General features: G+C 32.0%; 3 protein-coding genes and 1 non-coding gene across 14 annotated transcripts; 1 reads left to right on the top strand and 3 right to left on the bottom strand.

Annotated features, from left to right (window-relative positions):
• Nucleotides 1-35,821: 35,821 nt before the first annotated feature.
• On the top strand, nucleotides 35,822-48,034 carry LOC110663875 (cycloartenol synthase 2-like). Its single transcript, XM_021823341.2, has 18 exons — nucleotides 35,822-36,118; nucleotides 36,216-36,401; nucleotides 36,635-36,724; nucleotides 37,091-37,285; nucleotides 38,447-38,531; nucleotides 38,644-38,810; nucleotides 39,911-40,099; nucleotides 40,627-40,740; nucleotides 40,912-41,034; nucleotides 41,202-41,324; nucleotides 42,622-42,720; nucleotides 43,091-43,147; nucleotides 43,224-43,270; nucleotides 43,550-43,693; nucleotides 44,288-44,465; nucleotides 45,555-45,635; nucleotides 45,762-45,845; nucleotides 47,695-48,034. The coding sequence occupies exons 1-18, from the start codon at nucleotides 35,921-35,923 to the stop codon at nucleotides 47,818-47,820; spliced, it is 2,286 nt and encodes a 761-aa protein (XP_021679033.2). The 5' UTR covers nucleotides 35,822-35,920; the 3' UTR covers nucleotides 47,821-48,034.
• Nucleotides 48,035-48,297: 263 nt separating this feature from the next.
• On the bottom strand, nucleotides 48,298-67,577 carry LOC110663876 (26S proteasome regulatory subunit RPN13). Of its 10 annotated transcripts, none has more exons than XM_058138523.1 (16): nucleotides 67,353-67,577; nucleotides 66,853-66,900; nucleotides 66,256-66,381; nucleotides 63,919-64,030; nucleotides 63,204-63,347; nucleotides 62,993-63,052; nucleotides 60,676-60,714; nucleotides 60,505-60,579; nucleotides 60,341-60,407; nucleotides 59,415-59,493; nucleotides 55,742-55,860; nucleotides 55,596-55,625; nucleotides 54,172-54,266; nucleotides 54,018-54,095; nucleotides 53,876-53,930; nucleotides 48,298-48,737 (listed from the first exon to the last, which is right to left on the bottom strand). In XM_058138523.1, the coding sequence occupies exons 5-16, from the start codon at nucleotides 63,336-63,338 to the stop codon at nucleotides 48,601-48,603; spliced, it is 969 nt and encodes a 322-aa protein (XP_057994506.1). In that variant the 5' UTR covers nucleotides 63,339-63,347; nucleotides 63,919-64,030; nucleotides 66,256-66,381; nucleotides 66,853-66,900; nucleotides 67,353-67,577; the 3' UTR covers nucleotides 48,298-48,600. The 10 variants fall into 10 exon arrangements, with proteins under 10 accessions (XP_057994506.1, XP_057994508.1, XP_021679039.2 ...); XM_058138525.1 differs by having other exon boundaries at nucleotides 63,919-64,011; XM_021823347.2 differs by having other exon boundaries at nucleotides 63,252-63,347; nucleotides 67,353-67,576.
• Nucleotides 67,578-78,255: 10,678 nt separating this feature from the next.
• LOC110663873 (uncharacterized) lies at nucleotides 78,256-88,181 on the bottom strand. Of its 2 annotated transcripts, none has more exons than XM_021823334.2 (10): nucleotides 87,865-88,181; nucleotides 87,266-87,481; nucleotides 87,076-87,181; nucleotides 86,144-86,325; nucleotides 85,317-85,462; nucleotides 82,412-82,503; nucleotides 82,004-82,326; nucleotides 81,055-81,124; nucleotides 78,941-79,003; nucleotides 78,256-78,590 (listed from the first exon to the last, which is right to left on the bottom strand). In XM_021823334.2, exons 2-10 carry the CDS (start codon nucleotides 87,442-87,444, stop codon nucleotides 78,405-78,407), a joined length of 1,347 nt encoding a protein of 448 aa, XP_021679026.2. In that variant the 5' UTR covers nucleotides 87,445-87,481; nucleotides 87,865-88,181; the 3' UTR covers nucleotides 78,256-78,404. The 2 variants fall into 2 exon arrangements, with proteins under 2 accessions (XP_021679026.2, XP_021679027.2); XM_021823335.2 differs by having other exon boundaries at nucleotides 81,061-81,124; nucleotides 87,865-88,179.
• A 48,589-nt stretch (nucleotides 88,182-136,770) lies between these two features.
• LOC131175192 (small nucleolar RNA R71) lies at nucleotides 136,771-136,877 on the bottom strand. Its single transcript, XR_009145354.1, has one exon. It is a non-coding gene; the product is annotated as a small nucleolar RNA R71 (small nucleolar RNA).
• Between the last annotated feature and the right edge of the window lie 7,302 nt (nucleotides 136,878-144,179).

Raw genomic sequence — 144,179 nt, 5'->3', positions numbered from 1 at the left:
TTAATCGTCACATCAAGAGGAATATTTTGATAATCAAAAAGTGAAGAAATTCCAAGGTTTATACAAGTCAAGAATTGAACTACAAAGAGGTTAGTGCGCTAATTCACTTCTCTTTCTTTTATAAACATGAAAAGCTTGCTAAATTAAGTTAAATTGACATAAAATTAAAAGAAATTCATGAGGATATGAAGTTACTAAATTTCGGCAGCCTTGAGACATGAGGATATAATGAGTTTAATTGATGATAAATATGCCTATGGATGGTGATTGATAGGTATACTTGATAGTCATAATGTTTAGATGTGAGTTACATGATTTGGGATATGTTGAGTTAGGGTTTTGAATTAATTTTGGTACCTTGGTGTTATGGCTTGAGATTGATCTTGTTGAGACTGTTTTTTGATCATTTGAAGTGTTATGAATGATAAATTGTAGTTGGGAGTAAGGAGGATGGAATATTGGGAGTGCTTCTCTTATGCGGGAAATTCAGACCTATGAGTCCAGTGTCTTGTTTGAGTTATAACTGAAGTTGTGTGACTCCAATTGGTATGCGGGAAATTGTAGGTGAAACTAGACTCAAAATACCCCATTTTTCATGGAGAAACCTTGCCCAAATTCTGTCAAAATCTTAGTCAATTTACTGTCCCAATTCGGATATCCAAACACTGAACCTAGAAAAATGACTAAATGAACAGTACGTGTTCATTTGGCCATAACTCCCTCTAGACAGATCCAAATGACTGAATCTTATACCATTGGAAAGATGAGACATAGGACTACAACTTTCATTAAGAACACCAAGCCCAGAAATGCCTCTAACCAAAGGAAATTACTGACCCAAGTTAGGTCACCAAACTGACCAGAATCAATTCTGCCCTGAATTTCATGGACATAGACCACCTGTCCAGTTTTGGCAAAATGGCCATAACTTGGTCTATAAAAATTCAAATGCAATGAAACCAATGGAAAAATTTTTATATGAGATAGGCCTATAATAATGGTCTTTTGACCAGAACCCAAAACCCAAAGGAACTAGGTCAAATGGTTAGAAAAATTTAGCATATCAAAACCTAGAATTTGATCAAACTACACTTGACCCTGGAACAGTCTTTAAGTCATATATCCTACTAGGAAACTCTAATTGGGAAGAGCCCAACTGTTCTGGAAACCAAAGAAATAGGGCTCCAACTTTGATTCAGAGACTTGCTTCAAATTTTGAACGTAAGAACCCTGAAATGAAAGTCAAAGCTACTGACCTAAACATGGACCTTAAAGACACAGGGCACATGAGTCCAGGCTAGTGATTTGGCTATAATTAATTCTAAAAACCTTGAAAAATTGTAATTAAAATTTTTAAGGGACTATAAGACATAGGGTAACAACTTATATGAAGAACCTTAAGCCAAAAAATGACTGTAACAGGTCCAATTAATTAGACTAAGATAGACTTCAGAATCTGCCTAATTCTGGACCTAGAAAGAGATAGTGAACCAATTAAGGTTATTTAACCATAACTTGAGTTCGAAAACTCTAATTAATATGATTCAAAAAGGAAAACAAAGACAAGACATAGAGGAACAAATTCTATGGAGGGAGTGTGGCAAAACAGTGACCACATCCTGGTTAATTTGCCATGTAAAAACAGTGCACCAAATCTGGACCTAAAGAAAGGTCCATAAAATAACTAGGCATATGAGATGAAATGAATTAGAATAAATTGTTAAGCATAAAAATAACATGAATTAATGAAATTATAAATACTTAATAATACTATTCTGCTCAAAGTATGCCTAGACTCATTTATATAACATGGATCAATTGGTATACCAATTAGGGACTACATATTGCAGTACTGCCCACAAGGATAATCATTGAAAGATAACATATGTCTAAGATGATTGTTCTACTAGCTTTATGCCTGCCTGATGGCCATAGTGCCAATTTTTATTATTACTGGCTTATGCCTGCCCGCTGGCCTTATGCCTGATATGACCGTTGTATACTGGGTAGACATACAGATGTCTGACTAGTATACTCCCGTGTATCCAGTCTTTATGGTCTGTCATAGGTTACTTGGGCACAGTTATGAGAAATAAAAGTTTAAATTCAAACAAGTACATGAGAGAACCATTAATATAAAATATATAAGACCGAATATGAATTACATGAATAAAAAGATGCCGATTAATTTAATTGCTTCCAAAGTTTGATAAATATGAAAAAGGACTATAAATTCATATGAATTTTATATGACTGAATATAAGGTATATGCACAGAAAAGATCCCTATTAGCCTATTTACTTACAAAGTTCTAGAAAACATGTAAAAGATTTTAAATACATGAAAAATAATATTTATTTATAAGGTTGTATATAAGTAGTTTGAGTTTGATACTGCTTTCATACTTGTACTATCTATGGGTATATGGGCATGTGTTGGCTCCTACTAGTTATATATGGAGGTAGGTGTTGATCAAGATGGAATCTGTTCCTCTAAGTAAATAGAGATAAAATCCTATGTTCATTTAATTATTCTTGATGTTTCAAGTTCTTGGCCAAAACAGATAGATTTATTCAGAAAAGAGTTTCTGATGAGAAAATCTTTTTAATCAAGAACTGGAATTAAAAGAGAACATAATATTCATAGCAAATGGAGTTTGACATAAACCATGACTCCAGCTTGAGTTGGGATTTTGTAACAGAGAGATTCTAGTGCATGGTAACATATGATTATAGGTTCATTTAAGGTAAATCTTATTACTAATTGGTTGGCCATGGCATGCTATGCTAGGTGTTAACCATGGTCTATGAGGTTCATAAAATGATTTAGAGAAATCATTTATGGTAAGAAAGAGTTCTGATGATATTAAGAGTTGATATCATGTCTCATAGCCAATCAGTGATGAGCCTAGTAAGTCACACACATACACAAGTTATCACCTATTTAAATATGATTTAAGTAATTAATTAAAGAGTTTAATTGATTAATTAAATAGGTTTGGTTTGCAATTAAATTGCAAAGTCCCTAGCATGACTTGAAATCAAATCTAAATTATTGGATGTGTAGTATAAATTAAATTTATATTTAAAGTGTTTAAATATGAATTTAATTAATGAGAAATTAATTAATAGAGATTAATTAATTAATTTATATTTGATATAAATTAATTAGAAGAAGAAAAATAATAATTTTGGGTTAAGAACTCAAAATTAAGACACAGGGGCATTTTGGTCATTTCACAGTGTGACACGTGGCACCATGAGATAGTGACACATGGGATTACACATAAGCTTGCCAAATGTTTTTTAATCATGTAAGATGATTAAAATCAAGATTAAATATAGGTTTGACACTTAGCACAATGTGATTGGGTCACTTAAACCTAGAGCTAATCAAAGGGTGACATGTGGCAAGGGTTTAATGTGTTAACCTAGCTATTTAAGTGTGGTTATGAAAAGAAAAAATAACTAGCAGCCACTCCTCTCCTTTGTCACGCCACTTTGAGGCTTTTCATCTATTCTTCTTCATCTCTCATCAATTCAAAGAGATTAGCCATCAATCTCTTGAATTAAGAACACTAGAAATTGTTTCTAGTGTTCTGTTTACATCTCTAATCTCTTAAAAGGCAGAACTTGAATTTTTAATTAATAGAAAAGGCTTTAGAAGCTGTTCAAGGGCTGCCATAGGTGTTCTTGGTGTGGACAAGCTAGAGGGACAACATCTGATGTCCTGAAGACGAATCTCAAAAGCGCAGACACACTGCAGTGCATCAAGAGGTTAGTGTAATCGTTCTTGATTTAATCTAGGGTTCTAAAATTAATCTGATTAATTTTAAAACTTAAATGGAAAATACAGATCCAAAAACATATTAAAAGAGTTTTAATATGTTGTTTATCATTGAAATCAAATAGATAAAAATAAATCTTGCAAGATGCATGTGACCCTAGGTGAAAATTTTTGAATTCAATGGTATAAACTTGTATTTTTCACGCTTCCGTTCCTTCAATTGGTATCAAACCCACTATATTTGCCATTTATATTGTTGATTATATGATTTAATTGTGTGATTTGATCATGAGATGATTGATCCATTGCTGGTTGCAATGGATGTGTGGCGGCACACACGGTGAAGCCACCATTGGTGGCGGCAACAATGGTTCTTCAAGGTGGCGCAAGGTTTGCTTTTTAATTTACAATTGTTGTATGATCTAAAAGCTCATCCTATGTCTAATTAAATTGTTTAATTAGAATTTTAATAACACAATTAAATTATGATTCAAATCAGAATTTTAAAAATTGTTTGAATGTGATTCAAATCTGAATTTTAAAAGTTGTTTGAATGTGATTCAAATCTGAATTTTTAAAGTTGTTTGAATCATATTTAAATTTGATTTTTTAAAATTGTTTGAATAAAATTCAGATCTGATTTTTTAAAAAATGTTTGAATATGATTCAAATCTGATTTTTTTAAAAATGTTTGAATGTGATTCAAATCTGAATTTTTAAAGTTGTTTGAATGTGATTCAAATCTGAATTTTTAAATTTGTTTGAATGAGATTCAAATCTAAATTTTTAAATTTATTTGAATCACATTCAAATCTGGATTTTTAAGTTGAATATGAGATATTCAATTTAATTTAAGTATGTATATTTTATTTAATTGTTAAATAGTGATATGCATGATGGATGATCATGGACTATAAAAGACCAATGTGATTGGATTTATTTCTTTTATGTTTCTTTGGGATTGTAAATTAATTAATTTATTTTAATTTATTTTGGGCATGTATTATTAAGTTTGTAATAATTTTTGGGTTGTAATTTCATTTATTTAAGTTCTTGTAAATTCGCCTTGGTATGCTAAGGATTACTATGTAATATTGGATTGCAAGAAGTTCAAGGAGGTCAAGAGCATTGGTGGGACCAGTGGGAGGAATTCAAGATCAAGTGTTGATTATGTACTCCTTCAGCAACTCTTGTAAAATGAATGAATGAAATGCACCTAGGAATGCCCTGATTCAATTCTTGGTGGCTCAGAATTGAATCCCTTAGAAAGTCCATGATCATACCATATTTACTGCTTATCCATGAATGCATGAGATGTATGGGAATGTATGCAATTATATGATATATGCATGCTAAATGGATAATGTGCAAAGTGAGACCTAAATAGTAATTAGAATGACCATAAAATCTTCCAAACAAATGATTAAGTTGGAAATGCTATAATTAAAGTAATTATAACATAGGCCCTCCATTGGGGCAATTATTTTAAGAAATTTTAAATAGTTACATGAGATGCAATTAATTTAAGAGATTTTCTTAAGAATAATTGTTAAGCATGAGATGTTGTAAATATGTAAATGGTTTGGTGGCCAATATTGGATGTACCTGAGGACATTAAAATTATTTGCATAATTACTGGCTCAATGGGATCAACTTAACTAATGCAAGATAAGTCAATAATGGATGTACCTGAGATTTTGAGCATTAGGGGCTAGGTAAAGGATTAAACCTCACATGAGATGTGATGGGCAAGGAGTTGCTCACTTATAGTTTATTGTAATTCCAATAATGGATGTACCTGGGGATGATCAATAGAATTATAAGAATTGAATCACCCACTAGAAATCCATCCAACTAAGATTTCCGTTTTCTACTTTGGAAGTGTAGGATTCGCTAAGTTAGTGGGAGGACCAATTTGATTAAAATACCATAATCATTTCAGTTAATTAAATGATACATTTACTAATTAATCTGGTTATTTTCTGTAGTTAATTTTCTGATAAAAATGAGCACAAAACAACCACCACCATCCAATATCCTTGCAAGCATACTTGATCACAATAGGTTGACAGGACCTAATCATCTGATTGGCTAAGAAATTTAAAACTTATCTCAACCTTGAACATATAGGATATGTTCTAGATTCAATTATCACACTCAAGCCGCTACTCTCACCAATTGAGCTCAATTGGTGAGAGGCGAAGCAAAACCGTGAGTGATAAGGGTTCGAATCCTAGCTCACAGGCTTAAGGGATTTAATTCCACAAAGCGACAGCACTTGTGAGTCGCAGTCCGCCTCTAGAAGGGCACGCCGGCAAGAAGGCCACCCATAGAGGGGCTTGAGCCGGGCCCCTAAGCCGGGTGTGACACAAAGGCGCCTTATTGTCACAGCAGGACTGCGACTCACAAGAGATCTGTCGCTTTGTGGAATTAAATCCCTTCGCCGCAGTTAGATTCAACCCTTATCACCACGGTTTACTCGCCTCTACCAATTGAGTGTTGGTGAGAGGCGAAGCAAAATCGTGAGTGATAAGGGTTCGAATCTAGCTGCAGGCTTAAGGGATTGAATTCCACAAAGCGACAAGACTGTGAGTCGCAGTCCCGCCTAGAAGGGCACTGGCAAGAAGGCCACCCATAGAGGGGCTTGAGCTAGGCCCCTGCCGTGTGTGACAATAAAAAGGCGCTTTATTAATACACCCGGCTTAGTTCAGCTCAAGCCCTCTATGGGTGGCCTTCTTGCCCTTCTAGAGCGGACTGCGACTCACAGGTGTCGCTTTGTGGAATTAAATCCCTTCGCTTCTGCAGAGCTAGGATTCGAACCCTTATCACTCACGGTTTTGCTTCGCCTCAATTGGTGAGAGGCGAAGCAAAACCGTGAGTGATAAGGATTCGAATCCTAGCTCTGCAGAAGCGAAGGGATTTAATTCCACAAAGCGGACAGTACCTTGTGAGTCGCAGGTCCGGCCTCTAGAAGGGTACGCTGGCAAGAAGGCCACCCATAGAGGGGCTTGAGCTGGGGCCCCTAAGCCGGGGTGTGACACAAATGTTCCTGGTCCCTTACCTCCAGAGGCCACACAAGAGGAACATGAAACTTTGGACAAGTGGAAGGAGCATGATATGAGAGCTAAGTGTTACATGCTTGCTTCCATGAGTAATGAGTTACAGAAGCAACATGAGAACATGCAGAGTGCGAGTGAGATCCTCCTTCACCTACAAGAGTTGTATGGTGAGCACAGCAGGAATGCTATATATGAGATATCTAGACAGCTATTCCGTATGAGGATGTCTGAGGGACAGAATGTTGGGGATCATGTCCACAAGATGATTCGGCTGATTGAGCAGTTGGAACATCTTGACTTCAACATGGATTTCCAACTACAGACGGATTTGATCCTTCAGTCCCTTCCTGAGTCTTTTGGGAATTTTGTGACAAATTTCCATATGACTAAACAGGAATGCACCTTAGCTGGTTTACTCAACATACTGGTTTTTGCCCAAAAGAATATGCCAGGCAATAAAGGAAAAGAGGTAGCTTTGGTTGCATCTTCTTCTGCTGGAAAGTCCAACAAGAAGAAGGGCAATAAGAAAAAGAAACCTCAGATTCCTGGTCCTTCCAAGAAAATAGCTAAACAAAAAAGAAAGACTAAAGCTGACGGAGGCAAAGGAAAGTGTTTCCACTGCCAAAAGGATGGGCACTAGAAAAGGAACTGCCCAGAGTATCTTGCTTCTCTGAAGGACAAGAAGGATACACCTTCGGAAGGTATGTCCATATCTTGTTATTTAGATTCTGATGATACTCATAGTTCATCTACAGCTTGGGTTTTAGATACTGGTGCCAGTTATTTCTAATGATATGCACGAACTAGCAAACAGTAGCAACTTGCGTTCTCAAGATATTATAGTCCGGATTGGCAATGGCTCAACTGTTGAAGCTTTAGCCATAGGATCTAAATCCTTTTACATGTTTGGACATGTTTTGTGTTTGGATAATATTTTATATGTACCTGATGCTTTTAAGAACATTATTTCTATATCTAGTTTGACTAGAAATGGCTATGAATTTCAGTTCACATATGATGTTTGCAATATTTATTTTGGAAATAAATATGCTGGTTCGGGTTATATGAATGATGGTCTTTATTATTTGGATAATAATGACAAACACAAATTGAATGCAAGTGATCTAAAAGAATGCAAAGCCATGGTGAAAACTAACTCAAGTTCAAAATATATTTGGCACTTAAGGTTATGTCATGTTGCAGAAGATAGGATTGTAAAACTAGAGAAAATGGGGATTTTATCCTCATTGGGCTCTGAGCCTACTCCAACTTGTGAATCTTGCCTTCAGGGCAAAATGACTAGATCACCCTTTGTTGGACAAGGGCTAAGAGCTGAAAATATTTTGGAGCTAATACATAGTGATGTATGTGGTCCATTTAAAGAAATGGCTAGAGGGGGTTTTCATTATTTTATTACCTTTACTGATGATAAATCAAGGTTTGGGTATTTGTATTTGATGAAATACAAACATGAATCCTTTGAAAAGTTTAAGGAATTTAAATCTGAAGTAGAAAATCAAACAGGAAAGAGTATTAAAGCTCTTCGATCAGATCGTGGAGGTGAATATTTGAGTACTGAATTTGATGAATACTTAAGAGAGCATGGTATTGTTTCTCAGCTGACTCCTCCAGGAACGCTACAACTGAATGGTGTATCTGAAAGGAGAAATCGTACCCTATTGGATATGGTATATAGTATGATGAGCTATATTGATATGCCAATCTTCTTTTGGGGATTTACATTAGAATCAGCTTTGTATATTCTGAATAGGATTCCATCAAAATCAGTTTATTCCACACCTTATGAGATATGGCATGGAAGAAAACCAAGTCTTAAGCATGTTAAGATTTGGGGTTGTCCAGCTTATATCAAAAAGCTGAACACTGATAAATTGGAGACCAGATCAGAGAAAGGTCGATTTGTTGGATATCCAAAAGATAGTTTTGGATATTATTTTTATTTGCCTACTTCACAAAAGGTTGTGATAAGTAGAGATGCCACATTTCGTGAACAACATTTTGTTCAAGAAGGAGGCAAAGGAAGGCAAATAGAGCTAGAATTAGAGAATTCTGACCAACCAACAGATCAGATGGATATAGATCCATCTAGTCAACCTATACCCGTTGATGAAACATCTACAGCTGTTCCTTTTAGAACAACTAGGGTATCTCACCCACCAGTGAGATATGGTTTCCTTCATGAAGAAGAACAAGAGTTGTCTACTCATGAAGAAGTAGATCATGGAGATGATCCACTTACCTATGAAGAAGCTATATCAGATATAGACTCTTCAAAATGGATTGATGCTATGAAATCCGAAATTGATTCCATGTATAAGAATCAAGTTTGGGATCTTGTTGATCCACCTGAAGGTATTGTACCTATAGGGACCTATAAGGCAAAGGTAGAGACCTATAAGGCAAGCCTAATAGCGAAAGGGTTTCGCCTAAGGCAAGGAATCGACTATGAGGAGACTTTCTCACCTGTTGCCATGCTTAAATCAATTAGGATTTTATTAGCAATAGCTGCATACTATGATTATGAGATTTGGCAGATGGATGTCAAAACAGCTTTTCTCAATGGATACATTGAAGAAAACATTTTCATGGAACAACCTAGGGGTTTTGAATCCCAAGATGGTTCCAAGGTATGCAAGCTAAAGCGATCCATTTATGGGTTGAAACAAGCTTCGAGGAGTTGGAACATCCGTTTTGATGAAGCCATTAAATCATTTGGTTTTATCAAAAATGAGGATGAGCCATGTGTATATAAGAAGGTTAGTGACAGTAGCACTTTCCTTGTCTTATATGTGGATGACATACTGTTGATGGGTAATGACACAGGTATGTTGACGACTATAAAGGTATGGTTGTCAAATACATTCTCCATGAAAGACTTAGGGGAGGCAACCTATATTCTTGGGATTCGCATCTATAGAGATAGAGCGAAAAGAATAATTGGTTTATCTCAAAGTCTATACTTGGAAAAAGTGTTAAAGAGGTTTAACATGCTTGATTCCAAGAGAGGATTGTTACCAGTGAGACATGGTATCCACCTTTCTAAAGAGATGTCTCCAAAGACACCTGAAGAAAGAGATAAGATGGCCAGGATTCCATATGCTTCGGCTATTAAAAGTTTAATGTATGCAATGTTGTGTACTAGGCCGGATATCGCATATGATGTTAGTTTGACTAGCAGGTATCAATCCAATCCAGGTTTGGAACACTGGATAGCTGTCAAGAATATCCTTAAGTACTTGAGAAGAACTAAGGATTTATTCTTAATTTATGGAGGTGAAGACTTGCAATTGGATGGTTATACTGATTCTGATTTCCAATCAGATATCGATGATAGAAAGTCTACCTCTGGATATGTGTTCATTTATAATGGGGGTGCAGTCAGTTGGAAGAGTTCCAAACAGAGCACGACTGCAGATTCCACTACGTAGGTCGAGTATATTGTCGCATCGATGTCGCAAAGGAAGTCGCTTGGATAAAGAAGTTCGTGACAGAACTTACAGCAGTTCCTTCCATTGAGTCAGCAGTTCCACTACACTGTGACAATAATGGAGCAGTCATACAGGCTAAGGAACCAAGGTCTCACCAGAAATCCAAACACATAGAAAGGCGCTACCACATTATCAGAGAAATAGTTGGACGAGGCGATGTAGCCATGCAGAAAATAGCATCAACTGAAAATCCAGCTGATCCATTCACTAAGCCTATGTCACAGACTCAGTTAGATCGACATCTTGAGAAGATAGGTCTAAGATATTGTAATGAATGGCTCTAGTGCTAGTTGGAGATTGTTAGAGCATATCATTTAGTATGTATCTTGTACATATTTTTATTAATAAAAGGCATTTCCACTTTTCTGTTTACATAATATATTTATGTGTAATAGAAAAGATCCATTGATATTTTGTTAGAAATATTATTCTTAAGTTGTTAAGAATATGAGTGACAATATTTCTAGCACAAAGTATCATAAATAGGTTCACATTCGAGGATACTTCATAATAAGGACATGACTTATCCAGAAAGATTGTATTCATGTTTGTTACCAAGTTATTTATATGAGATATAAATAAGATGGAATGGTGAGTCTCATGCCATATAACAAACATGATAGGCACTTATAAATGATAAGTAGGCCGAACCAGTGACACTTATGACAAGCACACTTAGACCTGAGATAGCACAGTTATCTTGTATATAGGTAGTTTGAGTTTGATACTGCTTTCATACTTGTACTATGTATGGGTATATGGGCATGTGTTGGCTCCTACTAGTTATATATGGAGGTAGGTGTTGATCAAGATGGAATCTGTTCCTCTAAGTAAATAGAGATAAAATCCTATGTTCATTTAATTGTTCTTGATGTTTCAAGTTCCTGGCCAAGACAGATAGATTTATTCAGAAAAGAGTTTCTGATGAGAAAATCTTTTTAATCAAGAACTGGAATCAAAAGAGAACATAATATTCATAGCAAATGGAGTTTGACATAAACCATGACTCCAGCTTGAGTTGGGATTTTGTAACAGAGTGATTCTAGTGCATGGTAACATATGATTATAGGTTCATTTAAGGTAAACCTTATTACTAATTGGTTGGCCATGGCATGCTATGCTAGGTGTTAACCATGGTCTATGAGATTCATAAAATGATTTAGAGAAATCATTTATGGTAAGAAAGAGTTCTGATGATATTAAGAGTTGATATCAAGTCTCATAGCCAATTAGTGATGAGCCTAGTAAGTCACACACATACACAAGTTATCACCTATTTAAATATGATTTAATTAATTAATTAAAGAGTTTAATTTTAATTGATTAATTAAATAAGTTTGGTTTGCAATTAAATTGCAAAGTCCCTAGCATGACTTGAAACCAAATCTAGATTATTGGATGTGTAGTATAAATTAAATTTATATTTAAAGTGTTTAAATATGAATTTAATTAATGAGAAATTAATTAATAGAGATTAATTAATTAATTTATATTTGATATAAATTAATTAGAAGAAGAAAAATAATAATTTTGGGTTAAGAACTCAAAATTAAGACACAGGGGCATTTTGGTCATTTCACGGTGTGACACGTGGCACCATGAGATAGTGACACATGAGATTACACATAAGCTTGCCAAATGTTTTTTAATCATGTAAATCAAGATTAAATATAGGTTTGACACTTGGCACAATGTGATTGGGTCACTTAAACCTAGAGCTAATCAAAGGGTGACATGTGGCAAGGGTTTAATGTGTTAACCTAGCTATTTAAGTGTGGTTATGAAAAGAAAAAATAACCAGCAGCCACTCCTCTCCTTTGTCATGCCACTTTGAGGCTTTTCATCTATTCTTCTTCATCTCTCATCAATTCAAAGAGATTATCCATCAATCTCTTGAATTAAGAACACTAGAAATTGTTTCTAGTATCCTGTTTACATCTCTAATCTCTTAAAAGGCAGAACTTGAATTTCTAATTAATAGAAAAGGCTTTAGAAGCTGTTCAAGGGCTGCCATAGGTGTTCTTGGTGTGGACAAGCTAGAGGGACAACATCTGGTGTCCTGAAGATGAATCTCAAAGGCGCAGACACGCTGCAGTGCATTAAGAGGTTAGTTTAATCGTTCTTGATTTAATCTAGGATTCTAAAATTAATCTGATTAATTTTAAAATCTTAAATGGCAAATACAGATCCAAAAACATATTAAAAGAGTTTTAATATGTTGTTTATCATTGAAATCAAATAGATAAAAATAAATCTTGCATGATGCATGTGACCCTAGGTGAAAATTTTTGAATTCAATGGTATAAACTTGTGTTTTTCACGCTTCCGTTCCTTCAATCATGGAGTGGAAGCCGCCTAAGAATGCAACAGAAGTTAGAAACTTTTTAGGGTTGGCAGGTTACTACAGGAGATTTGTGAAGGGGTTCTCACTTATTGCAACTCCATTGACTAGATTGTTGCATAAGAATGTCAAGTTTGAATGGAATGATAAATGTCAAAGCTTTAAGAAGTTAAAGGCAATGCTTATAAAAGCACCCAGTCTTACACAACCAATGTTAGGGAAAGACTTTTGTGATCTATAATGATGCCTCGCACAATGGACTGGGGTGTGTGCTAATGTAAGAAGGGAAAGTGGTTGCTTATGCTTCCAGGTAACTTAAGCCACATAAAAAGAATTACCCAACTCATGATTTAGAACTTGTAGCAATTGTGTTTGCATTAAAGATATGGAGGCATTATCTATATGGGGAGAAGTACTATATCTATACATATCACAAAAGTCTCAAATACTTGCCAACTCAAAAGGAACTCAATTTAAGGCAAAGAAGATAGATCGAATTCCTGAAGGATTATGATTGCATAATTGATTACCATCCTGGAAAGGCAAATGTAGTAGCTAATACTTTAAGCAGGAAATCTCTGGCAGCTTTGAGAGCCATTAATGCTCGCCTGACTCTAGCACTAGATGGAGCTGTTGTAGTTGAGTTGGAAGTAAAGCCAAGTTTATTACAGCAAATTCAAGAAGCTCAGAAGCTGGGTGAGAAATTGGTAACTATTATTAGACAAATCCAAGAAGGGAAGGAGAGTGAGTATAAGATCAAAGGAGATGGTCACTTGTATTATAAAGGGAAGTTATATGTTTCGAATGACGAAGAACTTAAGAGGAGCATTCTTAAAGAGGCACATAGCAGCTTTTATGCCATGTATCTAGGAAGCACCAAGATGTATAGAGACTTGAAGACTCATGGAAGTACAACCAAGTTTATTATAGCAAATTCAAGAAGCTCAGAAGCTGGGTGAGAAATTGGTAACTATTATTAGACAAATCCAAGAAGGGAAGGAGAGTGAGTATAAGATCAAAGGAGATGGTCACTTGTATTATAAAAGGAAGTTATATGTTTCGAATGACGAAGAACTTAAGAGGAGCATTCTTAAAGAGGCACATAGCAGCTTTTATGCCATGTATCTAGGAAGCACGAAGATGTATAGAGACTTGAAGACTCATTATTGGTGGCCTGGTATGAAGAAAGATATTGCCAATTATGTGACAAAATACCTGACATGTCAACAAGTCAAGGCCGAACATCACGTTCCATCGGCTTTGTTGCAATCGATCGCAATACCTGAGTGGAAATGGGATTGCATCACAATGGACTTTATCATGATCTACCTCTTACACAGAAGAAGCATGATGCAGTATGGGTGGTAGTTGATAGGTTAACTAAGTCTGCTCACTTTTTACCTATTAGAACCGACTACTCATTGGAGAAGTTAATAGAGCTATACATAAATAAGATAGTTTGGTTACATGGCATGCCTGCATCCATCATATCTGATAAAGACCCGAGGTTCACATCGAGGTTTTTGAAGAAGCTACACGAAGCCTTAGGTACCGAGTTGAATTTTAGCACAGCTTTTCACACAAACGGATGGTCAATCAGAAAGAGCGATCCAGGTACTTGAGGATATGCTTAGAAGTTGTATTATTGATTTTGGAGAGAGCTGGAATAGGTATATTAAATAGATGGTCCCATATGAGGCTTTGTATGGAAGAAAATGTAGAACACCTTTATGTTAGACTGAGCTTGGTGAAGATAAGTTAATAGGACCTGACTTAGTGAGACAAACTGAGGAAAAAGTAAAGATCATCAAGGATAGTTTGAAAGGCACCTCAGATAAACAGAAGTCTTATACAGATTTGAAGAGAAAAGATATTGAGTATAAGGTTGGCGATAAAAGTCTTCTTGAAGCTGTCACAATGGAAGAATGTGCTCAGATTTAGGAAAAAGGGTAAGTTGAGCCCTAGGTTTATCGGCCCATACGAGATCATTGAACGTGTGGGTTTGGTAGCCTATAGGCTAGCATTACCATCAGAGCTAGATAAGATTCACAATGTATTTCATGTCTCGATGCTAAGGAGATATAGATCAGATCCCTCACATGTTTTATCTATGGAGACCATTGATATATAACCTGATTTGACCATGAAGAGGAACTAGTAAAGATCTTAGCACAAGAAATCAAGGACCTAAGGAATAAAAGAATTCCATTGGTGAAAGTGCTTTGGAGAAATCACAAAGTGGAGGAAGCAACATGGGAAAGTGAAGAGACTATGAGGCAGCAACATCCACAATTATTTAAACCAGGTAAATTTCGAGGACGAAATTTATATTAAGAGGGAAAGAATTGTAACGCCCTCACTTTAGGTAGTTCTGTACATTCAACTATTCTGGTGACTAATGTCTGTTCGAATGGATGGAATGTCTGGAACCATCCTTAAATTAAAATAAGGCATCTTAATTTGATTTAATAAAGATCAAGTAAGGTTGAAGGAAAATAAAAGAAATGGATTAGAAATCAGCTGAATGTGCACAAGTCCCGGTGATGAGTAACTCCCCATGGAAGTGCCTAAAGATCAGTATTTTGGGTCTATTTACTACTTCAATTCATGTAGGACCTTGTAAAACTCTTAATTAAGACTCAATTAAGGTATAATTACAAATTAATAAGTCAAAAAAATGAAAAAAAGGTAAAAGTATTCACATAAGTGGCAAACTAAGTAGGTGTGCACTTGCTTCCTTTCACACCTAGGAAGTTGGCCACTAAGAGTTAGAGGCCTAAAGTGAATTAATCAATAAGTTAAGGGGCAAACAAAAGGTTAAAGGACTAACTTGAATTAATTATAAAGTTGAGGGGAAAATTAGAAATAATAAAAAAATCCCTATGGACCAATGGACAAAGAAAGAAGGACCAATGGATAAAAGCTAATATAAGCAAATCCTTACCTTCTCCCTTCCCAAACTAGCCAACCGACTTTCATCTTCTTCCTCTCTCTTTTTTTTTTCATTTCAACAGTCATTTTCGCTCAAACATTTGAAGAAGAAACTAGACCAAAACCCTAGATCAAACTAATTTTGGAGGCCTAAGCAAGAGGGAGTAAGAAGGGTTAGCAATTAAAGCTTGAAAAACCCTAATTCCATAAAGGCTTAGAGACATTTGGAGAAAAAGGGATAGTAGCAGTTGATCTTTCCTTAAGGTTAGTGCTAAAACCTCTATTTTTGATAAAGTTTAAGTAAGGATAACACTAGGGACAAAAGGGAAATATAAGATAGTGAGAAAGATAGTTGGTAGGGGTGATGAACCCCTGGTTCTGCTAGTAGGGTTGCAAAACTAGTCACTTTTGAAAATTCATAACTTGAGCTAGGAAAGTTAGATTTTGGTGATTTTTATGTCTATGAAAACCCTGATAAATGCTCTAAAACTTTGTAGTTTTGTGTTAGACCTAATTCCCTTGCTATGATAGTGTTTGAGGGAAAAACTTTTTGTTGCTCAAATTTGGAAAATAAACCTGATGATTTCCAAAAGTAGGACACCTAAATTTGAAAATTTATAACTTGCTCTCTAGAACTTGAAATAGTGTGATTCTTAAACCGTTAGAAAGCTAAATGAATACTCTCAAACTTTGTAGTTATGATCAAACATTGATTTTATCGGCTGCATACTAAAATTCTTACATTTCCTATCACTGCTTTGACTGTGACTAGAGTCTGGAATAGTTTGCACGTTTGTATTCATAACTTGACTTGTGGCCCTGATTTTGACATGATTCAAACTGTAGACTGAAATAAACATATGGATGTTCATTTTTGCTAAAAGATTCCTTGAAGCCCTTATTGCTAGAATTTTTGGTGGAATTCTAACTTTGTTACCCTGTTCACCTGCATTTGACTAGAAATTTAGGATAATAATGATTCATAGGCCTAGAATTTGCATTCTATAATTCCAAATGACATGAAATTTATGACGATTGAAAGTTAAGACATAAGACTAAAACATTGATGAAGGAATGCTGCCCAAAAATGTTTTATAAGTGACCTTAAATTTGGCTAGAAGATAGGGCACAGAATCTGGAACTTGGTAGAAGTGCATTCTAGACTGTCCAGAGTAAAAAGGATATAACTTACCCTAGGAAACTCCAAATGAGGTGATTCTTATTTTGTTGGAAAGTTATGATCTGAGGGATCAGCTTTCATGAAGAACAAATTGGCAAAATCTGATTGCAACTTGTTCAAATCTAGGCTTTAAAATGTGTTCAGAATCTGCCTTGTAATTGGTGAAGTTGAAATTTTGCTTAAGGATAGCTATTGATTAAGTAAGCATAACTTTTAATCCTTGAATCCAAATTAGGTGATTCAAAAATTATATTAAAGTTAAGACATAGATCTAAAACTCTCATGAAGAAAGTTGAATTTAATTCTTGAAATTACTAGGTCAAAATGCTTGAGAAAAGTAATGCATAAAGTCTGATTTTTCTTAGAATTTGACAATGGTCATCATATGTGTAAATTTTAATATAAATGTATGAACTTTAAAAGCACGCAATATGAAAATGTGGTAATGGCAAAGTTTTAGGTGTATACAAGCATTTTTTATTACATCATGTGAAAATAAAAAAGAAAATGATAATTACCTTATCAAGCTCGAGTAAACCTAGACAGTGAATTATAGTTTTAGATAGAATGATATGCCAATAGGCGACATCATTAGCAGTACTATATTAATTATGTTACTAGATTGATGAATGTCTATTAGAGGCATCAAGTGCCCATGGTTGAACCGGTCAAAGACATCGAGTGTTCAGTACCGGGAGCTCCATATCCAGACAGATATATAAAGGCACCGAGTGCCCATTGTTAAACCAGTCAGAGGCACTGAGTGTTCAGTACTGAGAGTCCCATATGCAGTCCATGTAGTTTTGTCATAGGTTATTGTGGGCACATGACAAATCTTAAAATGTGATTTTAATTAAGAAAATGCCCATAAATATAATAAGAACTATGTTAAACCTTGAACATTATTTATAAAATCTCTTATAATATATATATAAGTTTTGCTTTTATTCTTTTTAAATTATTAGTGCACCACTAAGCTGTGAAGCTTAGCTTGTAGATTTTTCCTCACACAGGTACAGAAGGTAAAGAGTAGATAGCCGGAGACAGGAGAGGAGTGAGTGGATCTGCAGGAAAGTCCAAAGTCACCTCATACTTGAACTTTGTGGTAGATGCACTACCAATATTATATGCATTTAGGTCACTCATTTTTATATTCCAATTGTCATGTACTAAAACACTTAATGTAAATTTATTTTCGATGATTGTAAATTAAGTACAAACATACTTTGTTACATTTACAAATTTATGTCTGAATATATATTATGTAAATATTCACATGTGATGAAGAAATTAATTTCATTACAAGTATGATGAGAGTTGATTAACAATATTATTACAATTGAAAATATGATTATTAACAGGTGAATGTTAAAATTTAGGGGAAACTCTTACAGTTTTTCCCTTTGAAATTTATGACTAAAAATTAAAAGTAAACACAAAATAAGTAAATTGTTCAAATATAAGTTTAGGTGCTCCGTACACAGAATATGGCATTTCTTTGCTCGGCTTCACTATAGGTTGGGTAAGGGATGTTACATATCTAACCATGAAGAGCAATTCCCTATAAAGGATAGTAGGGAACGATAATGTTTTGATGGTCATGTTAATAAGGAGATACAGGAAGAATCATCAATGGTGAATGGCATGTGTTCCATAAAATGAGTAGTAGGTTAGTATTATAGTTTGATACTATATGGTGGATGTGCTGGTGGAAACCAATCGCAGAGTTTGAATTTTAGAAGTAATGGAGTTAGCAATCAAGTTAGGATTAAGAAATAATAAAAAGGTGTATTTCCATATTCCTGGAGTGGAAGAGTTTAGCTTTGATGATGACCTAAATGCATCAAGTGTCAACCATAAGTGCCAGAAAGATGTTAAGGCATGACTGTCAAAGTTATGTGGCACTAGTGAGGGACACATCTGTTGAAGGTACTTGTGTGAAAAATGTAACTGTTGTTAGGGAATTTATGATTTTTTTTTTTTTTTGAGGAGCTTCCTGGGATGCCACCTGATAGGGAGATTAAATTCTGCATAGATACTGTGCCAGGTACAAACTCCATTTCTATACCACCCTACAGGATGGCACTAATGAAGTTAAAAAAATTGAAAGAATAGCTACAGGAGCTTCTGGATGAGGGTTTTATCCGACCAAGCACATTACCTTAGGGTGCTCCTATTTTGTTTGTAAGGAAGAAGGATGGGTTATTGAGGTTGTGCATTGACTACAGACAAGCTGAATAAGGTGATGGTTAAGAATAAGTATCCATTCCCTCAAATTGATGACTTGTTTAACCAGCTGCAAAGAGCAAGATACTTCTTTAAGATAGACCTATAATCAGGCTATCATTAGTTTAGAAAAAGGAGTGAGGATGTGCCAAAAATAGCATTTAAGACTAGGTATGATCATTATGAGTTCTTGATAATATCGTTTGGACTTACTAATGCACCAGCAGCCTTTATATATCTAATGAATAGGGTGTTTAGACCATTCCTGGATCGCTTTGTCATTGTTTTCATAGATGACATTTTAGTATATTCCTGGATCAAGGAAGAACATGCTTGGCATTTAAGAATGGTGTTGCAGACCATGAGGAAGCATCAGCTGTATGCTAAGTTTACAAAGTGTGAGTTCTGGCTGGAAAGTATTTCATTCTTGTGACATGTGTTCTCAAGTGAAGGCATTCAAGTGGATCCTAATAAAATTGAAGCAATAAGTGATTGGCTTAGGCCTACTACAGTCACCGAAGTGCAAAGTTTTCTAGGCCTAACAAGTTATTATAGGCACTTTGTACAGATCTTCTCTAGGATAGTAGCTCCTTTAACACGGTTGACTCAAAATAATGTCATGTTTTTCTAGTTAGATGAGCGTGAGGAAAGCTTTCAAAAGCTTAAGGACTATTTAATTTTAGCACCTGTGTTAACTTTGCCTGTGAGTGGAGAAGGGTATATGGTATACTGTGATGTTTCTAAAGTTGAATTAGGGTGTTTTTTGATGCAGCATGATAAAGTGGAGGCTTATGCTTTTAGACAATTAAAGAAGTACAAGCAGAATTACCCCAGTCATGATTTAGAAATGGCAATTATTGTCTTTGAACTAAAAATTCGGAGGCACTACCTGTATGGCGAAATGTGCCAGATACACATCGACCATAAAAGCTTGAAGTATATCTTTTAGCAGAGGGATTTAAATTTGAGGCAGAGGAGATGGATGGGGCTTCTGAAGGACTATGATTGCACTATCCAGTACCACCCAGGTAAAGCAAATGTTGTGGTAGACGCTTTAAGTAGGAAGGCTTCTGGTAGCTTGGCACATATAACGACAGAGAAAAGACCGTTAATGCAAAAGTTGCATAAACTGATGAATCAAGGTTTGATGTTGGATATAACTGCTTTGGTTCACTTTTGGCACATTTTAGAGTACGACCAGATCTACAGGACAGAATTAGAGTTTTCTAGCACAGGACCACAATTAATATAGATTGTGGAAAGGGTGCAGTAGGGAGAAGATTGTGAATTTGGGTTTGATGGAGATGGTACCCTTATGCAAGGCTCCAAGGTATGTGTGCCAGATGTGGACAACCTAAGAAATGAAATTATGCAAGAGGCACACTATACACTTTACAATGTTCACCCAGGATGTACAGAAATGTACCATAATGTGATGGATAGGTATTGGTGGAATGGTATGAAGGGAGACATAGCAGACTTTATGTCTAAGTGCCTAGCTTATCAGAAAGTAAAGTTTGAGCATCAGAGGTAGTCAAGGAAGCTGCAGGAGATCCCCATCCCAGAGTGGACGTGCTAAATGATCACCATGGACTTCGTGATTGGGTTGCCTCATACTACCCGATGGTATGATTCTATATAGGTGATTGTGGACAGTCTGACCAAGTCAGCTCACTTTTTGGCTGTACAAACCACCTATTCTGTTGCTCAGTATACAAGGTTATATATCCGTGAGATAGATTATATGGGATTTGAGCTTTCATAATATCTGACAGAGGGCCCCTATTCAATTCTCAATTTTAGAGGAAACTTTAGGAAGCACTTGGCACACAGTTGAATTTTAGTATGGGTTTCCACCCACTGACAGATGGACAATCTGAAAGGATAATTCAAACAATGGAGGATATGTTTTGCATGTGTGTTATGGATTTCAGAGGTCAATGGAATAATCAGTGACCATTAGTGAAGTTTGCTTATAACAACAATAATCATTCCAGTATTGGAATGACAACCTATGAGATAAAGCACTTGGCACACAGTTGAATTTTAGTATGGCTTTCCACCCACTGACAGATGGACAGTCTGAAAGGACAATTCAAACATTGGAGGATATGTTTTGCACGTGTGTTATGGATTTTGGAGGTCAATGGAATGATCAGTGACCATTAGTGAAGTTTGCTTATAACAACAATAATCATTCCAGTATTGGAATGACAACCTATGAGATATTATATGGCAGAAAGTGTAGGTCCTCTCTGTGTTAGACAAAAGTTGAAAAGGCAAGAGTATATGAAAAGGAAAGATGTAAAATTTTCAGTGGGTGATTATGTGTTCTTAAAGATCTCTCCTATGAAAGTGGTTATGAGATTTGGAGAGAAAGGCATGTTGGCACCCCGTTACATAGGACCTTTTGAGATCACAGGCAGAATGGGAACAGTTGCTTATTAATTGGAGTTGCCACCAAACTTTTCTTATGTCCACTAAGTGTTTCATATTTCCATGCTTAGGAAATATGTTCCTGACCCTTCTCATGTGTTGTAACAAGACACAGTGGAGTTAAATAAGAACTTAACTTTTGAGGAACAACCAGTGGTTATAGTGGATTATCCGATTAGGCAGCTTTGGTCAAAACAGATCTCTATGGTTAAAGGAGAACTAAATTTGTAGAGGAATACACCTGGGAGTCAGAGTTAGATATGTCCAATAAGTATCCATACTTGTTTAGTATATAATTCAGTATATTTGTTCTGCCTTGTATAAAAATTCGAGGATGAATTTTCTGTAAGGATGAAAGAATGTAACTTCCTGAATTTTTAAATAATTATTTTATGGGAATTGACTAGTCTGGCAAGCCCAGGAGGGACATTGTGTAGTTGTTGTGTTGTGGGCCTGAGGCCTTTTGGATTGAGAAGTGTTAGTTGAGTTATTTTGTAGGTAAGGTAGGTCCCAGGCACAAGAAAAACTCTACCAGATTTTCAGCATAAACCTAGGGTATCTTAGGCTCTTTAATTCTTTGTTTTGAGTTAATATTGATAAATTACTTATGATTATTTAGGTGATCCGAGTCAACCTTCCTCATCTTCTCAGTCGCCCTAGTGACATTTGGATAATCTATGAGTAGATATTGATTTTATTTATAATTTTAATATTATTATTATATATTCAAGGCATGTTCATGCATTCACTTATAACTATATATATATATATGTAGTTAAATACTAGGCATGCTCTTATGTTGCATATTTTATTAGTGAAATTGTTCTGGATGTCACCTTAAAGTAATTTGGAGCTTTGTGTGTGTGTTGGCATGTGTGTGGTGTGGATATGGATATGGGTAAGACGGGTAATCACAGCTGGAGCTTAACTCGCTAGAACCTGATCCCTATATATGGATAAGTCGGGGTGAGTATGACTTTGAGTTGATCTCGTTGACCCCTGCACTTGAATTATTAAGAGAAAGTCCGCCTTGAGTTGACCTCGCTAGCAGGTATTAGAATTAAGAGAATTATATAGAGGATCAACTCCCATATATATATATGTTGATGTGACACATAAGTGTGTGAGTGCTCTAAATTATCTTTTATGCGAATATTGTTTAAATTGTTTGAAATTATGTTTGTATGTTCCATTTCATACATAGGAAAGCATTAGGTTTAGATACTTATAAAAATTGTATTTAAAATCAATATCTTACTCTATGAGCATAAAACTCACCCCTGTTCAGCTATTTTTCCTCAGGTGATGGGTGAACTTATTGAAAATAACCTGATTTCTTTTCTCACAGGTTAAACCAGAAAAGTTCAGTTTACTTTTATTATTTTTTGTTAAATTCCAGAACTCCGCATGTACTAGTAGTGTATTATCCTTATATGGGATTGTATTAACTAAACTTTTAGAGTTGTAACCTTATTTATGTAGAAATGTTTGGATGCATGAGATATTCATTCCTTTGGATAAGAGAGCTGAGCTATCATTTTATTATTTATCTGCTTTAAGGATTGTGAAGATGAGCTGAGCTCCCCATATTGTTGTTTTATTGGTTAACAAGTCGAGTGAGTTAAGGCTCCTCATTGGATAGTCCAATTTATAGGCAGACTCTATTCGTATGATTTCTTGAAATTGTGAAGATGAGCTTTGTGGTTGGGCTAGAAATAATTAGGATTACTACAGGCTTCGAGGGCCTTGTACTAACCCAAGTCCTAGTGTCGGTCTAGCCTAGAAAATGGGTTGTTACAATATATATATGTATTTTTTTTTACATATTTCAGATATATTACATAGTTTCAATAAAATTATCTATATTATATGCAATTAAGATGGTTATATATATAATTTAATTTGTTATTAATTATAATTATATATATGTAACCCAATATTAACTTTTATTATTTTTAATTATAAATACATTAAATCACTTTATAGTTATTAATTATCTTATTAAATCACCTTTTTATTATGTAGTATACTTTCTTGTTAAAAATTATTTAATTGAAAAATATATATAAGATAGTAAAATATATTTATTAAGATGTATGTTATGAAATGACTTAATTTATATATGTGTTGTTTCATAGGATTTAATTATGACCCACTCAAAAAGTCAGTGGTACGATCCGAATAAAATATTTTGTGAGATCATGTGGTTATAGTAGAGAGAATATGAGCCAAAACAATATTTAAGAGCTAGCGTTAATAATTGAATTTGTTAAGTTTAAGATTAAATTAGTTATCTTATTTTAATTTAAAAAAGTTTTAATTATAATTTATATAATTTTTATAAACAACATTTATTATATCAAAATTAAGTTTATTTTTAATACTTATTATTCTAAATTTAAATTTAAATTAGTAAAAATTGTATATTGTCCAACAAAATTTTTTAACTTTAAATAGTTGAATAAAAATATAATAAAGAATTTCTCTAAAGACAAAAATTACGTAGTTTTGTGCTCTTGGTTTAGGTTACATTAATCCTAATTTATATTATACTCGATCATTTTCAGTTATTTTATAATTTAGATGGAAATATTATACAAATTATTATGTGTAGGATCCAATGCTTACTAGCGTACCAAAATTTTAAACTTTTAGCAGAGACACAACTCTAACCCCTTATAGCGTAGCAGTCTAAGCGCCATAGGCCAAAGGAATTTGGGTAAGATACTGGCCCATTGAGCTATCCCTACTCAATGCTAATAATCCACCCCCAGCACCTGCCAGGGATTCAAACCTATTACCTTGGCTGTGATACCAATTGTAGGATCGAATGCTTACCACCGTGCCAAAAATTTAAACTTTTATCAAAGACATAACTCTAACATTTTATAGCATAACAACCTAAGTACCATGGGTCGAAGGTACCTAGACAGGATGCTAGCCCACTGAGCTGTCCTCATTCAGTGACAACATTATGGATATTTGGTGTTATCTTGTATTTTTATGTAAAAATTGCTAGTTTAATTTTAGTATTTCTCTTGAGTAAGGTTGTGACACCCGGTGTAGCCGAGCGAGGTATGTCACACCCGGTGCCGAAGCTTTTTAACTTATCTCATTTCATTCTTAATTCCCATTAAGATTTTTTTTATTAAATTTAAATGTAATTATTTTAACGGAGAAACTGATAGAGTTTTCCCTAATTTATTAATATTCTGACAATTTTCCCACCTGATTGAAAAACAAATGCAGTAATATTCTCATTCTCATCATTAATTTAATGTCACTCATATAAATACATATGAAATTTCAAATCATTTCCATGCATACACAACTCAAATATGAAATTTAAAACTTTATTAATTTATATCACGTGCAAATTTAATATATAAATATATATGTTTCACAATAATTATATAAGTGTCTGATTTACATTATAAAATGGAAGTCTAATTGCAAATTACAAATTATAAAATACAAAATTACTAATGAAGCCTAATGGTCCTACCCAAAACACTACACCGATGAAGGACACTAGACACAATGCAGATCTGACTCTCACCTAGTTTGAGGTCTGTTGGGCTCTCGCTCTGTATTTCTAGTACCTATGTGTGGCAAAAAGTGATGTGCTAAGCAATACAGCTTAGTGGTGCCAATATAAAATAAAAATAAACTAAATAAATAAATATGCATAAATTTTGCTATTTATTCATGCAAATCGAATTTTTAGTAATTATTTGTAATATCATTAATTTTATGACTTTTATATTCATTTCATGGTTACAAATCTTTAAGACTTATTTTTATTGCCCAAGTAACCTATACCAATTGACTGGACTGGATAAACGGGTAAACTAGCACTGGGTACCTAGTACCTCAGGCCGTCAGAGTGTCTCCAAGTGTACAACAAAATGGCTAACAAGCCATAACAAGCATCAGGCACAAAGCCAAGTGTATCAAATACAGCAAAATGGCCATAGGCCATAATATCATAAAATGGCATAAAATGCCATAAATCACGGAATGGCACAAAACCATATGCAGTACTGCTATCGGAACCCTATTGGCATACCAACCTATCCAAACCAATCATACTAGGCATACTAAGGTATGTTACAGAGTTAATTATTTAATTCTTTGCACTTAATATTTGGTGATTACTATTTATCTTACTATTCATGCATAAATGTTGAGTTTTTCATAATTAATAAGTATGCTAGTTCTAATTGCACTAAAATACCACATTTTGGGTTTTATATTTGTTGGCATTGATTGTCAATTTCAATTCAAAGTTTATTGGAAGTTATTTCAAATTTTCAAATTTGGTCACTTAGGTTTACTGTTCTATTGGACCAATCTACAATAAGAATTTGGCCAAACTTTCTTCATTAAAGTTGTTTCTTTATGCGTCTATTTTAATTCTCTTTTTGAATCACTTCATTTAGAGTCTTGTAGCTCAAGTTATGGCATTTTTATCATAACTGGCCGGATTGGTCCATTCCCATATTTTCTGGGCAGAATTTGGTTCTGGCAGTTTTGGTACCCTAGCTTTAGCTAGCAATATGAAAAGCTTATGGTCAGAATTTGGGTTTCTGTTCTTCATGAAAGTTGTTCTAAATTATCTAAACTTTCCATGGGTTTAAAAATCAGGTTATTTGGGCCTCTTGACACAAAGTTATGGCCAATTGAACAAATACTATTCATTTGGTCATTTTTCAGGTCCAGAATTTTGGTTACCCAGATTTAGATAATTTTTAAGTCAACTTAAGTTAGTTTTCTCAGCAGGTTATCTCCACAAAAAATGTGGCATTATGTCCCTAATTTCACCTCCAATTTCCTTTGTACCAATTGGAGTTACACAAGTCAAGTTATAGCTGCCCAAACACACTAGACTCAAGTCTAGATTCTGGCACAAGAGGGGTAGCACACTAATTCACAATCCAATGCCACAATAACTTCGTTTTATGGTCAGACTTTATCAAATAGTCACTAATTGACCATTAGAACACCAATTTAGCATCAATTTGACAAAGCCCTAATTTGGCTCAAACTCTAATTCCCAACATTTCAATCTTCCACCACACATGGAATTTAAGGTCTAAATTCATATATACTCAACAAACTCATCACAAATCAACCTAAATTAAATTGAAAACCATTATAATCCTAACCTACCCATGGCTGCTGAAATTGGGGAGTATACATACATGTGATTTTTATTTCATTTCCTTGCAATTTCTAACTTAAATCAAGCGCTTAAACAAGAATTAAGAGAGAGAGAGGAAAGATTTGACACTAACCTCTTAGTGAGCCAATCCCAACTTGCTAAACTTCTTTTATCTCTTCTTCTTTTTGCTGCCTCAAGCCTGCTCAAGATGCAAGGATGAATTTTGCTGAAAGGAGCAAGGGATTTTATGATAAAATGGGGTGGGAAATGAAGCTTACTTGAGAAATCAATGGAGGTGTGTGTATGGAAGGGGTTTCGGCCAAGATAAGATAAGGAAGAAGATGAAGTGATTTTTACTTTGGTTTATTTCTTTTTAATTATTTTATGAGTGTTTGTCTAAATATGATTGGTGAGAAATTTTTAATGACATAATAATGATGTCATAATTGCATTTTTATTTCATTTTTGTTTTCTTTTTCTTTCTTCTTTCTTTACTCATTTTTAATTAATTTTTCATCAATATTTATTCATATTTTACGTCATATACCTCAATTACTTGAATGGACAAGTTGGTCAAAAATCATCTCTAAAAGTGAAATGACTAAAATGCCCTTTGTTGTGCTTAATAAGCCTTAATAACTCTTCACTGGAGTCCCAAAAATTATTTCATAGGATTTTCCCACAGGTTTAGGGTCACTAACTGTCTTTACAGTCACTTCCCGTTAGGTTACCCATCATCAGGACTACAGCTCATCTAACATTAATGCATTTTATTGCTTAAATTTTTCCTTAATTTTTTCCTTGTCACTATTTGGTTTATTTATGACTCCTCACTCTAGTTTAAATATAGTTTCAAACATTCTGACTGTCCAGATAGACATGAGTCACCGGAACAGTAGAATGTGTGGACTATCTAAAGTGAGGGTGTTAAAAAGTTATTATGTTTATGTTACTTTATTGATATTTTATTTTGATATTAGTATTGTTATTTTAATATTACTACTATTATTTTTATTGTTATTTTGATGTTAGAAATATATAATTATTTTTGTTTTTTTTAAATGGAATACAATAATACTACAATTTTAAGTGTAGTAACTGATATCTAAATCAAATCGGAATCAAAATTGGAACCCAAAATAAAATTGAAACTAGAACCAAACCAGAACCAAAATCACTTAGAACCGAATCAGAACTGATAGTAAAATTTGGTTCCTCTTTTGGTTTCCAAAAATGAAAGAACCGAAGTTCGGTTCTAATTTTGGTTCTTACAAGGAACCGAACTAAAACTAGAACCACACAGCCATAAGTTCTGTATGGTGATTAATGCTTTTGGATATCATGGATGATACTTGAATGATTATAGATTTGTAATTTTTGCTAGAAAGTAAAATTATGGATCTAATTTTTGTAGTAATAATCATATGGTTTTTAACTGAAGTTGAAACTAAAGTTACACTTTGGAAAAATAACCTTTTATCTTAAAGGTACTAATTAAAAATTACCCCTTATTGGAAAATAGGTTGTGGTTTATATTATTGCAAGTTTAATAATATTCAGAATAATTATTAAATGATGTTGGGTCATTAATCCTTGCAATGGTAGTTAAATTTAATTATTAGGTCATTGATCATCTAAATATCAATCATTTCTTTTTGTACAATTTTTTATTTGATTTTCAATTTATTTTGAAATCTTATCTAATGGAAGAGCTTTCTAATAAACTAAACATTGTGATGAGGATTGTTGTTGCATTTAGTTGTTATTTATCGTACATTTGGAGATGATACTAAAATAATCAATCTTTGTCCATTTCCACAATTGCCTTTGTTTCCATTGATAGAAAAAGGAAGGACCAGACTGATTAAACTAGAAATCAGAGGTGCTTGATTTCATAGTCTTGGGGGAAAGAGTCTCACCACTCAAAAGGCATTTCCTCAATTAAAAAAAAAAATTTCTCACTTGGCAAGTGAACATTAATAGCAAGTTAGGTTAAAACTTAATAGAATGATCAATTTGTTAATAAATTTGAAATTTAAGGACTAAATTATTACCCAAAGTTATACCAAGGACTAACCTGTCCATTTTGTTAAACATTAAAGACCTGGTTATAATTTACCAGTTCTTTTTTTTTATTACTTAAAAGGAAATTTAAAAATATAGATCACTAATTTTCAATTTAGTTGGGCCAATAAAAAATAACCTTTTAAATTATTAAAATATAGGCTCATTAAATTTTTTATTTAATTAAAAAATATCTACCACTTTGAAATTTCATTATAATTAAAAATTTGGGGAGACATGGGCCCCTTTCAGTCCTTAATTCCATGTTGATAGATGCAAAGTAAAACTAGGTGTCATGTGTATTTTAATAACAATTTGAATCTTTTTAAATTTTATTTATTATTTAAAAGTAAATTTTAAAAATATGGACAACTAATTTTTCAATTAAATTTGGCTAATAAAAAATAATTTTTTAAATTATTAGAATATAGTGTCAATTTTTTTTATTAATTGAGCACATAAAAAAATTCTATCTTTTTAAATTTTTGCAAGAAACTTTTTGAGGGCTAAATGTGTGAGTCTATTAAAATGTTCATATTTAAGATACTCCAAACTAAAATTAAAATTTTAAGAGGTAGTAGCATCTGCTAACCCCATCGGGTATATTGTTGCTTCCAGCTTTGATTGACATGCATTCATAAAAAAAATACTTGAAAAATAAGAATTTGACTATAACATTAATTTGACATTGTGTTAAAAAAAAAAAAAAAAGAAATGGATATCATTTATGATAAATCCAGGCTCAAACCGTGTTAAAAAAAAAAAAAAAACAAAGAAATGGATATCATTTATGATAAATCCAGCCTCAAACCTATGACCCGAACTAGTTGCACTATACCACATAGAGAAAAAGAAAGTCAAAGGCCTAAACATGAGAACAAGGAACGAGTAAGGATCCAAGTCTCAACCCCAGTAACTTTTGCTAGACACAGCCATGGTCACCAACAGAAGAATCAATCGACTACCATCAGGATGAACTTATAGCACTCAGATGGCACAGACACGGGGGAGGTTCAACAACACTGATCGCATGCAAACCACTAAGCCGTGAGGAACCAATCCCCAAATTACAGCAACCACAAACATGCTCTCATGATTACAACTGCTTTAGCCGAGGGAGACTGGGGACCAACTGATGTCGAATGAGCCAGGAACTAGACATGGCGGAGCTCGACATCTCATTCTCGTGCAGCACGGATGGAACCAAGGATGGATGTACATTGAAGATAATGGAGTCAATTGATCCACTGACTTATATATATATATATATATATATATATATATATATATATAATAATATATATATATATATATAATAATTAAAATAGTTTTTTTGGTAATATAAAAAGTGAAGTATCATCAAGTGAAAAAATACATTAAATAAATTTTCTATATTTGTATGAAATTTTATGTTAATCGAAATAAAAAATAAAAATCTTCTTAACATAATATTTTGAGAAAGACTTAATTGTTCACTCTAATGTTACTTTTCGTCTTTCTCATTCTCATATTTACAAGAGTCACTTTTTTTTCCACATTTTTCCCTTTTTTTAAATTTTTTGTTTATTTTCTATCAATTAGTTTTGTCTTTTTTTTATTTAATGATTCTTTAATTACTTATTTTGAGAAAAAAATGTTTATTATAATATTGATAATGAAGCAATCTTACAATACTTTCAAAAAATAAAAATTCATGGAGCACAATTTTAAATTTAAGATTATTGCAAGAATTTAATATTTTATGAAATTATTTTTATTTGGATTTTTATATATAAAAAATTTACATATATTATTATTTTTCTCTCATTAAATAATTTATCTATATAATATTTATTATTTAAATTGAATAAAATAATATTTTTGACCCACTGAATAAATTTTTGGCTTCACCCTTGGACGGAATCAAAGACCGCTTAGTCCCAAATCCTTGAGATTACCAACCAAAATGAGAAGGCCCTTTGAGAAAAAATAGAACTTTACCCAGATCAAATCTTCAGAACACTCACTGAGAGAATGCAAATGATTTGCAAAACCACAACCAAATAAGTACTCCAAAACTATTAGCACCGAGAACAAGAGGAGGAGAGGGTACATCCATCTTCTTGGTTGGGAAAGGGCTTCCCAACCCCTAAATATTGGGAAGTGGCAACCGATCAGTCAAAAATTAGAACAACTTCAAAGGAAAAAAAATAGGATTTTTTTTCTCACTTGGCTCCACTATATAATTTGATGATATTTATGAGATGAAATTATTACTTGTTGCTAATATAAATTACCAAGTTTCAATAATAGAAAGAATTATTTGTTAAATCTTTTAGAGACCAATTTTATTTTATTTATAAAAATATAAATATAAATTCTCAATTTTAATTTTAATTTATTGAGTGCCCATTCATCAAATTTGAAAAGGAAAATTATAATTATGTAATGTACAAGCTGAATTGTTATTCAATTTCAATTTATTGTGTTGCTAATGTTGGCATATTGATTATTTGTCAATTTATTTCCTTCGTATTTATAAATTTATACTATATATAAATATGAGAAGGAAGAACATTTTGCTCTGCCAAAACCCTTAATCATTTATATTATTTACAATTATATTTTTTTTAATATTTAAATTTTAATTTTAGAATTTATAGACTAAGTTTAATTGGCACCAAACTCCTTATTCTATTAGGTTTTAGTATTTTCGATAGCATAAATAAAAAGACATAAGATTTCAGTAGTAAATCTTTGCCAAAATTTTGGCTATTTTATAGTATAAAAATCGTGAAATTGCCAAATTTTAGCTAATAACATAGTTTTGATGATAAGGAACTTAACAGAATTTTCATGTTGTAGTAATTATATGGGATTGTTGTGTGTGTTTAATGGTGGGCTGATATAAAATTCTTGCAAATAAATAGAATTTTCTTGTAATTGTATTTATATGGGATTATACGTGTTTGAGGGTGTGTTTGATATATTAATTATATTTTTGTGGTAATGTTTTCTTTATGAATTTAGTGCAACAAGGGCTTGTGGGTAGTAGACTCCGTGCAGTTAGTATTAATACTATTTATAAAGTGGGGGGTGGTTTGGTTGTGGTACTTAATTTCAGGTTTGATGAACTTTATTCATTGTTATTTTGGTTTATTGCTAAATTTAATTATTTTGTCTTCCTTAAATTTTCATTTCATTTGATTTGATTTGGCTTTAGTCTTTGACAGATGAGATGAGAAACAAGACCTTTTATAGTAGCAAAGTCATTACAATGATCATGACATTAAACTCAATCACAATAATCAGATAGATTTTGTTCAATAGTAGTGCCTTCATGATAAGGGCTAGTGAGGGCATGGGCAAAGATATTTAAAGACATGGGATTATCGATATGAAATATAGATGTGTTCAAGTAATTGATATATGATAAGATAGTCTCACAATCACATGAATCGACTCATGTGTAAGTGAAGATCTTGTTAGAGAATGTGTCTAATAATTTTGACCCTCTGGTATTTTACTTGGTCAGTCGCCACTATGGTTCTACTCTAATCAATTGCCACCTTGCCTATCAATTAAATTGATGTGGTCTACTTGTCGACGAAATAATCATATAGAATATCTAGCATATGAAGATGATTTAAAAGAGTAATAGATATCTTTAATTAATGGCTAAATGGTTAATTAGCTAAAATTTTATTATCAAGGAGAAAAAAAAAATTAAAAACTTTCGTCCCATTTAATAATTTTTTTTTAATATTTCTCATGACTTTACTTATACCATGGGTTAGGTGGGTAAGCCTAAAATTTTAAATAGACTCATTTGACAACTGAATAAAAAGGAAGAGAATATATCCATTTGAGAAATCATTTATTCTAGTACCTTGATTTTTCTATAGAGAATTCATTTGATCGAATAGATGAGTTTCTTTATCTATATGGTACTGTGAAGGAGATTGTTTTTCCCCTAATTAAATCTGAGAAACTTCTTGGATACATACAGTCTGTTGAAATCAGATGTTCCATGAAGGTTTTAGGAAGGACGCTTTCATTTCTTTTTTTCCCTTTTTTTTTTTTTATCAAGAAATCCAGCCTGCAGCTGAATTTCTAATGATAATAGCCCCTGTCTGATCTTTATGAATTTAATAAATAATTTTTTTTTCTAATCTTCTACATTGCATTTGAATTTTATTCAATTGAATTTTATTTGATATATTTTCATGTTACATATTACATTCAACTTTTATTATTTAAGATTTAAATTTATTATAATTGAGTAGGTGATGAATATAAAAAATATATATATATTAAAATTATTAAAAAAAGGATTTTTTACTTAAAAAAGACTTCAATTATACATATATATATATATATATATATATATATATATATATATATATATATATATATATATATATATATATTCTTTTTTTAATGGCAAAAGTGAAATATCCAACTATCAAAATATTAATATTTTTTGTATGATTATATTTCAAAGATTAGTGCTACCAATTTTTCATAATTTTTTTTACTCATAATTTGTTCATATATACAAGTTGAAATAAATTTTAATTTGAATTTATAATTTTACTTAGAAGATAATATAAATCAATTATTAAGAAATGTTATAGCACTCAAAAGAAAATATTTATAGCATTTTCAAGAAAATGTTTATAATATTCTCAAATAAAGTTTTATGTCATTCTCTTTTTCTTTTTTTAATATATATTTGAAGAAGTATAATAATTTCAAATTATACTTTCATAATGACTAAAAATTTTAATTTTTTACTAATCAAATTTTTTTCAAAATTCTAACATGATAACTGTATTTATATATTTATTTATAAATATAATTTGTATTTTTCAAAACTTTGAAACTAATCTAATCCTATAATTATTATAAAGCATATAATGCAATCTCTATTTTTGATTTTTTTTAAATATATTTAATATATAAAATTATAATTAAAGTAGAAAATTTTGTCACTCTTTTTGTCTAGTTCTAATTTATTATTACACACACCATTTAATATATATGTTAATCACTCAATTGTTGATTAATTTACATAAATTGAAATTTGTTATTTAATAGATATTAGTCAAGATCTCAATAAAACCAAAATAAAAGCCAATGGATTATTATTTAATTAAATTATCATCATAATTGTCCAAAGTGGTCCATAATATATTTAAATATATATAACACAAACAAATAAAGATATAATAATTAATCCTTCATTATCATTATCACATAATATGATTAACTATATTATGATAAGAAGAACCATTTAATTAATTTGTATTATATATTAATAGGTACTTGGAGATCCATCGCCACCAGAGAAATGGCTTCTTCCTTACTTTGTTCTCATACATCAAGATTTCCTTTTTCTTCCTCCTCCTCCTTCAACTTAATTGCAAATTAATTATCATAATAATAGTTATTTATTTATTTATTTATTTTTATATAATTGGCTTTAAATAAAACTCGAACTCAAGATTTTATAGTCTTAAAATTGACTCTAACACCATTAAAATAAAGCTCATTGATATCATCACCCTATTTATTAATATAAGCTTAATTTTATTTCTAAAAATGTTGACTTTAATTTTGTGTTTTTCAAGGGCTATCAGAAAAAAAATTTTCAAATATATATATATATATATATATATATATATAATTAAAAAATGTGTTATGCTAATAATATATCATAAATCTTCTATTGTTCATAATATAATTAAGAGTTTGTTATTTTGTGGAATAATATAAAAATATATATATTTTTAGTAAAATACCTTTTAAATATTTGCACTCTATATTTTTATAATCTATATTAATTATTTATTAAAAATAGAATTATTTAAAAGAAAATATATGATTCATTTTGACAAGCATAATGGCTAAACAAAAACCCCATAAACTTGCTCTAATAAAAAAATTTAATTCAACTTAAACAATATTGAATATAAATGAATCAATTGCAATGATTAAAATTAATGTCAAAATTTATGAATCGCATTAATTAAAATGAAAAATTTTAACATTAAAATATTTTATTATTTTCAGCATTTGACCTTTGAATAATTACTCATGACTAATGTCAATATTAGTCAATAAACTAATCTATACATTTATAGGGTTTGAATTCTTTGATATTTTTATAAATATGATTTATTATATTTGAATAATTTCACTCTTTGATTTAGACATGAATTAGAAAAATTTTATTAAAAATTAAATTTTAATTTTTGAAAAATAGATAATTATATTAAAAAAGACACTCTCAATCATATATTTTGAATTTAATAGTTGAGATTGCTAAATGAAATGGTGCTACTTACACAAGCACAAAAAAATTCTTAATGGGTGCATTTAATATAAGCTCAATTTTACATGAAATGAGTTCAATAATTATTCATTAAATTAAATATTTATATTAAAATTTATATAAAATTAATTTAAATATATATAAGTATATTTAATTTAATTATTATTAAGCTCATTCTTGCTCAACATTCTTGCTCAACACATAATAGGATACCCAATATTAATTGATATTTAAGTATATGATGTTGATGTCGACATTTTCATTCTTTTGATATATTTAATATTTGTAATAATATTTCATAATATTTTTTAAATAAAAAAAGCATAATAAAAACTAAAAAAAAAAAAAAAAAGGGGAGAGGATTGCATGCAGGAAGACTGTGGTGTCACTGTTACGTATATCTAAAAAATGCATGAATGGGTACAATTTTTATATGTAAACGCATCTTGGAAGCACTTGCACTTGATATTCCCTGCAATATTCTTTCATCAATTGAGGGACATTTTGGTAATTTGCCATTATTAGCATATATGTCCATATAAGAACTGCAATACAACACTCTTTTCATATCAAAGCTCTTTAACCAATCATCTTTCATGGTCTTCCTTCTATTCTCCTACCACCTTATTATAAACTAAATTTCTCAATTACTGTTCAAAGTAAGGGGAAAAAAATTATTATTTATTTTCTTCGAGGCTCATATAAATCAATATGAATAATTAAGCTTTTAAAATCAGCAGATGTTAAACACTTTTTTTTTATTTCTTATAAAATTTGTTTTGCTTGGTTCTTGAATACAAATTAACTATCAGCTGCTTTCAACAACCGAATAAAGCACCGTGTTTAAATGATACAATCTTTGATTTACATTGGTTAATCTGTGCTTATAGGTTTTGGATCACAAAACAATGTGGAAGCTGAAGCTTTCAGAAGGAAAGGAGCATTGGCTTACAAGTATTAACAATCATATTGGAAGACAATTCTGGGAATTTGATCCTGATTTTGGAACACCTGAAGAGAGAGCTCAAGTAGAAAAACTTCAGAATCACTTCGCAAACAACAGGTTTCAAGTTAAACAAAGTTCTGATCATCTAATGAGACTTCAGGTCTGATACATTATTGAAAATTTTCTCTTTTTTATCAATTTTTCTTTCTTTCTTTTTTCTATTTAATGACCGAGAGATTATTAAAAAAAAAAAAAAGTTTGCAAAGGGGAATTCATGTGAGATAAAGCTACCAGCAGTGAGAGTGAAAAATGAAGAAGAAATTACAGAGGAAGTGGTGGCTTCTACATTGAGAAGGGCACTAAGCTTCTACTCAACCTTGCAAGCTGAAGATGGCTTCTGGCCTTGTGATTATGGTGGCCCTTTGTTTCTTCTGCCGGGTCTGGTAAGCTGCTTATAACACTTACTCTCAAAATAAACCATATTAGCTATTAGGGTATTAAAATCATGAAATCTTGAATTTTAATTTTAATTTTATTTAAATAAATAAAATAAATAAGTCATAATTGATTATACTTTGTATATTTTATTCTGCTTATTTTTTTAAATAATAATAATAATAATAATAATAATAATAATAATAATAATAATAATAATAATATGGTGTTTCTCTTACAGGTTATTAGCTTATATGTGATGGGTGCTTTGAATGCCATTTTGCCGGACAAGCATCGACGAGAAATGTGCCGTTACCTTTATAATCACCAGGTATTTATTTACTTGTGGCTAAATTATTATCTATTTCTTTTATTATATCAAATTAATAGTAATAATATAAAACATAATTTAATTTTTCACATTAGATTTCATTAATTATTTAATTTCTCCTTCTATTTTTTTAATTTAATTATTAATCGTAATCAAAAATATTAATAATGATAAAATTTTATATATGAAAATATTTATAATAGTAAAAATAATAAATAAAAGTGTTTATCATTAATATTAAAAAATTAGAGAAAAATAAATGGAGAGATAAAAATTTGAGGTAAAAGTGTATGAGAGAATATGAAAAAGTAATTAAATAATTAATTAATTATTATTAGTGATTGGATATAATATTTTGTATGGCAGAATGAAGATGGGGGATGGGGATTACATATAGAGGGACGTAGCACCATGTTCTGCACTGCTCTCTCATATGTGACCCTCAGATTGCTTGGGGAAGATGTCGACGGTGGAAATGGTGCCATGGAGAATGCTAGAAAATGGATTCTTGATCATGGTGGGATCGCTTACATTCCTTCCTGGGGGAAGATGTGGCTTTCAGTAAGAACGCTTTATTATTATTATTATTATTATTATTATTATTATTATTATTATTATTATTATAGAAAAGAAAATTTCTTAATAATTTACATTAGCACTATTGATTTATTTACTTAATATTTTGAAGTGTAAAAATAATTGAAAAATGCATTTATAAAAAATACTTATAAAAAACAGTGGCAGAATTGAAATTTGAATCCCTAATCCGCATTAATACCTATTCATGACTATTAAATTATTATTGAATACATATATAATATACACATGATGCTGTTGTGGGTTTTCTGAAGACGAATCTAAATGTTATTTAAGTTTGTAAAATAAGAAAGTAATTTAGGTTAATGGCCTTCTGGCCGGTTACTTCTATGCTTAAATTAGAAATGTTGATTGAGAGTAAAAGAGAAATAAAAATAGAATGTTTTATTGTGATTTTGACAAAATAAATATGTCTGATTAATTATTATTTTTTATATTTATAGATTGCAGGTTAAGTAATTATTGTAACTATCTAAAATAATTTTAAATATTAGATTGATATCTCGATATTTTCTCCTAAAAATCTAATCTTATCATTAACTGGCATTGTTGATACTTGGTATAAATGATGTTTGGTTTACCAAGCGAACGTCTTCACCTCATCAGTTTTCTTAACTCTTTTATGTTTAGTCTGAATTTTGCTCAGTCTAGGTTGTCCAAGCAGTATTCTGCTCAGTCTGACTTTTTAATCGAGCACTGACACTTATGATTGTCATGTTCGATTCTTCATCTAAGTGCTGACTATTTGACTTAATTTTAGATAAGTAGTATCAACACATGCTTTATAATTAAATTAGAAAATTTTATCACTTTTTATGTAGTTCTGATTATTAATACACATCATCTCATACATCAATCAATCAATGGTTGATTAAATAAAACTTTAATATAAGCTCATGGATAATTATTATTATTATTATTATTAAATTAAATTATCATCATAATTTTTTTTACATATATATAATTGTCCAAAGTGGTCCATGTATAGTAATTACAATAAATTAATTAATTTGTCATTTGTGAAAAAACAAAAAAATAAAAATATCATAATCCATAATTATATATGATTAAGTATATTATGATGAGAAGAAACCATTTAATTAATTTTGTATTATATAATGATAGGTACTTGGAGTATATGAATGGTGTGGGAATAATCCATTGCCCCCAGAGATTTGGCTTCTTCCTTACTTTTTTCCCATACACCCAGGTTAGCTTCCCTTCTTCAACTTAATTGCTAATTAATGAATTATCATCACCCCATTTATTAAATAAAAAAGCTTAATAAAATAAATTAAAAACAGAGGAAGGATTGCATGCAGGGAGATTGTGGTGTCACTGTCGTATGGTATATCTGCCAATGTCGTATTTGTATGGGAAGGGATTTGTGGGTCCCATTACAGCTCTGGTTTTATCGCTGAGAAAGGAGCTTTACACTCTTCCTTACCACCGCATCGATTGGGACACCGCCAGGTCACTCTGCGCCAAGGTGTATTTTTCTGCTTTTAAAATGCCTAATTACAAAAATGCACCTTCAAAATTATAAATATGTCTTCATATTTTTAATTTATAGTAATGATAATAATAATAATAATTTAATCCCTTAATTTTAATTTAATCATTATTTGTGCAAGTTGATGATCACTTTTTCCTTTGAATTTTGTTTATTGTTTTAGTTAAAAAAAATATGAGTATCAAAAAGTTATTTTTAAAATAGATTTAATAATTAATAATTTATTTTAGAGATTAAATTATTAATATAATTAAATATAAAAAATTATTAATTTAATTATCAAACATTAGAGACCCATTAATAATTATGATGTAATCTTAAAAGGCAAATAGTAATTTAACCAAATTAAAGCCTCATTCCCCACAAGAAAATACATAGATAAAAAAGTATCTATATAATCAATTCCAATTAATTTGATATTAAAACTTAATTATTATTATTATTGGTGAGAAAATATTAAAAAAATAGAAAGAAAAATACATGAAAAAAAATTATAATTCTATGTTTTTAAAAATTTTGATGCTATAATTTAAAAAAAAAAAAGTTTTATAAATTGCAAGAACAACTTTCAATCAATATTGCTATTATTTTTTGATAAACAATAAATTGATATTATTTATTCTGAATTTGTTTTTAAAAAATAAATTGACAGAAATTTTTTTTTAAAAAATTGACAATTCATTAATAAAAATTATAAAATAAATACAATACAATCTTTTCATAAGAAAAATAATAAAAATATAGACAATTAAAATTTTATGTTCAAAGATGATTTAGACAAAGATAAACAGTCTTTCAAGTAATAATTGAATATTTTTTATTTTAGATGGTAAAAACTCTTTCTGCAATACTACTTTTTTTAAGAAATAGTTAGTTTTATAACACACGAAATATATTAAGTTGCTATTTTTTTATTATGAAGTATTCATCCATTTATATCATATTATGGATTTGGTTTTATCCTTCAATTTGAAAATAATAATAATAATTTGATAGAATGGTGTAAATATTTTTTTTCTTTTATTGATTTATTTTTTCAGATTTCTAACGCCAGAAAAAATGGTGTTTGTTTGTAGGAAGACTTGTATTATCCACATGGGTTGATCCAAGACATGCTGTGGGGTTCCCTTCGCAAGTTTGTGGAGCCGTTACTTAAAAAGTGGCCCTTCTCCAAGCTGAGGACTTGGGCTCTCAACGCTGTAATGCAACATATTCATTATGAGGATGAAAATACTCATTATATCTGCATTGGACCTGTTAATAAGGTTTGTTCTATTTTTTTATTATTGGCTATTGATTGAATTTGAATTTATTATTTCTCAATTTTAAATAATATTATTATTGTTGAAATTTATTGAAAATTTATTTTTATTTTTTAAAAATGGACTCTAACTAAACTGAAATCTTTAAATTATTTTCTAAAAGATTATTGGGTATTTGGTGAAATTTACAAATAAACATTAAAGTATTAAAGCTTAATTTTGACTTGACTTAAAATAATTGATTTTGCAAGTGAATTCTACTTCTAATAATAGTAAATATACGTGGGAATTTATTTATAAAATTAAAGTTTTATTTTATAGTCCCAGTTTTAAAATTAGAATTTTATAATAAAATTAAAAGTGTTGTGATTTGTCATTAATTCACACCCTTAATTACACAATTCTTGTTTTAAATTTCAATTGAATCCTGGCTGTGAAAATAATAAAATTATGCATTTTATAGATTAAAAAAAAAGATTAAAAAGCAAAGGAGAAATCTCACTCATAACCTTTCCCTTTATGAAACATAGGCATTGAACATGCTTTGCTGTTGGGTGGAAGATCCAAATTCAGAGGCATTCAAGTGTCATCTGCCAAGAATAAAAGATTACATATGGATAGCAGAAGATGGCATGAAAATGCAGGTACAATATTCAATGGAAATTAAAATTAAAATTAAAAAAAAAATGATGCTTCCTACAACATTCTAATACTTAATTTATTTTTGAGATTATTAAAGACATATAATATTAAAAAAATAATATTTAAATTAAAGCTGAAATGGTTATTAATTACATGATTCTAATTAATAACAGGGTTACAATGGTTCTCAATTGTGGGATGTTGCTTTTGCTGTTCAAGCAATCCTTTCTACCAACCTTGGCGAAGATTACGGTTCAACGCTGCAAAAAGCACACAATTTCATCAAAAATACACAGGTATGTATTTTTAATGAAGTTAACGGTCAATTTGAACTAATCTGCTAATGGAATCAAAATTTAGAAATTAAGTTGTTTCTCATAAAAAAGCAGGGATTTTTATGTAATTTTAGACATATTTCAAGGATTAATTTGTAATTTATCCATTTTATTTTATTTGACTGAAGGTTAGGAGAAACAGCTCTGGTGATTTAAGGCAATGGTATCGTCATATTTCCAAGGGAGGATGGCCTTTCTCCACCCCAGATAATGGTTGGCCAGTATCTGATTGTACAGCAGAAGCTCTAAAGGTATTAAAAACTAATATTTTTGTTGCCGAAATCATTATTCAGTCTCTCTATTTTAATGATACTAATTATATAATATTTTATTTTAAAAAATATATCAGTTAGTCTCTATATTTTTATTTTAATTATTCTTTAATTAGTCTCTCCTATCATTTTTTTTCATGTTAATTTGAATTTCATCCGGTTCCTATAATTTGAAAAATAGAACTATATTGTCTCTCTTTTTTTTTTTTAAGTTTTAAACTATTTAATATCTGTAATGATAATTTTCTCTCATTTAAATACACTAATTAACAAAAATTTCAATTGAAACTGAGCCAAAGAACTAAAAAGTAAATGAAATAAAAATATAAAGATTAATTAATATAATTTTAAAATAAAAAAAATAAATAATTAATTTTATTAAAATAGAGAGAATAAATAAAAAATTTCCCCATTTTGTTTGTTTAATTCAATAATTGATCTAACTATAAAAACGAAGAAAAGCTTTTTCTTTTAAACCCATCAACTAATGCCTAAATTCATACATAAAATACTACTTTTTTACTAAACCACACTTACAAATATAAGTGAAATTAGAATTCGAAACTTTATAATGTTGAATATGAATTCAATATCTCTAAACTTTATTTTGGAACATATAACTCTTGCTTACACAAGTTATGTCATTTTACTATGTTGGATTTATGTTTTAGAGAGAAGTTTAGGGGAGAGGATAGCAGAGACAGATAAAAAGAAGTGTATGTCAAGTATGGTCAATTTCTAAAAACTATGAATAAAAGTCAATTCGTCTCCCCTTAATTAATAGTGAAGACTAATTAAACTTGAATTTATAAATTATGGTTAATTTGTCCCCTCAAGTTGGTAAATTAGTATAGAAGAGGCATAAACTGGTTTAGGCCATTTCTATAGGGAGACTCATTAATTCGAGTTTAGTTGAGTGATTTATACTAATAAAATTGCTTATTAGGTGTACTCGGTATATATATACCATTTCTTATAATTATGTGGAATGAGATCTATTCTGTATATTATAAGGAAGGCTCACTTTTTTGTGAGAGAAGAAACATTACTTTTATGTACACCGAGAGTATTTTATAATCTTTTAATATTTCGAGAATGTAAAAAACTAGTTATCAAATCAATTGACAATGAATTTTTTTATATATTTTTTTTTTCTTTGCTTCTTTTCTCGCTTTTCCTCATTTATTTTCCCTCTCTTTCTTGCTGCCCAAACACCTTGGCTAATTAATATGTGTGCAAAATAAATAATTTAGATTTGGTTTATGTGAGTTCGCAGAGTGCAATTTTATTAGCTGAAATGCCAGCAGATGTTGTGGGAGAAGCAATACAAGCAAATAAATTATTTGATGCTGTTAATATAATACTTTCATTACAGGTAAGTAAATTTATTTCTAAGATTATTACAATCTGTTTAGTATTATCCTTAAAATTATTGTTGAAAAAAAAAATTCTTTAGATATATTGATAGGAAAAACATTTGCTAAAGTTTTGTATTTTATAATAAAAAATAATAATAATTACATTTTCAATCCTAAAAAAAAAATTATAATTCACAAAAATATATAAAAAAAAATAAGAAAATTGAAATTCCTATGAATGTTTTCTTCAAACTATAGATCAAAATATTTAACAATTAAATTGATGGTAATTGCATCTAGTTAATATAAAAAAAAATTAATTAAAAAATTTTATTTATTTTTTCTATTATCTTAAGATATCCTTTCCTTTGTGTATATATATTACAGAACAACAATGGAGGATTTGCATCATATGAGCTCACGAGATCATATGTGTGGTTAGAGGTAATAAAACATTCTCTCTGTTATTATTATTGTTTGGAATGCAAAGATTGAAATGAAATTTTATTTTAATTTGCAGATGATCAATCCTGCTCAAGTATTTGGAGATATCATGATCGATTATCAGTAAGAACAATAAATATTATTTCTATACTCTAATTCTCATACTTACCTTAAATTGTGATACAATTTCTTACCAAATTAAAAACCTAAACAATTCCGAATCTATTTAAATCAACACAAAATTTAATTGAAATTATTAGAATTAGAATCATCTATAAATATAAAGATAGATTTTAACATGCATGGATGATATCATTAAACCATAATATATTAATGTAGAAGAAAAAAAAGGGATATCTAATTTTGATTTTTACTATATACTTATTTGGTTGGTATATATAGGTATGTGGAATGTACATCAGCTGCAATTCAAGGACTCAAATCCTTCGCCAAACTATATCCTGAGCATAGAAGCAGAGAAATACAAGTATGTATTTCCAAGGCAGTTCATTACATTGAGACCATACAACGACCTGACGGCTCATGGTATGTATATGTATGCATGTACCACCTACATGTTTTATCTTCTTCTTTTCTTTTCTTTTTTTTTTAACATTTATTTAGTTTTGTTTGAACCAATATTACTTTAAAAGAAACTTTGAGAACAAAATTTGAAAAATTACATATGATTTTGAGTAAAAAATTTGTATTTTTTTTTATTTGGATAATTTATTATTTGATCCCTAAATTTTAACTGAAATTATGATTTGATTCTTATATTTTCGAAATTAAATGATTTAGTCTCTTATTTATACTTCTGTTAAAATCAGAGGTTAAGTAAAAAGATAAATATACCATTTATTGAATTATGGGAAATATACTATTTGATTCATAGATTTTGACTAAATTTACATCGTAATTTCTATATTAAAAAATTAAATAATTTAGTTCTGTATTTAATAATTGCTAAAATTATTAGAATTTGTTTTCTTAATTAAATTGATTCTTATTAAAATTTTTTCTTTATTCTTTTTATTTGGCCTTTTATTTATTAAAATTATTTTTTTTGTTATATTATTAATTTATATTTTTGATATAGTTTTCCAATTATTTAAAAAGAAAAAATTAATTTGAAACTAGGTATGGGTCATGGGGTGTATGCTTCACATATGGAACATGGTTTGGAATAAAAGGGCTCATAGCAAGTGGGAAAAACTACTACAATAGCAATTGTATAAGGAAAGCTTGTAGTTTCTTGCTATCCAAACAACTTCCTTCTGGTGGTTGGGGAGAAAGCTATCTTTCAAGTCAAGACAAGGTACGTGTGATCTTTACATCTCTCTTAAAAATTGATGAGACTCAAATGACCCATAATCTAAAATAACTCCAATACGTACTCCCCTTAATTAATCACCTTAATTGACGGCACACCTTGAATACAATTAAATTAATTTATAATCTCCTTATTAAAGAATTAAATAAGAATTTATTTACTTAATAAGACTTAATTCGTGCTCTTTTTAAATTGAGAATTTAACTTATCAATTATTAGCCAAGCACATTGAAGTTTCAAGAAAACAACGCATTTCAAAAAAAAAATATATATATAACTTTAAATGCTATTTAAAAAAATAATTTAAAAAAAATTATTTTTTTATTTTAAAATTTTTATAACTAGAATAAGTTAATTTAATTTTAAATTAATTTTTAATAACCTCTAACTAATATATTTTTGAAAAGTGTTTTTATGGATAACAATTTTCATAATAATGCTAAATAGACCCTCTATTTTTTAGTGGGTAATCTATAAACTCCATTGAAATCTTTCAATGAGATTGACAGTATATCTAGTTTTGGATTGTAATAACTTCCCTTCACCTGAACTTTTTTTAAAATAGAAACAAATAAATGTGCTAAAACTTAGCCAAAAAGCATATGCTTTTAGACCACATTTGATATGACGTAATTAAAGTTGTGATATAATTATTATATTATATATTTGATTTTTTATTTAATAATAAAAAAAATTAACGTGACAATAAAAAAAATTAATGTGATAAAATGATAATTACGTAATATAATTAATTATACTTAAAATAATATAATGTTAATGTTGATTACATACAAAAAGATGTGTAATCATGATGTATCTCATCTGCTTTATATTGATGAGTAGAATGTTATACTGGTAGAAATCATTTATATATAGTGGAATTTTTGGTGAGTGTATGAACATAATAAATATAATTTATAAAATGATCTATTATTTATTTTTAACATAATTTAGTTACCATTGATATGAAAATAATTAACAAAATTAAAAGGATTAATTACAATTGTAACGTTTAAAAATCTTTGATTTTTTATGATATTAACCTAATTTTTATGATTTTATCATTTCTAATAGGTGTACACAAATTTAAAGGACAATAAATCACATATTGTGAACACTGCATGGGCAATGTTAGGTCTTATCGAAGCTGGGCAGGTATTTGATTAAATTATTATTATTATTATTATTATTATTATTATTATTATTATTATTATTGAGCTTGATTATTATTATTATTATTATTATTATTATTAACCATGTTATGAACTTGTGGCAAACTAGGCCCATAGAGATCCAAATCCTCTACATCGTGCAGCGAAGGTGTTGATCAATTCAATGATGGACATTGGTGACTTTCCACAACAGGTAAATTTATTAAACCAAATTTATTTTCAGAGACTATTTGTTAATCTACATTATAATATTTTTTTTATTAATATCTATGTTATTTTACACTAAAAATATTTATTGTTAGTGCAAATTAATATAGATATTATTAATTATTATTATAAATTTATTAATTAATTTCATTTTAATGAGTTTACATCAAACAAAAAGGTGATATTTTTTTTTATACAAGTATACATTTTATTTGTTCAATTTAAGAAAAAAAATTTTATATAACTAATATATTGACTACTGTACAATAAAAAGGATCATAAACTTGAGGAATCACAAATTAATGTATCAACATAATAATTTATATCTATTAGTTAGTCAAACTGTTATCAATTATCTATAACATTCACAATAATTATTTATCCTTGTCTTAATTTAGTGATTAAAGACATATAATTTACATGACTGATCCAAATTTAAGTTTTCACTCTCCCAATCTTCTATTAAAGAAAAATCTATAACATTCACAGTATTCATCATTTAAGAGTATGCCTAATCTGATATGTCATGATAGGTGACTTTTTAATTATAAACATATGAACCTCATATGATATATATCATAAATAATAATACAAAAATTAATCCTACATTCTCTCTTCTTTTTCTATCTTTCCACTCTCTACATTCATCATGCCTTCAGCTGCAAATACTCTTTTGCACCTGAACATCAAAAACCCACACACCATTGCAACCAAAATGATAGTAAAAATATAATTTTTGCATAGCTACACTCAACAGTTATCACTCGGCAGCAAAATCTCATTTCAGAGAAGAGAGTAAGCAAAACATTACCAAGAAACAAAATGGCGACAAGTCTCATAATCAATACATCAACAACTATTCAAACCCTATGCTTCTTCAGATTGTCTTTCAACTTCCTTGAAAAGATTTAACACTTCTTCTCCCTCGACTAATCTTTCTTCCACTTCTTCAGCTTTTAAGAAACCAAAGCGGAAAAAGAAGAAAATATGTTGAAGATCTCGCAGTACTAAGGTTCAGGGTTTATTGTCGGTTGAATTCTTGGTCTTTGTTGGGTTGTTTTGGTATTGGTTGCACTTCTAGGTTTGTCAGCATATTTTCCCATGGCTGAGACTTGCATAACCACGTAAGAGAAAGAATAGAGTGGCAAGAGAGAAAGAGAAAAGAGGTGGGGTTAATTTTTTTTAATTATTTATAATTTGTCATGCAGTACCCATATATTTATAATAAAAAAGTCACACATGTCATGACACATCAAATTGAGCGCACTCCCCTGATTTAAATTTGGATAAAAGTTATCTTAATTTTGAAATTTTAGACAATTTATTTAAAATTAAAAGAATTAAATTAAAACGGCAAAACATGAAAATGTTTAGAATTTTTAGTTATTACACCTAAAATTTAACAGAAAAATGTAATTTTTTTTAAGTATATTAACAATATTATTGCTTTATTTTTCATAATTATATACAATGCTTACAAATTGACTACATTCAAGAATTAATAAATTATATAAAATTCACAAGCAATGCATATATAAAAATAGCTAATTAAGGTATAATAATAATTATATAATTGATTACCAACTTTACCATTACTTTTAATTTGGTCATAAAATTGCAATGATTTTGATTTAATTTAAGTTGTGGTTTGGCTATGTTGAATTTCGTACTTTTAATTGACAATGGGATCCTTAAAACCAAATTAAAGTTTAATAAAAATAATTATTATTCATGACCAAATTCAAATTAAGGGTAAAATAATTTTGCATTATCATTTTTATTTTTATTATCAAATGGCATATTTATTTCTGATCACAATTTATTATTTTTTGTAGGAAATCATGGGAGTTTTTAACAAGAATTGTATGATCAGTTACTCAAATTATAGGAACATCTTCCCCATATGGGCTCTTGGAGAATATCTCAACCGTGTCTTATTGTCTTCAAGAAGTAAAGTTTAGTTTTTTACAACAAAATTTTTAATGATTTCAGTTTCTTGAATATCTGTGAAGCAGTTAGATAACTACTTTCAATACAAATCATTGACTTAGTGCTACATAATATTTTCGATAAGAAAGGAAGATAATACAAAGATCCAAACCATTCATTAATGTGGGGAAGTTTTATTTCTAGTAATACAGTTTAAAGTATGATCCAAATATCCTACCAGCATACTACGCACCAATATCCAAAGTAATTGGGACATTTTAAGTTTGCCGTAGAACACAAATTTGCCGAGTAATCCGCAGAGTTGGTTCGGATCTAAAAGAAAATAATTCAATTAAATTCTCATTCAATTATATCATTTTTTTTTTAATTTCTATTTTTTAAAATAATTTTTTTATTTAAAAAAAATTAAACCAACGCGACATTAGATGAACCAGAACCAGAACCTAGAACCTCTTGGTTCTCAGTTCAAGGAACTTAACATTCGCTAGTTTTATGCAAACATAACACAGCTATTCCATTTTCAACAAGCATAACTTCTTAAGTTCCAAGAATCATCCTAAAATCAAATATCATCGGCTACAATGATTTGAGAACCAAAAAAAATATTCCCCTAAATGTTTGAAGATATATAATTTAAAAAAAAAAGTTGTTCTGTGTACACATAAATCATAAATTTAAGCCCAAATGAACACCTTTTCTTTTTCTTGTTATCGTTTTGCCTTCCAACTGCCAGAGATATATGAAAAAAAAAGGTGAGAGATCAAGCAGAAGGTTGGAGGAAACTGCCTCCGCTAATGGCTCTCGTCCATAGGCTCATTTCGATCACACGACTGGGTTGTTAAATTCTCATCATCTTGCCTTGATTCCTCAGACACCTTGGAAACTGAATCTTCAAGTGCCTCTAAAAAAGATAAAACTGTGAACTTGTCTGCAACACATCAGGGTAAAACATAACATTAGTCACGGTACCATTCATTCTTTTTTCTTTTCTTTTCCTTTTTTTTTTTTTTTGAAAGAAAACATTCACTCATTGATAAATAGGTAAATGACCAAATAAATCTGAAACTCGAAATATACAACTATGATTCTTACTCTCCTTTTTTTTTTTTCTAATTTCTTGAAATATTATTCATGGTTTTTCTAATTTCTTGAAATATGATTCATGGTGAGACTATAGCCAGTACTAATTTATAAGATCCATACCACCATTGGCCCCTCTCCAAACTTGCCTCCAAGATTCAATAATTTAACAAGGCAACAAAGAGTAGGCTCACCATCATCTGGATATAAGAGAGTTGGATGGAAGCGAGAGAGATTGTTGGCAGGAGACTTGTGGGATTTTGTGCATAATATTTCGGTTGTTTTGAGTTTTGATTGAAGGAGTTGGGTTTCTTTTGGGGTCCAAATTTCTATTTGAGAAAAGAAAGAGAAGAAAGATGAGGAAGGGATCCACAAAACATGCAACTTAACAACAAATTAATGTAGGTTACCATCACATGATCAATTTGGGCTAAATTATGCCAAAGTTAAAACCTTAGGAAACCAACTGACTGCAAATGAACATTAGAAGCTAAGGTTCAAGACGCTGCTTCACGCGGGCAGTCTCTGGCTTTTTCCTAAGCTATAAGAATTAAGTAATCAAGGTTGAGACTTATGGGTAAGGCGAGCATTTGGAGGATGCAAAGGAGCTGTTCAGTGAAATGCTTCAAAGGGATTACCACTCAAATTGGTTGCTGATGATTCCTCAAGATTGACTAACATAACCCCCCCAACCTTCCTCTTTGCAAAACCTCCCTCGTCAACCCTCGTCCTCCTCACATCATAACCTTTGCCATGCCCAAAACACTAGACAAACCCACCTCCCCTATACACAGAGTATATACTTTGAGAACTTCCGCTCAGGTAGGGATGCCAATTCATTATGGCGCTCTCTTTCTTAGTTGGGCAGAATAGATGAAATTTACATCCCTAACAAGCTCAGTTGCAGGGGCAGACGTTTTGGATTTATCCGCTCATCATCGGAAGGTTTTTATAGACTTTTGAATGCGATTAATGGTATATGGATTGGTTCATACAAGTTGCAGGCTTTTTGTGTGAAGATATGGTAGAGATAAAGCTAAGAAGGGGAAGGGAAAGGTTAATGAAACAAAGGAGAACAGACAGCCTCCTCCATCCTATGAAGATGTCCAAAATAATATGGTAAATAAAGTCAGATCTGAGAAAGGAGTTGTGAAACCTTTTGAAATCTGCCATGGAAGTCAGTGGGATAGGGACACTTTCTCAAAGTCATATCATGAGTGGTCAATATACTTCGTCAGAAGTTATTAAAAATGAGAATATGGACTAGTTAGACAGATGTGCGGTGGCTACAGTATTGAACATTCATACAATCTCTAACCTAGAACAGTACATGATTAAGGAGGGTGTTTTTCCAATCTCAGTGATACCAATGGGAGGTGATGCTGTTCTTTTAGTTTTCGAAGATACAGAGTCTATGAGAAGCTTCATTGAATCTTTGTTACTTAGTGAGTGGTTCTCGAATGTTAACCCTTGGAATGAGGTGTTTACTTCTCAGAAAAGGCTTAGTACGGTTAAGAATGTTTGGGGTTCCACTGAATTTATGGTCTAAGCACTTTTTTAGATGGATTGGTGTGGTACCTTTATCTCTATGGATCCTCTTACACAAAAGAAATCACAATTGAGTTTTGCTAGAATTTTATTATTAACTGATTCTTCATCTGCTGGGGCCAAAACCATTGCTGTAGGTGCCGAGAAAACTAGGTTTCATGTTCTCATGTTTGAGGAGTGTTGTGGTAACCATGGTTTTATTAGGTCTTCTTCTTATGGGAACGGCTTTAAGAAGCACAGAGCTGATGTGGAGAATAGTTGTGATGAGGAAGCTAGTAGCAGTTCTGATGAGGAAGCTAGTATGTCCAGTGCGATTGGCTTGTCAAATGCTTATCAAGAAGATGAAGATGATGTATCACCTCCTTCCCTAAGCCAACAGACTCCATGTGACCATTCATCGCATCTTGAAAGATGCCCATTATAGCCTCTCCCATTGGTGGTGGTGAAACACGAGATAGCCACCCATGCAGCCGCCAGCTTTTGATAAATAAGGATTGGGGATTTTCTACTCATCATTGTTCCAACAACATTGGGAATAGGTGCTGCAATTTTGAATTAGAAATGCTTTCTTTGATGCCCACACCTATCCATGTGTCTGCTCTCAACCTTGAAGAAATTGAAAATACATAAGTACTGCTGACCTGCACTCTCCCACGAGGACAATTTTGTTCCATCTGTGGCTCTATCTAGGCCACGTTCAACATCTGGGCCTATCCTTGAGGACCCTGTTCAAGACTCTTCTCCAACCAGCCCAAGATCAACAGTAATCTTCCTCCCTCCCACCTTAAGGCTTCAAGGCTTATCAAATGGTGAACCAAGGCCCATAGACCCTCGGTCGATATTTTGGATCTCCATCCAAAGCTGCATCATGGTGGCAAAGAACGCAGTAAGGGAATGTCCAAATAGTCTTTCATAGCCTCAGATGGTGAGATCAAAAGGATGAACAACATCCTTCAGGAAGCTTCTCACGTCTGCATGCCTACTCGGTTAGAATCAGAAGCTGTCAATGCACATACGTCTCTTGCTCCAGAAACTGAAGCAACCCTTACCATTCAAGCTGGAAAAGATCTTGGTTTTATTTATGAAGGGGAAGAAAGCCTCTTTGTTAAGCATCTGACTTGGCAAATTAACAATGATATTTCTTTATATGAACAGGAAGATTGAGGGCATTTATCGTTCAGAAGAATTTATTGCATGGTTTTTTTATTTTCTTGGCTCTCATGGTGGGTGCGGCAATTGTGTTTATGTCCCATGTGTTGGATCAGCCTTGTTTTAATTGTTATATTCAAGTTTGTTTTGTGGATCTGTTGCATTGACGGTTGGATTTGATCATTGGCTTCTGCCCCCATCTGTCTATGCTTCGGGGCTGTCTGGCACTCTAATGCGTTGTGGATTGATAAGTGGCTGCCTCTCTCTCAAGCTATGGTCCTGCTTCAGCTTAAATTTCTGTTGTTTAGCTTATGGCACCTTGCTAATTGCAATAGGTGATTTTTGTGCCATTTGCCAAGAAAAGATTCATGCTCTAATTTTGTTGCTGATGTCTATGGGATTGTCATAAGAGTGCTTGTGGTCCTTTGGTTTGGTGGTGGTGGTGATTATTGATTTTGGTCCTAATTTCCTTCAGTTGTTGGTTGCTTCATTCCATTGGTTCTCACACAAATTTCTATCGGATGCAGGTTTTTTTTTTTAGCTTGCTTTATTCATTTTTAGTTTGGGTTTTAGTTGCTGCTTGTTTGGGTAATGCTCTATTTTTGGCCTTCAGCATCGCTGCACCATTCAAGTTTGATCTGCCACAATTTGCTTGCTGCTACGTTCTCTTCTATTGGTGTTGGTTTTATCTAGCTCTGATTTGTTTGCTAATATTTAGGTTGTATACTTGGTCTCTTGACTTGGATGTATTTCCGATTCAGGCTTTGATGTCAGTTCTAGGGATTTTCACTTAGCATGCAACTTTCTAGATAGGTTGTATAGGGGATGGACTATCAGTCTGGATTTAAGCTAGGGATACCCATGCTAAGTTTTTCCTGATTTTAATATTATTATAAAAATCTTTGCTTACCAAAAAAAAAAAATGAACATTAGAAGCTAAATTGACACTCTGATATAACCTTAAAAGCTTTGTGGAGACAAAACTATTAGCCTAAAACTTTTGAATGGACTAAAAAGGAGAACTATTTTCACAAGAACTCAAATCTTTTAAATGACAGAAAAGGACAATTACTTTTAATCTATGGAGACAGGAGAGCTCTAAAATGTAGATGAGTTGTTTTGACAATTTTATATTAGTTTTATACATTGATGTCAACATATAATTATGTAACCTCTCAAAGTGGCTGTCAAACCCACTTCAAGTTGATGTCTCCATAAAGCAGATATTTTTTTTGCCACCATTATATCAACGCCAACTTGAAGTAAACATCCCTACAAATTGTGAAATTAACCTAAGATTCAATGACTAGTAATTGCACATATTTCTATTAGCTAGATAATTTTACCATTTCAATATGAATTCATAACTTGTAATATATTCCTAAATCAATAAAAATTCATATTTAATAAATCCTAATATATTCCTAAGTCCATAAAAATTCATATTTGAAGAATAATATCAATTTAAATATAATTTATTAACTACACTAGTATTTATATATATTGTCCAAATTTCTAAAACCATAATCTTGTTACAATTTACAAGTACATGCTGCCTCTAGATCAATTGCCTAAATTCTAAAGCTATATACCAATGCATACGTACCATATAAAACCTGTCCTAGAGTCTACTTTCAACTGTCCAGTATAAATCTGAAATTTTTCTCTTAAATAATACGTGATGAATTTCTTAATATCCTTAATTTTTTATAAATATTATTTAAAATTTAGACTGAAAATATTTCAATTTACTATCATCAATAAATTAACTTTAAAAGTTACCCATATAATGAAGCATCCAAATACTGGTTATTCATAAAGCAACGATAGAATGTTATCCTGGTGGATATGGTTAGGGGCAAATCTAGACTTGAAACTTTGAATGGACCTATGTAAAATACATAACATACTTCTGTATACAACTAAAAACTTTAGAAACAGATTTTTTTTTAAAAAAATGGCGTAAATTTCTATAAGTTTTAGCATTAAAAAAAATGACATTTTATCATTGTCTAGAAAATATGCTATTGACTTAAAAGATAAGACTAATAGTTATTTTTTTTCCTTCCTCTTTTTCTTTTACTTTTTTTTTTTCTTCTTTTGGTTAAACCGTTTCATTTTAGCTATCATATTGTTTCAAGGGCCAATTTTATCACCAAGCAAACAAACCTACCTAAAGCTTACAAGACCTATCATGATAAGAATACATGAAAGACCATATCAGCAGAATACCAAAAGCTAAGAAAGGAACGTCAAAAGCTAGAGATTTTTGAATTTCAGATCACTCACATTTACTAGGGTCTATCCCAAATTGAGACAAATCTATCTGTCCAGTTCGAAGTACCTACAAACAAGGTAAGGGTTACACTAGTAAATTGGTTGGCGGTACATCTAAGATAAGAAATAAAAGGGCAGGAGTCCATTTTCTCACATGAGTAAAAGAATCCACTTGTTGACGGAAAGGTGGGCTCTGCAGCAACTCCAAAATATCCTCTGGAGTCCACTGACCCTGCACCATTAATTTTCTCACTAACACAGCAATAAAAAATACAAGGGGTAATCTCAAACAGAAGACTATTTTATACCTCAGGCAAGTATGAAGCTAGTCTTTCTTCCAATGGCAATGTGTTGATCAATGGCATTATTAAATCAGGCTTCAGTATATCCCCTAATCCCAAGCCTATCACAACCAAAGAAAACATAATACTTGCATCAGAACAGATGAGGTAATGTATGCAGTGCCATTTACAACATAGTGTGCCAAATTCCTGATCTGACAAGAAGTAATTAAATAATATCTTCTTTCACCAATCAAAAGTTGCAAGTCCTTCAGTTTCAATATAACTTGACTAAATTTCTTAGACTACTGACACAAGTGTAACAGCAGAAAACTTTGGTCAGTAAAACAATATCTTTTAATGTTCACCCTATATGTAGCTAGTAAAAGTTCAATGCCACAGGCATGTACAAGTACTGACTACTGAAGACGCGTGAAGCCTAGGCATAAAGCAATGGTGCACGCCCAAGAGGCACGCATCTTTGAAATAAGGTTCTTTTTATGCCAACATTTTTTTCATTTTGCCTTTCTTACCACAAATCAAGACTTGCTCCAATCATCAACATAGTTATTAACGTAATAAGGTTAATTATGTTAAAAACAAAGTTAACCAAGAAAAAGCCATAAAACTTAAAATTTATAACAATTTACATGAGAAAGAAATAAAATGCAAGATAAGAAAAAAAAAAGGCTTAAAAGTTAAGACATGCTGAATACAAATTTATTTTGGCTATCATACCAAGGTTTAAACTGTTTAAAACTTCCACAGACGATATGCAAAGAAATCAAGTAAAAATAATCAAATCAAGTAAATTTGAAGCATATTATTTTATCTCTAAACTGAATGCATATTGTTATATATTTTGTACTTGCAGAATATACTCAATCATTAAGCCACAATTGGATCAATATTTTATCACACCACAAGGAGGTCATATTTTATTGCCTCTTCTTCTTTTTGACCCTTTGGATGCTCTCTGATCTTCTAGAAATTTCAGCTTTTATAACAGTGCAAGGTAAAAACTGTGCCTCATGCACCACACCATAAAACTAAAATTCAATCACATAATCTAACGGCTAAATAAGACGTGTTTTTGCTTCACCCAATTTTCCAGAGCTAGATGTATGCATAGGTGAATAAACTCAGCTAGATGGCAGTTCACCCTTGGCTCCTTGTGCCTCAGGCACACTTCAAACCACTTTCATAAGCACCAAAACTCTAGTTTCAAACTAATGTGATGTCCGGTATTACTTACTCGAGAGATCTAGAACAAGAGACTTCTTTTAAGTACTAAAAAAAGAATAAAAACAATTGTGCAGTTTTAAACAAAAACAATAACTCATAATACCCTTTGAATCAAAACTATACAATATATTCAATAGGTGAAACAATGACAAATACAAGATCAATCAAAATACAATTGTCATCATATACTGTAAAATGATAATTACCTCCATCTGGATCTCCAGCACTACCTGCACCTGTGTATCATCATCATAACAAACCAGTCAGCTCAAACCAACATAATAAGAAAGGGGGTGAGAGAAGGAGGGAAAATAGGGGCAGGAGTTTGAATACATGTTTTGAGTAGAAATACCTCCATGCCCAATATCACTCAAGATTCTTTGTAGGTCTTCCAATTTCACCGGTCCTGATGAAGAGCTTACATCACTAATTACTTTCGCACCTAAATTGGGTACAATTAAGTTACCTTCCCTGAAAATTATGAAATAAATACATGATCAGAATGACAAGATAAGTGCCAACAAATATCTTGAAAATATCAATTTCTTCTACAGGTGTCCATCAGTCACTTCAGTCAGTTATTGCATAAATTTTAGACCCACCAAATTTGTAAACTTATTAGCAAACTAAACCAAATATCATCGACAACCAAAAAACATTGAACCAACAAATTTGTTTGGTTATATCAGCGTCTTCAGCTTTTTCCATAACTACTCCAATTTACTCGTATAGGGATAATTTTAAAACACTCAAATCTTCAAAAGTCCAATTGTGTGTGTGTGTGTGTGTGTGATGTGTGTGTGAGAGAGAGAGAGAGAGAGAGAGAGAGATCCAAAATCCAAATCAAGCTAAAATTGATTAAAAGCATTAAAACTAAAGGTGTGCAATGATTTGGATAAAGGATAAAATATAAATGCCCATACAACATCCTATTTGTATATATTTCTCAAGTCTCAACTATATTCAAGTCTCAACTATATTTCAGCCCAAAACAGTTACAGAACTTTATAGTTCATACAACAAAATAATTTTTCATAAACAATGTTTCAGAAGTAAAATTCTCTTATATTATGCCTAGAAAGATAAATTTCAAGTTGTTTGGGAGACAGATCTAATGCTTGATTCAAAAGAAATGAACAGTATTTTAATACCCTTTCTTTATAGACTCTTCATGATGACCTCCAAGGGGAGGTAACCCTATGATACTTTAATTTTCATTTTTCATGCCAGAGAAAGTGAATTGCTGATGCAGACTAAATATTAGCCCTGAAATACTTGGACTTCGCTGTACAGATCCCTTTTATTCATTTGATTTTTTAAGGATCGTCAATCAGGGACAGATCCAGTTTTTTTTTAATAATTTATTTTTTTTAATATTTTTTCTATGTAAAATCCTAACTTTGCCCCATATTTGAAGGTATTAATTTGCCCCCACTCTCAAAGATGCTCCTCATAAATTTTCTTTCTTTAAATAATTCTCTATTGTTCCCATAAAGTTTGGATTATTCATATTTTAGATGTCTAAAATTAATAAATTTTATATTAATTGAAATAAACCTATTAGTTGAATGCATATATGAGTAATAATGAGTATTTATATGTCTATATATTGCCCTCACAAGCAAGAATTTTTGGATCTGTCCCTGCCATCAACTACAATAAAGTATCCATTTTTCTTAAATTTTAAAGAAATTCTTCAAAAAAAGCCAAGCATTGAAAAACCTGTAAGTAATTTTGGAGAAAAGTTGCACATTCAATTAACTAAAATGAAATTCTTAATAACTAAATTTTCAAGCCCCTTTAAATACTAACTGAACTGAACCAAATTACTTAGAAACCACATCTAACTTGACATATTTTGTTTCAGCTACACAAGTTATTAATAAAAAAATATAATTTGCAAATTAATACATGTTCATTTATATAAATTTAATTAAGAATTATAAATACATATTACATATTAATAACTTAAATATTGTTAACGGAAAGTCATAATTCATATAAAAATCATAGAAAATAGGTTAATTAGACTATTTCAACTACAATTTTCAACTAACCAAAACCAAACAGATAACAGAAAACCAAAACTTTTACAAAATACAAATCAAACCAAACCGAAACAATAAAATTCAATACCAAAATAATGTTATTTAATCAATTCAATGCAATTAAAATTTTTTGGTTAGAGGCTTATGTTCTGTTCACCCCTATTTGCAGATTATTCTAGTTTGCATTTGATTTATGCATACCATACAAAATTAAGAACATAATAGATAAGAATATAATAAAATCAAAAAGAAAATGGAAGATAAAATAGGAACATTCTCACCTTATAAATCTTACAGATTGTTTGGATTGGGGTTTTTGGTGGTACAATAAGGTCTTTAGGCCTTCTTTTTTAGGGTTTAACATTAACCTCCCAAAATCTCCCAATTTTTCAACCCACCAAACCGGTGGGTTGAGGAAAATATGTTTCCAGGCATCTTTAATTTTTATTTTTTACTTTCTACTTCGCCCATCACTTATTTTTATAGTTGTAAAAATATCCTAAACTCTTTAAACCTAAAATTTTATGCAGTTGTCTACCAATACCTCCCCTATGCTTTGCAACTTCCTTTCATTTTTGGCCATATAGAAAGGTATGTTTTGACCATTCAGGCACCATAACTATTCCCTCTTTTTCCTTTTCCAAGGTAGTTAAAAGAGTAAAGCGTACTCAAAGCAATGCATAACCCAATCGCTTAAAACGCAAAGCATGAAAAAAGTGCTCATTTCATTGAAGGAAGCACAAAATTATTAAAATACAAATAACTAATAACATAATATGCAAAGAAAATACATTCCTCTACATAAAATTTAAACCCTTAAGAAATCATCAAACATCCAAAAGTTTCTAGCATTCAAATTCATATTAATAACCTAGAGATTATCAATAGATTTCCATCAAAGTCTTCAACACTTTCATCCTCATCTCCAAAATAAGATACATTTCCATCAAAATCTTCAGTTTGCCCTTCGCGCTTTTTTTTTTTTTCCTCATTGCGCTTTAAGCGCAAAAAGCCCACTCTTCACTAAATGCGCTTTGCTTTGCATAGCGCTTTCCTATTTGTCATTGCGCTTTTGCTCTTTAGAGAGCACTTTTCACTGCACTATATATATATATATATATATATATATATATATATATATATATATATATATATATCTTTAAATTGGTATTAATTATTAAAGTAACTTTTGGGATAAAAATATATATAAAAATAATTACAAAAAAAAACCACAGAAAAGGCGACACCTTCCCTAACTCTAAGAAAAAATCAAAACATGAAACCTATATAAAATAATTAAAATATTGATATAAGTCTCTAGGATTTCCTGCTGTAGGTATTTTTGTAATATTCATATAAAAACAAAATATTAATTATTAAAGTAACCAATATTGTACATTACCTTCAAACCAAACAAGGTAAGAATTTTTTGTTATTATTTTTACTACTGCCTTGCACCATTTGGTTGATTTGGTTCCTTTCCACTACTATAGTCTAGACTATAACATTTTTTAAGTGTTGGCTCCTGCAATTGTAAATTTGATCAAAGTTCATGCCTTTTTGGTCATTGACCCAAATCCTAAAACTCTTGAATATTAACAATGGGAATATTTTAAATGGATCAACCAGCACACAGTTGTCAAGAGATCAATCCTACACATGATGAAGCCATTATTACAGTCTCAAAGACCATCTCAGAATCAAACTATCATGCTTTGCTTTAAAATTTGTTCCTCTTCTCCAAAAAAAAAAAAAAAAAATTGTACACCCTGATAATATTATTTATCTATATATTCAAGTATTCAAACTGCATTCAAGTGAACACAAAACATAAAGTTAAAAATATCATTACAGGACCGAGCATAACAAATTGAGAAGAAAATTTCACCAATGAAACTAATTACTATTGTTATTTTTGTTGTGGGTTTGGTGAAAGGGTTCTTATCTCAAACAGGACTTTTGTGGTAAATAATATACCTTGATGAGATATCATCTTCAACCATGTCTTCAGAAACTTGTAAAGGAGCTGAAGCATCAGGCTCTTCATCACCAAGATCTGCCAAACAAAAATACTTTTTAGTTTTCTTCTTTACCAGATAAGTAAAGAAATTCATTAACATACACCCAGGGAGAACAAGTTCAATGAATTTACATACAAAAATAACAGGTAATTTATAATGAAGGAAATCGCAAAATCTACAACACTTCATCAACAAAATGGTGCCTACTACACCAAAATCTGAAAATCCTAATCCAACAATGTTTGAATGCACAGAAGGGCAAGTCCTCCCAGGCTCTCTCTGAAAAGCAATTTTGTTTCTTTCCCTCCAGCTAACAAAAAAATAGTGAGAAGGAACATATCAAAATCATTCTATTCCCTCAACCAATCTTGCCTGCACCCAGAAATTTCTCAAGAACAAAAATAAGTAAATACCATCAACAATACAATATAACATCAAAAATGATTTCACTAATGAGTGAATAATAAGGTTATGAGCCACAACATTAGGTTATAGTCCAGTCATTCGAAGTTACATTAACAAAATTAATTAACAAAAGAAGAAGAAGAGCGAGAGCGGAAATTATTTATGGAAGTACAAAGGACCAACCAAGAGGTAAGAAGACAAACATCAACAAAAAGGTAATATATCCCCTTTTAATTGGGAATGAACACATGCTAATGTGAGGATGCTTTGATATGAAATTAGGAATAGAATGAACAAACACTTCTATGTAATGCATTGATTTATAAATTATGAATTAGTTTATGCATAGACTATTTGAAGCAACATGGTGAAGAGCAGCACCATTAGTTTTAAATGAACGTCAAAACAAGACATCCAAAATGACATTAGTTTTTTTAATGAGAAAAGCTAAAAATTAGAACACAACATAAAAATTACCTAATGGTTGATTTATATAATAGTTGACAGAGTTACACAACTGCTCGTCATCTTCAGCTTTAGGCTCCTGTAAACATGGTCAATTATGACCTCCAAAATAATGAAACAAATGACAGAATCAAGGACACAAATAAAATGGTGAAAAGGAATAAAATTGAGCTTACCTGCATCCAAAAGAAAAACTTCCGATCATCAGTATTGAACTTCAAGATGTAAACCCTTCCTGATGCCTGATTAACCTGAGTAATCCAAAAATTATAATATTAAAACATTTATGGAAATCAAATATTACCCAACTTACAAATGTTGAAATTCTGAAGATGAAGATAGTGTACCTTCTCAAAAACCGCCTCATCAGGGAATATAATTTGATCCTATGAATCAAGTGTCAAGGAAAAAGCCAGAATATTCTAACCTTAAAAGGAAATACAGAAGGAACAAATGATGGCAGAGAGGAAAGGAACTGCACATGCACAAAAAATAATTGGTGGGAAAGATCTACATAAAAGCAAGAAAATTGCAAACAGAAGCATAAAAAGAAACACAGCACATAATGCTAGTTGGTGCATTCAGAAAAATTAGGACAAATCATTTGTGAGACAGTGAAATGATTTACATTTGCAACTCAAATAATAGAAAATAAAAAATAAAAAAAAGACCTTTAAAGACACTACTAAAGGATATGAATCAGTAACTCCACTTATGACCAACCAATAAAATGTAATATATCTCATCATCGTCTGGATGTTATATAAAACACATTCCAAATCAATTAGGTTGATATTACATGCTTGTGAAGCTGCCATAAATTCGATTTTAGACCAATTGACAAATATTGACTAAACACCAAAAAGCAACACCACGCAAGATAGAATAGCATGCACAATGTATAAGGCAAATATCTCAAAACATAGCCCCTTACTCTTACCAAGTTCAAGAAAGGTAAAGGTCTCTTCAAGAAAGTTAAAGGTCTCTCACCCTACAAACACGCTCGCAGAGTACAAACAAAGAAAAGTAAAGGAAAAGATATATAAAGGGAAAAATTGGAAAGAAATATTTGATCCTAAAATTGGGACTACAAAAATCACTAGTATTGTTACTAACTGATCCTGGCAAATATAACAACCAGAAAGTCAAGTGTTGTTGTGCAAAATACCTTTAGTTCCATTAAAACACTAGCAACGATTGTGTCCAAGACTACACAAGCACATCCAAACTATGTGCAGCCACCTTTTGATGCCAACACACTGACAACCCCCATAAACCATATTCTTTTACGGATCAATATTAATATGCAAATTCATGGAAGATAATGATCCTGAAAATACTCATGATTGAATCAAATAAAAAAATATTTCTAAGCATTTTAGTGTGAGGAACAAAGAAAAAGTTAGGATAAATTCTAGCTTAGTAATGCTTAATTCTCCAACATTTGCCAGTTACTTATTAAAATCTATTGATGACGCAGCGAAAGAGCTTATGACAATTAGATCTCAATAATTAGGGTTAAACTAGGGTGGTTTACAGTTGGAACAAGGAAAAGATAATTACGGAAACTCTTGATAAAATTTTGAACTGTTGATATGCCTACCACTAACCTTATTATAATACTTAGGACAAATCCTATAGAGAGACTAAAACTAATCCTACTTAATAAAGACTTAATGGACAAGAATCCTAAATAAAGAAGGAAAAGAAAACTAAATAAAATTCATAAATGAATAGAAAAATAAGTAAAATTGAAAACCGAATAAAATCCAAAACTAAATAGGACTTCAAATGCTCCAGCATCAATTGAGAAACATAAAAGTTGAAAAGTCACCCTTATCTACCATGATCCAAATGCGCTCTTTCTTTGGTTAGCTAAACTAACACTATGGTAGCTCCACAAGCTAGTTGCTCAGTTATGATACATTTGTTTCGAGATTAAAAAATAGGAGATTAACTGATATAAGGGTAATTTTTAAGAGTGTAACAACTAAAGGGACAAAAAAAAAGGAAAAAACAATTAAACAAGTAACAATTATGAGTTTTTGTTACAAGGTTAAACAAACAAAGTTGATATTTACAAATATTTAAAGGAGTAAAAATTATGTGAACTTGGTACAAAGTTATAAAAACAATGTTAATTTATAATTATTTGTCTATTTTATTATTTAACAATATAATTTATAATTATTCTTGTTTATTTTATTATTTAACACTATATAATTTATCTAAAGAGTAATAAATGTTGATGAAATAAAATAAAAATAAACTTTGTTTGTCCCCCTCCACTCTTTCCCAACCTTTAGAGAAAAAAAAAAAAAAGAGGCTGACAGGGTTAACCGTTAACCCCCTTTCCCAGCAATGAAGTACCACAAGTCAATGTCAAAATTATAGCAATTAATGAGAGGTTTTCCTTTTTTTTCTATTATGCTTATTATTAGCAATGAAAACAAAGAGATTAAACATAATTGTATGGAAAATATATAAAATAACTAGGATACAATTTGTATAGAGATTAAACAAAGAGCCAATACAATTTAACCCCCAAAGATTCTTTAGACAACTAAAAATAATGCAATTATGTTTTCAGCCAATGCATTTAACTACAGAACAATCTATTGACACTTGACAGGAACACAAAAATATATATAATAACTAGGATACATCTTCAACAACATTCCGACTACGATCAAGCCACTGAAAATGGACTAATCCCTCTTCGCCCTGGCAAATTTTCAATTTTGCAAATGCAATTAATAATTCTCTGTGTGTGTGTGTGCGTGTGTGTGTGTGTGTGCGTGTGTGTGTGTGTGTATATATATATATATATTGACTTTAACATTATTAATGTTGACAGAGAATTGGAAAATTTTACTTGAGGCATAAATTCCAAGTCAAAGAAATGGCAGGATATATAATGTACCCTTGTTATGCGAATAAGTCCTTTTCGTGCATCAGGGACAACCTTTTTACCCTCAAAAAACATTTTGCCTGAACGAAACTCCAACATTTTTTTTTCCTGCAAATAAATGTAACTAGAATTGTAACAATTTATTAATACCACAAAATCACAGCACACATACACACGTAAATGCACCTAAATATGACTAATCCTTAAGTATTTAGCTTTATTTTCTCTTTTTCTTCAATCTTTGTTTTGGCTATGTTGCTAAACTCAGGTATAAGCGAGTGGGCGCATGTTTAAGCATCTAACCAGCCAAAAAATAAATCTTTAGGAAAGGGCTTTACCTAAAAGGGTCCAATAGTTGCTTTGCGTTGTATTTGGGCATTAATTTGTTTTCGTTCTCTAAAATTCAGCAGTAATTCTCAGACCCACCAACCCCTATGTTTCTTCACTATAATAGTGAAGTAATAATTTGGTTCCATTGCCTCAAATTCTACTAATACCAAACCCTAAGTTTGTTTTGGATATGAATTTGCTGCAAATGAAGCTCTAATTTTTCGAGTAGAATTGTAATTTGAACTTAATCAATACATTATAATTCTAATTTTTCCAATTAGAATTGTAAAGGAAGATCGAAGAAAGGGAAATCAAGTAAGAAGAATGGAGAGAAAACGAGGGATCATACCTGTGTGCAAGATAGAGCTGCGCAGTGTGGTTTCCTTGCCAAAAGGCAGTTTTTGTTATTAGGATAGACAGGATTCTTCCTTCAAATCGGCAGCTAGAATGTGAAATTGCCCCTTTCGTTTTTCATTCGATTTAGTTTTAAGTGAATGACCCGTAGGTGCAAAGAGGGAAACTTATAAGTTAAATTACAATTAAGTCCTTAATATTTAATAAAACCCACAAATCAGTCCTTAAATTGCAATAGGGCTTGATGTGGGTGGAACTAATTGAAGTAGTAAAAGCAAAGGGAAAGTAGTGGAAGCAAGGGTAAAGAAAATTTGCACTTTGGTGAATGGAGGATTGTGATCAATGACTGGGTACTATGGAATTGATAATTGCGTTCTTATTTTCTCTCCTTTCTCTTTTTATTTTTTCCTCTCCCTTCGTTATTCTAAGGTGAGAAAGATGAGTATTTATAGTGGCACGATTGTAATATCTTTAAGTTCTCAAGGGTATTTTTGTGAACACGAAATATCAAGTTTGTTGTCCAGCCACTTGCAAAACACAGGTTCAGAAAAAATCAACACTTTTGATGCTTTTGTGTAACTTAGTTTTGAAAGGGCAGAAACAAAGTTTTATTCATTAACCAAACAGCTAGCAAAATTGCTTTTCGTCCCAAACCAGGGTTTTAGTCATTACACCGCAATCTCAAACGAGCTCTAAGTCCTCCTATTAAGTTTTGGCCCAATTTACCATTAACTAGAGAATTAACACATAGCTATAAATAATTTTAATATGTACTAGAGTTTCTCTTTGGCAACTCTATCTAAATTACTCAACTGTAAAGCATAGCCCAAAAATAATCAAACATCAATGTAAAAGAAGGATGAAAATAATCAAACATAAATTAAAAACATAAAACCCATCCCAAAAATAAAATTAATAATCAATATATGCAAGCCAAAACTGCATGTTTAACAACAAAATCAAGGCATAGTTAAGAACAAAGATGCTTAAATATGGAACTTGACAATCACATAATCAATGATAATGATACTAGAAAACATAATATCATCATAAGTACAAAGTTTCCCAATTGAATACAACATGAAATCATTAATTTTACAGCCAATGTTGATGACAGCTCATATGTGACCAAACCAGAGAAGACTATGCAAACAGGAATATGTAAAATCTGCACATAAAATATAAAAATACAAGCATTGCTTTGTTCTTCTCAATCTTCATCTCAATAAGCCTAATAAGTTCAGTCCAATTATTCTTACCTTGCAAGTGACTACTCTAGAATTCTTACAACAAGCTCTATCTCACAGGAAAAAACATAAATAATTATGATTTATTATTTTAATATTGTGAAATATTGTGAAAATTTGAGAATTTAATATATATATATATATATATTTTTTTTTTTCCTCAAATCTGTATACTTGTTTGACTTTGTCATTTGATGCTGATTTGTTGACTTGTTGCTGTAGATTTTTTTTTTATATATATATAATTGTTGTAGAATTATTGAATAAATTTATTGAATAATAAATGGACTTTCGATTTATGCTTAATCATTAAATTTGTCTTTGTTCTTTATTTTGTTGTGAGATTAGACTAAGTGATGGATGGAAGTTTGGATATTGTAACAGAGGATCGAGAAACGAAAGTAGATAGAAGCAACCAGTTAGAAGAATATGAGCAAAAGAGTTAGAAGAATATGAAAGCAATCTATGAGGATGGGCAAAAGGGTTGCATTATCATATTTGATAAGAGCAAAATTAGAAAAAGAAAAATATTTCTGTTTCAAATCGAGACTGTTCAATGTATAGGAAAAGATAAACCCCTGTTGATCATATAAAGCATTCCATTGTTCATCTCCTGGTCTACAGAATATGACCAATTGAAGGATACATTTGTAATTTAGCTTACGAATTTTCCAAATTGTTTTCTTTCAATCTTCAATCTATACATTACATGCTTTTACCTAAATATTACAATTTGTATTTTACAGTTTACAACAAAGAAATAAATTTAAACTTTGCAAAAAGAAAAAGCAATTGAAAGGCCTCAAGAGGCAAACAAGCTTTCATCAAATTTGTAAATTTAGAGAAAATGCCAAGCTCCACCAAATATCACAATGATATTTGGTAAATAAGGTGCAGAAACAATGGACATGGGTAACTGGTGAACAAGTTCTAGCCATTGTTATTAAGAGATCCTACTCCACTTTTGTCACTATTAAACTAACACTCCACAAACTAATGCATTAAGCAATATAACCAATAGGACTATTTAAGGTTACAGCAGACAAGATTGGGAAAGGATGGAAAACTGAAACTCTGAAGCGTACCTTTCAGACCAGAATCTTTAAGGCTTATATTGGTGACACTTCCTGCCTTATTGCAGAGGATGCCAAACCAATTGCAAGGTCTTTATGCAATTCATCAAACATAATTATTCCACCACTATAATTGTACTGTTCAATACAGGACAAAAACGAAGCACCAAATCATATTCTTTATGCATAATGGCAAACTAAATGCACAAAAAATTACTACTATCAATAGTGATTATAATTATAACAGCTGCTTTAACAACAGCAGCAACAACCCCGGAAATATTAGGATTCTCCCCCTCATTAGTCATTCTGGTACACGTACACCTGTTATGTACAGAGACTAAAGGCTCTGATAACTAAAATGAATGCAGAATGTGTCTAAAATTAAAATGGGAAAAAAAGGAGTTCTAACTTTTCTGTTTTCAACAAAAGATACAATTTATCTCCTCTAATCTTTTAAATTTAATTTTGTTAGTGAGATTTAAACCTAAAGTTGGCCCATTACTATAGCTCCCCTTTAATGTTTCTACATTTTCCAGTTAGCATGAACACTTCTATAAATGCAAGCTTATTAAAATTGCACAAAAGGGTGCTGAGGCAGAGGTAAACCTTATGCTTCTCTACAGATCCTAATTTTTGTAGCCTGGAATGCAATACCTGAGAGCAGCAAAAAACTAAATGATCTGAATGCAATCATTGAAAAAACCATAATCTTATTCAAAACACTACTTATTTACATTTTGAACACAAATTTCATAAGAAAAAAATAAATAAATAATCTGATGTACCCTAAAGCAAACTTTCAGTTGCACTGTCATGATCACAACCAACACCATGCTGGTAGTTAGCGACTATACTTATATAAAAGTGCCCTAAACTATAAGTACATCAAATTCCAATCAAATAACCTACAAATAAAAAGAAAACGATAATATTATGTCAAAATCATAAATATCAGGAAATTTTACCCAATAAGAAATCAGAAAGGCGATGGACATAATTCAATCATGTATTTGGATAACTAGAAAAAAAAAAATCAAAGCAATCTGCTAGACCCAAGTAACAAGACATCCCCAGAAAAACAAAAATTTAAGAATTTGTCCAATTACCTATGGAATCACCTACAAGGTTTTTCACCACAACACTATTCTCCAATCGCCACACCCCCAAACATACACAGAATTTGAACGATGAGCTTCGTGAAGGAATGCAACAGCTAGCTTGACAGCAAGACACTCGTTCAACAGAGGCGTCGCGTCTGGGAGTGATCGAAACTTTAACAAGCAAGGAGCGGCAATGAAGAACAGAGGAGCGTTTTAGGTTTGTTAAAGTTCACCCATCCTTAAAACTACGTAGTTTTATGTTAGCACTCTCATTTAAAACTTTTTTTTTCTATTTTATTTGTTATTTTAAAAAATTATGAAAATATTAATTATTTTTTAACTTTACTTTAATTATTATTATTCTCAATATTTTTATTTTTTTTTCACATATTTTTACATTTCAATGATATTATAAAGAAATTTTAATTAATTTTTAATATTATTTTTATAAAAATATTTATCTAATAATTTTTTTAATTCTTATAAAAAAATGGAGCTAGTATTAAATTAGTATTTATTTGTAAATATTTTTTAATTTTTATAAAATATAATTAATTATTGATTTAAATTATTTTAATAGGCTAAGTTTATGAAAGAGATTTCTCTAGCATAGTATAAAAAAAATTAATATAGTTGACAAAAATTAATATAATATATATATTTGAAATTAAATTGTCCCCTATAGTTTTATGAAAATAAAATTAATAAAATTCTATATAATTAAAATTAAAATTAGATAAAAATAATTAGATAACACTTTAATTTTTGAAACAAAAAACAATCGATTTCTAAATATAACTAAAATAATTAGAAATCTATAGAAATCGGTTCCTAATTTATTTTAAAATTTCATTGATTTTGAAACCGATAAAACTCGGTTTCTAAATATAAAGAAAATAGAACCTAACAGAAATCGATTTCTAACTTTACTTTAAAATTTATTAAACCGACGAGTTTCCGTTTCTAATTTCGGTTTATAATCGGTTGCTAATTGATTTTTAATGATTTAACATGTTCTATCAAATTTCTATTTCAAAATCCATTTCAAATTATAAACCGACATAAATTCGTTTCTAAATTCAGTTTCTATTCTGATATTTTCTATATAATTAATTATATATTAATACATAGAGTTTAAAAAAATAGGCCTAATCACACTAAAAAAAATTAAATTTAGATTATTTTATTTAGATTTTTGCCTTTTTTAAGTGGAAAGACTATTATAGCCTTAACACCTTGAGATCCAATGAGGCATATGTTCATATGTTTCTTGGATGGTGAAATATAAGATCACTAAAATGGAATTTAGGTGGGTCATGAAGTTTACTTGCCCTTTTCTTATGAGTGAGTGTTAGCCCATCAACTTTTTACTTTTAATACAACAATTTGAAATTCAAATGTTGATAATATCCTGAGCCTCCAAAATGTATTCATCATAGTATGCCACTTATGTTAACTATTTTTTTTTTTAAATGTGCATTTCATGTGTTCTGTATTCATTGTATATACTTATAATTTAATATTTTTATATAAAATATTTTATTAATTTTTCTATATAATATAATATTATTATACTATATTAATTATCATTATGATAATATAATAATTTTTCATTTTTTCATGACATGCATGTTATATGTATACTCATTTAAGTTAACGAAAACGAAAGTATATCAATTAAAATGAAAAATTATAAAAGTAAAATTTATTATGAAAAATTTATTGTTATAGTATAATTTTATAATTAATGTTTTATAAATATACAAATTTGATTATTTGTTATTTTGTTGTTTCATATATTTTCTTGTTAAATTTCTTCAATAATGAAGTATTGCATTTATAAGACTAATTAGCTTTTAATATTTTATAATTTTTATAAAAATATATATAATTAGAGTGAAAATTTTAAATTTTTTTAACTCTATTTAAGAGTTTATATATATAATAGTTAAATAAATTCAAATCGAGATAATTTCATATAATGTTGATTTTTTTTATTTATAGTTATTTTTTATTTGATTTTTAATTTTATATGCTAAAATTAATTGTGAACACTTATATTAATAAATATCAATATTATTAATTTTTATTTGATATATAATATTTTAAATAATTTCATATTTTCTTATGATATAGAGAAAAAATTTAAAATGAGATTAACAAATATATTAACACTAATAAATTAATAACTAAAGTTTTCTTTTTATATGAAAAAAATCTATGTTAATAGAATAAAAAATATTGACATTAGTATATTATTATTTTTAATTAGAATAATTATAGTAAAAATATACAAATAATTATTTAGTTTTCAGTAAAATACTTTATCATAATGTATTTTTAAATTAAATTTTTTATATTTATTTCTCTAAATGTAAACATCAAATTTCAATAAAGTAAATTGTTAAATCTAAAAAAGTAAAATTCAATTAAATGATATAATATTTGTATTCTTATAAAAATTAGACTATTTTTATATTAAATATCAATTTATGCTTATATTTAAATATAAATTTATTAAATTAAAATGATAATTCTATATTCAAAGTATGATTTTTAATTCTTTTTATTTGTATTCACTATTTGTCAAGTTATGATAAGATTATAATATTTAAAAAATTATTATATTTTTTTATATGTACATATATTAATATTTTTAAATTTTTAATAATATACTATTTTAAAATAAAAAAAATAGTGTTATAAATCTAGTCATCCTATTAATTATATTAATTTTATAATTAAACTCAATATTTTAAATAATATATATTTATCTATTTAAAATTTTTCTTATATATATAATTTGTTTTATATGCATAATTATATATTATTTAAAAATTTTTTATTCATAAAATTTTATTATATATGACATATTATAGTTATATATTATTTTTATAAATAAACGAATATTAATTTTTTGTACTAGTTTTCTTTTGTGTTATATATGTTTGTGTAACTTACATATTAGTCAATAATTAAAAATTTTAAAAATATATCTATAATTAAAAATATAAATTTATTTTATATAAAATATTTTTTAATGAAATTATAAGAAATTAAATTAAAAGAAAACTTTAAAAAATGAATAAAATAATTTATATATTTGGTTGATAATTTTTTTTACGTAAATTTAAATATTATTGTATTAAAATATTTTTTTATAAATAATTATAATTAAGGTAGAGATAAAAATCCATTAAGATTTATTAAAAAAAGTTATTCATATAAATAAATACTTTCTATATTTTATAAATAATATAAATAATGAAAGCATTTTTATAGAATTTTATTTTAAATTATACTATAATAAAACCTTAATTAAGTAGAATTTAGATATAAGTAGGATTAAAAATTTTAGATTTATATAAAGTATAAAATTATATAGATAATTAAATTTTAAGTCATAAGAATTTTAAATTTATATAAATTTCAAAATTAAATTAAATAACAAAAAATATAATTATATATACTATAAATAATGAAGGTCAATTTGGGTCAAGCCAGTGTTTCTTCCCTCATTTCATACATTTATATGTAGCTAGTTTTTTTTTTTGTTGCAAATATACATTGCACGATATTATACTCATTGTAAAATTTGTGATTTAATTTTTTTATATAATTTTTCATTAATTTTTTTTATATATTATATAATATTATCATAATACTATAAATACTATATTCAATTATTAAAATTAAAAATATTAATTTTAATGTCATTTTAATTAATTATATAAATAAACATATTTATTAATTTAAAATTATTTTTTTATTCGATTATATTTTTATGAAAGGTTTATGTTATATTATTAGTGTATAATATTAACTTAATTATAAACTTAAATTTAATATACTAAAAATATAATAATAAATTTTAAAAATATAAATAGGCAAAAATATTTAAAAATTAAAATAAATTAATAATAAATGCAAATTACTTGTTGAATTTGATTTATTTAAACTCTATTATTTTATTTTTTTAAGTTTAATTTGCATATCTTATTTTAATTTTTCATAATTTAAAATAATCTTAACTTATATAATGAAATTATATGTCTAATATGTGAAAGAAAATTATTTGTAAAATTAGAAAATAGAATAATTTTTGAAATAATTTTTTTTAGTTTAATTTATTATTATTATAAAATTTTTGTTTTTATTATATTGATATCTTGAAATTTTATATTGTTATATTTAAAACCTATTTAATATATTAATTGTTTAACATATTTAATAATTATTTTTATTTTTTAAATTATAGATTATATCACATATGTCATAAATACATTATTGATTAAAATATAAATATAAATTTAATTATACATGTTTTAATTAAAATTGAATATATCAGTTTAAGTTTCAAGTTTTTAATAAAAAACTATAACAAAATTTTTATATAATAATTTTTAAAAAAATAAAATTTATAAAAAAAATATAAATTTAGATTATTAATATTTATAAGAATTTTTTTATTAGTTAAAAAAGTAATAATACTTATAGGATTATAAATATAGAATTATGATATGTTTTTAGTGCAAGTAGAATTATTACTATAATAATATTAAAATTTTAATTTATATTAATTATTGTAATATTAAAAAATGAAATTAATAGGTATTTAATGACAAATCATTCGCCGCTAAAAGTTATTAGTGACAATATAATATATTGTAGAATTAGCGACTAAAATGTTTGGAATACATTAATTGCTTAAAGTATTTGCGATGTATCTTTTTGTCGCTAAATAAATAATGACAAATTTATATGATTAATCACAAATTTATATGATTAGCTATATGTTATTCTCTTTAATATCATTATTGGCAACGAATTATTTATATAAATATATTTTTTTATAATTTTATAAATAATAAATAGATCAATAATATTTTTTATTTTTTATTTTAATTATTACTTCTCATACATTTTTATATTTAATTGAAGTTAAGTACAAGTAACATTAAGAATTTTAAATTTATATAAACTTTAAAATTAATTTAAATAATAAAAATATAATTATAATTAATTTTAAAAATGAAGGGCAATTTAGGCAAAGTCAATATTCCTCCTTCATATATTTATATATTGTACAATCTCGAATTTTTAAATAATTATTTTATATGTAAATATAAATATTTTAGTCTAACCCCTGGTGTTGTGGGTTTTACGTAGGTACTTTCGTTTTGTGGCAATTCGACTCTCGCTCGGATCTACAATTTCGGGCTGAGCAGATAAGCTGCCGGAATCACTTCAAAACTGGAACAAAGTGATAGGCTACTCCACCATTTTCAGACGCCCCGGACGCGTTCCAAGCGTCAGAATTGGCATAGGTATACCCGAACTCTGAGTTTCTTCAATTTTATAGTGCTGAGTTTAAAATAAAATTCCATAAAATATTCGTAAGTCGTTAGAAAATTATAATTCCTTTTGTATTAGCTTAGTAATATTGCTAAGGACAGCAGTGCAAAATTTTAGAATTTTTAGAGCTCATTTTAATAAGGCATAGAAGCATAGATTTAAGGGCATTGGAGCATTAAATTTTAAAATTTATTATCGAGTTACATGCAACATTCAAATAAGTTATGTGACCTATGTGACTTCTGATGCCCTCTAGCCTACCAAAATACACTTTTGGCACATAATCGAAGTTCATTTGCCATTTAAGATTGAGAATTAACTTTTAATTCATTTAAACCCTAGCTTAAAGAGGGATTGTAACACCCTAGGCAAATCTCATATCGGCAAAACACGGGAGAGATGTTGGGTTTATAAGTTGGTGGTTCGTAACCCCTAGCAGCGCGTTTTAAAACCGTGAGGGCTTCGGCCCAGAGCGGACAATATCACTAGTGGGCCGGGCCATTATAGGGATTGAATTCAACTAACCTCCAAGGTGCAGAATCAATCAATCTTACTCCCTTAGGGTGCTCCTAAGACTCCAAATGTTGTCCCTTTAGCTTGTTCACCATGACTTACCAGTGGCTACCCTTAAGCTCTCTTTTCTTGTTTGTCAAACAACCAAAGTGAGATAGGCTTGCTTTAGTGAGAATTAATGGATATGGATGCACTAGAAACACTTTCTTGTGAATTAATTCAAAATGAAAATGGAAGTTTGTCTTCAAAATTAATTGAGAATTGAAGAAAAATGAAGAACTCCCATGGTTGCCGTCCAACATGAAAGAGAAAGGAGAGGATGATTTTTCTTCTTTCTTCATTTATATACATAAGACAAATTCACTTAAATACTTGCCACATGTCATGCTAGGATTGAATCTCACTTTTGGATGACTTAATCACATTAAGGCACTTGTCAAAGCTAGATTTAATATTCATTTAATCATCTTTCATGAATGAAAGACAAATGACAAGCTTGTATGGTGCCATGTGTCATCATCTCATGGTGCCACATGTTAACATGTGAAAAGACTAATTTGCCCTTATGTATGTCTTTGAGTTCTCAACCTAAAATTATTATTTCTCTTCTTAAAATTAATTTATATCATATATAAATTAATTAATTAATTAATCTCCATTAATTAATCTTGCAATTAAATTCATATTTAAACATTTTTAAATATAAATTTAATTTATATTATACATCAAATAACCTAGGTTTGGTTCCAAATCATGCTAGGGACTTTGCAATCTTATTGCAAATCAAACCTATTTAATTAATTAATTAAACTCTTTAATTAATCAATTAAATCATAATACACTTAGTGATTTGCTTGTGTAGATGTGTGACTTACTAGGCTCATTACTAATTGGCAATGAGAAATGATATTAACTCTTAATATCATTAGAACTATTTCTTACCATAAATAATTTCTCTAAATCATTATAGGTATCTCATAAAGCACGGTTGACACCTAGCATAGCATGCCATGGCCACCCAATTAGTAATAAGAAATACCTTAAATGAACCTTTTAATCATATGTTACCATGCACTAAAATCTCTCTATTACAAAATCCCAATTATAGCTGGAGTCATGGTTAATGTCAAATTATATATGCTATGAATATTATGTTCTCTTTTAATTCTAATTGTTGATTAATCAGACTTTTTTGTCAGAAACTTTTGTCAGAAACTCTTTTCCGACTAAGTCCATCGGTCCTGACCAGGAACTTTAATCATCAAGAATAATTAAATGAACATAGAATTTTGTCCCTATTTACTTAGGGTAACGAATCCCATCTTGATCAACACCTATCTCTATATATAACTAGTAGGAGCCAAAAAATGCCCATATACCTATACACAGTATGAGTATGAAAGCAATATCAAACTCAAACCACCTATATATAAGATAACTGTGTTATCTCAGGTCTAAAGATTATATGCAATGACAGTGCAATGACAAGAGTAAACTCCATGTGATTGTCATAAGTGTCACTGGTTCGGCCTACTTATCATATATAAGTGCCTATCATGTTTGTTAACAGTATGAGACTCAACACTCCAACTTGTTAATATCTCATTTTAATACTTTAGGAACAAACATAATTACAATATTTTCTGGATAAGCCATGTCCTTTGTAAAGTATCCTTGATCATGAACCAATTTATGATAATTTATACTAGAAATATTGTCACTCATATTCTTAATAACTTAAGAATAAAATTTCTAACAAAATATCAATGGACCTTTTTAATTACACATAAATAGATTATGTAAACAAAAAAGTGTAATTGCCTTTTATTAATAAAATATGTACAAGATACATATAAAATAACGTGCTCTAAAGATACTACGAACAATCTCCCACTAGCACTAGAGTCATTCATTGCAGTATCATAGACCCATCTTCTCAAGATGTCGGTCTAACTGAGCTTGTGACATAGCCTTCGTGAATGGATCAGCTGGATTTTCGGCTGATGCTATTTTCTGCATGGCCACATCGCCTCGCCCAACTATCTCTCTGATAATGTGATAGCACCTTTCTATGTGTTTGGATTTCTGGTGAGACCGGGGTTCCTTAGCCTGAATGATCGCTCTATTGTTGTCACAGTTGAGAGGAACTGCTGACTCAATGGAAGGAACTACTGCAAGTTCTATCATGAAATTCTTTATCCAAACAGCCTCTTTTGTAGCATTTGATGCAGCAATATACTCAGTCTCTGTAGTGGAATCAGTAGTTGTACTCTGTTTGGACAAAATTTTTTTTTTCTCTTTTTCCTTTTTGTATTTTCCTCTTATTTTTATTATTTTAAAATCTAAAACATAACAACTTATTAATATTGAGAAAAGTATAATTTTTCACATAAATATATGTAAAAATATAATTAAGATTTCTTATGACCTTATGGTTAAAATCAACAACCTAACTAAAATTAACTAATAAATTAAAAATAAAAATATGTTCATGCATATAAGGATATTAACATATTATAATTAATCTACATTTTAATAGATCGAAGAAAATTAAAAATTTATATAAAAATAATATTAATTATCCAAAATATTATAAGACGCATCAATATTAAAGATAAAAAGAAAAAAAGAAAAATCAATCTATTTTATTTTATATAAATATCATTAAATTTGTAAGCATATTGATTTTATTTGATATTTGTAATAATAACAAAATTCTAGTGATCACAATATTCATGTACAATTACCCTTATAAAAATGATACCAATGATATACAAAAACTCAAAAAATTTAAAAACTTATAAATAGATTTTACCCATTAAAAAAAAAAAAGACATAAAAAAATGTAGTAAAAAAAGAGAAAAATCACATTATAAATCCAATCTAATTAAGCTTGAGTTTTATTTACGAAAGTGTGTAAATGTAAAAGCTATCTTACTAATACTTTAAAAAAATAGCTACAAATTTACAGCAAATAAAATATTTGTGATAGAATAAGATTAATTAGAATATTTTATTTATTGATATAAATACAAATTTTTTTATTTAATTAAATAGTTTATTTTAACAATAATTTTATTTTTAATAATAATTTTATAATTTAATATTATAAGTTTATAAATATTTAAAATAATTTAAAATATAAATTATTATAAGTGAGATTCCGCGTTTGATATTATTTATTATTTTTATTGTAATAAACTAAATAATTTTTAATAAATCAATAATACTTATAAAATTAATAATATAAAATTATAATAAAATTTTTAGTATAAGAAAAATTACTATTAAAATAATATTAAAATTTTAATTTATATTAATAATAGTAATATTATAAATTAAAATTATTTATAGATTTAGCAAAGGATAAGTTATGAACAATGAATTTATATAAAATAGCCTATCACTGTAGAAAGTATTAGTGACGAATTAGTCATTGCTAATAATTACTATTAGGGGTGAGTGTTATTCGGTTCAAACCGAATAATGCAAATCAAATCGCCTTAATTTGGTAATTCGATTCGGTTTGGTTTGGTTCGGTTTTATATTATAAAAATTTTAGTTATTTCAGTTCGATTCAATTTTAAAAAGAAAAAAAATCGGTTAAACTGAATCGAATCGAATATGTTTATTGATATGTGAATTGACTTATTTTTATGGAAAATTTATGAATTATATGTAATTATATATATATAAATTATTTAATTTCATTGATTAATAGTTATTAGGTTCAAATCAAGGTTAAAATCAAACCAAATAACTTGAAAATCAAACCTAAATTAAAAAATCAATCAAAAATTAAAACTAATCGATTTAAACAGAACCAAATCGAAATAGAGCTGCTCGGTTCAATTCAATTTTTCATCCATTTCGATTCGGTTTAGTTTCTAAAATATGTAATTTGGTTTTCTTGATTTAGTTTGGTTCGATTCAATTTGAATTGAATGCTCACCCCTAATTACTACGGATGAGCGATTAATACACTATAGCTAAAAGGTAATAAGCGATAGATTTTCATCACTAAATTATATTATTAGTGACAAATGTATATTGTCGCTCTAAATACATTTTTATTGACTTTTTATAAATAATATAAATTATGAAGAATATTCTTGGCAACACTAATATTCCCCTTCATAAATTTATATAAATTATAATAAATATAATATAAATATTTATAGATTAAAGATTTAAGATTTAAGCAAGTAATCTTAAATTTTATTCAAAATAAGTGGAAGTTTTTTTCATTTATTTATAATATTAAAAAAATTTAATTAGGCTATAAATTGTGTAATTGTACAAGTTTTCATGATATATAAAACAAAAGAAAAAAAAAATTTTTTTTTAAAAAATATTGTCCTAATTAATCTTAAACCAAATAAAATTCTATTTATCAATAAATTTTAATAATTAGCATATCTAAATCAAATATAAGGTGGAATTTTTTTTTTAATCATGCAAGTAAAAATATTCAGCCATTCAATTTTTTAATACAAATTTTCAAAAATTTAATATATATATATATATATATATATATATATATATATATATATAAACTCAACTCAACTAATTCTATCCAAAAATTTGAGTTCGGAACTATCATTATAGGACAAAGGGTCTCCATTTGTCCTATAATAACAGTTTTGCTTCTATTTACCATAATAATAGTTCTGCTTCTATTTTTACATTAGCTAAAAACTAAAATTACTAGCTGATTAAGGTAACGTATGTTTTTATTTTTTTTTTTCTCTTTATTTAGATTTATTTCTTGACCCAATCCGCCAAAAGTCTATTTGTTAAAATCATAAAAATTAGTTAAAAAGAAAAACTCCTATGGTTAATTGGATTATGCATGGAGAATAACAATCACCAAATTCAAATGGAAAAAAATAATCTCTTCAAAAACAGTCAATTCTGTGCCATTCATTTGATGTAAATTGATAATAAATGTCGATCATTTTACCATATATTGCTATTCATTGCCAAATGTAGAGAAAAATTATTTAAAAAAAAAAAAACACACACACACACACAACGATGCTTACAGCAGCTTCACTTTTTCATTTCTGTGTAAAGATTTTAGAGTAGGAAATTATTAAATTCCTAAGAGAAACCTCACCTCCTCCATTCTACAGAATGAACTTAAAGAAGAAAAAATATAGTTTGGATTAATCTAGCATTAAGCATACTTTAAGGGACAATGCAGTTTTGCGGATCAAATTCAGTGTATCCTACATCAACAAGACAAAGTCCATCAGGGGGTGCTGGGGGAGCGCTTGCACGTCTGCATGAAGCATCCATCAGCTTTAGCAATATATTTTCTTCTGCACCTGCAGCCGCTTCCCTTATCGATGTTGCCAGAAGAACTCGGACCATCTTTCACACAATTATTCAAAAAAGAAACAGAATCGATATAAATTCTCAGTAACAGTTGATAATTGCAGTCCTACGATGTTTGGAATTAACCAACCTAAATGTAAACTTCAACGAAGTTGCCATCAATTTTTAACTATTTTAATACAAAATGAAAGCTGATATTTAGACAATTTAATTGAGCAGCATTTCCAAAATCAATTTATCAGTTCATGCTAAATTCTAACATTAACTTTTCTCACGTATAGGTTCAAAATTTATTACCAAACAAAAATATGGTAATTCTGCACTTGAAATTTCATTAGACAAATACATTCATGCTGATACATTGACAAGTGTATGTAAGTAAAAACCTTGCGCAGGAACCGATTAGCCACCAGCTCAACACACATAACTTTTCTTCCTTCTGCATGATCCTACAAAAATTGCAGTGTTATTAATAACCATCAACAGATTGAAGTAGGTAACATATCATTCATCAAGTTTAAATTTAATCACCTCCAATGGCGAGATGCAGCTCAGTTAACAGTTAGTTTTTGGAATAGTAGCCAAAACCAAACAGAAAACAACAAAATTAAGAACGAAAACCAAAACTAAACTTATTGATTCAGTTAATCATTATTTTTGGTTTAATTTATTGATTTCAAATCAATTAGTCGTCACCCGTTTACCCATGAGTTTAGTTAACCCACTTCCTTCTTGCCAACATGTACAGAAAGCTTTCCTTTACAGCGTCAGGACCCAAATGATGCAGAAGATGTTGATCCAAGTTCATAACTGGAAACGACAATCATGGCAACTAATTATTCTTCTCATGTTCCTGTAATCAACGCTTTAGTGATATTACACTATCTGTTGTTCCACTTCACCCAACTTTGGGCAACGTTTACTCACGTGTACAATGTCCTTTTTTGTTCACTAACATCAGTTCCATTTTCATTTCTTCTACCTATAAACAAGCAGCAGAGCATGCGCGTTGGAGACTAAATTCTCCAGGCCAATCACACATGGGATTGTATCCGTAATCCTAGTGATGCTTCTGTGATTGGCGGTAAATGGGTATATATTATTGAAGTGAAATCTGATGCCACTCTTGATAGGTATAAAGCTCACATTATAGCCCAGGACAAAAATAGAGTAGTTGACCATGAAGAGACCTCTCCTGCCCAAACTCTTCTTCTTGTTGCTTCTACCCAAAAAAAAAAGGTCTTTACATCAAATGGATGCAAAGATTGCCAATATTGCATGTAGCTTCCTCCTGGTTTCCCACTTTCCAATCCCAACCCAATTCAGTGAGAAAACAAATCCAACTATGGTTTCATGCAGGCTCCAACAGCTCGATTTGAAAATTATGCACTAAGATTTCTTCTAGATTTCAACCATGGTTTTAAACCTGGCTCGGTTTGAGAACTAGTGAAAACAAAGGGTTAAAAGTTTAAGATTCAACCAAGAATGAATTGGTATACTGTTCATCCTAAATATTGTTCAACAAATATTAAATTCATATTATGTAATTAATGTTCTTTTAAATATTAATATTAGTGTATTAATTTTTTTTAATATTTATATAATTAATTTTAATATATTAAATTATATATTATAAATGTGTCATTTTAATATTTAACCAATTTGCCTAAATTACTCATAAATTTGAATTTACATTAATTAATTTTTAGTGAATAACTATTTTACAAAATTGACTACCCAAAGATGCCAGTTATATTGTGTTTAGGGTGTTAAAAAAAAAAAAAAAACATGGTCAATTTGTATTTTTGCATGTAGAGGTTTGCCACAAATAACTAAACAATGACTACTACATGCATAAAATTGAGTTTTGTATAAAAAAAAAAAGAAAAAAAAAGCAACAAAAAAAAAATGAAACCCTGTTGATCCGTGTGACCCGTGACTGGATCGATCATGTTTTAATGGTTTTGACTGGGTTTTATCATTTCCGGGCTTTAGGGGTAACCCAGACCAGCCATAGGCCCAATTCCCAGTTTTTCCAGTTGAACCGGCCAGGTCGGTTTGGATTTGAAAACTATGATCAACAAAGCCCTTATGATTACTAATTATAAACCATTCCACTGATAGAATAATTATCCTTCTGAAATAACAGTTCTTCTACAGTTTCAATTCTTTTGAGTTCAATTTGGGAAAACCACACGCCCCTGTTGTTTAGCTTCAATAAAATTAATTTTCATGATAAAAACAAATTAGAAATATAAGGAATTGCTTAAAAAAGCTTAGTCCATGAAAATGAAGGATATAGTTCATTAGAGCCCAACATAAGGGGAAAAAAACATTCAAGGACCACATGGTTGCACACACAGGCTCGGATAAAATGCATGGTAAGAAGCATGCACATAATTTGATGGACTTCAAGACAACTTGAACAAAAAGCCATATGAATTGTAAAGGGGAAAATGGAACAAATGTAACTTTGCGAGAATGAGTTAAGGTAAGAAACATTTACTGAACATGGTAATCTGGCCTCTGTGGCTCGAGCATGATAAACGAAGCATTCTGTTGGTGGACCTCTGAAAAAGAGATATTGTTGGCTATCAAATTGAAGGATTCCAAACATGAATGAATGAAAATATTAACAATTGTTATCATCAAACAAATCGGTAAAGCAGCTGCAAATTCCACAACTAATCCAGAATATTCAAATGAACTGGTCAAACTTTGAACAGTAACCAAATGTTAGGTTGGGATTGCTGAAATTAGATTGTTGCAATATAAATAGCAAATTGATAGCATACATCATTATGCGAAAAAGAATTTAATGAAATATTAGTTTGAACAAAAATAATAAGAACAAGATCCCAGAAGCAACATACCAAATGCATTAAGTGACTAGGGAGGGATAGTCCAGGAAATCAAAATTTGAGAATATTCAGCCTATGTCAATAGAAAGGTCGACTTCTTACACTTTGTGATATAAATGATGGGTACTTGAGAACATCAAAAGTTAGGCACAACCTAAATGAATAGTGAAAGAAGGACAACTAACGATAGAGTTGACAACCCACAACAATACGAAACATTTGAGACCATGTAAAATTGTGATTCTTTTTTATGTACAATTAAAAGCAAACTGCTGCAAAAGTCAAAGGTAGCATTCAGTACAAGGCAAGGCAAAATGATGAAAAAGAGTAACTATTATTTAGCAGATCATAAAGCTCCAAATTGAGCATGCAAAAGTGTGAAGTCATCCAACACATTTCAATGTAATCTTGTCGATCAAACCAAGACATAAGTATTTTCTTTCTGAATTTGATGTCTAATGAATATTTTTGATGAATTTATATAAATCCAATCTTAATAACAAAAAACTTTGACTAAATTAATAAAAACAGCAAAACTACTGGTATAAGCAATGAAGCAGAAATTGTCTTTTTCCTCATAATTCTTACTCATTTCTTGAAGCTTTGGTGTCTCGTGCAAATATTTTGTAGGACAACTTTTTTCCTTCTAGCTGTTGTAAAAGCTTGTTAACTTTGCATATATTGAATGTTGTAGGCTTATTCGCACCTTCGAGCTCACATTTGTCGCTAGTAATAGATTTATCCCCATTCTCCCTACTAGTGAATTCACCACATCCATATCTTTGTTTATCATATTTTTCATCAGTAGTAAAATTTTCAAGATCCTCCCTCTCTTCTCCATCATTAAGTGGAAAAATATACAAATAGCGCCTCCATTTGGCAGAAAAATTAGGATGGAATACACGTGAAACCTATCACAAGTTACAAATCCTATTAGTATGCAAAAATGGTCACTATTAAAAAATCAAGTAGTCAAAAGTTTGAAGCATTCGGTACCTCAGAAACGGATATAACCCTAAGTTTTCCGGGTGCTGAACTATTGATGGCATCTTCAATTTCATGAGGTCTAACATCCTTTCTCCAAGTATCTGAGCATACAATTGCCCCAAAAGTTAAATCCAACTAAACAACATAATATTATCCCCTGAAACATTAATGAGAACTTTTCAGTTAATTTTGCATGCATGTCCTGCAAACAAGGTGTTTCATCTTTGAGTGAAGTTCAGAAGTAAGAACAATAGATTTGTTATCATAAAAACTCTACAAAATATGAAACATCCATTTCTTTTAGAATTTATGAAAAAGTTCAAATGATGAAACACTGTAGCACCCTCCAAAAGAAGAAGGTTTGACTAAAAACTTAGTGTACAGTGACTTGATGATCATTAGTAGACTGACAATTAATTAGGAATTTGATAATGGCTTATACTGCAGCAGCTCCACTAGAAGAGGTTAAGAGACAGACTCACAGACAGGCCACATCCAGAGCCCTCCAAACCAAATCTCCCTAGTCCCTAGTTACCCCATGGGATATTTCAAGGCCTATCACTAGCTTAGAAATTACACTCACTTTAGTATTAATTTATTATCCATAAATTAGGAGCATCTACAGTGTCTAAAGGCCCCATGATGTAAATAGCCAACTAATTCCTCCATGTGCAGAAAAGATCCTCACTAATTAAAGACATGAAGATAAATACCATAAAGCACCTTAATGGATCATGGACTCACGTGGTTCTCATTCTTTCTTCAACTAGAACGCTTCTTACAACTGATGTACTTGATAACCCTGGTAACCACCAATAATAAAAGTTTTCTTATAGAACATAATGCTTCTTTCTCCAGAAAGTAAAGCTACTTTGGTATATGGTATCTCCTTAAGCATGGAATTCCCCAAGAGGAAAAAAGATTATAGAGAGAGAGATTAAAGGAGGAAGAAGAAATTATTCAAAGCAACAAAAATAGAAGAATTTAATTGGATATTTATCAAGCAAAGAAAAGAGCACCATAGAGCTCATACTGAAAATGAAGCAGCATTTCCCTTTTATGATGCTTCCTAATTCCTATTTTTTAGAATGTCAATAGATCCTTTGAGATCCAATGCAGCCTAGGAGAGAGTAGGAAGGAAAATTAAAGTAGATGGGATTTAGGATGCGAGAAAGTGTGGCAGGAAAGAACCTTGCGGAACATATATAAAAAAAGAGCTAATCCTAAGAAATTCAGGAGTAATTCTACAAATGAGACAATTTTTTTTTGTTTTCATTTCTATTTTCAGAAGAATACAAGAAAACCTTAACTGTTAGATCTTCTAAGAATTTATAATAATAAATGCAAAACTGGAACTAAATACTAACCAATGATTTAAGGCTATATTAACGCCTTGAATTTTACTAAAACTTAAATCCCCAAATGCAGTAAATCCAACTCTTATTAATCAATTCCAAGTTTCAAGAACCTGAAAATAAAATAATTATCCAAAATATGAGGTCCTTGAATTTGGCCTGTCATAATTTGTATCACTACCCTGCAGTGGAAGAACAATTGCCCTCAAGTTTTAAGTTTTAAATTAGCAAGGGCCCAATTCATGATGTCATCCGTATTATGAAGAACATATCATAGTGGAATGTACGCAGATGTCTTCTATGTTTAAGTATCAATGATAATGGGAGATCAATCCTCCCAACAATACTATCAAATTTAGTAGGAATTACAAAGTCAATATAAGTCCATTCTACATCAATACCTTTCCATATAGTATATTTTATTGAATATAACATGGACTAGTGAATAAAGGCCAAAAGGCCATTAACAATAACTCGAATTGAAAATATGAAAGACTCCTTTGCCTGACATATTATAGAGTCTCCTTATATACTATACTTTGATCAAATTTTATTTGCTAAACGCCTGTCTTGCTTTCCACAGTCCACACGTATCAAGGACTTAGCAGCTGAAACTTGTGGTAGCAAGAGCCGTTTGGACTCAGTTGGCACATCAGCCTAAAAATCAAGGGCATTTTACTAATCTCTCTCTAGCTGCTTTATTGTAGCAGCTATACTCACTTTTAATGTATAATATAATTATAATGCATCAAATTTCTAGTTTAATAATATACCTAATGAACCTATGTTACCATTACAAAAATATTAAAAATATAAAGAAATTCCAAGTAGGATAAGAGATATCTACAGTAGCATAAATGGAAGACAAGGCACGAATGTGACTAAGGCAAAATAAGCACAATAAATTAAAATTATTTCTGCAGGAACATGGAAACAGCAATGCTACTTTGCAAGGCCAATTCGACTCACTGAATTTACCATAATGATTTAAGTTTTATTAGAAAATAGAAAAGTTAATAATGAAAAAACAATGTTTTGACATCATTAACAACATTAGACATCCCTATTAGAATAGGTTACATGGGTCCATCTTATGATAAGGTCCTAATGCAAGGTCTCTTGAAGTTACAGTTAGATTTCCTCAAACCATTATCATTGACATCATCATGCATCAACAGCTAGGAAGAACTAATACTGTTTAAATTCATTTTTCTATTTGCAATATCCAAAAAATTCCATCAATACTTCAACATCAGCAGATACAGATTTTTCAATTGAACATTAAAGTAGCAGATCATTAAGATAAAAAATTGCATTCATTATTCAAGACATTAAAACCTCCAGGCAAGAGAAAAATTGGACTTTGATTAAAATTACTTTAATAGAAAAATGTTTACAAAGCACACCACACTAAATTTTACCAATACAGTGAGTCAATAATTAAAATGGTAAGCTTATTATCAAGTGACTGAAGGCAAGGATTTATTAAAAATAATAACTATACAAGTTAAATATAAATAACAGAACTCAAAGGAAAAAAAGTTAATATAATCACGTACAGAACGAACAAATTTGTCGAAGAGCTGAGACACCTTTGTCCGTGCGCCCAGCTACCACAGCACAACCTTTGAGGGGTTTACACTTGTCCTTTAGTTGTTGAGATTTCTTCTCATCAATAAATCTCCCAAGCGACCTTTCTACTAAGCTGTAAGAAGAAAAGAAGTTAATGCAATAAAGTCAGATAAAATGTACTAATTAAAATAGAAGCGCTTATTTGTAAACTTACAAAATTCATTTAGCCTATTCAGTTATAGAGATAAGAATGTTAAGGTGGATGAGTGACCATACTAGACTAAATAAAGCCCGTAATGAGAGTATTAGAGAAAATGTAGGAGTGGTGCCAATTGAAGATAAGTTGAGAGAAGGGAGATTGAGGTGGTTTGGTCATGTGAAGTGTAGACATACGGAAGCTCCAGTTAGACAAGTAGAGCACATTAGGTTAGAGGATAGAAAGAAAAAAAGGGATGTACCTAAATTGACTTAGAGGAGAGTAGTACAACATGACCTAGAAACATTACACATCTCTGAGGATTTAACCCAAAATCGTTTAGAGTGGAGAAAGCGAATCCATATAGCCGACCCCAAATTTTTGGGATAAAAGCTTAGTTGAGTTGAGTTGAATTGAGTTATAGCCATTTCAAGTCCTAGTAATTCTTTTACAATATTTCAAAGTAACAAACACATACAAAGATGAAGAGAAGGATTGATGCTCTTATATAAGAGTCCCAAATGCAAGTAACTAAAATGACCACAACAGAACAAAAGGGAGATCTTTCAATCAATAAGTAGGCTGCATCAAACTAAAAGCTGACAGGAAACAACTTACCCCTGGACAGTGTTCAAGCCAGGCTGTTTCTGCCACCCATCAAATGATCCCCCGTTATATGAAAGAACTATCTTGAATGTTACTCTTGCCCACCTACCAAACTTTTCTTTATTTGAAGAATCGTCTAATTGAGTCTTACAGGAGATCTCTTGAATTTTTACATCATCATGAACAAAAGGCATCTGCAAAGGAAATTATCTAAAATAAATAAAACAAATGAGAATATCATATAAGATAGTGGCTAATGGCTAGAGAAATCGTTAACTTTGTGCACTTCTTAAATTGTATCCTACACTTAAAATTTTATCAATTCAATTCAAATATGATAATAACTTAAGGTGCTCAGAACATGCTTATGAAGTTCAACCCACTAGAGAAAACACAAAAATAGAGCCTAATTGATTTTAAGCTAGTCAAAATCAACCAAAGTAAAGAATTTAATCACATTAAAAGCATGTTAAAATAAATCTTTAATCTTCGTTTGTGCCTTTATTTTCTACTTCTTGTTACTTTCTTGGAGGTTTATAATTTACAGTTAGTTACAAATTAATTGAATAATAAACGGTTTAAAGGATGAAAAAGCAACTATCTTTACCACATTAAAAACATGGAAATATTTCAAAATAATCCTCTCTTTTGGTGTTGATTACACAATATACATATGTGGTCATCTTTTAAAAATTTATAATTGGCATCCTTGAATTAGGGTAGGATTTTACGTTAAGTAGTTCTTGACAAATGCAATCCAAGCTCATAAATATCCTGAACCATAACCATTCAACCATTTAACTTCCTCACAACAAATGCTAAAAAACAATAACAACAGCAATAATATAATTGCACAGAGAAAATAAAAAATTAAAATTACAATTTCTAATCGAAAGAAAAAGAAAAAGAAGATAAAATAAGAAGAAAAGGTGTATTTAATCCACCTGAGTTCCAAACAACTCTAACAATGACGAGTGCCCGTTCACCACATTCGAATAAAATTCAACAACTTCTTGCCAAGGCCTTGCATACATGAATTGAAAGCTCTCCCTGTCACATTTTAACAAAATTGAAACCAAACCAAATATGAAAAGGTGAAAAAGGAAAAAGAAAAATTAAAAGAAGAAATTTTGCCTGGCTGTCCATCTGGAAAACTTGCAAGAATCTGTGTGATTAAAGTGAACATGGACTTCTTTTGGTGTCTGCGTCTGTGACTCTTCCTCCATCTGCAGATATCTTAATCGTTGAATCTGCTGTCTAATATTAACAGAAATTGGAAGTGGTCTGGCTGCCCAAGAGAAATCTCTTAACATGCCAAGTTGAGGTACTCCAAGAGGGTAAAATTGTTTACTGTTAATAAAAGAAGAAGTTCAAACAACTATACATATTCTAATTGAAATTAAATTAGGTGAGTGAAAATTAGGATAAAATTATTGCACATCAGATGTAAGTATGCACATTATGAAACTCTGTGAGCTCAACAGAGATGAACAAATAAATAAACCCAAGAACAAAAATTCGGAAAAACAATGATATTTCAAACCACATTCAATCAAATATTGCATTAACAAAAAGTTAACTGCCAAAAGAATAAAAAAAACACACCAATTCCAACCATTTTCGTCACTAAAAAAGCTTCAATAATTTTTCCGGAAAAATGATTAGACAAATCAATTAAGTAAAAGAACCCTTTAAAAAATAAATAAATCATCAAGGAAACAAAAGGAACATACCCAATTGAAAAAAGAAAATCTTTAGGGGAAAAGCAAGGGTTTTTAAGGAAAAAAAAAATGGCGCAGCAAAAGGTTATTCTAATGAGGGTGCACGGAGCTGAGCTTGAAGCCTCGAACTCAGGTTCTGGCAGCGAAGGATGAGTGAGGTCGCCAATCAGGATCGAGAGGAGTGGACTTGGCTCATGAGTATCGCGAGGCAACGACCAGTAAGAGGCCAATCGCCAACTACCGTGAGCAGGTCACTGAGAATGAAGAGTGAACCGGAAAAAGGAATTAAGAAATCGTGGAGAGACGGTGAGGGAACATAGACTAAAACGACAGTGTTTTGCTTTTTTCGACGTTCAAACGAAAACAATTTATATACAGGCAAAATATATTATTTGGTATCACTATTTTAACAAAATTAATTGTTTATTTTTTATTTTAAAAAATATATTACTCAGTCTTTTATTTATTTCGTTCATCCTTTAATTACTTCAACCGTTTTAAGCATGAGTTCGGATTTCATTCAGTTTATATAGTTTTAAAAATATAACCATATAGTCTTCTAGTTTCTTAATGATAATTTCTTTCTTATTTGAATATATTTAATAATAAAAAATTTTAATTTAAACTTGACAGAAGGATGAAAAAAAATAGATGAAAAAAATTATAAAGATTAACTAATCTATTTTTTAAAATAGAGAATCAAATAATTAATTTTGTTAAAATAGAAAAATTAAATAGTAATTTTACTTTATATTAATTATATTTAGTTCTAATTTGGATTTTTTCATGTTTAGCAAATACTATGAGTTAATCTTCTTATTTCAATTTAAAACTACATCCTATTAAGGAATTTGCTACCTTTGCAGCTCATAACAGAGTTAAACCACCAAATCTTTAATCGAGCAATAAGTTTCACTATCAGAAAATTATCACCTATACTTAAAAATCTAATGTTGTCGTGGGTTTTCTGGATGTTGGGTCTGACTGAATTAAGAGTTACCTGAAAGTCACAGATTAAGTGAGAGCCTGTGGGGTGTTAATAACTACTCCGATGCTCAAGTTGATACTCAAATTATGAACTAAATATTCAATATACTCGAATTAAGTGTTTTCTATTGCATACCTATTTCTGAAACTTTACCTTATTTATATAGTGATTGAGATGATAACTATATGAAACATTGGTTTGATCTTCGTCAATTCTCCATTTAAGTTGTAAAGGTACACATCCTAAAATTATGCTGAGAATTAGATGTGATCAGTAGCGTGATCTTTGTTTAGCTCGAACTCAATGAGAGTGTCGATCTCTCTAATCAGTCCGATCTCACAAAATAGGTTGGAATGCTTTTAGAGATCGCCTCCGAGCTCAGATCCTTTAGGTGTTTGAATATGAGCTCAGATGGGCAAACTCTATCCAGATCATCTTTATGGTCTTTTACATCATTAGTCCCCCCCCCCCCCCCCCCCCCAAACCAAGTTCGAATCTTTAGGTTTGAAAGAGTAATGACTTTTTGAAACTCAATGAGCATTAATAGCGTCCCTCTCAAAAGCTGCAAGAGATAAATGGTCATATTTGGCAATCGAGGCGAAAACTTTGGCAGCTTTTTGAATTTCCATCATTTAATGCACCTAATTATATATATGTGTGTTTTCTGTGTGAGGTTTGTTTTATCTGCTTTCTCTAAATTCTCTCAATTTCCTCAGATTAGTGACTTTGCAAACCCAGTTGAGACTTCGGTGAAGTTTCTTCTTTTAGTGAAAGGTAGTATTCTTGTTTCTAGTCTTCTCTTTTTCTCTACTCTCTTCTTTCTTCATTTAAGGATGAGTGATATCGATAGCCAAAGAAACGGCGAGTACTCCGTCCGTCCAATTTTCATGGAGTTTCGTTGAGAATGTGGGAACCAATGGGAGGGTTGATGTAGTGCAATATGTGTCGAGCCTGCTTGATTCTACTAGACCTAGCAAAAAGAAAACCTAAAAGCTAAGAAAATAGTCACTTTCGGTAGATAAGGTTCCCTCAGTTCTATTATCATCTGATCTTCTTCAAATAAGTGAAGAGTTCAATCTCTCAGGGGATCTATGTGAATTGATCAAGTGCTATGGGGACTTTCGTGCCGATCACTACTTCAATGAAGGAGAACAAATCGTAGTTTTTGAAGAGCAGTTGACGGTCAGAGTGCGATTTCCCTTGGAGCAATTTTTATAAAGATGTGCCAAATTATCATCGCATCTGCATGGCTCAACTTCATCCTAACTCTTGGCGGACTCTAGTAGCTTTCCGAGGTCTGTACTAAGCTAAAAATTTGATCCCTACGGTGAAAACATTTGTTGCTTTACATCACTTTGGGAGGCAGAAAAATGATCAGTACTAGTTTTTTCAAATGAAGCCAAACCGTGGGCTCTTTACCAAACTCTCATCCTCTCTAAAAAATTAGAAAGACAAATTCTTTATTTTTCAAAGCAAAATCCGCATGGTTTTGAGGGCATTCCGAGGAGCTGGAAATATTTGGCCAAGAAACCTTAGGGGAGAGATCATCTTGAATCGAAAGGAGGAAGCAGTTGTGTCAAAATTAAAAATCCAGGCCAATACCTGCCGGTATTTAAATGTCGATATTGTGAGTGCCAAACTGAAATGGTGGTTGGCCAATGTGGTGGCTGGGGAGCGCATCCCCTTTAACTTGCCGATCTCAGATTTAGAAAGGGTAAAAACCCTAGTTCTTGCTCTCTCAACTTAATATAAACTCACTAACTTCTTTTTAGTGTAGATATGGCTGGGACCGAAGCTAAAAAAACTACAAAGAAAAGAAAAAGGGAGTTCACTAAGTGAGTTCTTTAGAAGAAAGAGGCAGCCTCTTAAGCTGTTGTTTGCTGGTTTTTCAACCCCGCAAATGCACGAATTGCTAACAAGTAATAAAGTAGTGAGTGAAGTATCGTCCCACGAGGAATTTAGTTAGTAAGTACCAAGCTACACAGTAATTCTGAAGAGTGAATCAAATCTATTTTGGATGCTGAAAATAACTTTAAATAAAACTATCTATTGAAGCAATTCCAGAATTAAGATTTCACACTGTAATCTTATTATGGGTTTTAATATTGTCTATTCATTGGATTAAGAATCGTCACTTTGATGGAAATTAATCCTAAGATATCCTAGGTCCTCTCTTAAAGCACCTAAGGTGTGTTTCGATTAGAGCTAAACCATACTTTCGTTGGTGATTAGTCCTAAAAAAAATCCCTTAAGATCTTTGATTAATTATGGAACTCCACAAAAGTCATAAGCCTATCTCTAGATTCAAAATCCAGATTTTCTAGATTCAAAATCCTGATTTTCTAATATTAATCTTCACCTTTTAGTCCTTTAATTAATATCTGTAATCAATACTAGGTGGGTACCAACACAAAGCATGCATTAAGATCACAAGAAATTGAATCAAAGAATAAAACTCAGATCCGATAAATAAAACTCAATATTCATCCATAATAATAATTATGAGTGTTACTCTCCCAATTCCAGAATAAAGAAATTACTCACTCATGGTGAGTTTAACAAACATGATAGAAATAAAATAAAAAGGAAAAACATGAAATGTCTGCTTAATGAAATAGAACAAAAGAACCGAAGAGAATCTGTAGCCTTGATCTTGTGGAACTTTAGCTGAGGGGTTCCTCTTTGATGCTGATGCAATATTCTTCTAGACGGCTGTGTGAAAATAATGAAGGTGATATTGTCCGGCTTCCCCCCCCCCCTTTTTTTTTCTTCTACTTTATGCTACTCCTATTTATATACAATGTCTAGGGTTAGGTTTTCAAAGTCCTAGCAATGTTAGAAGTCTCTTCTCTTTGTCAAAAAATTGGAGCTGGAGCCAAATCAAGAAACTAGCTGTCGGCTGATACATGACCCGTGTATCACTACAGGACTCAGGGCCTTGTAATTTGTTGGAGCTTGAATTGTTGCATCTTGTATTGGGACAGGACTTTACATGGACCTTAGGTAGTTATACGGGCCTGATTACACAGCCCGTGTACTTTTGTACTTCAGGGAACTCTTCGAGACTGGCCTAGTAGAGACTTACACGGGTCTCCATATTTTACACAGGTCATGGTACATGGCCAGTGTACTTTGTTTCTTCCTTGGTTCTTTGGCTTTCTCCTGGTAGTAGGTTACACAGGTCTGTGGCTTTGCTTACACGACCTGTGTGAGGTGTATCTACAACACTTCTCAATTTTTTAGCCTTTCTAAGCTCTCTACTTTGCTCCTATGCCTTGTAACTTCTTCAAAACACCTGAAAACATACAGAAAACATAAAATTCAGAGCCTGGCCATGGAATTTACAAAAGTTGGTAAAATTGATGATTATGCATGAGATTACTTATCTAAATGCTATGAAATATTATACAAATGTACTTAAAAATATCTATATAATATAAGTGTATCAAATACCCCTAAACTTAAACTTTTGCTTGTCCTCAAGCAATTTGAAATTCCATTTTAAAATGCATGTTAGGGGAAAAACTCAGAAGCATAACCATAAATTCAATATGCATATAATTGGACTCCTTGAACTTTCATACCAATTCCCTTCCTTCAAGGCATAATGGTTTCAATAGCTACCTGCTTAAAACCTCACCCCCTTTTGTGATGTTTCAACTATTTGCTTCTCTATACAAGGCTATTAATAAGTCACAAATAACCTGTTTTATCAGGATAGACTTAAGAAATACTTGCTCTCCCAAATTTTGCCTCTATTATAGAAATTGCTGAGAATGATTTAATTCCAACTCCATAGGTACATCCTAATTTCCTATCTCCACTAATGTAGCACATATTTGCAAAAGATCAAAAGGTTTTCAAAAGGATTGTAATGGGGTCAAAAGGGATAATGATTTGGTTGTTAATAAAAGGTTTTTAGGAAATGCAATATGACGATAGCATTCATGTACAAGGTCTTAAGTATACCAAGTTTATTATGTTGATTTTTGCATGGGGAAGAAGGGTTTACAGTGCCAAGCATGCTGTCATAATGTTTATTTTTGGGACTCTCTTCTCTCTCTCTCTCTTTTTCTGTTTTCTCTCTCTGTTTTTTTTTATATCCCTTTTGTCGTCTCCCCCAAACTCATTACTTTTGTTGGGTTGGAAAGGCAAGTTTTTCCTTGATTTTAATTGCACACTTGCACTCTTTTTAGTATTATTATCTTCTCCTCATGTTTTCTTTTACATTTGGTATACTTATCCTTTATACACTAGACTTCCTGAAAAGGGTGAGGTGAGTGTTTAGGCTAGGTGTAATGCCCTCACATTACGTAGTCCGTACATTCGACTACTCCGATGACCTAATGTTGGTCTGGAACTACACTTCAGTGATAATAAACAGGTATAAAATGATGAAATAAATAAAAAGAAAATACAAGAAAAATTAAAGAAAAATAAAAGAGAGAAAGTGAAACTAAATTAAATGAGCTGACACCGAAGCGATGAGTGACCGCACCTGAAAGTTACGATGCAGGCAATAGTTGATCCCGGGACCGCGGGGAACCCTCGGAATTAAGTTTCGAGACATAATTAAAGACTTATTGAAGTATAATTGACATTAGAAATGTCAAAGAAAATTAAAGAATTAGTATAAAGAAAAACAAAAAATTCAAGAAACTGATAAAAATCGATAGCACCGAAAAATCAAAAATGTAAACAGAAGAGGGGCATTTTGGTCAGTTGAAACCTAAAGTTGGATTTTGACCTAAATATCCATTAAAAATAAGTAGTATTAAATTTTAAAAATGCCATGAAAATAAGAAATATTACACATAATGTAATTAAAAAAAATTATGAGGGCGTGATAGCAATTATGATAACCTTGGATTAATATAATATTAATTACACTTAGTGACACTTAGAGGGGGATTAGTGGGAATATTTAAACACATAAGAGGACAAGAATACAACCACTTTCATCTTCTTCTTCTCATTTTCTTCTCCTTGCCGAATTCAAGTCCCTAAAGTCACCATGGCCGGCCACCATGCATGAGCTCCACTCCACCAGATCAAGCCATTTTCTTTGTAGATTCCCTCACTAAAGTTGGTCTATACACCTCGGGCAGCATATTGGGAGCAAGAAAGAAAGGTTTTGGTGAGGTTTAACAAGCTTCAAAAATAGGTAAGAGTCCAATTTTTCTTTTCTTCTCAAGTAAACTTTGAATTAATGTTGGGATTACTTGAATGGGTGAGAAATTTAAAGAAATGGAAGTGTATTTGATAGCCTCCAATTTCAGCAACCATGGAAGAAGTGAGAGATTGATTAATTCATGTGTAAAGAAAGTGATTTATGATGTTAATTAAAGTATTATATGTGTAGTCAAATTTTATCATGTGTATGTGTGAAGTTGGTATATTTAAATTTGGGTTTTGTAAGAGGTATTGAAGACTTTGATAGATGATGAATTTCAGCAACCTTGAGGTCCATTCGAGAGTGCTAATTTCATGAATATAAATATTGAATTATGGTGTAATACATTAGTGGAAGTATATGGCAAATTATTAAGTTGAATTCATGTGTATTAGTTAGTTATTCTATATGTGTATTATGGTTAATTTTGACCATTTGATTAAGGGTTGTGTATTGTATATTAAGGACTTGTATAAACTGCTCAAATTGACCAATTTGAAGTGTGATGAATGAGTATGGAATGTGATGAATCCAGAATTTAGGTATGGGAGTTTGAGGATTTAGAATTTAAATGTGTAATGATTGTGCAATTGAAGAATTGTATAAGAGCAGTATACATTTGGGGCTATAACCTTAATTGTGTGATCCCAATTGGCATGAGACCAATTGGAGGTAAAATTAGACATATAATGAACCAACTTTCATGCATAGGTCATGCCTAAATTCTGCCTAGAAAATAACCTAAAAAGTGATCAAATCCGAATTGCCTAAAATGTGAACCAAGAATTTAACCATATGCACAGTAATTAGTCTTTTGGCCATAACTCACTCAAAACAGGTCCAAATGACCTAAAATTTATACCGTTGGAAAGCTTAGACATAGGGCTATAACTTTGGTGAAGACCACCAAGCTCAGAAATGCCAATTACCAAGTCAAAATGATTGCCAAAATTGGGTTACAAAAACTGGCCGAATTGACTTTGACCTAAAAGTGACCCAGAATTGTCAAATAAGTGCAATTCGACTAGTATTAGTAAAATGACCATAACTTGGTCCAGAAAACTCCAAATGACCTGAAATCAGTGCCAAATCTTCAATAAGACATAGACCTACAAAATTGGTAATTAGACCAAAACCTAGAACTAAGAGAAATAGGTCAATTAGTTTGATCAAGTTGATGTATAAAATCTAGAATTAGTACAATTGACCATTAAGTCTAGAAAATTCAAATAGGTATATCTCCCATAAGAAATCTCCCAATGTAATGAGCCATACCATTCTGGAAAGCTAAGAAAGAGACCTAAAACTTTATTTTAGACAACTTTCTCAAATTATAAATGTATAAGGTTAGAATTTAAAGTCAAAGCCATTGACCAAATTAAGGACCATGCCAATATAAGACCTTTGAGTCCAAGTCAACAGTTTGGCTATAAATTATTCTATAAGACTTGACAAATTACAAGTAAAATTTCTGATTGACCCCAAGACATAGGGCAACAATACTTATGAAGAATGGTAGACCTCAATGTGATTACAAACAGTCCAAATAAATTAGTAAAGTCAAAATCGAAAATGCCTAATAAGGAAGTCAAAATTTAACATTGACCTAGTTATGGTTAAATGACCATAACTTGAGTTATATAACTCTAAATGGAGTGATTTAAAAAGGGAATTAAAAAAGCCACAATAATAAACAATTTGATGGGGAGAATTTTGCCAAATTCGCACTGTAACTTGGTCCAATAGAACAATTAACATTAGTTATGAAATAAATTATTGGATTAATTGTGAGATATGGTACTGAAACACTGTAAATTGTGTGTTTCAGTTAGAAAAGACACTGGGAAGGGAAAAGACCCACTGTGTCAAGGCCAAGAGGTGACTCATCAGAGGTTTGTGCACAACTAATTTTTAATTGATTTTGTTCTGAAAATTTCATATGACTAAATGACGTATTTTCATTATGTATTATGTTTATTAAGTATTGGATTTAATTCAATGATTATTAAAATTGTTATAGTATGTATGAATTTAGCTTTGTGAAATGATATTTCAACAAGTATTAAGCATTGTTGTGGATTGAATAAATTATGTTTTAGAAAATTGTGATAGAATATGTTTTGAATTGTGATGGGCAATTTGCATGAAAAAATACAAATTTATGTTTTGAATTGTGATGAGCATAAAAATTATTAGATATTGGAATTGACTTTGAATTGAATTGTGTTGTGATTTATGCTCACACAAAGGACAAAGAATTTATGATATTGTTTTATATCTTACTATAGATGCTTGACTAGGTTGTTACCCATCTCTCTCATTTGTTGAGGAGACAATGGAGTTAGCTTTGTTTTGATTACCATGGTACGTGCACAGGCTTAGATTCTCCTCTTATTAGAGGTTAGATATAAGTTTTTTGTTATGGCCCTTTCGGAAGTTTCATTATTGTGGTGTGTACTGTGCACGATGATTCGACCTCCCCGACCATAGGGAGTTAGAATCACCCTGAAGCTGGCCCTTGCGGATTAGTCTTACATAGTTAGTGAGATAAAAAATGGTTTTTAAATAGTAAAGAAATTCGATTTCAAATGGGATTTATGCATAATTGATTTTATTGGAATTAATCTTTATTTCCATAATTGTTGGAATTACTATAAATGTCCAATTGTGATTTGTTAAATTAAATTTATTGCTCAAAGTCATTTTATACAAATAATTTATATTATTGGCAACGAATATTTTGATTTTTGAAATTTGATGAGTATCCAGATTTTCAAATTATTTGCTGTAATTTTGCTAAGGTATATTGTACTATGTTTTAAGTTATAGTTGTATACCACTGAGTTCACTACTCAGCGATAGCTTTGTATGCTGTCGCAGGTGAAAAGAGCATAGAGCACTTGAGTAAGCTTCCTTGAAGACACATTCAGATCAGCTCCAGGTATATCATAGGTATACCCATGTACATAGGTTTTGATGTATACATGTAAACATATGTATGTAAATTATTTGAGCAGTTATATAAAAACTCTTATAAAATATTTTGGTATGTAATTAAATGCAAATTATTGTAATATAAATTTGAGATTTCATTTACCTGTATAGTTTTGTAATATTAATTTTTGAGTCTTGTAATCAATGAAATATTTCTTTTATGATGAGGTTGGTTTGAAAATGAATTGATTTGATTATTGAGATTTGAATTGTGAGATGAAATGAAGTTTATTGGAGTTGTATTTGAGAAATTATATTGGGAGTGTTTTTCTTTTCAGGTTTGAAGAACTGTTTTCTCAAAATACAACTAGCACTCTGCCGAAACTTTGAAAAATTTTTGTCACACCAGATTTTTAATCAATAATTTGATCCATGACCAAAATTTCACTTAAAGGCTTTTTAAGAAATATTCAACGTTCCCACCACTATTTAATTTCACGAAAATTGTTTTAAAATCCCTTGTAGTATATTTAATGGGTTACCGGTAGGCGAAGTACGATAATTCATTAGGTGTACTACGGAATCATGTTACATCTTACGGAGGAGTAGGGTGTGACACTAGGAGTTAGGTAAATATGTGTGGGTAGATAAGAATAATTATACGGGTAAAAATATAGGTTCAAGTTGGTTGCAAGGGGTATACAGTGACTAAGGGTGGCTCAAGGCTTAATGGGGCTAAATGAAAGAATGCCTTAATCATCTCTTCATCAAAACATATGCTAGGATTTCACCTTGATAGTTCCAAGAGATGTGTTCTAGAGCTGGTGAGGCATTTTTAGGTTTGTTTGTATTTCAAAGGTTTTCTCCCGATTTTGTTAGTTTAATGTGATAGATTAATAGCTATGAAGGGGTTTAACTAGTCTAGCTCTACTAAGGTGGTTAAGTTTTTCACAGACAATGAATTAAAGCCTTTTTGCCTATCCAGATACATTCATTCCTCAATCCCATGAAGTCCAATTATAAGTAAAAGAAAATTCAAAAGTTCAAAATTTATAAAATTTCCTAGATTTTTGATATACAAGTATAATATGGATATAATTAAGCAATGTAATGAAATGCAATGATATGCAGTGCATGAAATGCATCTGTACCCTCAAACTCAAATATGACATTGTCCTTAATGGCAACACAAAATGCAAAATTTAGGTATAGCACACAAAATTATCAAAAAGCATATTATGTATTAAAAATTTGAAAGTTTGGACAAAAAGCTATGAGCACTGAGTAGGACTATGGCATAAGTTTTTACATGAAGGAACCTATCCTATAGTCCTAACTCTAAAAAGCCTATGATGGGAATGATGGTCCCTCTTCATCAAGCCTCTCTATAATCATGTTAAGCTTGTTGTGAGCCTCCTGGAAGCTGTCTTCGAGTGCTTGCATTTTGTTGTTGAGTGTAGTCTCCATTCGCTGAAGGTAGGCAAGAATGGGGTCCATCGGTGGTGTGTGTAAGGAGGCACTCGAGCGAGAGATTCATGATGGGGTAGCTCTTGGGCTTCCTCCTATGGTTGTGAAGGTTCACCAGGCTCTGCTTATGCTTCGTCTCTCCTAGGGATGACATTCCCTTCGGCATCTATCAGGTAGCAGGTGTTGCTGACCTTCTTACATATCCCCATGGATATGTCGATGGTTTGGTTGATCTTGGAGGTGCCCTGGATGGAGCGCAGCCTATGATGACCTAGAACGAATTTGAAGTGGAGCATGATGGCTGTGATGAGGTCTATAAGCACTATATGCCCTGTCGGCTAGTGAGACAAGCGACGAAGGTGGTTGCACAGGAAGAATCCCGTGCTACAATGCTGCCCGGTGACCATACACCAAAGGAAGAAGAGCTCATTGGTGTTCACCATGCCTAAGCTATCATTGTGGCCCATGATGGTGTGGGCGGCTAACCTGTGCATATACTACAAAGCAGGGTTGGTGATACCCATAGATTTTAACTTGCTAGAGTTGTAGACTTCCGTGTTCGGGGCTAAGAAACTCCAGAAGTCAACACTATTGTAGACCATCCAATTTTACGGGATCTCCTAGTGCCCGGTGTTATCAAATCCAAAGATGGCATTAAACTTATCCATATTCATTGCCCAATCGACACCAAGGAGCCATAACTCAATCCTACCCCTGTCCTGCCTGTCAGTGGGCCATAAGGTGGCCTTGAAACTTCTAAGGAACTCCACCGCGGTAGGCAAGGAATTGGAGTTGGACGAATCTGGTTCACCCAATACTGTCAAGGAGCCCATTGATTTCATCTTGCAACCCTATTTACTCCAGTAACCCGAAGTCCATATACTTCATAGAGATTATTCTTCAGTTGTTAAGCCAGGCACATAGATCTCTATGGTTGTTGTCGTGGAATCCCTAAGTAATGGAGAATTCCGATTGTGCTGACTATTGGGGTTGTGGTGGTTGAGGTTGTGGGGCGGCTTGTGGTGGGGCTACTGCTGTTCTTGGGCGTTGAGGTGATGGCTGAGGAGGTGAGGGTGAGGAGTTGCCTCCTTGCCTTGAGGAGGAGCCCATTCTTCTCGCTGGTCTCTTGGCAGGTGCCATTAGTGATTTGGGAGAGGAAAGGCTAGGGTTTTATGAGGGAAAAGGAGATTTGAGGGGTTTTTAAAAGGAAGAAAGCTTAGAGAGGAAGAGTTTTTAAGTGGGAGGAAGTTTAATAGGAGTTATGCGAATTTAAAGGGTCGTTGTGACCCTTTGTTTTGCATTTTTTGGGCCCCAGATATCCCATCTGCGACATGATACACAAGGCGTGTATCACTACATGGGTCCCAACCATCGGGCTCATGTAACTTCCTACCGCGGATTTCCCTTTTCTGCAAAAGTACACGATCCGTGTAAATTCATTTAGGGACCCATGTAACTTTCTGCCGCCAAGTTACTTTGCTAGCCACATTACACGATCCGTGTAATATAGTTTTGGGACCCGTGTAACTTTCTGTCTAAAAGCGTCATTGCTAGCTAAGTTACATGGACCGTGTAACTTTCGTCCCGTAGATTTTGACTTGCTGGAGTTGTAGATTTCCGTGTTCGGGGCTATGAAACTCTAGAAGTCAACACTATTGTAGACCATCCGATTTTGCTGGATCTCTTGGTGCCCGGTGCTATCGAATCCAAAGATGGCATTAAACTTATCCATGTTCATTGCCCGATCGACACCAAGGAGTCGAAACTCAATCCTACCCCTGTCCTGCCTGTCAGTGGGCCATAAGGTGGCCTTGAAACTCCTAAGGAACTCCAGTGTGGTGCCCCGGTAGGCAAGGAATTAGAGTTGGGTGAATCTGGTTCACCCAATGCTGTCAAGGAGCCTATTGATTTCGTCTTGCAACCCTATTTGCTCCAGTAGCCTGAAGTCCATATACTTCATGGAGATTATTCTTCGGTTGTTAAGCCAGGCACATAGATCTTTGTGGGCGCTGTCGCAGAATCCCCAAGTAATGGAGAATTTCGATTGTGCCGACTATTGGGGTTGTGGGGCAGCTTGTGGTGGGGCTACTACTGTTCTTGGGTGTTGAGGTGATGGCTGAGGAGGTAAGGGTAAGGTGTTACCTCCTTGCCTTGAGGAGGAGCCCGTTCTTCTCACTGGTCTCTTTGCAGATGCCATTGGTGATTTCAGAGAGAAAAAGGCTAGGGTTTTGTGAGGGAAAAGGAGATTTGAGGGGTTTTTAAAGGGAAGAAAGCTTAGAGAGGAAGAGTTTTTAGGTGGAAGGAAGTTTAATGGGAGTTATGCAAATTTAAAGGGTCGTTGTGACCTTTTGTTTTGCATTTTTTGGGCCCTAGATATCCCGTCTGCGACATGATACACAGGGCATGTATCACTATATGGGTCCCGACCATTGGGCTCTTGTAACTTCCTGCCACGGATTTCCCTTTTCTGCAAAACTACATGATCCGTGTAAATTCATTTAGGGACCCATGTAACTTTCTGCCGCCAAGTTACTTTGATAGCCACATTACACGATCCGTGTAATATAGTTTTGGGACCCGTATAACTTTCTATCTAAAAGCGTCATTGCTAGCTAAGTTACACGGACCGTGTAACTTTCGTTCCGTAGATTTTGACTTGTTGGAGTTGTAGACTTTCATGTTCGGGGCTATGAAACTCTAGAAGTCAACACTATTGTAGACCATCCGATTTTGCGGGATCTCTTAGTGCCCGGTGCTATCGAATCCAAAGATGGAATTAAACTTATCCATGTTCATTGCCCAATCGACACCAAGGAGTCGAAACTTAATCTTGCCCCTGTCCTGCCTGTTAGTGGGCCATAAGGTGGCCTTGAAACTCCTAAGGAACTCCAGTGTGGTGCCTCGGTAGGCAAGGAATTAGAGTTGGGCGAATCTGATTCACCGTATGCTGTCAAGGAGCCCATTGATTTCGTCTTGCAGCCCTATCTGTTCCAGTAGCCTGAAGTCCATATACTTCATGGAGATTATTCTTCGGTTGTTAAGCCAAGCACATAGATCTCTGTGGGCATTATCGCGGAATCCCCAAGTAATGGAGAATTCCAATTGTGCCGACTATTGGGGTTGTGGTGGTTGAGGTTGTGGGGCAGCTTGTGGTGGGGCTACTGTTATTCTTGGGCGTTAAGGTGATGGCTGAGGAGGTGAGGGTGAGGAGCTACCTCCTTGCCTTGAGGAGGAGCCCGTTCTTCTTGCTAGTCTCTTAGCAGGTGCCATTGGTGATTTGAGAGAGGAAAAGGCTAGGGTTTTGTGAGGGAAAAGGAGATTTGAGGGGTTTTTAAAGGGAAAAAAGCTTAGAGAGGAAGAGTTTTTAAGTGGAAGGAAGTTTAATGGGAGTTATGCGAATTTAAAGGGTCATTGTGACCCTTCGTTTCGCATTTTTCGGGCCCCAGATATCCCGTTTGCAACATGATACACAGGGCGTGTATCACTATATGGGTCCCGACCATCAGGCTTGTGTAACTTCCTGCCACGGATTTCCCTTTTCTGTAAAATTACACGGTCCGTGTAAATTCATTTGGGGACCCGTGTAACTTTCTATCGCCAAGTTACTTTGCTAGCCACATTACACGGTCCGTGTAATCTAGTTTTGGGACCCGTGTAACTTTCTATTTAAAAGCGTCATTGCTAGCTAAGTTACACGGCCTGTGTAAATTGAATTTTGGACCTGTGTAACTCTCTATCTCCCTAAAACTTGAAATTTCCCTCTCCATTGTCGAAGCACGCTTCGTGCAACATTACACGGGGTCAAGCCATGTACTTTTTCGGAGCTTATGCGAGTGTAGTTCAGTGGTTCTAGGAGGTTACACGGGGCGTGTAAAGCTTAGACACGACCCGTGTAATTTTCTAGCTCTCCAATTCTCTATGTATTAAAATTTCATGCTACTACCATGAATGAAATGAATGTAAAAATTAGCACAAAGATACTTCCCTAGTTTTATACAGTCTCCTCTTGTGTGGTTTTGAGTTGACGTCTCCTTTTCTCTCTTATTTTTTGTTCCTTGCTTTTTCAGAATTGAGATTTGGGTTACCTACGAAATAAAACTTGAACAAATATAAAACAAAAATAAGAACTAAAATATAAAGAAAATTTAGAAATTTTTGAGTTGCCTCCCAAAGAGCACTTATTTATAGTCTTCAGTTAGACTATTTCCTCATTCACGATCTGTCTGGAGGGTTGTCGAAGGTGCAGTTGGTTCCCTTCGCTATGGGTTCTCCTTGAAAGTATGGTTTCAGCCTTTGCCCATTTACTTTGAATGCTCCTGAGGTTTCACTCAAAATCTTGACAGCTTCATGCGGGAAGACTTACATAACCTTAAAGGGTCCAGACCATCGTAGCCTCAGCTTCCCTGAAAAAAGTTTTAACCTAGAGTTGAAGAGTAGGACAAGGTCTCCTTCTTTTATTTCTTTCCTTGTTATGTGTCTGTCGTGCCATCTTTTGGTTTTACCCTTGAAGATTTTGGCGTTCTCATACGCATCCTGCCTGATTTTGTCCAACTCATTGAGCTGTAGGAGTCTTTTTTCACCAGCAGCCTTGAGGTCAAAATTTAGGGTTTTAATTGCCCTATATGCTCTGTGTTCAAGCTCGATAGGGAGGTGGCATGATTTCCCATAAACTAGCCGAAAGTGTGTTGTGTCAATTGGAGTTTTATATGCAGTGCGGTATGCCCACGGTGCATCATCTAACTTCACAGACCAGTCCTTCCTTGAGCGGTTTATTATTTTCTCTAGGATCCCTTTCAGCTCCCTATTTGAAGTTTCTACTTGACCATTGGTTTAAGGATGATAAGGTGTGGCCATCTTGTGAGTCACTCCATACTTCTTCAATAGAGTTTTAAATTGTTGGTTGTAGAAGTGACTTCTGCTATCGCTGATTATTGCTTGTGGCATGCCAAATCTTGTGAAGACATTCTTCTTAAGAAACTTTGTGACCACTCTGGCATCGTTGGTTGGCGTGGCTATTGCTTCTAACCATTTTGACACATAATCAACACCAAACAGAATATACTTATTTGTAAAGGAGGAAGGGAATGGGCCCATGAAGTTTATCTCCCACACATCAAATAGCTCTACCTCAGGTATACCGTGCAGTGGCATTTCATTCTTTCTAGAAATGTTACCTATTCTTTGGCATAGATCACAAGCTAACACGAAGGATCTCACATCCTTAAACAGATTAGGCCAGTAAAACCCTGCTTGCAAAATCTTAGCTGCTATTTTTGTAGTGCCAAAGTGTCCTCCATATGTTGATGAGTGGCAATGCTGAAGAATTCTCTCTATATCCTCCTTTGCTATGCATCATCTTATCAGCCCGTCATTACATCTTTTGTATAGCAGATGTTCCTCCCATGTGTAGTATCGCACATCATGCATGAATTTCTTCCTTTACTGATAAGACATGTTGGGAGGCAATACCCTACATACAAGAAAATTAACAAAGTCAACATACCATGGAGTTTGGGAGAATGCTAGTAATTGTTCATTAGGAAATGAATCCTCAATGTCCCCTATGTCTTCTAATTTCAATATGGAGAGGTGGTCAACTACTACATTTTCAGATCCCTTTTTGTCTTTGATTTCAAGGTCAAATTCTTGCAGGAGTAAAATCCATCGAATCAGCCTTGGTTTTGCTTCCTTTTTGTTCAAAAGGTACCGGATGGTAGCATGGTCTGTGAATACAATGACCTTCGATCCAATTAGGTAGGATATGAATTTGTCAATTGCAAAAACTATTGCTAGGAATTCCTTTTCTGTGGTAGCATAGTTGATTTGTGCGTTGTCAAGTGTCTTGTTGGCATAATAAATGGCATGGAGCTTTTTATCCTTTCTTTGCCCGAGTACTGCTCTAACTGCATAGTCACTTGCATCGCACATCATGTAACGATCGGGCTCTAACTACTAGAGGAATTGTCCGCTTTGGCCATAAGCCTCACGGTTTTGTCCCATAGATAGAATGGAGAACTTCCTAGTTGGTCACCCATCCTAGGATTTCTCTCAAGCGAGCAAGCTTAACCTAGAGTTCTTCCAACTCTCCAGGCCATTCTACCAAAAGGCGCCTCTAGTGATTAGTTTCCCCATTTTATATATCATTACTTTTTGTACCCAAGACCATCTCCGTGCTTTGCCAATGTGGGATTTGTCTAAGGGACCTTTCTCCCCCCCTTTCGGGACTCCCCAGTAGTAACGGCTACTTGGGCTTCATAATTGATATTGATTATGTCTCCCATTAATAACGGTTAGTGGGGTAAGACTACATGAGTACTCATTAGCTAGCTAGCCCTTCCCTCATTAATAACGGTTATGAGTTTGAGATTGCTTTGTCGTGGTGTACAACACGGCACTGATCATGAAATTTTGTGTCATGGCCTAAACTGTGTGTTGATCTTGGCAACACTAATGCTTTGTGAATTGTGATTTATGAAGTGTGATTTCTCATTTGAAATGTTATTCCAATAAATGGCTCTTATGGACTGAGAAATATTATGAAGTTTTCATGTTTAAGAAAAATGTAATTTATTATGCTTTGACAAATTATATTTTACCTTAAGTTTTAAAGTTATTAGTTGTGCACCACTGAGTGATATACTCAGCGATAGCTTCTTTATGCTGTCACAGGTAAGGGAAAGGAGAAGGCTACCGAGTGAAAGACTTGGAAGCAGCATTTGGTATTGATTGTGGGTATATATCGTAGGTATACCCCTGTAATTTCCTTTTGATGTATTTTGTACCTATATGAATGGATGTACGGACATTGAGCAGTTTGTATTTAAAAGCATAGCATTGCTATCACATTTTGAGTTTGTAACTATTTTGTATTTCACTTTGAGACTTGTGAAAATGTAACAGGCCGTTATGAGAAGCATCACTATATATGGTATACTCCTTACCCAAAGTGGCATTATCAACTACTATAGATTGAGAAGGTAACCATTGAAAAAGAGAAGAGCAGTAAGCCTACAGGTCAGAGTCCCAGTAACAATTCGGGTAAGAGAAATCCTAGGATGGGTGACCTCCTGGAAAGTTCTCCATTCCACCTATGGGACAAAACTATGAGGCTTATGGCCAAAGCAGACAATTCTTCTAGTGGTTGGAGCTCGATCATTACAATTGGAATCAGAGCTCCTTGCATGTCCTCTTGGGTGATGGTGGGGCAAACCTCAGCGAGGACGCTGAGTCCCTAAAGGGGAGGTGAAAGGTCCCTTAGGCAAATCCCACATCAACAAAGCACTGAGATGGTCTTGGGTTGAAAAAGTAATGATATATAAAATAGGGGAACTAATTACTAGAGGCACCTTTTGGTGGAATGGCTTGGAGAGTTGGAAGAACTCCAGGGTTAAGCGTGCTTGCTTGATAGAAATCCTAGGATGGGTGACCTCCTGGGAAGTTCTCCATTCCACCTATGGGACAAAACCGTGAGGCTTATGGCCAAAGCGGACAATTCCTCTAGTGGTTGGAGCTTGATCGTTACACATCACCTCAAATGGTAGCTCCCAATCGCCAGATTGGTGCTGCATTATTGGTGCTGAGATCAAGGCTTCTTTAAAAATGTTAAAGGAGACAAGGCAATTTTTATCAAAATTAAAGGGAACATCTTGACTTAACAAGTTAGTAAGTGGCTTAGCTATATTAGAGAAATCCTTAATGAATCTTCTATAGAAGCCTGCATGTTCCAAAAAGCTTCGCACTCCTTTGACTGATGTTGGTGTGGCATCTTTTCAATGATTTCAATTTTTGCCTTGTCAACTTCAATTCCTCTTTCTGATATCAAATTTCCAAGAATACCTTCCTTTACCATGAAATGACATTTTTTACAATTTAGGACCAGGTTTGATTCTTCACATCTTTACAACACTTTGGATAAGTTAGCTAGGCAATCATCAAACGTAGTTCCATAGACATAAAAATTATCCATAAAAACTTCCATGATATTTTCAATATAATCGGAAAAAATAGCCATCATGCATCTTTGAAAAGTGGCAGGGGCATTACAGAAACCAAAAGGCATTTTTCTATATGCAAAGGTTCTATAGGGGCATGTGAATGTGGTCTTTTCTTAGTCTTTTGGGTGAATAGGAATTTGAGAAAATCTTGAATACCCATCTATATAACAAAAGTAGGAATGTTTCACTAGCATTTTTAGCATTTGGTCTATGAAAGGGAGAGAAAAATGGTCTTTTCTGGTGGTATTATTCAATTTCCTATAATATATGCACATTCGCCAACCAGTGACTACCCTAGTAGGGATCAATTCATTGTTTGCATTCTGGACGATAGTTGTCCCACCCTTTTTAGGTACTACATGTACTGGACTAACCTATTTACTATCAGAAATTGGGTATATAATACAAGTATCTAATAGTTCATAATCTCTTTCTTAACTACTCTTTTCATATTTGGGTTAAGCCTCCTTTGATGTTCAATAGTGGGTTTACTATTTTCTTCCATAGGTATCCTATGTATGCAAATGGAAGGATTAATCCCTTTCAAGTTTTCTATTTTATACCCTATAGCTTTGTTATGGGTCCTAAGTACCCTTAATAATTTTTCCTCTTCTATTTCGGATAAGCTAGCATTGATAATAACAGGATATTCAAAATTTGAGTCTAAAGATGCGTACCTTAGTGTGGAGGGAAGAGGTTTTAGTTTTACTTGTTTGATGTTTTCTTGCGACTTTCCTCTGGGTTGTTCTTCCTCTAACTCTTCTACCTTGAAAATTTGAACCAATGGTAGGGGTGGATCTGCTGTCAAGGATTGTACACCAGCTGTAATTTCTGTGTTCTCATTTTCTGCTGTGTGGTTGAACATAATGCATGCTTTAAGAGGATCTTCAGGATATTCTTTATGGAATTCCTCCTCAACTTGCTTGTCAATTATATCAACCTTGAAGCATTTGTCAGATTCAAGTTTGTGCTTCATTGCGCTGAATAGGTTGAATTCCACCTCTTCATCTCCTACCTTGAGAGTTAACTGCCCATTTTTTATATCTATGATAGCTTCGGCAATTACCAAGAAAGGCTTTTTAGCCCACTTAAGATTGTTTGATTAGTGACCTCTGTCATGCCGTTGGACTGCAGATGATATGTTAAAGCAAATTTGAGATCGATTCCCCATTCAGAGCAAAATCCTCTGAATTTTTATCCTTTTAGCTTGATCCCATTGTTCGCAATGATAACTTTGGGGATGCCACTATGGCAAAATATATTTTTCTTAACAAAAGATATAGCCTTGTTGGTAGTGACGAGTTGCATTGCTTCTACCTCAAGCCATTTAGTGAAGTGGTCTATGGCAATGATGAATATTACCTGGATTCAACTGCTTTGGGAAATGGTCCGAGTACATCGATTCCCTATTGGTAGAATGGCCAAGGACTTCTGATCACTGTCAATTTTTCTACGGGGGTCCAAAGGATGAAATCATGCTCTTGGCATTTTCTGCATTGTTGAACTAAATTTTTGGCATCGTCTATTGTTGTAGACTAAATTGTAAATAGTCCCTCATGAATGTCTATTAGGGCCTCTGCTCCTTCCTCAGGCAAGATGCATTTTAACCATAGTTGTATGTAAGACTTCCTGTAAAGCTATCCATTAAGAACACTGTAACACGATAACTTTTGTACCACTTTCTTTACCTTTAAAGGAATGTTGGGTAAGGTTACATACTCAAGATAATTTAAAATTGGGGACATACATGTTGAACCGATGTTGATTGGGAGGATCTCTTATTGGTTAATTGTTGGTTGACTTATTTCCTGAGGTGGATTGGTTAATATAGGTACTGCTCCCCTACTGCTACCATTTTGGCTAGGGCATGAGTGTCACTATTCTCTCCTTTAGATACTTGCATGATTGTGACATCTCCAAGGTTAGATTGAATTTGTGTTAATTACTTTTATATTTTGGCTTCATATTTTCCAGGGCTCGGATCCTGCACTTAGAAGTTACCCTAACATTGATTCACTACCAATTGAGAGTCAGAATATATAGTAACATTATGGGTTTTTACCTCCATAATGATGTATAAGGCAATTAGTAGAGCTTAATACTTGGCCACATTGTTTATAGCTTAGAAGCTCAGTCTCGCAGCATACTTTAGTTTTATGCCTTAAGGGCCCTCCAAAATGATCCCAATTCCTAATCTGTTGGTTCTTGCTGCTCAATCAACCTAAATACTCCATGTTGATTTTTGTTTTGTCTCTACTTCTAGTAGTGGTGTGAGTTTCAGTAATGAAATCGGCAAGGACTTGTGCCTTTAGACCTGTTCGAGGAACATACTTGATGTCAGAAGCTCCTAATATTATTGACCAAGTGGCTAAGTGACCTGACGCGTTCGACCTCTGTAAGATCTTCCTTAAAGGGTAATTTGTGCATACTTTGATAGTGTGGGATTTGAAGTAGAGGTCTTAACTTTGTGGCTACTGAAAGAATTGCAAAAACTAATTTCTCTAAGATCGAATATTTGAGTTCAGCTCCTTTCAAAACTTGGCTTGTGTAGTAAATTGTCATTTGCTATCTGTTTTCCTCTCTCACAAGAATCGAACTTATAGTCTTCTTTATTACTATAAGATAGAGATATAGGATCTCACCTTATCTAGGTGAGTCGAATAAAGGAGGGTTTGTTAAAAAATTTTTTTAGTTTATCGAATGCTACCTAGTAATCTTCTCCCCATTTGAAGCTCTTTCTTACTTTAAGTGCTTTATAGAATGCTAGAAATTTCATTACTGAACATGGCATAAATCATCCAAGAGCTGTAATTATCCTATTGAGTCTTTGAATTTCTTTAATGGTTTTTAGTGGTTTAATCTTCGTGATGGCTCTGATTTTTTCAGGTTTAGCTTTTATTCCTTTCTCTGAGATTAAAAATCTCAAAAATTTTCTTGCTGTGTCTCTAAATGTGCACTTTTCTAGGTTTTGTTTCATTTTAACTTTATTGAATGTGTTGAATGCCTCTGCGATGTCTTTTGGGTGATCTTCCAAATTTTTGCTCTCTATGATCATGTTGTTCACGTACACCTCTACTATTTTGTCAATTAATTTTTTGAACATTTTGCTCACTAATCTTTGATAAGTTGCACCTTTATTCTTCAAACCAAAAGGCATTGCCTTATAATAAAAGACTCCCATATCTGTGATAAGTGTTTTCTTTTCCTTATCTTCTGGGTCCATCTTTATTTGGTGGTATCTAAATATGGCATTTACTAGGGAGCATACTAAATGTCCTACTGTGGAGCCGATTAGCTTATCAATTATTGATAGAGGATAATGGTCTTTTAGGCATGCTTCATTGAGGTCAGTGAAATCGATGCACATCCTCTATTTGCCATTTGACTTTTTGATCAGGACACATTCGTTGGCCATGTTGGGTATTTGACCTCCCTTATAAGACCTAATTTTAATAATTTTTGGACTTTTTCTATAATAATCTACTGTCTATCCACCATAATTTTTCTTTTCTTTTGTTGTACTAACTTAATGTTAGGATTAACATTGAGATCGTGAACTGTGAATGTGGGGTCTACTCCTAGCACTTTTTCCAAACTCCATGCAAAGGTGGATGATCTCTCAGCTAGTGTTCTGATTAGCTCTTCCTTGTTTGGACCCTGCAGTGCAGTGCCGATCCCGATTTTCTTTCCTATATAGAGTTCAACTTCTTCGATCTGATCTGCTAGTTCTGGAGAGGCGCCACTTTCTAGCTTTTCTAGGAGATCGATCGGTAATTTGACCTTGTTTGCTAATTTTGTAGATTGGTTACAACATTCTTGAGCTAATTTTTGGCTCCCTTTTATCACGCTTATTCCACCTGATATGCAAAGGTGGATGATCTCTCAATTAGTGTTTTGATGAGTTCTTCCCTATTTAGACCGTGTAGTGCAGTGCCGATGATTTTCTTTCTTATGTGGAGCTTGACCTCTTTGATATGGTCTGCTGGTTCTGAATAGGTGCCATTTACTAGCTTTTTTAGGAGATCGATCGGTAGTGTGACCTCACCTACTACTTTTGTAGACCGATTATAACACTCTTGAGCTAATTTTTGGCTCCCTTTTACCACGGTTATTCCACCTGGAGCTGAAAGTTTTATGTTAGTAGTATGCCCTAGAGCATATCATTTAGTATGTATCTTGTACTTGTTTTATTAATAAAAGGCATTTACACTTTTCCGTTTACATAATATATTTATGTGTAATAGAAAATGTCCATTGATATTTTGTTAGAAATTCTATTCTTAAGTTGTTAAGAATATGAGTGACAGTATTTCTAGCACAAAGTATCATAAATAGGTTCACAATCGAGGATATTTCACAATAAGGACATGATTTATCCAGAAAGATTGTAATCATGTTTATTCCTAATTTATTTATATGAGATATAAATAAGATGGAATGGTGAGTCTCATGCCATATAACAAACATGATAGGTACTTATACATGATAAGTAGGCCAAACCAGTGACATTTATGACAAGCACATGGAGTTTACTCTTATCAATGTATTGTCATAAATCATATCAGTGCATATAATCTTTAGACCTGAGATAGCACAGTTATCCTGTATATAGGTGGTTTGAGTTTGATACTGCTTTCATACTTATACTGTGAATGGGTATATAAGCATGTGTTGGCTCCTACTAGTTATATATGGAGGTAGGTGTTGATCAAGATGGAATCTGTTCCTCTAAGTAAATAGGGATAAAATCCTATGTTCATTTAATTGTTCTTGATGTTTCAAGTTCTTGGCCAGAAAAGAGTTTCTGATGAGAAAATCTTTTTAATTAAGAACTGGAATTAAAAGAAAACATAATATTCATAGCAAATGGGGTTTGACATAAATCATGACTCCAGCTCGAATTGGGATTTTGTAATAGAGAGATTCTAGTGTATGGTAACATATGATTATAGGTTCATTTAAGGTAAACCGTATTACTAATTGGGTGGCTATAACATGCTATGCTAGGTGTTAACCATGGTCTATGAGGTGTATAAAATGATTTAGAGAAATCATTTATGGCAAGAAACAGTTCTGATGATATTAAGAGTTGATATCATGTCTCATTGCCAATTAGTGATGAGCCTAGTAAGTCACACACATACACAAGTAATCACCAAATTAAATATGATTTAATTGATTAATTAAAGAGTTTAATTGATTAATTAAAGAGTTTAATTGATTAATTAAATATGTTTGGTTTGCAATTAGATTGCAAAGTCCCTAGCATTGCTTGAAACCAAATCTAGGTTATTGAATATATAGTATAAGTTAAATTTATATTTAAAGTATTTAAAAATGAATTTAATTATGAGAAATTAATTAATAGAGATTAATTAATTAATTTATATTTGATATAAATTGATTAGAAGAAGAGGAATAATCATTTTGGATTGAGAACTCAAAATTAAGACACAAGGATATTTTGATCATTTCACAGGGTGATATGTGGCACCATGAGATGGTGACACATGGCACTACACATAAGCTTGCCAATTGTCTTATAATCATGTAAGATGATCAAAGACAAGATTAAATCTAAGTTTGACCTTTGGCACAATGTGATTGGGTCAATTAAACTAAGAGCCAATCAGAAGGTGACATGTGGCAAGAGTTTTAAGTGGTGACCTAGCTATATAATGTGTTGTTATGAAAAGAAAAATTGCAAGGCTACTACTCTTCTTTGGTGCCGCCACCCAAAGGAGCCTCTCCCTCTTATCTTCTTTATCTCTCATCAATTCAAAGAGAATTGCCAACATTCTCTTGAATTAAAATTGCTAGAAATCGTTTCTAGTGTCCTGTATACATCTGTAATCTCTGAAAAGGCAAAACCTGATTTTCTAATTGAATGGAAAAGCTTTAGAAGATGTTCAAGGGGCTGCCATTGGTGATCTTGGTGTAAACAAGCTAGAGGGACAACATCTGGTGTCCTAGGTGCATCCCAAAGGTGCCAAACACACTGCAGTGCATGAAAAAGATTAGTGCACTTGTTCTTGATCTAATCTAGAGTTCTAATGAATTAATCTGTTAATTCTAAAATCTAAAATGACAATTGTAGATCCAAAAACATATTAAAAGAGTTTTAATATGCTGTTTATTATTGAAATCAAATAGATAAAAATGAATCTTGCATGATGCATGTGACCGGAGATGAAGAATTTTTGAATTCAATGATCTAAACTTATGTTTTTCATCCTTCCACTCCTTTCAATTGGTATTAGAGCCACTATATTTTCCATTTAGATTGTTGATTATATGATTTAATTGTGTGATTTGATCATGAGATGATTGATTCATTGCTGGTTGCAAAACAAAGGTGGCAGCTTGATGAAGAACACCATGGTGCGCATGGTTTTATGCATTCATCCATGCGCATGGCTGTTTGGGCTTGTTTATGAGCTTGGTTTTAAGGCCCATAATTGGGCCCATGACTAATTAAAGTGTTTAATTAGGAGTTTTAATTACACAATTAAATTTTGATTCAAATTTGAATTTTTAAATTTGTTTGAATGTAATTTAAATCTGAATTTTTAAATTTGTTTGAATGTGATTCAAATCTGAATTTTTAAATTTATTTGAATTATATTCAAATCTAGATTTTTAAGTTGAATATGAGATATTCAATTTAATTTAAGTTTTCAATTTGTTTGAATCATATTCAAATCTGGATTTTTAAGTTGAATATGGGATATTCAATTTAATTTAAGTTTTAAATTTATTTGAATGTGATTCAAATATGAATTTTTGAAATTTGTTTAAATGTGATTCAAATCTGAATTTTTAAATTTGTTTGAATCATATTCAAATCTGGATTTTTAAGTTGAATATGAGATATTCAATTTAATTTAAGTATGTATATTTTATTTAATTGTTAAATAATGATATGCATGATGGATGATCATGGACTATAAAAGACCAATGTGATTGAATTTATTTCTTTTATATTTCTTTGGGTCGTAAATTAATTAATTAATTTTAATTTATTTTGGGCATGTACAACAAAGGTTGTAATATTTTTGAGTTATAATTTCATTTATTTAGTTCTTATAAATTCGCCTTGGTATGTCAAGGATTACTATGTAATTGGATTGCAAGAAGATCAAGAAGGTTAAGAGCATTGGTGGGACCAGCGGGAGAAATTCAAGATCAAGTGTTGATTATGTACTCCTTCAGTAACTCTTGTAATATGAATGAATGAAATGCACCTAGAAATGCCCTAATTCAATTCTTGGTGGCTTAGAATTGAATCCCTTACAAAGTCCATGATCATACCATATTTATTATCCATAAATGCATGAGATGTATGGGAATGTATGCAAGTTTATGATATATGCATGCTAATTGGATAGTGTGCAAAGTAAGACCTTAATAGTAATTAGGACGATCACAAAATCTTCCAAACAAATGATTAAGTTGAAAATGGTATAATTAAAGTAATTATAACATGGGCATTGAGGCAATTATTGTAAGAAATTTTAAATACTTGTATAAAATGCAATTAATTTAAGAGATTTTCTTAAGAATAATTATTAAGCATGAGATGTTGTAAATATGTAAATGGTTTGGTGGCCAATATTGGATGTACCTGAGGACATTAAAATTATTTGCATAATTACTGGCTCAATGGGATCAATTTAACTAACGCAAGATAAGTCAATAATGGATGTACCTGAGATTTTGAGCATTAGGGGCTAGGTGGAGGATTGAACCTCACATGAGATGTGATGGGTAAGGAGTTGCTCACTTATAGTTTATTGTAATTCCAATGATAGATGTACCTGAGGATGATCAATAGAATTTTAAGAATTCAATCAACCACTAGAAATCCATCCAACTAGGATTTCCGTTTTCTACTTTGGAAGTGTAGGATTCGCTAAGTTAGTGGGAGGACCAATTTGATTAAAAGACCATAATCATTTTGGTTAATTACATGATACATTTACTAATTAATCTGGTTATTTTCTACAGTTAATTTTTTGATAATAATGAGCACAGAACAACCACCACCATCAAATATCCTTACAAGCATACTTGATCGCAATAGGTTGACATTACCTAATCTATCTGATTGACTAAGAAATTTGAAACTTATCCTAAACCTTGAACATATTGGATATGTTCTAGACTCACAGGTTCCTGGTCCCTTACCTCTAGAGGCCACACAAGAGGAACATGAAACTTTGGACAAGTGGAAGGAGCATGATATGAGAGCCAAGTGTTACATGCTTGCTTCTATAAGTAATGAGTTACAGAAGCAGCATGAGAACATGTAAAGTGTGAGTGAGATTCTCCTTCACCTACAAGAGTTATATGGTGAGCACAGCAGGAATGCTAGGTATGAGATAACTAGGCAGCTATTCCGCATGAGGATGTCTGAGGGACAGAATGTTGGGGATCATGTCCACAAGATGATTAGGCTGATTGAGCAGCTGGAACATCTTGACTTTAACATGGATTTCCAACTGCAGATGAATTTGATCGTTCAGTCCCTTCTTGAGTCTTTTGGAAATTTTTTAACAAATTTCCATGTGACTAAATAGGAATGCACCTTGGCTGGTTTACTCAACATGCTGGTTATTACCCAAAAGAATATGTCGGGCAATAAAGGAAAAGAGGTAGCTTTGATTACATCTTCTTCTACTGGAAAGTCCAAAAAGAAGAAGAGCAATAAGAAAAAGAAACCTCAGATTCCTGATCCTTCTAAGAAAATAGCAAAACAGAAAGGGAAGACTAAAGCTGATGGAGGCAAAGGAAAGTGTTTCCACTGCCAGAAGGATGGGCACTGGAAAGGGAACTGCCCAGAGTATAACAATATAAAAGAATGCAATGCCATGATGAAAATCAACTCAAGTTTAAAATATATTTGGCACTTAAGGTTAGGTCATGTTGCAGAAGATAGGATTACAAAACTAGAAAAAATGGGGATTTTATCTTCATTGGATTCTGGACCTACTCCAACTTGTGAATCTTACCTTCAGAGCAAAATGACTAAATCACCTTTTGTTGGACAAGGGCTAAGAGCTGAAAATATTTTGGAGCTAATACATAGTGATGTATGCGGTCCATTTAAAGTAATGGCTAGAGGTGGTTTTCATTATTTTATTATCTTTACTAAAGATAAATCAAGTGATGTGAACCTTCAAGTAATTGGTAACTTGAAAACCCACATTCAAGAATTAAATGAACAATATGGAAAGCACCAAATCAAGATGTATGAATTTGAATCTTTGAACCAAAGACAATCGGAGTTGTTGTGTAATTCAAAGAAAATATCAGAAATGGGATTCTTGACCTAATTCATATGGAGAATGAATAAACCAAGAATATTATGCACATTAAACCTTGCAAGATAGAATCTCAGCAAGTTAATGAGCTTCACAAGAACAAAGGCAACAGCCAATTTACTCACTAGAGGAGCAGAAATAATCTCTCATTAATATTCAAGTGTGTCCTCCACTCTCTCATTACACTTGTATTTATAGCCTCTTGGCTTCAAAGCTAAAGACAAAAATATCCCTACTTTTGTAACAGCTGTAGGGAGCTTTAAGTCCAAACAAAAATTAATCTATCAAAAGACTAAAAACTCCTTATAAAAAGTAAATTTAATGCAGCAGCAAATAAGGGCATTTAAGTCCAAAAGAGAAGTGGTTATAACAGATGGAATATTCCTTGAAAAGGTGCCAGCAGATACATGTACATGGGTTGGATCTGGTACATGCATGTCCACAGGTTATTCCATGTAATCTAATGCTCCATATGACACCTGGTCACTTCTAAGCATAATTTTCACCAAATTTAATCCTTTACATTTTTCTTCATGCCATTCCAGCTTATAATCCTTGCTCCTTATGATTTCACAAATTAAATTCTGAAGTGATTTAGCTCTAGCCCTAGTAATTGGACCTTGGATGAAATCCTTTGTTGTGGATGTAGCTTGATTCTCATCATTCACCTCCGCTTCAAAAGGATTCGTCCTCGAATCTGTTCCTGCATCAACACAAGGAGATAAATCAGCAACATTGAAGGTGGCACTGACATTATACTCACCGGGCAGGTTTATTTTGTAAGCGTTATCATTAATTTTGGTCAGCACTTGGAAAGGTCCATCACATCTTGGTTGTAATTTTGATTTCCTTGAGAGGAAACCTTTCTTTGCAAGTGAACCCATACCCAATCTCGAGTTGAAATGTGACTTTCTTCCTTCCTTTGTTGGCTTGACTAGCATATTTTTCATTGTTCTTTTCAATTTGAAGCTTGGCTTGTTCATGGATTTTCTTCACCAATTACGCTTTTCTTTTCCATCTAAACTAGCAAGCTCGTTCACATGCAAAGGTAAAAGATCCAAAGGAGTTGAAGGATTGAAACCATACACAATTTCAAATGGAGAATAGCTAGTAGAAGAATGCACATTTCTATTGTATGCAAATTCAACAAGTGGAATGCAATCTTCCCATAACTTCAAATTTTGCTTCACCACGGACGCAAAAGAGTAGTTAGTGTCCTATTTACTACTTCAGTTTGACCATCGGTTTGTGGGTGACAAGTGGTGGAAAATAACAACTTGGTGCCCAATTTTCCCCACAAAACCTTCCAAAAGTGACTAAGGAATTTAACATCCCTATCACTAACTAAACTCTTAGGTATGCCATGCAACCTAACAATATCTCTAAAAAATAAATTTGCAACATTTGTAACATCATCGCTTTATGGCTTGGAATAAAATGTGCCATTTTTGAAAACCTGTCAACAACAACAAAAATTGAATCATGGCCTTGTTTAGACCTAGGTAATCCCAACACAAAATCCATAGACAAATGAACCCAAGGATCACTAGGGGTAGGCAAAGGTGTATACAAACCTTATGGCAAAACTCTAGATTTAGCCTTAGCACACACAATGCACCTAGCACATACTCTTTCAACATCTCTTTTCATATTCGGCCAAGAAAATGTTCCTTTAATACATCTAAAGTTTTGGCAACACCAAAATGACCCATTAATCCACCAAAGATGAGACTCATTCACAAGTAATTCACGCATGGAACTCTTAGGCACACACAATCTATTTTCTCTAAACAAATATCCATCATGCTTATAAAACTTCTCAAAAGCATTTTTTTCACAAGCTGCATACACTCTAGCAAAGTCATCATCTTCAGCATATAATTCTTTCACATATTCGAATCCTAATAACTTTGCATCAAGAAGGGCAAGAAGGTTATACCTTCGAGATAAGGCATCAACCACCACATTTTCTTTCCCATGTTTGTATTGAATCACATATGGGAAGGTCTCAAGGAACTCAACCCATTTTGCATGACGCCTACTCAACTTATTTTGCCCCTTGATATGCTTCAATGACTCATGATCTGTGTGGATGACAAATTGCTTTGGCCAAAGGTAATGTTGCCATGTTTCCAAGGCACGTACCAATGCATACAACTCCTTGTCATATGTAGAATAGTTTAAAGCTGCTCCATTAAGCTTCTCACTAAAGTATGCTATTGGTCTCTTTTCCTGCATTAAAATGGCTCCAATACCTATTCCTGATGCGTCACACTCAATCTCAAAAGTTTTAGAAAAATCAGGTAAAGCCAACACAGGAGCGGAACATAACATCTCTTTAATTTTGTGAAAAGCATCATCTTTTTTCTGTTCCCAAACAAAATTAACATTCTTTTTGACAAGATCATTCAATGGTGCTGCAATGGTACTGAAATTCTTAATAAATCTTCTATAGAAACTAGCTAGTCCATGAAAACTATGTACTTCAGATGCAGTCTTTGTAATGGGCCAGTCTCTAATAGCTCTAATTTTTTCATCATCAACTTCAACACCATTAGCACTAATGACAAATCCTAAAAAGACAACCTTTTCCATGCAAAATGAACATTTCTTCAAGTTAGCATATAATTTTTCCTTTCTTAACACATCGAATGCAACCCTTAAATGATGCATATGTTCATTCATGCCTCTACTGTAAACCAATATATCATTATAATAAACAACAACAAATTTTCCAATAAAAGCACGCAACACATGATTCATCAATCTCATAAAAGTGCTAGGAGCATTAGTTAGCCCAAAAGGCATCACTAACCACTCATATAGTCCATGTTTTGTTTTAAATGCAGTCTTCCATTCATCACCTACTTTCATGCGAATTTGATGATATCCGCTTTTCAAGTCAATTTTGGTAAAAACACAAGCACCACAAAGTTCATCCAACATATCATCCAATCTAAGTATAGGATGGCGATACTTTACAATGATTTTGTTGACCGCCCTACAATCCACACACATGCGCCATGTGCCATCTTTCTTTGGTACCAAAAGGGAGTGCAAAGACAAGGGCTCATACTTTCTCTCACATATCCCTTAGCTAGCAATTCCTCAACTTGCCTTTGTAATTCTTTGGTTTCTTGAGGTTACTTCTATAGGCTGGACGGTTGGGAATAAGCGCTCAGTACAAAATCAATCTGTGCTCAATCCCTCGAATAGGTGGTAGTCCAGTGGCATCTCCTCGTAGTACATCCTCATATTCTGCAAAGGAGACAACAACACTAGGCAAATTGGGGTCAAGGTCAGATGTGGATAAACAAGAGTCCTTAAACACAATTAATAACATTTGCTTGTTGGCAAACATGGCATTCCTCACATCTCTTCCTTTAGCATACAAGCTTAATTTTCTCTCCCCTCTTTCCTTTGACTCTCTTTTTGCTAGAAGATTCACCTTTTTCAAGCACTCTTGGAATGTTTTCTTTACTCTCTTTTCTTTCCTCACAACCACCCTTGTCTTGCTCACTCACAACATTTTCACTCAATTTCTTTTCACTCCTTCTTTTCTTCTCTGCTCTCTTTTCGGCCACTCTTGATTTTTCCTCACCCATTGCTTGCTTAAGCCTTGTTTGGTCTTCATAAATCTGTTTTGGTGTCATAGGTGCCAAAATGATTTTCCTTTCATTCATTTCAAAAGAATACCTATTTTTATACCCATCGTGGATCACCTTTCTATCAAATTGCCATGGTCGGCCAAGTAATAAATGGCCAGCTTGCATTGGAACCACGTCACACATAACCTCATCTTGATACTTTCCTATTGCAAAGGAAATCAATACTCGTTTTGTTACTTTCACGTCACCACATTCATTCAACCACTGCAATTTATAGGGTTTAGGGTGTTTCAAAGTCCTCAACCTTAATCTCTGCACCAAAATAGTACTAGCAACATTGGCACAACTTCCCCCATCAATGATGACACTACAAGCTTTGTCTTGGATAAGACACCTTGTATGAAAAATTGTTTCTCTTTGCAATTCATCACCAACATCCTCCTTTACTTGAGTATTTAATGCTCTCATAATCACTAGAGCACTTCCTTCAGCAGCATATTCTACCTCTGCATCCTCCTCCCATGAAGATGTGGAATCACTCACAATTTCCTCCTCTGTTTCTATCTCACCATTTTCTCTCATGACCATGACTCTCTTGTTAGGGCATTGAGAAGCTATGTGTCCACTGCCCAAACACCTAAAACACTTCACGTCTCTATTTTGGGTAGTAGTTGCAACCTCCTTTCCTTTACTTTCTACAAATTTCTTCTCTGCCTTCTTTTCCTTATCCTTATCCTCATTTTTCTTATAGTTGCTAAAAGCCTTTTCCCTATCCTCCTTCTTCCAGTTAGACTTCCAAGATGAAGAAGTACCTGCATTTCCTCCAAATTTTGACTTGCTTTTAAGTTGTCTTTCTACCTTCATAGCCATGTGGACCATATCCTCCAACTCAACTTAGTGATGTAACTCAACAATATGAGCAATCTCCTTGTTTAGCCCATTCAAGAATCTAGCCATGGTGGCTTCTCTATCCTCCTCCACATTTGCTCTAATCATAGCAATTTCCATTTCTTTTTGATAATCTTCAACACTTTTAGAACCTTGAGTCAATTTTTGTAACCTCTGATGTAGCTCTCTATAGTAATGACTAGGAACAAATCTCTTCCTCATTATAGTTTTCATCTCACCCCAGGTTGCAATTGATTGCTCATAATTTCTCCTTCTACTAATCAACACTTGATCCCACCATACCAAAGCATAATCAGTAAATTCTACTGCTGCTAACTTTACTTTCTTTTTCTCTGAATAGTGATGACAATCAAACACAGCTTCTACCTTCCTTTCCCATTCAAGATACACATCCGGATCATTTTTCCCTTGGAAAGAAGGGATGCTCATTTTAATACTTTTGATATTGTCATCTACCCTATTCCTCTCTCTTTCCTCTCTTCTTATCCTCCTATCCCCATTCCTCCTATCTTCAGCTCTTCTCTCATATCTACCCCTCCTAGGTCTTTCAACCTCAAAATCATAGTTATCAACCTCAACTTCATCAGATTCAACTACTGGAGGTACAAGATCCCTCCTATTTGGCCTTCTCTCATTTTGCCTATCTCTTTGCTCCAATCTTTCCAACCTATCTATGATTTCATTGCACACAACATTCATTCTTTCAAATTGTTGTCTGACAGCCTGTATGTAGAATGGATTTTCACCTTCCCCCTCACTACCATCACCCCTTCTAGACATGTTTTCAGACCTGCAAGAAAATGGTTAGTGTAAAGAAAACACCTCACTCACTCCCTTACATGTTTACACTCAACAGAGGACACTCCACTCGTGTTTAACTCAACAAGGCTTTTTCCCTCTTATGAACTCACCACTCTGTGCCTTTTACCTCTCTTGGCTATGTCCACAAGTTCTTATCAAACTCAAGTAACTCAAACCAAGACTGTACCCACAAAAATTTAACACACAATAAAATTCTTGAACGTGACGGATCAAAACGAGTAATCAAGAAAACAATAATGTGATTCAAGAAGTCAAGAAAAGAAAAGCTCAAGTATGGAAATGTAATGCAATAGGAATCAAGAAAGAAGACACCAAAATAAAAGAGTAGTAAGCTGGAAAAGAGACAACCTAAAGTAGAGATATTAAGCTTAAATATACAAGTTTGCCAACAACTTATCACAATTACTGATTCACACAATACACCAAGAATTGCATAAATTTAGGATCACCAAGCAAATGAGTGTATTTTGATCTGAAATTGAGTAGGCAAATGCAACCCAATCTTGACTAATTCGCAAGAATTTCACGCTTTTCTTGTGACAGACTTACTATGTAAATCAAATATAATCGTGTCTGCAAAATTTTGGGTGCCCACACAAACGATTAAATTTTGAGCTGAATTTTAATTTGAGAATAGCTCAAATCTGGCACAAATAGCCTGTAAATTTTCAGTAATTTTTGGGCTAATTTGCTATGTGAACTTAATTTGATCGGGTCTGTCGCAAAATTTTGGTTCCCCACACAAACGGATGAATTTTAAGCTGAAATTTAATTTGGGAACTACTGATATGGGGTATAAACACCCGGTAAATTTTCAGAAATTTCTGGGTATATTTGCTATGTGAACTTATTTTGATCGATTCTGCAAAATTTTGGTTCCCCACACAAACGGATGAATTTTAAGTGAAATTTAATATGGGAACTCTTGATATGGGGTATAAACACCTTGTAAATTTTCAAGAATTTCTGGGTCTATTTGCTATGTGAACATAATTTGATCTGATGCCACAAAATTTTGGTTCAAGAGTAAACGATATCAAACAACCCCAAAATTTACACCCAACGTCTTAAACACACCCAAATAATCTTTGAGTACAGTTTGTGCCAAATTGGTAAGTCGAACTCAATGAACCGGATAATCTCTCATGCTTAATATCAAAATGAAGGAAGCAAAATGGATGGCTAGAATAATCGCTTTAGCTTGATTAACCCAAAACCCTAAGACAAACCCAACAAAACAAATTTTTAAACAAACAGTCCAACTAAACCCCAAGAGCCAAACAAGAAATATGAAGAAGGTAAGAAACACAAAGAATAAAAAGCAAATAGAGAATCTACCTTATTTGGACGTCCCTTTGCTCGATACCAAAGCGATGTGAACCTTCAAGTAATTGGTAACTTGAAAACCCACATTCAAGAATTAAATGAACAATATGGAAAGCACCAAATCAAGATGTATGAATTTGAATCTTTGAACCAAAGACAATCGATTGTTGTGTAATTCAAAGAAAATATCGTAAATGGGATTCTTGACCTAATTCATATGGAGAATGAATAAACCAAGAATATTATGCACATTAAACCTTGCAAGATAGAATCTCAGCAAGTTAATGAGCTTCACAAGAACAAAGGCAACAGCCAATTTACTCACTAGAGGAGCAGAAACAATCTCTCATTAATATTCAAGTGTGTCCTCCACTCTCTCATTACACTTGTATTTATAGCCTCTTGGCTTCAAAGCTAAAGACAAAAGTATCCCTACTTTTGTAACAGCTGTAGGGAGCTTTAAGTCCAAACAAAAATTAATCTATCAAAAGACTAAAAACTCCTTACAAAAAGTAAATTTAATGCAAAGACAAATAAGGGCATTTAAGTCCAAAAGAGAAGTGGTTATAACAGATGGAATATTCCTTGAAAAAGGTGCCAGCAGATACATGTACATGGGTTGGATCTGGTGCATGCATGTCCACAGGTTATTCCATGTAATCTAATGCTCCATATGACACCTGGTCACTTCTAAGCATAATTTTCACCAAATTTAATCCTTTACATTTTTCTTCATGCCATTCCAGCTTATAATCCTTGCTCCTTATGATTTCACAAATTAAATTCTGAATTGATTTAGCTCTAGCCCTAGTAATTGGACCTTGGATGAAATCCTTTGTTGTGGATGTAGCTTGATTCTCATCATCAAGGTTTGGGTATTTGTATTTGATGAAATACAAACATGAATCCTTTAAAAAGTTCAAAGAATTTCAATCTGAAGTAAAAAATCAAATAGGAAAAAGTATTAAAGCTCTTCGATCAGATCGTGGAGGTGAATACTTGAGTACTGAATTTAATGAATACTTGAGAGAGCATGGCATTGTTTTCCAGCTGACTCTTCCAGGAACACCATAGCTGAATGGTGTATCTGAAAGGAGAAATCGTACCTTATTGGATATGGTAGGTAGTATGATGAGCTATACTGATATGCTAATCTCCTTTTGGGGATTTGCATTAGAATCAATTTTGTATATTCTGAATAGGATTCCATCAAAATTAGTATCTTCCACACCTTATGAGATATTGCATGAAAGAAAACCAAGTCTTAAGCATGTTAAGATTTAGGGTTGTCCAGCTTATATCAAAAAGCTAAACACTGATAAATTGAAAACCAGATCAGAAAAGGGTCGATTTGTTGGATATCCAAAAGATAGTTTTGGATATTATTTTTATTTGCCTACATCACAAAAGGTTGTGGTAAGTAAAGATGCCACATTTCTAGAACAACAGTTTGTTCAAGAAGGAAGCAAAGGAAAGCAAATAGAGTTAGAATTGGAGAATTCTAACCAACCAACAAATTAGATGGATATGGATCCATCTAGTCAACCTACACCTATTGATGAAATATCTACAGCTGTTCCTCGTAGAACAACCAAGGTATCTCAACCACCAGTGAGATATGATTTCCTTCATGAAGAAGAACAAGAGTTGTCTACTCATGAAGAAGTAGATCATAGAGATGATCCACTTACCTGTGAAGAAGCTATATTAGATATAGACTCTTCAAAATGGATTGATGCTATGAAATCCGAGATTGATTCCATGTATAAGAATCAAGTTTGGGATCTTATTAACCCACTTGAAGGTATTGCACTTATAGGGAACAAATGGGTTTTCAAGAAGAAAATTGGTTCTGATGGAAAGTAGAGACCTATAAGGCAAGGCTAGTAGCGAAAGGGTTTTACCAAAGGTAAGGAATCGACTATGAGGAGACTTTCTTACCTGTTGCCATGCTTAAATCAATTAGGATTCTATTAGCAGTAGCTGCATACTATGATTATGAGATTTGGCAGATAGATGTCAAAACAGCTTTTCTCAATGGATACATTGAAGAAAACATTTTCATGGAATAACCTAGGGGTTTTGAATCCTAAGATGGTTCCAAAGTATGCAAGCTAAAGCGATCCATTTATGGGTTGAAACAAGCTTCGAGGAGTTAGAACATCCATTTTGATGAAGCCATTAAGTCATTTGGCTTTATAAAAAATGAGGATGAGACATGTATATAAGAAGGTTAGTGACAGTGCTATCACTTTCCTTATCTTATATGCGGATGACATTCTATTGATGGGTAATGACACAGGTATGTTGACAACTATAAATGTATGATTGTCAAATACATTCTCCATGAAAGACTTAGGGGAGGCAGCCTATATTCTTGGGATTCACATCTATAGAGATAGAACGAAAAGAATAATTAGTTTATCCCAAAGTCTATACTTGGAAAAGGTGTTAAAGAGGTTTAACATGCTTAATTCCACGAGAGGATTGATACCAGTGAGATATAGTATCTACCTTTCTAAAGAGATGTCTCTAAAGACACCTGAAGAAAGAGATAAAATGGCTAGGATTACATATGCTTCGGCTATTAGAAGTTTAATGTATGCAATGTTGTGTACTAAGCCGGATATCGCATATGCTGTTTGTGTGACTAGCAGGTATCAATCCAATCCAGGTTTGGAACACTGGATAGTTGTCCCAAAGTGAGAGACCAAATGTGATAACAAAAAACCTTGAATGCAGGTTATTTCAAGGCTTTAAGCAAGTAAAAAGTGATTTTGAGCAAGATTTGGCAAAGAAATTTCATTGAAAAAAGAGAAAAGGAGAGTGGTTTTTGAGTTAGGGAGAGAAGCGCAAAGGGGGAGAGTAAGAGATTGATGAAATGCAAAGCAGGAAAAGTTTTTAATGCCAACTTTGGCTGCCAGAAGGACCTTTTTCGGCTGCTGAAGTAGGTACTACACAAAGTATAAAAAAGGTATTAAACTTTTGGCTGCAAAAACCAAGCATTTTGGCTATTGAAAAGCCTTTCTGCCTGGTTTTTGAAAAATAGGCTTCCAAAGTTAAAAAATTTGTATAAAACCCCTTCCTTTTTTTACTAAGCAATTTTTAAATGCAAAATTTGAGATAAAAACATTAAAAGAAAATAAATAAATGAAAAATTCCTCCTCATTTTGTCTTTAAAAAAAAATCAAAACCTTAACAATTTTGAAATTATGATACAATGATAAAAAAAATTTGTATATTATGGAAATTAAACTTTTCAAAGAAGAAAAGTTCGAATAAAAGAAACTTTATAGAACTTAAGTTAGAAAAAAAAATGAATCCTTGAAATTTGAAATAAATAAAAAATCAATTTTAGTTCCAGGAAAATTTTATAAAAGTTTACTCAAACAAAACAAACACCAAGCATAAAAGCACTTCAACAAAAAGAAATAAAGCAAGCTTAGCGCATTAACACAAAAAAAAAAAATTACTACTATAAGCTTGCATTAAACATTTTCAATGAAAAAAAAAATGAACCAAATAAAAAACATTACAAAATCATGCATCATGGCTATTAAGTATTCCTAACTCTCTTTTAATAAAATTAAGCCTATCTTCACTCAAGGGTTTGGCAATGATATCAACAAGTTGGTTATTTGTATCAATAAAATCAAGAACAATATCACCATTTAGCATATGATCATGTATGAAATGATGTCTAATATCAATATGTTTGGTCCTAGAATGTTTAATGGGATTCTTAGTCAAATTAATGCACTTGTATTATCACATTTAATAGGAATGTGATCAAGAGACACTTCAAAGTCTCTTAATTATTGTTTAATCCAAAGATCTTAGCTATAACAAAGACCCATCGCCACATATTTGACTTTGGCAGTTGAAAGTGTAACCAAATTTTTTTTTTGAGATACCAAAAAACTAAAGATATCTTAGGCGTTGACAAGTACTAGAGGTACTTTTCCGACCTAGGATGTTTTTGGCAAAGTCGGCATCCGAGTAGGAACACAAGTCGAAAGATGCATTTCTAGGATACAATAGACCTAAATGCAATGTGCACTTAAATACTTGAGAATGCATTTATAGCATGCAAATGAGACTCTTGAGGACATGATTGAAAACGTGCCCATAAGCATATGAAAAACATAATATCCGGTCTATTAGTAGTAAGATATAATAAGCTACCAATCATACATCTATAGAGCTTTTCATCAACTGGCTTTCCTTTTCATCTTTGTCTAACTTGGTGTTTGTGCCTATTGGAGTTCTACTTAGCTTGCTATTCTCCATCCTAAACCTCTTGATTAGCTTTTTTATATACTTAGTTTGGTTGATGAAGATGCCATCCTTAGCTTACTTGGTTTGAAGCCCAAGGAAGAACTTAAGTTCTCCCATTATGCTCATCTCAAGCTCACTTTTCATAGTATTAGAAAACTCTTTACACAAACACTCACAAGTAGCACCAAATATAATATCATCAACATATATTTGTACTATAAGGATGTCTTGATCATGATTTTTTGCAAAGAGAGTTATATCAACCTTGTCTTTTGAAAAACCATTTTGCAAAAGAAAATTACTTAGTCTTTCATACCAAGCTTTAAGAGCTTATTTCAAATCATATAAGGCTTTGGTCAATTTAAAAACATGATTTAAAAATTCATGTTTTTCAAAATCACGAGGTTATATAACATAAACCTCTTCTTCAATAAAATCATTTAAAAATGCACTTTTCATATCCATTTAAAAGAGTTTAAAATTCATATATGATGCATATGTAAGCAAGATTTTGATGGCCTCTAATCTATGAGGGCAAAATTCTCATCATAGTTAATGGTCTCCTCTTGGTTATAGCTTTTGGCTACCAACCTAGCTTTGTTCCTAGTTATACTGCCATCTTCATCTAGCTTATTTCTAAACACTCATTTGTTGCCTATGGTAAGATGGTCTTTAAGCTTAGAAACTAAGGTCCAAACCTTATTACTTTTAAATTGGTTAAGTTCTTCTTCTGTTGTAAGCACCCAACCTTCATCACTAATGGCCTCATCAATAGACTTAGGTTATATTTGAGAGATAAATTGTAACACCCCTCACGCGTCTATAGTATAGTCGAGCAATGTGTGCTACATTCGGTGCCAGAGCACCCTAATTTATCTCACTTTATTTCTTTAAAAATTTTGTTCTCATTATATTTAATATCGATAAATTTTCAACGGAGAAACTAGCGGAGTTTCCCGTATTTTATTATCATTTGACGTGTTTTACTATTCACCTGTTTGAAAATTCAACAATATTTTCCAATAATAATCTCATCCATACTCATATCATCATTTCAAAAATCATTATTTAATTCAAATCTGTACTCATTGGCACAAATTCATTCATGCTCCATTCTTATAGCAAAATTCTCAAATTTGCATTAATTTACATGATTTGCAATAATTACATAAATCCTTAATTTACATGATATACAAATTAATTACAATTTGCTAATTTACATTACAATATAAGAAATAAATAACATACACAAAATACATGATATGCTTAATGTGAGCCCTATCTACATGTATTGCTGAAGAGGTGACAACCTTTGACACTCTGCAGATCAGAACTCAAAATCTTTGTTTGGTATTTGCTGGGCTTTAACTTCAGTACCTGCGCGAGGAAACAAATCCATCGCGCTAAGCATTGCTGCTTAGTGGTGCAATAATATAGCAAGAAAATAATATACAAATGAAGGTATAAATAAACCATAGTTTGAATAATTTAGATTTATAATTAATTTAGTTTCTAATATTAATTGTCCTCTATCCTGCCATGTTCCTTTTTGGAGGTGCTCAGTTCAGAAATTTGCATTGTTCCTTTTTGGATGTGCTCAGTTCAGAAATTTGCATTAATGATGTACCAGATACGATTAATCTAAAATTTAAACTTATACTTATACTTTTATGTATGTCACATTTGTAATGTTATTAAGTTATAATTCTCTTACTAGTCTTTTTATCACTTCCTTGATACTTTCTAAGTTGTTTACAATCATTTCGTAATATTTAAATATTTTTTTTTAGAACTAATTTCATTTACTTCAGACTATTCTAAGAAACAAATTTTTGGTGCTAATCTAATTTATTTCAGAACTTCATACTCATTTATTTGCTTTCTAGCATTTTTAATTGCTAATATTCGTAACTTATTTTAATAAATTAGACTGCCAAAGTAACCTATGATAGGCTAACTAAACTGGATAACGGGTCATTGGCACTGGACATCGCGGTGCCTCGGGCCGTCATATCATGGGACGCAGAACGTCAACCACGTGTGCAGTCAGTTTGGCTAAAAAGCCATGATAATACATAATCGGGCATTAAAGCCATGAGTGCGGGCATAAAGCCATGAATACGGGCATAAAGCCATGAATACAGGCATTAAGCCTTTCGTAGTAGTGCTAAAACAATACCCTACTGGCATGTCAATCTATCCAATCTGACACACATGTCTAGGCAACACAAGGGCACATAATATCATTAAATATTAATATATTATGTTTTATGACTTCATTATTTCATGACAAATGCCATAATTTATACAGTCATCATAATATTCATACATTCCTTACATCATTCATATTGATAACAATTCACATTCAAAACATCTTTCCTTTCTCTCTTGATGGGAACTTAAATCCCAAATGGCACTTTTATCTCATCTATACATTCAACAATCCATTCATGTAAAGAACATTTCATACTTCAAGTTGTTTTGCTAATATATTATGAATTCCACTGGTGTTGGGAGTATAAATCTCAATTACCTATTCCAAGTAATCCATGAACATTTCATAGATTCTAAATTTCATGCCTTAATTTCCTCTACCAATTTAGTTCTTACACTTTGTGTCTTTGTATTACTATTCACCTTACTATTCATTCAAATTGTTGACTTTTTTATACATAATAAATTTATTGAACCTAAATTCACCAAGATATCACATTTTGCATTCTAAAGTTGTTGGTATTGGTTGCCAATACCATTTCAATGGTTAGTGTTAGTTATTCACAATTTTCAGATTTCAAGTACTAAGTTTACTATTCCATTAGTCATTTGTACAGTAGGAATTTGACAACATTGTCTTCATGAAAGTTGTTCCTTATTGTGTCTAGTTACATTTCTTTTTTTGAATCACTCTATTTGGAGTTTCGTAGCTTAAGTTATGGCCTAAAAACCATAACTGGCCGGATTGACCTGTACCCAGATTTTCTAGGCAATTTGGTTCTGCCAGATTTGGTGACCTAAGTTTTGTTGGCAATTTGACAAGGTTATGATCAGAATTTGGATTTGTGTTCTTCATGAAAGTTGTAGGTCTATATCTCAACTATCTGCTGGTAAAATTTCAGGTCAATTGGACCCATCTACACTGAGTTATAACCAAATGAATAAATACTGTTTATTTGGTCATTTTGCCCAGGCAGAATGCAAGTCACCCGTTAGGGCAATTTTTCGGTCAACTTGGTTTGGTTTTCTCTGCAGGGTTTCTTCACCAAAGTTGTGCCATTATGTGTCTAGTTTTATGTCCAATTGGCCTTGCACCAATTGAACCTATACAACTCCATTTATGGCTCAAACAATACATTGGACTCAAAGGTCCGAATTTCCTACACAAGAATCAATACTCCCAAATTCAATTCTCCTAACTCCACAAACTCCATTTGACATATTTGGCACTTCTAATGGTCATTAAATCATCTCAAAATCATCAAATTCCAAGCAATAATACAAAAACTACGTTAGGTCAAAACCCTAACTTATAATTTCAATCTCAATCATACATCCATGCAATTTGATTTCTAATGCCTTAAACTTCATTAATCAACTTCACTAACTAAAACAAAATCATCAAAACCATCAAATTCATTTACTTCCTAGGGCTGCCACAAATTGAAACTTCAACATATTCCAAGTTTTCTTTTCTTTTCATGCCATTTCAACTTAATCAAGCATGCTTTTCATGCTTAGGAAAGAAAAAGGGTATAGTTAGTGCATTAACCTCTTTAACCACTCTCTTGGCTTGTTGAAACTTTAGAATTTTTTTCACTTTCTTTAAATTTCTTGGCAGCCAAACACTTCTCCTTGGTGTGGGTGTAATTTTTAGTGAAGGTGGTTAGGGCTTTTAGGGTGAGAAAGGGTGAGAATTCAAGCTTGGAAGCTTGAAAAATGGAAGAAGAAACTGTTCCATGGTGGTGCGGCTGGTTAAGGAAGAAAGGAGCAGATTTTTTTTTTCAAGTTTTGGTCTCTTTTATCTCTTTTTATGTGTTTAATAAATTGTGATTGGTGGAGGAAATTTAAATGACATCATATGATGTCATAATTAGGTATTTTCCTTCATTTTCTTTTCTTCTTTTCTCTACTCATTCTCAATGTAATTTTTAGCAATATTTATTCATATTTTAGATCATAATAATTATTTACTTAACTGGACAAGTCAGCCAAAAATCATATCTGAAGACGATATGACCAAAATGCCCTCCGTTTGGCTTAACAGACTAAAATTGTCTGTACTAATTGAAAAATTTTTCTAAGCATTTTCTTGGCATTCTAATGCCATAGAACCCTCAATGACTCTTCTCTGGAGTCCCAAAAATTATTTTATGAATTTTCTCTCGAGTTTAGGGCTTCTAGTTGCGAAGACCGTAACTTCCCACTAGGTTACCTATCGCTAGGGCACCGGCTCATTTAACTTAGTTGTATTTTATTTTTAAAATTTTTCCTTAATTTTTTTATTAATATTTGAGTTAATTATGGTTCCTCACTTTATTTAAATATTTTTTCCAGACGTTCTAGCTGTTCAGACCGACACCGGTCACTAGAACAGTAGAATGTGCAGAATTACTACAGTGAGGGTGTTACATAAATGCAATATTATTATAAATATTTCTAATGTAGGATCTAGTTGTTACTCCTTTTAAAGTTTCACGAATGATTTAGTCCTTAGATGATCCTTTTATCGGTCTGATCCTTCTTGTAGGTCCGATCCTTAGGCAAGTCTTATTAAACTCTTTGATATGGAACTAGTTGTCGTAGTTGCTCTTTAAGTTCAACTTTATCCTCCAATACCTTCAAGGGATCTTCCTTGAGATGAGTTTGATCTCCACTAGGTTGGGGATCTTTAAGGGTCAACTTGTCAAGGTTACCTACAATATCATCATCATAAGAAACCTCCTTTCTAGGAGCAAAAGGATTAGCTTCAATAATATAATATTTATTGACTCCTTAGCAGCTAAGATTCTCTTATTGAATACTCTATACATTTTACTAGATTTAGGGCACCCTAAGAAGATACCTTTATTGGTTTTAGAGCCAAATTTATCTAAGTTATCTTTAGTATTTAGAATGAAACATTTACAACCAAATACCTTAAAATAGCCTACTTCAGGTTTCTTTCCATTTCAAAGCTCATAAGGGGTTTTTCTTTAGAAGAGGTCTAAGTAAAACTTTATTTGAAATATAATAGCCTTCACCCAAAAATAGGTAGGTGACTTATATTCATTGAGCATAGTCGTTCCCATATCTAAAAGAGTTCTTTTTTTTTTCAACAACATTATTTCGTTTGGGAGTTCTAGGAAATGAAAAGTTATGAGTGATTCCTGATGAGTCACAATATTTTTCAAATATTTGATTGTCAAAATTTTCTACCATGATCACTCCTAATGGAAGATATTAGAAAACCTTTTTTATTTTAAACCTTTTTTGAAAAACCTTTCAAAAGCATTAAAATATTCATCCTTATGAGCAAGGAACACAACCTAAGTATACCTAGAGTAGTCATCAACAATAATAAATGCACAATGTGTGACACCTAAACTAGTCACTTTAGTTAGACCAAACAAATCCATATGCAATAATTAAAGAGGACTAGGAGTAGATACCTTATGAATTGATTTAAATAAACTCTTAACTTGCTTACCCATTTGACATGCATCACACACTTTGTCTTTTTGAAACTTGATCTTTGGAAGCCCTTTAACAAGCTCATCCTTGTTCAAGTTTGCAAGAACCTCCATGCTAGCATGTGTAAGCCTTCCATGCCAAGTTCAAGAGTCATCACTAGTAGTACCTAGTTCATCATAAGAAAATTCAACAACATCATCATTTAAAGTTACCTTATTAGTGCTTTCTTCTATTGCCATAAAGCATATATTGGCAACTTCATCACTGATCTCCTCATCTTAAGAGTCACTTAATTCATCCCATATTGTTTTTTCTTTTTAAACTTTTTGAAAGGCTTCTTCAACTTAGGACACTCTGATTTGATGTGACCTAGTTTGTTTCATTCATAGCATATGATTGGATCCTTTTTGTTACTCTCACCCTTATCCTCCTTAAAGTTCTTTGAAATGAACTTCTCATTTTGGAAGAGCATTTTCCTTATTCTCCTATTACCAAAGCCAACTCTTCTTCATCTAATTCTTCATCATCATCACTTGAGTTTTCAAAAGAAACACTTAAAGCTATGTTCTTCTTAGTTTTGGGTGGCTCCTCTACTTGTTCTCTTTTTAGAGTCATCTCATAGTCTATGAGATTACCCAAAAGTTCATTAAGTTGCACTTTGCTCAAATCCTTGGCATCCTTGAGTGAAGTCATCTTTGGTAGCCACTCCTTAGGAAGGCTTATTAATATCTCCTTCACGAGCTCTTCATTGGTAAATGTCTTCCCAAGTGATTTAATTCCTTCCATACACCTATCATACATTTGGTTAATTATCTCATCAAATTTCATTTTGAATAATTCATATTGGTAGATAAGGGAATCCATCTTGTTCTCCTTTACTTGGCTTATACCTTCATGAGTGATTACCCAACATCCTAAATTTCCTTGGCAGTGGACTTCATACACACCTTGTTATACTCATTTATACCAAGAGCATAAAACAATACATGAATTGCTTTGTCATTTTGGGCCACTCTTCTCTTTTTTAGCTTCACTCCACTCACCCTTAGACTTAGCTGCCCTATTTCCATTTACTATCTTAGTAGGAGTGAAAGGACCATTCTCAACAAAATCCCACAAATTTACTCCTTTCAATTTAATAAAGTAATAAATTCTATTTTTGTAATATAGAAAATTATTACCATCAAAGAAAGGGGGTCATACCACCGATTAACCTTTTTGAGCATTGAGGGTTGCCATTTGATCTTTGCTCTAAGATGATTAAATCTTGTCGAATAGAGACTAGCTCTGATACCACTTATTGTCTCTTACGCACCAAGAGGTAGGAGGATGAATTGGGTTCTAATTAAAAATTTAAGGCTAGAAAGAAAATTTAAAAATTTGAAGCACAAAGAAAGGAGAAGGGAAAAAAGATGAACATGAGGATTTTATAGAGGTTTGATCCCAAGCCTATGTCCTCTCCTTAAGGCCCTCCTTGAAAGTCAACTCCATTAACTATCTTCTTTGGGTAAAGATCAAACCCTTACAATCCTTGAGAGCGATCTATAGCTCTCTTATAAGCTCTTTTTCACACAAGAGCAATTTAGTGCTCTATAATAACCTAAGCTCACTCTTAATAGCGAGATACATGATAAATTACTTAATAACCTCACTTTCAATTTTAGAACACAAATAATTAAAACTCAAACATAAGCTCTCAAATGATTAATTGCTATGATTCAAGTTCTAGAGAGAGAAAGAGATGAAATAGCTTGAAAATCAATAAAAACTGAATCAAAATGATTGTTGTAACTTCTTCTCATTCATAAATACTCTTTATTTATAGTTTCAACAAGAAAATGACCATTGGGGGTGCATTTAATGGAAAAATAGTCGTTGAACCACTTAAAAGCCCGTTATTTTGACTTTTTAAAACCCAGGTTCAGCTACCGAAGTCCCTTACTTTAGTTACCAAAGTTCTTGCATCCAAAACATCATTTTTAAAGGTTCACTTTGACAGCTAAATTCCCTTACTTTGGTTGTGGAAGTCCTTTCTATCATGTTTTCCAAAAACTTGAGAAAAGCATAACTTTTGATCTAGAAATAAGATTTTCAATCTGTTTAAAGCATTGGGAAGCTAATTCAATGCATTTTCCAACTAAAAGACTTTCCAGAAATAACTTTGCATCATTCAAAAATTTAAATTTAATTTAGCTCTCCCTTAGTCAAGAATTAGGTAAAAAGCTAAGTCAAACAAGAATTTCTAAGTTGCCCATTAGCCTACACAAATAATTATCAGATATTCACAAGGTATAAAATAAATAAAAATTACATTGTATGATCCCATAAAACTTTGCTTGCTTTTCTTGCTCTTATCTAACCTTGATTTGAAGTAATTTTAAATTTTGAATTTGGGACCTACAAACTTAACATAAATACTTCCAATATAATTAGTAGCACACTAATTATTTGTTATCATTAAAATATGAATTAAGACACCTAGGTCCAATAATACTGTTTTTATATAATTAATTATTTTTATTAGTTTTAATAAGCTTTTACTAATTTTAATAAGTTATTACTAAATTTTATTAAGTTATTCTTATTTTATTCTTTTCTATTACTTTTATAATAAGTTTTGTCTTCATTTCATTTCTTTGAACTTTAGGCCATCTTTTTGTCTTCAACACGTGCATGTGTGCATGGAAAAGAGCTTGACTTATATTTCAAGAATTGGATGTTTCTTTGATATGACCATGCCATTTCAGCCTATGTAGCATGAATTAAAGCCTCAAATTGAAAATTGAAAGAGCTCATTAGTCTCTAGACCATAGTTTGTTTATTTATTTATTTATTTTTTATGCCTAACTGATAGGGATTTGCTAAGGTATATGGATAGCACCTTTTATTAACATAAGAGGAACTTTTGGCTAATTTTTAATGCAGTTGCAATAAGAATTCACTTAGCCAATTTCAATACTGCTGCAAGAAGAGATTGAGGGAAGATGTTCTTTAAGGCTTGCAATCACAGAGTTTTTCTCCTATTCTTTCTATTTATTTTGATTCTATTATTTAATTTTCATTATATTATAGGATTAATTGAATTGGGTTTTGATTTCTTTATTATATTGAACTGAGTTTAAAGGCTAGGATTATTGATCTAGCTTGGATTGATATTTAATTAGTTTATCAAATTTAATTTTCTTTATCTTTGCAAAAGTTTAATATTGTTCTTAATGCCTTTAAGTGATTCTTGAATGCTTGATTGATCTTTTTCTTTGATTCACACTGGAAGGGAAAATTGTAAAATTGAATTAAGTATTAAACCTTCACAAGGATAACAATTAGGTTGGAAATGAAAATGGGACTTGTGGGAATTTGGGAAATAGTCATAACCTTAATAAATTAATTAGGACTTGTCTTTATATTGGGAGATAGGTAATAATTTTTATTTGATTTTTCTTATTTAACTTAGGTAAAAGGGTTAGATAATTTAGGAATATTATTCCTTGCAAGATAACTAAATATGGATTATTGAAATGATAAATTGAATTGAATTAGTGCCTTAATATAGTTGATTTTCTTTGTGGCTGATAGCCAATTGATAAATTAGCTCATTTTGTTTTCGTTATTAATTAGTTAAATTCATTTACTTCATAGTTTAAATAATAATAGTAATTCATAGATTTTTGTAGTTAGTAACCAGTCCTCGTGAGATCAACATTCTATTTCATCAGTATATTACTTCAACGACTTTGTGCACTTGCATATTTGCCCAATCAAGTTTTTGACACCATTGTTGGGACTAGCATTATTAATATCAAAAATAAGAATTTTTGTTATTAGTTTGGGCATTTCTTTTGCTTTTATTTTTATTTAATTGGTGTTTGCCTAATCTTGCGATTATGTATGCAAAGGTTGAGCAGTGTTCATTCTCTTTTATTTGATGTTGAAATTGAATGAATTTGTAGAAGAAACGGAAAAGTTGTTTGAGAGAGGAAAAAGACTAAAACAAAAGCAGAAATAGCAGAAGACAGAGCTATAGTTGAAGGAGGCAATGATGCAACTGCAAATCAAACAAATCCCAAGCCATTAAGGGATTATGCTATGACTTCCATCAATGGGGCAACATCTGAGATAGTTAGGCCAATAATCTAGGTTAATAACTTCAAAATAAAGCCAACAATCATATAGATGATCCAAACATCCATACAATTTATAAGGCTATGAAACGATGATCATAATGTCCACATAGCAAAATTTTTGGAAATCTATGACACCTTCAAGCATAATGAGGTGTTAGAAGATGCAATTAGGTTATTGTTGTTTCCATTTTCTTTAAGAGATAAAGCTAAAGCCTGGTTGCAATCTCTTCTTGCAGGTTTTATAACTACATGGAATGATTTGGCTCACAAATTTCTAGTAAATTCTTTCCACCAGCAAAAATTGCGAGATAAGGATTGATATCACCAATTTCTTGTAAGTTGATATAGAAACACTTTATGAAGTGTGGGAAAGATTCAAGGATTTATTGAGGAAGTGTCTGCATCATGGACCACCCAAGTGGTTAATTGTTTAAACTTTCTACAATAGCTTGAACAACTCAACCAGAATCAGCATTAATGCTACAGCTGGTGTATCTTTGATGGTTAATTCCATTAATGAAGCCTAAGATTTGTTGGAGGAAATGGCTAATAACCACTACTAATGGCCATAAGAAAGGCATATGTTAAGAAGACCTATAAGAGTGCATGAAATTAACTCTATTTCAGCATTCGCAATTGAGGTAGATACTATCTCTAAAAAACATGATCAGTTAAATCTTAATGTTATTAATTCTATTATGTAGGTTTGTGAAATCTATGCTAGGAACATGCTACTAGAGAATGCCCAATAGACAATTCTTTTATGCCGCAAATTCATGAGTAGGCTCAATATATATCCAACCAAGGGAGGCAGTAAAACAACCCTTGTTCAAATACATACAACCCTAGTTGGAGGAACCACCCAAACTTCTTTTGGGTGGGGGCAACTGCAGCATGGTCAAAATGGATGACCTCCGAGTTTTCCAAAACATTAGTAGGAGAAAAAGAATAACTTGGAGGATTTGGCTGCAACTCTTACCGAGGCCACAACTGATTTCACAAGTTGACTAAGGTTATCTTCCAAAATCAATAAATAACCATAAAGAATTCGGATGTATAAATGGGTTAGTTGGCTAACATGGTGGTGAGTAGAACTCAAGGTACATGGGCTAGTAATACTGATATGAACCTAAAGGAGCATATGAAGGCAATTACCTCGAGGAGTGGAAAACAATTAAAGGAGCAACGAAGAAAATAACTTATGAAGGAGAAAGAGAAGGAATAAGCTCAAAATGAAATTGTAAAGGAAGAGAAGCACAAGGAAAGGAAGGAGGGTATAGTGAAACCTTACATACCATTAGTTCCATTTCTGCAAAGGCTCAAGCAAAGTAAAGATAACAAAAATTTTAAAAAGTTCCTGGAAGTCTTTAAGAAACTGCATATTAATATTCTATTTGTAGAGGCAATAATACATATGTCTAGCTATGTTAAGTCCTTGAAAGATAACATTTCCAAGAAGAAAAGGCTTAAGGACCACAAGACAATAATGCTTACTGAGGAGTGCAGTCATTACATAAAACAAATTACCATTAACATTAAAAGATCCACGGAGTTTTACTATTCCTTACAATATTGGTAAGTTTGTGTTTATTAAGGCATTATGTGATCTTGGTGCTAGTATTAATTTGATATTGTTGCCTGATTTCAAAAAACTAGGGCTTAGAGATGTCAAGCCCACAAATGTATCCTTATAACAAGTAGACACTTCAATGACATACCCAAGAGATATAATAGAAGATGTGCTAGTTAAAGTTGATAAATTTATTTTCTTTGTGGATTTTGTCCTGTTAGATATGGAGGAAGATAAGGAAGTACTTGTTATTAGTATGCCCTAGAGCAATATCTTTGTGTTGTGTATTGTAAACCTAATTCCCTAAAATGGCTTTTATGTTTCTTTTAACTTAAAATGTTTATCGTTAATTGAACAAGCCTATTGCTCAATGTAAGAAATTCCATTCTTAAAGAGTTGAGAATATGAATGATGGAACTATCTGATACAAATACTATAAATAATGATTCACAGCCAAGGATATTTTGGTGGACATGATCTATACAACTAGATTCTCACCTCTATTTGTTTCTACAGATTATAGACATCTATTTCTTGACCCCTATAATGAATGATTTGTAAAAACAGTGAGGAGCCTAGTGATGAAAGTACCATTGGATAATGAGAAATCTTAAAGCACTCAAGAGAATGACAGAAAAATTTATTTTTTTAATTCTGATTTGCTAATTGGGAGCACAAAAAGGTTTTTCACTGTAAAAGCCTAAAAATCAAAATTATTTAATTATACTTAATTTAATATTTTCAGGGTTTCATGTGAGCCTAAAAAATAATTAAATGAGTTTAATTGAATATCCAAACTCAATAAATTTATTAAAATTTTCTAATGTAAAAGTGGGTCTTTAATGGACTTTTTGGCTTACTTATATTTTAAAGCCTTTTAAAAATTTTTTTCCTTTAGGAAAAAAAAAATAAAAAAAGAGAATAAAAAAATATATATTTGAGGGATAATTATCCCCAAAATTGGTTGGTTGGAGGGATAAATATCTCTCATTTATCTATTTATCTATTTTTATTTTGGAATTATCTGATGATAATTATCCCTCATAACCTGTTGGTTAGAGGAATTATTATCCCCATTTATCTATTTATTTATTTTAGATAGAATTTTAAAATTATTTAAGGGATAATTATCCCTCATAACTAGATCGTTAGAAGGATAATTATTTCCCATTTATTTTAATTTTTTTTAAAGTTTAGATAGGATTTAAGATTATCTTTTTTTTTTTTGCTATAAATACCTTTACTGCTAGAACACTCTAGGGAGATTATAAATTAATTAGAAGACTCTATTTTGTGCCGTTAGAGCCGCAATTGGCCATCGTTTCACAAAAATTACCTTTGTTAATTTTTTAGATTTAGATTAATTCTAGCTGGGCGCGAAATCACATCTTTATTGCTCCTAGACATATTTCCATCATTTGAAGGTATTTATTAGTGCTCTAAGGGACCTCTAGTCTAAGAATTGAAGACCAATTATAAGATAAATCTGATTAGGCAAATCTTATTTTCTTCATGCATTCAAGCATGTGAGTCGATTCCATAATCTTAGGTAAACTTTTTTTTTAGTATTTAATTTTTGTTTTTTAAATTATTTGTCAGGGTGTCAGCATTAATGCCATGTCTTTAGAATTGCAATAGTCTTTTTTTTTTTTTTTATATATATATAAATTCAATTTGGTTGACAGGCTATGTTTTTGCATATGGCAATATTAATTTCATTTGGCTTATTAATTTGAAGATATACCCATATATATTTGTGATTGATTTTTTTTTCTATTTTGTAATATAAAGTGTTAACTAATTTTGAAGCTTTTCATGAAGTTTTGGTTATTTTACATGTAAACACAAGTGGTAGCCCATAGATTTTTTTTTTGTTCTTAATATTTTATTACGTTAAATTGTTTCTTATTTTGATTTCATACTAACTTTGTTTATTTTGTTGTACATGAGTTTGATATATATCTTTTGAGAATATTAGAAGATTGAATGGGAGAAATTGGGATTGAAGTTCCAAACTTGAGATCAAAGATTTTAAATAAGTTTTATTAATTTTGGGCTTCAAAATTTGTTATTGTTCTTTTTGCTTTAATATTTTATTCTTTTGAGCATAACAAGACGTGAATGGATCTAAAGAAATTTCAAAAGGAACCAAACCGAACAAAAGGAGATCAAACATGGTTAAAAGAAAAAAATGGAATGGAGCTTGAAGGCATAAACTGAAAATTGGTAAAAAATGAATTGCATCAAAATTTAGAGCCCCTTACATGGGGTAAAAGCCTAAAAGGCCAGGTAATAGTTGTAGGATTTTTATTGGGCTTGGAAAGGCCATTTTAACTTAAATTCTCTTTTCTCCTCTCTTTTCTTTAGTTGTAGGTTTTATTTATTTTACTTTGAGCTTTTAATTATTTTAATCATGTCAAAATGGACATAATTAATTGGACTTAGTAATGATGCATATAAATTAACTTGGTAAATTAAAAAGATAATGTGTATGCTAGACCTAGGTTAGTTCATTCTTTCTACTTATTTTGTGAATTTAAATAAGTTTGTATGAAATTAAATTAGTTAAATATGCATGTAGGGCAAGATAGTAAAAAGGTAACATCACTTAACTTAGAAACTTAGCATGTCTTAAGAGTTATATGTGTATGCTTTAACATGTTTGTTTCAACAAGATGTGTATGTAATAATTTAGTTCGCATAATGTGTGTTAGGGAAATTAATGAAAGAAACAATAAGACAAGCTTTAGGAATCATTAGTAGAGGCTGGCCCTTGTTTTAAGGTAAGTTATGGAAGAGAGGGTGCCCCTCTTTTGCACTCACTATCCCAAACCTAGGCCATTGGGCTCATGGTAAAAGAAGGGTAGTGGACCTCTGCAAGGGGTAAGTTGTCCCCCACATCCCTTCTTATGAATTTATCTCAGTTATTATCTAGGTGGTAACTCCTTTCCTCCACCTTTGTGGTATTAATATCTAAGCATTGTAGTCATGTTATGGGAAGATAATGCTAAACCAAATTCCACAGCTTAGCAACTGTATTGGGGATTAAGCATAGTTACTTTAACTTGATTCCTTTAGTCTATTATTGTTTCTTTTATTGAATTCCTTTGCATTGCATGCCACTTCCATGCACAATAAAAGAGTAATCAATCATAATGTGATGTAACCCTGTGGGGATAAGATTAAGGAGGCCTTTATTCCATTCAAGCTTAGGTAAGTCAAATAATCTCTATAACACATAGCATGTACCTTAGGGTATAAAAAGAGCATGAATCTATTCGTTTACACCATTGACCTTCTTAAGGTCAATGGGAGACATAATGGTTAAGCTCTCACTTTTAGGGAACCTTTTTAACCTGAGACGAAGGTATAAGAATGGATTCAGTCATGCTAGCTCTAGAAACGACCCTTATTGCTTGTGATGTGTTTAGTTTGCAAACCTATGTGTTAGATATGTAAGTTTTAAAGGAAGATAAGATTTACTTAGGCTAAAGCTCAAGCCTCTTTGTTGCCTTTTGGAAAAGCAAAGCCTAAATCCATTTTATCTCCCTAGAGGGCAAGTAGAAGCCACTTACATATTGGACTTTTGGGTTAATAAACCTTATAAAGGAAAGGTTCCGTTTTAGACTAATCCCCTGTTGATTGGGCCTAACGTACCATTAATTAGGAACACATTTATGGACTTGACCATTTATTTTATTGAGAAAGTTTGGAGCCATAAGAAGGCGAAGCTATACAAGGTTTTTGTTTCATTTTTTAAAAATTTTATTTCTCATGGTTCAAAATCTTCCTGGTTTAGGATTTTATTCTATCTTATAAGTTTTTATCTATAAATTTTCAAAAAGTTTACGTTCCAAAATCTTTTTATTTTTTATTTTTTATATTTTTATCCTTTTTGGGACCTTTTTAGTTTGTTACATGCAAGTTCACAAGTCCAAAATTTAAAAATATAAACAAAATGCATACTCATGCATCCATAGATTCATGCATCATAGCATTGACTTTTAACTTAATTTTTGCATAACATACACATAAGCATAGAATGCTAACCCCATATGTTATACAACCATTCCTCTACGCATTTGATCCGTTAGTTCTAAAGCAGAAAAGGAAGCCCACTCATATCAACTCAAATGGAGGCCACTAGTTCAATTACAAGTAAGGAAGAAGTCAAGAATGTGCTTAAGGAATTATTGGATGTGATTTTGGATGAAAGGACAGAAAAAATGAAGAAAGAATTACTTAAAACACTTTATGGGCAATTGTTGGAAGGAGAGTAGAGAGGCAAGAGACATTTAGAAGTGGGAGATGAATCTAATGCACGTGATCTAAGGCAAAGGGTAGTTAAGCAAAAAGTTAAAATAGGTGGATGGAGCAAAGCCAACCCATTAGAAAAAGGAAACTACCAGCTAGGGTTGAATGATGGGAGAAATTAGGGGATTAACAAAGTCCAATCTATAGGCAAAACCAAAAGAGTGGTCTCCCACAGAGACAAAACTTTATCCAAGATTTTCAGCTATCTTAAAGCTCACAACTTACTTCAACTTTGAGCCCCTAAGCTAGCTCCAAACCCACTCCCATTGAATTATAATGCCATTTAGTATTGTTAATTCCATCAAACCCCTAGCCATGACACTGATAACTATTATCGATTAAGGCATGAAGGTCAAGACCTTATCGATAATAAGAAAATAATTGAACTCACAAAAAGATGAGAAAAGACTAGTAAGATCAAAGTACCCTAAATTGGACAATACTTCAAGTTTAGTAGTTGAAAAAGGTGGCATTAAAGTGTGACTCAAGGAGATGTTGGATGAGACCTTGGATGGCAAAATGGAAGAAGTGATACCTAAGCTTCTTTGAATAAGCAACCAATAAAAGAAAGCAGTGGGACTGAGGGGATCAAACTTACAACTAAGAATGCATTGAGGGATATAGAGAAGATTAATGAGCATAGATTCTCAAATAAGCATATGGGTTATGAAAGAAGTATTTATCACAATACAACTTTTCAAAAACAAAGGTCTGGTGATCAATCTCCAAGGAGATTTTCTAAATTGGGTGAACCTATGAGATTAGTTTTTGCATGATTGAAGAATGAAGGGTTGCTTCGACCTTTGACCAACACCCCCATACCAAATCCATTGCCAAAGATCTTTAACATGCATTTTGGTATTGTGAATTTCATTAGATCCCATTTCATGATACAAATAAGTGTAACCATCTTTGCCAAGAGATCCAAGATCTTATTGATGACAAGAAGATACATGACCCGAAAGCTATTTTAATCTAAAGGCCATGCCTTTTGGACAATGCTAATTTGGTTTGTTTACTAAGTTTTTCAATTTCAATGAAATATGTTCAGCTTTTATGAATTTGTTGAGCATTAATGTGAATGAGACTATGATAATTAATGAGGGCACTCTTGAAAATCTTAAAGAGACAATGTTAGTTGTTGATCTAGTTCTAAAAGAAAATTAGGTAATCATAATTTGTCATAATAAAGTACTTCAACATGGAAAATAGAAAATTCAATTCAAACTATTAGAGAGAGAGAGAGAGAGAGAGAGAGAGAGAGAGAGACATAAAGGCCTAAGAGGTGGGCCATTCAAATTTTGTTAAAGAGGGACAGTAAATCCAAGAATCCCATTGACATAAAAGGGGCACTTTATTTAAGAGATGCTTGCTAAGTTGAAAACTCGAAAGGGGCAGCTTAGGAAAAAATTAGAACAAAAAATAAAATAAAAGAAAAGAAAACAAAGAAGAAAAAAAAAGGAAAAAAAAAGGAAAGAAAAGAGAAAAAAAAAAGAAAAGGGAAATAAAATAGAAAAAATAGAAAAGCAGAGGTAGAGAGTTGGTTAGAAAACCTATAAGGGCTAGTCAACGGATTATAAATGCTTTATTTCCTTTTAGAAATTAGATTAATGGTCTAGTTTGGTATTGAGAGAGAGTAAAATGGCGCTCAAATTAATTATGAATAGATAAAGGCATGTTAATGTAAGATGAATTATTAAATGCTTTGTGTATGACTAGAAAGAAAAATGAAAGCGAAGAAAACAAAATTGATAGAAAAATGTGGCTTAGGCAAAAGTTAGAGCAAAAAAACAAATAATAATAAAATAAAAGGAATGGCAATAATAAAAA

The sequence above is a fragment of the Hevea brasiliensis genome, chromosome 16, assembly GCF_030052815.1.
Source record: "Hevea brasiliensis isolate MT/VB/25A 57/8 chromosome 16, ASM3005281v1, whole genome shotgun sequence".
Lineage (NCBI taxonomy): Eukaryota > Viridiplantae > Streptophyta > Magnoliopsida > Malpighiales > Euphorbiaceae > Hevea > Hevea brasiliensis.
The sequence above is the reverse complement of the archived record's forward strand: the minus strand, read 5'-3'. Positions and strand labels throughout refer to the sequence as shown.

Excerpts from the sequence above, each read along its gene's own strand:
- LOC110663875 (XM_021823341.2), top strand. The coding sequence starts at position 35,921 with ATGTGGAAGCTGAAGCTTTCAGAAGGAAAGGAGCATTGGCTTACAAGT. Across the intron at positions 36,725-37,090 it reads GTTACCTTTATAATCACCAG|AATGAAGATGGGGGATGGGG; the intron begins GTATTTATTTAC and ends TTTGTATGGCAG. Across the intron at positions 38,811-39,910 it reads CCAGGTCACTCTGCGCCAAG|GAAGACTTGTATTATCCACA; the intron begins GTGTATTTTTCT and ends GTTTGTTTGTAG.
- LOC110663876 (XM_058138523.1), bottom strand. The coding sequence starts at position 63,338 with ATGTTGGAGTTTCGTTCAGGCAAAATGTTTTTTGAGGGTAAAAAGGTT. Across the intron at positions 60,580-60,675 it reads ATGAGGCGGTTTTTGAGAAG|GTTAATCAGGCATCAGGAAG; the intron begins GTACACTATCTT and ends TGGATTACTCAG. Across the intron at positions 59,494-60,340 it reads TTATATAAATCAACCATTAG|ATCTTGGTGATGAAGAGCCT; the intron begins GTAATTTTTATG and ends TTTGTTTGGCAG.
- LOC110663873 (XM_021823334.2), bottom strand. The coding sequence starts at position 87,444 with ATGTTAAGAGATTTCTCTTGGGCAGCCAGACCACTTCCAATTTCTGTT. Across the intron at positions 86,326-87,075 it reads TAGAGTTGTTTGGAACTCAG|ATGCCTTTTGTTCATGATGA; the intron begins GTGGATTAAATA and ends TTTCCTTTGCAG. Across the intron at positions 79,004-81,054 it reads GATTACCATGTTCAGTAAAT|GATCATGCAGAAGGAAGAAA; the intron begins GTTTCTTACCTT and ends CAATTTTTGTAG.